The sequence below is a fragment of the Camelus bactrianus genome, chromosome 16, assembly GCF_048773025.1.
Source record: "Camelus bactrianus isolate YW-2024 breed Bactrian camel chromosome 16, ASM4877302v1, whole genome shotgun sequence".
Taxonomy (NCBI): Eukaryota; Metazoa; Chordata; class Mammalia; order Artiodactyla; family Camelidae; genus Camelus; species Camelus bactrianus.
The window spans coordinates 43,669,367-43,792,268 of NC_133554.1; the positions used below are offsets into that span (position 1 = coordinate 43,669,367).

At 46.8% G+C, this 122,902-nt stretch overlaps 3 protein-coding genes, 2 long non-coding RNA genes and 4 other non-coding genes across 17 annotated transcripts; 5 read left to right on the forward strand and 4 right to left on the reverse strand.

Annotated features, from left to right (window-relative positions):
• Window positions 1-744: 744 nt before the first annotated feature.
• On the forward strand, window positions 745-15,343 carry ETV4 (ETS variant transcription factor 4). 8 transcript variants are annotated; one of them, XM_045520050.2, is made up of 14 exons: window positions 745-879; window positions 1,397-1,540; window positions 1,718-1,811; window positions 2,030-2,077; window positions 8,730-8,783; window positions 10,014-10,140; window positions 10,624-10,785; window positions 11,010-11,278; window positions 12,841-12,987; window positions 13,119-13,193; window positions 13,349-13,417; window positions 13,600-13,772; window positions 14,043-14,144; window positions 14,457-15,343. In XM_045520050.2, the coding sequence occupies exons 2-14, from the start codon at window positions 1,481-1,483 to the stop codon at window positions 14,679-14,681; spliced, it is 1,605 nt and encodes a 534-aa protein (XP_045376006.1). In that variant the 5' UTR covers window positions 745-879; window positions 1,397-1,480; the 3' UTR covers window positions 14,682-15,343. The 8 variants fall into 8 exon arrangements, with proteins under 8 accessions (XP_045376006.1, XP_045375999.1, XP_074199441.1 ...); XM_045520043.2 differs by having other exon boundaries at window positions 749-879; window positions 1,429-1,540; XM_074343340.1 differs by having other exon boundaries at window positions 749-879; window positions 1,429-1,540; window positions 10,642-10,785.
• A 3,191-nt stretch (window positions 15,344-18,534) lies between these two features.
• DHX8 (DEAH-box helicase 8) lies at window positions 18,535-44,022 on the reverse strand. The gene is made up of 23 exons (XM_010959573.3): window positions 43,786-44,022; window positions 40,062-40,147; window positions 39,516-39,588; window positions 39,005-39,090; window positions 37,937-38,046; window positions 37,234-37,572; window positions 36,680-36,824; window positions 36,383-36,586; window positions 35,610-35,697; window positions 34,005-34,102; window positions 32,899-33,046; window positions 31,690-31,871; window positions 30,332-30,526; window positions 29,872-30,057; window positions 29,534-29,744; window positions 29,242-29,423; window positions 26,655-26,795; window positions 24,134-24,289; window positions 21,584-21,721; window positions 20,981-21,109; window positions 20,618-20,814; window positions 19,970-20,149; window positions 18,535-19,243 (listed from the first exon to the last, which is right to left on the reverse strand). The coding sequence occupies exons 1-23, from the start codon at window positions 43,931-43,933 to the stop codon at window positions 19,024-19,026; spliced, it is 3,642 nt and encodes a 1,213-aa protein (XP_010957875.2). The 5' UTR covers window positions 43,934-44,022; the 3' UTR covers window positions 18,535-19,023.
• A 2,053-nt stretch (window positions 44,023-46,075) lies between these two features.
• On the reverse strand, window positions 46,076-96,219 carry LOC123618200 (uncharacterized). Of its 2 annotated transcripts, XR_006726613.2 has the most exons (5): window positions 96,035-96,219; window positions 95,699-95,884; window positions 94,819-95,008; window positions 82,701-82,840; window positions 46,076-73,702 (listed from the first exon to the last, which is right to left on the reverse strand). It is a non-coding gene; the product is annotated as an uncharacterized LOC123618200 (long non-coding RNA). The 2 variants fall into 2 exon arrangements; XR_006726611.2 differs by lacking the exon at window positions 46,076-73,702 and having other exon boundaries at window positions 78,474-82,840; window positions 96,035-96,213.
• Window positions 83,220-83,291, forward strand: TRNAA-GGC (transfer RNA alanine (anticodon GGC)). Its single transcript has one exon. It is a non-coding gene; the product is annotated as a tRNA-Ala (tRNA).
• A 4,374-nt stretch (window positions 96,220-100,593) lies between the features above and the next one.
• ARL4D (ARF like GTPase 4D) lies at window positions 100,594-102,583 on the reverse strand. Its single transcript, XM_010959574.3, has 2 exons — window positions 102,456-102,583; window positions 100,594-101,886 (listed from the first exon to the last, which is right to left on the reverse strand). The coding sequence occupies exon 2, from the start codon at window positions 101,789-101,791 to the stop codon at window positions 101,189-101,191; it is 603 nt and encodes a 200-aa protein (XP_010957876.1). The 5' UTR covers window positions 101,792-101,886; window positions 102,456-102,583; the 3' UTR covers window positions 100,594-101,188.
• A 2,900-nt stretch (window positions 102,584-105,483) lies between these two features.
• Window positions 105,484-105,675, forward strand: LOC123618208 (U2 spliceosomal RNA). Its single transcript, XR_006726619.1, has one exon. It is a non-coding gene; the product is annotated as a U2 spliceosomal RNA (small nuclear RNA).
• A 6,361-nt stretch (window positions 105,676-112,036) lies between these two features.
• Window positions 112,037-113,851, reverse strand: LOC141573640 (uncharacterized). Its single transcript, XR_012499588.1, has 2 exons — window positions 112,499-113,851; window positions 112,037-112,280 (listed from the first exon to the last, which is right to left on the reverse strand). It is a non-coding gene; the product is annotated as an uncharacterized LOC141573640 (long non-coding RNA).
• Window positions 113,852-114,133: 282 nt separating this feature from the next.
• Window positions 114,134-114,324, forward strand: LOC123612547 (U2 spliceosomal RNA). The gene has a single exon (XR_006719816.1). It is a non-coding gene; the product is annotated as a U2 spliceosomal RNA (small nuclear RNA).
• Window positions 114,325-118,875: 4,551 nt separating this feature from the next.
• On the forward strand, window positions 118,876-119,066 carry LOC123612549 (U2 spliceosomal RNA). Its single transcript, XR_006719818.1, has one exon. It is a non-coding gene; the product is annotated as a U2 spliceosomal RNA (small nuclear RNA).
• Window positions 119,067-122,902: the final 3,836 nt, after the last annotated feature.

Consider the following 122,902-nt stretch of genomic DNA (forward strand, 5'->3'; position numbering starts at 1 on the left):
CGCCTACTGTGTATCAGTTGTTGTCACATAGCTTTAATTCATTGGACTGTGGCCTCAAAGGGCTGCAAAGGAGAACGTAAGTGATTGGGGGATGTAAACCTCAGCCGTGAGTGACCTCAGCCAAGCCACCGCCCCTCTCTGAGTTTTCATTTTCGGTCGCCGTAAAATGGAAACAATAGAACCCCTTGGCCAGCTTATGGAAATGAAATGAGCACGTGGAAGCAGAGCGCTTCATAAATGCTCGTTATTATTGCTCCTCTGGGCACACAAGTCGGCTCGCCTCCCCCCAGGGCGCACACGCAGACATGTTCACACTCCCACGTACATGCAGATGCACAGAGACGTGTGCAGACGCCAACCGGAGGGGTAGCCGAGCCTCAGCCCCAGGACCAACGCCGCGTCCCGCAGAGAAGCCGTCGGCCCTCGGCTTCCCTCCTTTTCTCTCAGCTCTTTATGAATGAACTCCGGCCGCGGAGAGTTTATTTTTTTATGAATGGGAGCCCAAGCCGTGAATGAAGCCGGGAGCCAGCCCCTGCGTCCTGATTGGCCCCCGCGGATGGGAAACTCCGCCCCCACGGCTCGGCCGGACGAGTCTCCGGATTGGCGGGCGTGCCCGGCCCTGGGGTTTCATTCACAAAAGTCAATGAAACAAAGAGAACGGGGTGGGGGGTGAGAGAGCCGAGGCCGAGGCGAAGGAAATGCACCAATCAGCCGCTCCCCGGAGCTCACAACTGTCGGCGGCGCCCGGAAAACAAGCCGGTGCGCGGGGTACCTGGGGCCAGGGCCGCCTCGCTCCGGCCTAGCCCCGCGGGCTCTCAGTGCGGCCCTGGGGCATGCTCGGGACCCCCCGAGGCTCCAGCACAGACGCCCGGGCCTCAGGTGAGGCTGCGGGAGGGAGTGGGAGGGGGGTCTGTGATTCCCCGTCTCGCCTCCAACACGCACCACACTCTTACCGTCTCCTCCGCAGATTCCAGGGCAGAGGGTGGGAGGCGCTGGGATTCAGGGTTGGAGGTGGCGCTGGAGTTGTGCGCGTGCCAATGGTGCGCGCCTCGCCTGCTGCTCTGCGCGCGAGCGCACGCGCGCGCGCACACACACACATACACACACACACACACACACACACACACACACACACACACACACACACACACACAATCTTATGTAACAGAGCCTGGGCAAAGCAGGGCTGCAGAAAGCAGCCAAAACGGCGAGCCAGGCTCCCAGGAGCAGGTGGGACCTCCTTTGGCGGGAGGGGAGTGGTGGCGGCGCTCAGCTCTGCAGGCGGAAACCTATCCATCGCCTGAGTGAGTCGGAGAAGTTTTGCCGTCGGACCCAGAGCCTTGGGACTGCCCCTCCCCGTCGCCCTTACCCGCCCCCACCTCGGTGCCTTTCCCAGACGGTGTGCGAACGCAGCTCCCCCGCCCCCAGGTCTCTGCCCCCGCACGGGGCCGGGGCCGAACGGCCCGGAGGGAGCGGCCGGATGGAGCGGAGGATGAAAGGCGGATACTTGGACCAGCAAGTGCCCTACACCTTCTGCAGCGTGAGCGCCGCGCCAGCCTCCACGCCCGTCCCCCTCCCTGCACTCCGCCCATACCCACCCCGTAGCCCCAACGGGGTCCAGGGCTGCCCGCCCCTGAGTCACCCCGGGACCCCAGCCCCGCCCCCCAGACCAGGCGGCATCAGGGTGACTCGAGGGTATTCTTCCCCTTCCCCGCAGAAATCGCCCGGAAATGGGAGCTTGCGCGAAGCCCTGATGGTCCCGCAGGGGAAGCTCATGGACCCGGGCTCCCTGCCGCCCTCCGACTCCGAAGGTAAAGAGAGTGAGAGACAAACTGCCACCCTCCCCACCTCACAAACCCCGAGGGCGGACCCTGGAGCCCCCGCCCTTTTCCCAAAAAGACTCGCCCTCCTTAAGACTGGTCATTCTCGGCCCCGACCCGCAAGGGCAAGTCACTGGGATTGCTAGGGCTCCCGCTCTCTCACCAGCACCTCCATCTCACCTTCTCCAATTCCATTATTCACCCCTCAGATCTCTTCCAGGATCTAAGTCACTTCCAGGAGACATGGCTCGCTGAAGGTGAGTAGTTTTCTGACTTGTTCTATTACTGCGGTGGGGATGCTCTCTCCCCCGAGTATTCCAGCCTAGCCCACTTCTTTTCTCCTGGCCTCAAGGGCCTCTCCAAGGTCCCCTCCCCACGTCCCCTGCCTCTCCACTCTTTCCAGGGCCCAGTGTGGATACTTACATAGATATTTATTTTCTCTGCCCTCAGCCAGGCTTGTGTAACTAGGCCTGGGGATGAATCAGACCATTGTGTGGGGTATTTGCTTATTTGAATGGAACTTGGCTCTGGGCCCGTTTTCCTGGTTGAAATTTTCATTTGCAAAGTTTGTTTGGCACCAGCTGCCAGGCCGAGGTGTGTGTTGGGGTGTTGGGAGGGAGGTGTAAGGGACAGGAGAATGAGGAGAAGGAGTGATTAATTTGTTACCTGTCTTCAGGAGTTGCCAAAACATTGCTTTTTACCTCCCCCAACCCCGGTTTCTCTTCCTCCCAACCCCCAGCGCCAAACAATTTACTGTCTGAGCCAAAAGAGCAACAAAAGTTTAAATAATTCTTTTTTGCAGCACTTTGGCAAAGTGAGCCCAGGGCTTCTCCCCACAAATAGCCTTGATTGTAATTCTGATGGCAACTGATCCTCCCTCCTCCTTCCCTCCTGAATACCTTCCGCCCCAGGCAATTGCCCCGCCAGTTTGCTGGGGTGGAGGGGAATGTAGCTGTGAGCCGATTGGGGTGGGGTCAGTAGCTGGGCCTCCTCTGGGTAGGGAGATGTGATCTGGGGGTCTCTGATTCATTGGTGTGTGTTTGGGTGGGGCCTGAGGGTGTCGTCGGTGGGCTGCAGTTAGGAGGTTTATGGTATTCAGACAGTCTCTGAGAGGGAAGAGATAACACTCCCATCTTAGGATTCCTTCATTATAACACGGAAAACCAAGAAACCACAGCACTAAGAACCCCTTCTCGAGGGCTTGTCTCTTCTTGGGATTTCCCCATCCCTTTACCTGAGGGGAGGTGAATCATCTTTGATGATTTTTAAAACTCAAACCCAGCTCCTCTGGAACCATCTCTAAAAGCTTGGGGTAGAAGGGAAGACTCCTGACTAGATGCTTGGAGTAAGACTAGATCTGTCTTGACAACTGTGGTATCCCCAAAATATGTATGTTAACAGAATGGCTACTTAGCATAGAGCAAATAACCAGGACATTTTGTGGAATTCATAGCTGAATGGCCACGTGGGTGTTGGAGGCATCTGGGGGCTCTGGGAGGATTGTGCATGTCTTTCCGGACTCTGCAAGCCCTGCGTGCCCAGCTCTGAGTTGCCACCAGAGCTGTTCCCTGTCCTCCCATCCTCCTCCTGAGGTTCCGGAGCTGGGCTGCAGGAGAGGTGTCAGTTTCCACCATCTCTTAAACACTTCCTTTCTCAATGCCTCATTTCTGTCTGGCTCTCCAGGCTCCTTGTCTGTCAGCAGCTGAGGGTCCATGCACTCCCCAAGTGGGCTGCTCCTGGGGCTGTGATATAGGGGTAGGCTCAGAGGTTGACATTTTGGAAGCACCTGGTCCATTTGTGCCTGGGTTTGAAATGGGAAGGAGAGGAAAATGTTCTCATCTTCTCTCAACCTTGGAAGCCCCTCCCCTTGGCGGTGGGGGTCTAGAAATTGTACTTGTGTCTATCTGCATGTGTCAGTGTGACAGCCAGTGTGTGTGTTTCCTGCTGCTGCCCTGGAAGTCCCTGTACATTTAAATCCAGTGGGTGGGGAGGTGGAGGTGGGGATCGCAAGACGGAGGGGGGCTGGCGCTGGGATCTCCTTGGTTCCCTCTCCTTCCTTCTGAGGGAGCAGCTCAGGTTCCCAGCTGGCGATGGATGGCCAGGCCTGAGGGGGGGATGCTGAGGCCGCTCGCTCCTTCTCACTCTCTCTGCGGAGACAGATGCAGCTGCCGGGGCCCTGTCCCCCTGCACCATCCCAGCATCACCCCAGCCTCCGCTCCTGCCTCTTCCCACCAGGTCAGTGACCCCAGAGGGAGCTTTGGGGTGGCAGGGAGGGACTGGCTCATTTGGAACCTTGCCAGTGTGGGGCGTGTAGGACTGGGGGCCGGAACCCAACCTCCCTACATCAGCTTGAAAGGGAAAAGCCCCGATCTGGAGAGAAGCAGTGGGTCCTTGAAGTGAGGGTGGGGCTGTGAAGAATTCGGGGGATACCAGGTTGGATCCTGGTGGAGGTGGTTGTGGGTTCAGAGTCTGGTGTCCGGGCATCATTGGGAGTGAGTGTGAGTGGAGCTTTGTAGAGACGGCTCAAACATCTTTGGGTCTGGGGTTTTTCTAGATGGAGAGGGTGGGGAAGAGGGGATGAAGTGAAAGCTAAGAGGGTGTGTCTGATTTTGAGGTGCCTGAAATCTGCTGAATTGCTGGAGAAAGAATCAGGCTACTGCAGAGAAACCCAGGCTCAGGCAGGCTGAGCCCAGGCTGTGTCTGATTGTGGTAAAAAATGTGCTGTTTCTGGTCAAGGGTTCCTTTTCGGGCTTGTCGGGAGCCCCCAGGAACCCTCAGAGACAATGACTTTGGTCTCTTCGGTGGTAAGGAACATTGACTCTGGGCCATGTGTGTCCTTTGTATAAAGTGGAGGTTCATAATGGGGTCTATGGATTCCCAAAAGCCTGTGAATTGATTGCAGGGGTCCTTGAGCCCTCCGATATGTGTATAAAATGTTGGGGTTGTACCATACACAAAGGAATGTGAATTTTTCTAGGAAGAGAATGACCCATAGCTTTTACGAGATTCTCAAAGAGGTGGGTCTGCACCCCTTTTTATAAGAATGAGAACTCCCCCATTTTCCTCCAAGATCTGCAGTCCTCTTGCCCCTTCCTCCATCGTATTTGAAAGCCCAAGAAGACAACCTGTGTGGGAAGGGTATGCATGGAGGATGTGTTTCACCCATGTGCTGCCGTGAAGTTAAAAGGCGTTAGGGTGTGTGTGAGTCCGTGTGTGCGTGCGCTGGTGCCTCAGCGTGTCTGTGGGGAGAGATGGGGTTAATCCCCTCCCCTAGTCTTTCCTAGCTGCAGTGCCTCCTTCTATATCTTTCTGTCTCTCCCCTTCCAGAAGGCTCTTGGGGACAAATGTCTCCTCCATAGATAGAGAACTGGTTCCTTCCAGTATACTGCCAGGATGGGGGCGGGGTAAGTGTGAGAGATGAGGCTAGTGGTGACACAATGGAGCAGAAGCTCCAGAGAATTCCACCCCCGAGCCATGTCTCCCCTGGGACTCCTTAAGAGGTCCCTTCACTTCACCCTGTGATTGGATACGAAGGGGAGACGGTGATGGGGCATATAAGGTTTAGGTGGGTGGTTAACCTGAGGTGGGCTTAGCTTTTTTCGCCTCCCAGTTCTCTTGGAGCCCAGCTTGGGAGGCCCCCTAAACCCCTTCTTTGCTAGTGACCACTCCCGCCGCTCCCCCACCACTGGAAGGAATGTTCTCTAAAATTCTTTCTTTCCAGGGGCATTATGCTGGCTTGGCAGTTTTCCCATCCCCTCCGTAATCATCTGCCATGTCCCCAGGCAGATAAACTCCTCCTCAGTGCCAGGGTGGAGTTGGGGGCAGACCCTGGCACACTGGCTTGGCAGCCAAAACTCAGCCAAGCCAACAAATAAATAGAGTGTGGCTTACACTTAAGACCAAACATGGTAATTAGAAATTCTCCTGCTCTCCAGGAACTCGATGCTCTGTGTTACTGTTCCCATTTCCATCCTTGACAGTCTCTGAGCAACTGAGGCCCTGTCCTGCCCCTTTGGGAGAAGCCGGTGTTCTGGGCAGGGGCCAAGCAGAGACTGGGGATCGTACCACAAACCATTCTTTCTCCTGGCCCAGGGAAGAAGATGGTGCCACCTCTCTTGAGGTGTGATCAGCGTGCTGGGGGTGGCCTCCTCTGGGACTTCTGGGTGAGGGTGTTTCTGGTCAAACCTTCCGGGCTTGAGATGAGAGGAAAGCAAGATGACCCCAGGGCTCTCTAGCGTCAGGTGAACTGGCCTGTGATGCCAGCAGGAGATGCCCTTGGCCCATTACCTCAACCCTTACCTCAATGGAAAGTGGCACTTAATGAAGCCCCAGAGGGGGCTGAGATTGCATCAGCCTCCCCTTGCTCTGCACCTCCCCCGCCCTTGGGACCCTCCTTGCCTGGGTAGCAAGGAGGGAAATATTGCTCATCCTGCTACTATCACCCCCATCTGCCACTTTGGGGGCATCACCTGTGGTTGGGCCAGAGGACACAGCAGGGATGAACTTGGGCCTTTCACCCCTGGGCAACTGATCAGGTTTATTACATCCTTCCCTTTATCCGGTTTTCCAAATCTACCTATTCTTGAGGGCTACCAGCAGTGTGTGTTAAAAATACAGACACCTGGCCCTTGCCCCAAGCCTATGGAATGGGACTCTCCTGGGGAGGGGACCAGGAATCTGCATTTTTGTTTTAACAATGCCCCAGGATTCTTGATTGCGGCCAGTCTGGGAATGGTTGCCTCTTGTGCCCTAGTTGTGCTCCTGCGAAGATGTGCTTGTGGGTTTTTTTGTTTTTGCCAAGGGATTTCATGCCCTACTGATCTATTTCATCACTTTAGAATTATTTTACATTGTCTTTTTTTCATAAGTTCTTTAGCTGCTGGTGGTTCCGGATTCTTAAACCTCTCATCCCAGTCCCTCTGTCAAGAAGTCGCCTATCTATAAACGTTGATTTTAAAGCACTTGGCACCTCTGATATTTAAAAGAGGTTGGTAAAGAATTCACCTGCCAAGCAATTGATCACAGCCTAAAGCATCCCTTGTGAGATGTGCTTTCCCCAGAGGTCCTGCCACTAATGTTACCGGGTGGTGGAAAGAGGGGTTCCTCCAGGGCAGGGAAGGGCTGCTTGGTTAGGATCTCTTTACTTCTGGCTCCCACCAGCCTGAGGATGGGGGTCATTGTATGTTTATTCACTTGGTGGACAAAGAATGCATTGAGTGTCTATGCTGAACTGGACCCTGTCCCAGGGGTGCTGGAGAGTCAGATGAACAAGATAGATAAAGACCCTGCTCTCGGTGAGTTTAACTTTCTGGTAGAGGAGATGGAAAATAAACACATGAGCATAAATTAATAAGTACAGGTAGCCATACATGCTAGGGAAAAGTAAACAGAGACCGGAGGGACCACTTTGGTTGGGGTGATCAGAGAAGGCCTGTGAGGTGACAAAGTGAGGTAAGACTGCAAAGGCCAGAAAAAATAGGCAAAGATGTGGAGAAGAGGAATCAGCTGAATAGGTCTGAGGACCCAAAAGGAGACCAGAGCTCTGGAGAGTAACAGGCAAGGAGAAGCATGTCAGAGAGGTACGCGAGAACCAGAATACTTGGAGCCTTGGAGGCCGAAAGGAGGAGTTTGGGGTTTGTGCTTTAAGCAAGGAAGAGAAGTGATTGGATTTCTGTTGTAAAAAGATCACTCTTACAGCTATGTGGAGAGTGGAATTAGGGAGTTCTGATAAGAGGTTGTGGCTGAAATCCAAGGAAGAAATGATAGAACCTTGGCCCAGGAGAAAGGCTATAGCGACTGGGGTGTGAACATGTATAGGCCAGGAGGAGTGGAGGTGTTCTCCAGCCATCTCCTCGTGTCCCTCACTGTCCCTCACCCTTACCATCCATTCTCAACTCCCTGGTCATTTCATCCATGAGTTTCCCCATTGTCCAGTCTGAGAGCAGTCTCCAGGGACCGAGAGACCCGTCTCTTTGGGTCCCATTGCCTCACCTTCAAACCACTCTTCCCAAACTCTCAGGAAGTCCTTCTTGGTGTCTACCCTTCCCCTTCCTGCTGTGATCTACTTATTCTTGAGAGAGGGGCAAAAGTGGGATCAGGAGAGGTACTCAGCCGTATCCCACCTGAAGGAGTTGGTGAGATCAGTGTAAAAGCTAGAAATCAAAGCCCGGATATCCAGTTTGGAGGCTGTGGATGAGCTGCTGTTCTATTTTAGTTTTTCTGCCTAATCCCCAAACCCAGCTCCACCCACACTGGCACCCTGGGAGTGCATCTCAGACCTCCAGTTTTGGGAAGCTCTCCTCTCTCCCCTTAGCCGCACATCAAGGGAATGAGGCACCATGACCTACCAGTGTCCCCAGGCTCCTCTCCCATTGTCATCCTCTAATCACCTCTCATGAACCATTCTCTTTCCTCCATTCCATCTCCTTTCCCAGGCTCTAGATTTCTAGGTTTCACCCAGGAGGTTATATAAAAGGCAGATTCCTAGGCAGCACAGAGTCAGAATCTTCCCATATGAGTTTATTTCACAGGACCTCACTCCTTACGGAGCCTGCCCATCCCAGATGCAACTCTGCTGTGAGCTTTGAGGGAGCTTTGTAAACTCTCAGGGGCAGGGCTGTTTTCACTTCAGGAAAATGGAGGGAAAAAAGACAAAGTATCAAGAAAGAAACTCTGGAATCTGCTCAGACAGGTTCTGAGAGCTTGCAGCCTATCCTCCAGGGTATTAATGGGACCCAGAGATGGCGGGCGCTAGGACCTGGGGTGGAGTTGCCTTCAGTCCTAGGAAAGCTGTTTTCCCTTCAGGCTGGTGCTAATCTGCAGGGCTGCATTAATGATGTCTGTCGGGGAGCCAGTGGGGCTGCTATCCAGGACCCCCATCCCAGGCTCACCTCTGACCTCTCTCTGCAGCTCAGGTACCTGACAGTGATGAGCAGTTTGTTCCTGATTTCCATTCAGAAAACTGTGAGTAGTGGACCCTGGATAGAGGGAATGGGGAGTGGGGGAGGGCAGGAAATGAGTCATGGGGATAGGGAATCACAAAAGATCCACTTGTTCTCTCCTCTAGAAAAGGGTGAAGGGCAGGGCTCCCCGTTCTTGGGTTTGGACTCAAAGACAAAACAGTAACTGGGAGATGAAGACCTCGGTTCAAATCGGGGATTGCCCCATCCTAGCTGTGTGACCTTGGAGCAGAAGTTTCATCTCTCTGATCCTCCATTTCCTTCTTCTTTTTTTTTTTTAATTGAAGTATAGTTGATTTTTTTCCCCCTTATTTCTGAAATGAAGGGCTTGGACCACTGCAACAGGGTCCATTCCTACCATTCTAAGTTAATTTTGTGCAACTGGGGGCGATTTTGTCCCACCCCCCAGAAACATGTGGCAATGTCTGTTGACATTTCAGATTGTCACAACTGAGGGTGGGGTGCTGTTGGTGTCTAGTGGGTATAGGCCAGGGATGCTGGTAACATCCTGTGATGCTCTGGACAGCTCCCATGACAAAGGATTATCTGTCCCAAATGTCACTAGTGCTACTGTTGAGAAACCCTGCTTTAATATCAGATACTTTGCTCTCAACTGCCTTCAGTGAAATGAAATAGGGCACAAATAATTCACATGAGAACAGTCAGTTGTAGGTTTTTGACTTGCCGACTTGGGACCAACTCTGCTGCTCAGCCTGGTGGCTAGAGTTTTCAGACCCAGCAGGGGCCACAGGAAAGGCCAGTGTTCTTCACAGATAATTAGGAGCATGTGTATGATGCTAGTCAGCTGACATGTAAGTGGGCTAATGTCCAACCTTCACCAGAAAAAGAAAGATTCTTTATAGCTCCAAATACGAAAACATTTCTCTCCCTTGGAATTTTCCAGAGCATTCAGGAAAACCACAGGCCCTTGGTTGAAGGTGCTCACTGCTACAGAGGTGTTTTTGGAGGGTTGAGGTTGCATTAAATGTTGAACTTTAGACAGTTTCTTTGGTTAATACTGGACATTAGCCTGATGTATAAAACTAGATATAAAGTAAATAGCCAAACTCTTCTTAAAAGTGTCAATGTTTCGCTGAAAGATGAGGCCCAGAGAAGGGGGATGAGGCTATACCGGACACCCAGCTGGTCCTCAAAAAGCAGAAGGTGTCGGAAGCTCTTCCTGCTTCTTCTGTGACACTCTCTGGCCTTGCTCTGCCTCCCCCGACCTCCACAGTAGCTTTCCACAGCCCCACCACCAGGATCAAGAAGGAGCCTCAGAGTCCCCACGCAGACCCGGCCCTGTCCTGCAGCAGAAAGCCGCCCCTCCCCCACCACCATGGCGAGCAGTGCCTTTATTCCAGGTGAGCCCCAGCTCGGCCCTGGTGAAGAGTTGGGTGGAAATGGGGGGAGGCACCAGTGAGCAGCAGCAGCAGTTGAGATGCAAGTTAGACAACAGAAAGGGTTTCCGAGCTCCCTTAATGGAATAATATGGTTCCGGATTTCCTGAGTTAGTTAGGATGAAAAATGCAGCAGGGGGTTCAAGGGATGTGTGTTAAGGCCGGGGCAGAGTATTTCCACTGGAGAAGCCACTCTCCCACCCAACCCAGTTGCTCTGGGCTGGGGAGAGGTGTTCTCAAGTTTACCCCCAACCCCCCCCCCAGCTTCAGGATTATGAAAGGAGAAAGAGTTCATCTGGAGCCAAGTCTGGCTCATGCCGTTCCTTCTCCAGCACCCTCTACTCTTCTCCCATAATCCCTGTGACCTGACTTCCCAGGGAATGAAGGGTTCAGAGATGCTCCCCCAGCTTCTCTGCCCCCTCACCCCTGTCTTCCCCTCACCTCCAGTGCCTATGACCCCCCTAGACAAATCACCATCAAGTCCCCCGCCCCTGGTGCCCCTGGACAGTCGCCCCTGCAGCCCTTTCCCCGGGCAGAACAACGGAGTTTCCTGAGATCCTCTGGCACCTCCCAGCCCCACCCTGGCCATGCGTACCTCGGGGAGCATAGGTAAGGAGACAAAGAGACCCACCAAGCCTGTGGGTCCTGGCCTCACCAGTTTTCCCTCAATCCCTGAGTGTTCTCTATTGCCCTTAGAAACCTGGTGTGGGAGGAGGTGGGGAGGAAGGGATATTAACATCTCCCCCACCCCCACCCCACTCTGGGAGTGGCAGGCTCCAGGAAGGCTTCCCTTAATATTCTCTTCTCTTCCTTCTCCATCCCACCACATCCAGTTCCGTCTTCCAGCAGCCCCTGGAGGTCTGCCATTCCTTCACACCCTCTCAGGGAGGGGGCCGGGAACCCCTCCCAGCCCCCTACCAACACCAGCTGTCGGAGCCCTGCCCACCCTACCCCCAACAGAGCTTCAAGCAGGAATACCTTGACCCCCTGTACGAACAGGCCAGCCAGCCGGCATTGGGCCAGGGTGGAGTCAATGGGCACAGGTACCCAGGGGCGGGGGTGGTGATCAAACAGGAGCAGACGGACTTCTCCTATGACTCAGGTAAGAGATGGAATGCGAAGGGGTTGAGGAGTTTTGGTGGGCTTGCGGGGGCGGGGGGGGCAGGGAGGGTGGCATGTGATCAAATGGACAGTTCCATTAAAGCCACCGTGTGTCCCCACAAGTTATTTTTTATCTTCCCATCCGTTTACCAGTTCATACATTCAACCCACCCACCTACCACTTCTTTTCATAGATTCAAAAGAACTGTCACTTTTCAATTAGCAAATTTATATTCAGATAAGAGATAGTGGGATGTAGGTCCTTGCCCTTAGGTAGCCTGTGACTTGCCTGTGACTTGATAGGAAAGTTAAGGCATTTCTATTTCTATTTAGTGTGTATTTGGGGGCTTAATTACCTACTGAGACAAAAGTACTGTGCCAGGAGTATGAGTGGGTGCAGCTGGGGGACACAAAGATGTCATCAGTCCCTGTCCCCACAGGAGCTCAAAAATACAGAGATTTGAATAAGGAGAAACATAAACTTGAAACTAGCCAAGCTCAGTTCCCATATGGAATGCAGGATTCACGTGTGGTTTTCACATCCTGTTGAGCTTCCTGGTTGGTTGACCCATCATCCTGTCCAGAGCTGGGTACCGGAAGTAGGGACTCCGTTAAATTCTGGTTCCACCTGGCTGTTGACAGGATTGAGATGCTGTCAGCTGTGTTCAGAAGTGAGATGCGGTCAGCTGTGTTCCTAAACAGCTATAGCTCAAAGCCCCAAGTGCCCAGGGAAAGGCTCAGAAAACTTTGGCTCCTATTACAGTATTACCAGCTCCAAATTAGAGTTTATCAGCAAACTTGCATTAGAAAAAATAAATTCAGAGATTAGAGTAGGCCCAGAGCTGGCTAGAGCTTTTGAATTTCCCTTTTCCTGGTGCCCAGTCTTTTTGGTGCAGGGGGATGAGCCCCAAACCCCCAAGCTGCCCAAGTGAAAACCAGAAGGGAACGCAACACTTCTCCTTAAGACCGGGCTATAAGCCTGAGCGGTGCTGGCAGTGAAATGGAGGAAGGAGGGAGAAGCTCTTGCCACTGACCTTCAAAGGATGTAGACCGGAGGAGATCGTGTTACATGCCCTTGAACTCCTGCCCCTCCCTCCTCGGCTTCCTCTGAATGGAGTCAGGAATTCCATTCACAAAATGGAGGCATGAATGAGCCCACCCTCCCGCCTCCTCCCGGAGGTGTCAGGTTTCACCAACTCATTCATAGGTGGGCGTAGAGGGGGTAGGGCGGGAAGGGGCTGGCTTGAACGGATGGCTTCTCAGCACACCCTCCTCCAGGTGGGGTGGGGAGGTGTCAGTCCTGTGAAGTAGGATGAGATAGATGGAATGCCTCTGCCGTCAGACCTGAAAAACACGGTCTAGTGTGCCCACTGCCTCTTCCAAAGATAGATGCAGTGTGTGTTCTCTCCCTCCTTCCCTCACTCTCCCTCCCTCACACCCACACTGGGCTGGAACCTGACCTGCTGACCGGATGGCAGCCCATTCCAAGGGAATCTCAGGCTGGGACACTGAACCCTTTCCCCGGAGGTTCAGCTCTATCCCCTCCTCCCCCTAAACTCACAGGAAACAGCTGCTCCCTGGCATCTTGGGCCTTATGGAACAGCTCTGCCCAGCTCCAGCTGCTGCCTCCCAGGCCCTCTGACCCAGCCCTCAAGCTGATGGCTTTGAGTCTCATACTCCCGCTGGGCGAACCTCCCCTGGGATTTGGTGGTAGGCAGGCTGCGCAGGGGAAAGAACCAGAAGGCAGGCTGGCAAGAAGTTCTTGAATGTGTGTAGGACTGCCACCCCTACCCCTATCCTAGCCATCTATAACATCACCCTTTTTTTTCTTCCCATCCCAGATGTCCCTGGGTATGCCTCAATGTACCTTCACACAGAGGGTTTCTCCGGGCCCTCTTCAGGTGACGGGACCATGGGTAAGGCAGCCCCTTCCTTCCCCTGCCAAATGCTCCAAGTTGGAGGAGGAAGTCCTGCCATGGGGGATGGGCTCCTGGCCAGGAGTCCCTCTGGACTCTGGGGCCTCATATCTGTGAACTCCTAGATCTGAGTAGCCCCCAACTTCCTCCTCAAGGCTATGGCTATGAGAAACCTCTGCGTCCATTCCCAGATGATGTCTGCGTCGTCCCTGAGAAATTTGAAGGTCAGAGATGCGACTGTTCGCGAAAGGGTCAGGGTCTTATCCATGTCCTCTGACCGTGCCCCCCCCCCCACCCCCAGGAATCACATTACACTTAATGAGAAAGGGCCTGGGGAGAGGGGACGGGGTTGCTTGGGGAACCTGAAGGCACAAGCCCTACACCTCCTGTTTCCCATATTCCCCAGGAGACATCAAGCAGGAAGGGGTGGGAGCCTTCCGAGAGGGACCGCCCTACCAGCGCCGGGGTGCCTTGCAGCTGTGGCAGTTTCTGGTAGCCCTGCTGGATGACCCGACGAATGCCCACTTTATTGCCTGGACTGGCCGGGGGATGGAGTTCAAACTAATTGAGCCTGAGGAGGTGGGCCTCTCAAATGTCCCCACCTCTCCTCCCAACAACTTTAGGGCCTGGAGATGAGAGAACCCAGGAACAGGTGGAACATACCTTTACCATCACTGTTGCTTTATTTAACCTGAATTCCTGCCAAACATGGATCTGTGGGCCAGTGCTTAGCTGCAGGGCCAGCTGAACATTTGCACCAAGAATCTCAAGTACTCTTTCTGACCTGCCCCCCATATTTCCTCTGCTGAGCAGATATCGCCACCCCCAAATTCTATCTCCTATCCCCAGGTCGCCAGGCTCTGGGGCATCCAGAAGAACCGGCCAGCCATGAATTACGACAAACTGAGCCGCTCACTCCGGTACTACTACGAGAAAGGCATCATGCAGAAGGTCGGGGGCTCAGGGTCCAGGGGCAGGAGGGGTGGGGGCGGTGGCCATGGGAAGGTGATGGGGGCTGGGGGACATTTCTCAGCAAGTTTGTAGCAGCAAATAATTACCCAGTCAGAAAGGTCAAAGAAATTATGGGCAACCAAAGATTTATGATAAACAGTAACGGAAAAGCCTGAAGCATGGAGAGGTTGAGATGAGAGAACACAAAATTCTTAGAGGAACCAGCAGGAGAAATGGCCCCATGCATCTGCCTGGGCCTGGAGGGGGCTGCACTCCCAACTCAACACTGACTCAGGCCCTCTTTCCCAACAGGTGGCTGGCGAGCGTTACGTGTACAAGTTTGTGTGCGAGCCCGAGGCCCTCTTCTCTCTGGCCTTCCCGGACAATCAGCGTCCAGCTCTCAAGGCTGAGTTTGACCGGCCAGTCAGTGAGGAGGACACAGTCCCTTTGTCCCACTTGGATGAGAGCCCTGCCTACCTCCCAGAGCTGGCTGGCCCCACCCAGCCCTTTGGCCCCAAGGGTGGCTACTCTTACTAGCCCCTGGCAGTTGCTCCCCTGCCAATGGCGGGTGCTGCCCTGTGTACATAGAGATGAATTTGGTGTTGGGGAAACGCCCACTCTGAAACCCACAGATGTCTTTGGAGCAGGTCCCCTCTAGCCCATCAGTCACCCTGGCCCAGACTCTGAGCTGCTCCCTAGGGTTGATGGGAAGGGAAAGTGGAGACACTGAGTACAAAGGTGGAGTCTCAGAAACTCCTCCAGGGGCTTCACCTCTGGCCTCTTCCCAGGTCCTGCTTAAAGGCTCATCCCATTCCCCATCACAGAGAACAAGAGTTTACTCTGTTCTGGGGGTCAGAGAAGGAGCTTCCCTACTTCATCCTGGTGGAGAGGCGGGAATTGAGCTCCCCAGATCTCCCGCGGTGGGAAGAGAGCAGACTGGATCCTGCACTCTGCTCCAAGCTGTGGCCCTGGAGGGTTCTGCTTGTCAGTTCTTGGTGCTCTGCGTTCCCAGAGGCAGGAGGAGGCTGGAGTGAGGAACCTGGGGTGGGGGAGGGGTTGCTGGGTGGAGGCAGGGAGAGCTGGGCTCTGTTCTGGGGGCCCTCTGTCTCTCCTCTGCCTTTTCCTAGGCCCAGGCCTGGAATTTCACCTCCACCGCCACTACATCTGCTGGACCCTAATAAAGGCCCCTGCTTCTCCTATTAGTTCTCCTTCATCCTCTTTGCTGCTATGGGAGAAGGACCTGGGGTTGGAAAGAACTCTGGCTGTAGGGGCAGATGACCAGAGTTTGGGGTCTGGCCCTGACACTTAACTTCCCATTTGGGTTTAGGAAAAAAAAAACAATTGACCTCTGACTTTATCCCTATAAAGTGGGCTCAGTGACACCTGCTCTTTTCCCTTCCCAGGATTACTGTGTGAAGATTCCAAAGTAATGGACAAAGGGTACTTTGTAATCTGGTCTGGGGCCCGTTGGTCACCTGCAGCGTGCTTCCTGCAGCCATCTCCTTGCCCTGGTTGGGGGTTGTGGGGACAAGGAGGGCTCCTGAACTTTGAGGCCCTCCTGGGGCTTCCTCAGGCAGGGTTTGGCCTGTGGTTTGTGATCACAGTTGCTCCCATGACCATGCTACCCACATGCACCCTGTGTCTCCCCTACTGGCGTAGCTCCATGTTGCTGTTTTTGCTGAAGTTGGAGCCAAGAGTTTATATACAGGACATCTGGAGAACGAGAAGAAAGACACCTGGGGGAGTAGGGGGAGTGCGGGGAGGCTGAAGCAGCCCTTGAGCCCTGAGTCCTGGCTGGTGGAGGAAGAACATGTTAGATCCTCGCAGGAAAGGAGAGGGGAAACAGCATGGGTTCTCTTTGCCCAAATTTGGTGAAGACCAGAACCCTGGGCTGCGTTTCCAGGGTTGGGGAGGCCAGGATGAAAAAGTGACACCTAGAGAGGAAGTGTGACAGTAGATATGACAGAGAGGTAGCTGCAGGGGCAGGATGGGCGGTTCTAGAACAGCCCCTATGTAAACAGCTCCCCAGGAACCAGGCTCAGGTGAAAACAGGTGCTCTCCGTTAAATCGGAACCACAGCTGTGCTGAGGCTGGGCAGGCCCAACCCTGTTCAAGCCTGAACCACCCGCAGCCTCCTCCCAGTACTGAAGCCAAGACCTCAGGAAGGGATGTCTCTTGACCCCTACCCACAAATAAAGAGCAACGTTATTTTTTTCCCTAGAAACAAAACAATATGCTGACTTATAATTTAGAGCAAGGAACAGAAAAGTCTAAGGAACAAGATTTTTAAAAATACATGATTTAATTATGCATGAAAGCCAGGCTATCATGGTAGGAAGAGGTGTAAAAGTCAAGTGGAAGCCCTGAGGTCCCCAGTATGCGCACATGACAGACAGGGACTTAGATGAGAGGCAGCCTCCTGGAAAAGGTCTCCCAGGGCTGGGACATGTGACCTCTGCCCTCCAAAAGGCTCATTAACAAGCCACTCCTCACAGCGCTCTATTCAAATCCTTACACTTGGAAGGCACTGCTTGGGGAGGAGATGGCTAACAGACAGCTAACGCAACCACTATCCCTGGAGAAAATTCTCTGGGCTGAAGGAGAGACAGCCAAAACAAATTGTGCTCCAGACTGATGAAGGTGAAGCCTGGACCAAGGCGCCTGACCCACAGTAGAGCTTACACATCCCCTGTGGGGACGATCCTTTGACACAGATAAGCACGACTCCTCAGCACATGTGCAGGGGCAGGAAACTTCTAAGCTAGGCTCCCACAGGGGTGGAGTCAACAGCATACTTTAGTGGCCAAGAAGACTCCAGCTCCCTGCATGAGACCCACATCCTCTCCTGGGCTGTCACTCAATCTCAGGAAATACTGGTTCAAGGAAGAGAAACAAGGGCCCCATTGTGTAGGAGCAGCAGGCGAGTCCTTCCCAATCTTGGCCAGGAGCCCCGTTCTCCCTCCGTTCAGGCTCAGCAATACTGCCTACGTGCCATGTCCTGATGGACAGTCAAAAGGTCAGGACTCCAGCCTTGCTGTCAGGGCAGAGAAGTGACCCCAGCCCTTGGGGGTGATGTTCAAGGAACACCCACAGAGCTGGGGTCCTTTTTGCTCACCTAGCCCAGATTACCAGCCTACTGTCTCTCACTCTTGGCCTGTTAAACATCCTCTTCTCAACTTCAGCTTTAAACCCAAACCTTCTTCCTTGGGGGTGATGACCTCATAGGTTCCTAGGTCATCGGTACTGGTCACCCAGCTTGGACAGATGGGCTGCCAAGCCCAGAATTTGTTCCTAAACTGGAGAGACATGGACTGGAATTAAGACTGGGGAGCTGGGTACCCAGCCCCTGCTTCCCCTTCAGTTTCCTCCGTTGGCCCCTGCACTCTCCCCATAAGGCCTTAAAGGTTAGCACGGAAAGATCCCCCGCCCTTAACTGCTGACCTGGGCTTCCTGAGAGGCACACTCAGAATCGCAGGTGCTCAACTCAGCTCTGTAAAGGGGTAGGGACATACGGTTAGCAGACTGCTGGACTGTTTCTGAATCATGTCTTTAGGGTGGTTGGTTTGCTGCCCAAAGACAGCCTACACTCCTTACAACCTAGTACGTCATGTGGTCTCTTAGCGCCTGGGGTGCTGCTGTGGGGCAGCAGTTCTAGTACTTACCTCATTTCAGAACTTACTGGTGTGGGGAGGTGGGAGGCAGTGCGGGCCATAACGTAGGGTACAGAGTTCTTGATAAGACTAACTTTCCAGAAGTTCCACTGCCCGGCCTGGCAGCATTTCTTCTTCCCAGTCCAGAGCCTCCTCAGGAAATGTGAGAGTGGCACTTGGAGGTGGCCACTCCCGAACCAAATGCTGGGAGAAAACGCCCAAGTACACGGGCAGGACACAGACACTGGGCAGCACAGAGGCTCTGAGAGGTGTTACGCTGCTTTTCAGTTTGGGGTTGAGGAGGGAAGGCTTTGACCAAAAAGCCCTTTGTTAAAGACCTCAAGGGGATAAAAACAAAAACAAAACAGAGTTGTGTTGTTCCTTGCATGTTTCAAAAGGAAATAGGACACACTCCACGCTGTTAGTGTGACAGGCCAGAGAGGCAGCCAGGGAGAGCCTTCTGCATTCCACACGCAGCATCTGCAACCACTCAGGTGCCCAGACCAGAGCGCCTGGGCAGAGGGTGTGGGTGATCACGGGCAGTCCACGACGGGGCTGGGCCAGCGCTGGTGCTAAGCGGTAAGACTGGAGGTCTGGCTGTGTGTCACCTCCCAGCCCAAAGAGGCCCCAGGTTCTGGTTTCAGGGGACTCTTCACCAAAGCCAGATACTATATCTCCCCACCCTGAGCCCATTCCAATATCCTAAGCTTTCAGCTAAAAGAAATAGCCACAGAAAACCATTTTTGTTTCCTTAAGAAAATAAATATTTCCAAGAGATTATGCAAAAGTACAGGGGCTGGACAGGGGCAGGAAGTGGGGCCAACACTTTCAGCGAGCTTCATGGCTCCGTCCTCCAGAGAGTACCAGCTAGGGCATCCAGGCCCTAATCAAGCCCAGATGTCAGATGCTCTTGACTCCTCTTCCCCATCCTAGGGCTGCAGGAGTTGCCCCTTTCTTGGAGATGACGCAATGTACCCCCATGTTGGCTGTGAGCCCTGGCCAGCCCCACTGCCTTGGGGTGGTGGGGCCTGGAGGCTCTGGTCAAATCAGGCATAAATTCCTGTTTCTATTTCACCACCAGGGAAGAAACAGAGAGTCAAGTTTAGGAAATGCCCAGTTAAGATACTCAGTCACTGGACAGCTGTATCCTCAGAACCAGCTTTTTATCAATAAGAGCGAGGCCAAGCACTGGCCCACTGCTGCAGGAGAGGCAAACAGACTCCTGCCTCTCAGCGCCGCCGGAAAGCTCGGGATATTCTCCAGGCGTTGGGTTCCTCGTAGCGGTTGTACAAGGGTTCAAGGCGCTGCTGCTTCTTCTGCTTGCTTAGCTTGGTTGGGTCAGAGACCTTGAAGAAGGCTGGAGCAAACTCCACAAGCCACCGGGGGTCGATGGTGGTGACCTCACGCATGTACTCCTTCGTGGTCAGCACCAGCTCGTGGTACACCACCCTGAGCGGGGACAGAGACAGGGCTCAAGCCTCTGCTACAGGCCCTGCTCCACGGTCACCCTAGTCCCTGGGGGCCTCAGTGGAGCTTGCATTTTATCCTCTTACCTCTCCTGCCTGACCCATGGAGACTGCAGGCTCTGTTTATGACAGCCACAGCCCAATACTGAGGAGCCCGCACACCTCTCAGCACAAGAAAGCTGCCGGTTCCAACGAGTTAACTGACGTGGAGCCAATCACACCCCTTCTCTGGACCTCGGTTTCCTGCTCTGTGACATGAGAGGGTGGTTTTCCAGGCTGTCTCCACAGACCTCTAGGGCCCTGAAGAGGACCTTGGCGGCTGCCACAAGGGGATGGGGGAAGCCAAGCTGCCAAGACTCTACATCTCCAACCCTCTTCTGCCACAGGGGCACAGTGGTTTCGAAACGGTTTTATGTTAGGGTGGGTAAGATTCCTTTTTTTTTTTTTTAATGCTGCTTGAAAAAAGAATTTTTAACCGCCTCACTAGATGACCTCTAAGATCCTTTCCAGCTCTTATCCCTATGACTTTCTCTCAAAAGGGCCTGATATTTTGTCTAATTCATGCTTCTTCTGCTCTAGAAATATAAGCAATGTTAGAAGAGGAAGTGCTGGGGGTGAGGGGTGGGTGAAGACAAAGACACAAAGGACCAGGAGATTAACAAGTTCTCTCTGCCCGAAACGGCCTCCAGACCTGGGCCTGCTCACCTACCATTCGGGCTGTCTGTTAAAGAGAGCACTGGAAGGATGGATGTAGACCACCTGCTGGTCAATCAGCGTCCGGTAACCCTCCTGCGGGTCTTTCTTGGCAGCGTTCCGGAAGAATCCACTGCAGATGGCCTTCTGCACTCGAACTGTGGACTTACCACAAGAGACCACATCCAGCTTGTGTCTATCAGGAGAATAAATCATGAAAGGACAAAGATGTGAGACTACTCTGCTTTCAGAAGTTCCATCAACACCCCCTTCCTGGGATCCCCAGAGTAGGCACCAGGGCCCTCCGTCCAGCCCTAAGTGTACTACGAGGGCAGCTCTACACAGTGGGCTAGATGGACGGATGCCGTAAGAGCCAGATGCTTTGCTTAAGTTATAATTCAACCCAACTGATAATGCTGCAGATGCTTGTAAACAAAGAGCATTTTCAACAACTAACAAATCATCCTCCGCTTAGGAACTTTCTGAAATGATTCTCAGCCGCATCCTTACTGGGGGAGGAACACAACAAAGATGGAAAAGCCAGAGAAAACGAGGTACGTGAGGAGTAGGAGTACAGGTGCTGACAGCTTCACGGGTACACAGAGACCATCCGACATGCATTCAAGGAGGTACAACTCAAACATGAGAAGTCCCCAGACGTTACCTGTCCATTATGCCTAACATCTGCTTGCGAATGTCCTGGGCCCGGCGCAGAGAACGAGCCTGAATAAAGTTCTCATAGCACCACGGGTTGGAGAACTTATTGTTCTTCCAGGAGTTGTACACGGCCAGCAGGGTGAGGTGGTCCCCTTCAGTCTGGTGGAACTTGGCCTTCTTCTGATCTGCAAGGGCTTGTTTATCCTGCAAGCAGTGGGGAGAGGATGACTTTCCTCTAGTTCAGCGACTAACTGAACATCCAGCAGTTCCAGGGAGCCCTACATGGCCCCGTCAAGTGTCCACATTAAGCACTGCAGTGGCAATAGGCTGATTTCACCCTACTTCACCTGACCCCTATCGGAACCCCTACCTTGGGCCTGTAGAAGACGTTCTGCACTGACAGCATGGACACAATGGTCAGCATTTCCTCACTGCAGCCCAGATGCACAGACATGATCAGCATTTTGCACAGCATCGGCTCCAGAGGGAACTCTGCCATCTAGAGGGAGAAGAAGAAACAACAATTGCCTCCCTGTGGAAGAGCCATCTGGAGTCACCACCTGAGACACTGGTCAGAGTGGGTAACAGACCACAGGAGGTTTACCCAGGCACGGTGATGTGGGATGTCTGGCTCTATCAGAAGAATGTTTTCTTTTATTTCCCAAATACACCTCAACAAAATGGATGTGACCAAGAATATAACTACTGTTGGGGTAGGTAGGAATTTTGCAGACATCTTTTCAAATTAAGGCTAGACTCACTCATGTATCATGAAGTAAAACTGACTACATAGAATTCTTTTTCCTGTGAAGAAATAGTTTTAAGTGATAGTGGAAAATCCAGGTTAAAAACAAGTATTTAGAATTCTACTCAAAGCTCATCCAGGGACTTGATTTTTTAACACAAAACAAAGAGTATGGAAGGCTAGCCAGGGAATCTTTCCCAAAGCACCGAAGTTAGGTCTGTTTCCTACCCTGCGGCCCAGGCGAGTAAGCAGGCCCTCGTCATCCAGAGCCCCCAGTGTGTACAGCTGCTCCATGGCTGTGATCAAGGTTTCCATTGGTGGAGCATCCATGAAGTCAAAGGACAGCAGATCATTGATGCCCATGGCCTAGAACACAAGGGAAGAAAAGTGTGTGCTGGGAGGGTCAGCCTCACCGGTGTTAACACAGAGGAAGACTACCTGTCACGTTCTCTCTTATTTCTTCAATTGCAAATAGGAACCCACCAGCAAGATTAGCAGTAACCTCCAGGGCTGGCCACACAAAAGTCAAGACTGTTAGAAAGCATATACTTTCTCAGGAAACTTGAAAAAACACTCCCTCAGAATAACAGTACACACAGCTCAACAACAAAAAGACAACAATTAACAAATGGCAGAGAACAGACATTTCTCTAGAGAAGATATAAAAATGGCCAATAAACACATGAAAAGATGTTCAACATAACTAGTAATTATGGGAATGCAAATCAAAACCACAGTGAGATATCATTCCATACCCCCTAGGATGGCAATAATTAAAAACAAAAACAAAAACCAGAAAATAACAAGTGCTGGCAAGATACAGAGAAATAGGAAACCTCATACACTGCTGGTAGGAATGTAAAATGAGGCAGCCACTGTGGAAAACAATTTGGTGATTCACCAATAAATTAAACATAGAATTATCAAATGACCCAGCAACTCTACTTCTAGATATATACCCAAAGGAACTGAAAGCAGGGACTCAAACAGACACTTGTACATTAATGTTCATAGCAGCATCATTCACGATGGCTAAAAAGTAAAAACCACCCAAATGTCCATCAGCAGATGAATGGATAAACAAAAAATACATCGAATCATATATATATATATATATATAAACATATGTATATATATACACACACACACACACACAGTGGAATATTATTCACACTTAAAAAGGAATGAAATTCGAACACATGTCACAACATGATGAACCTTGAAAACATTATGCTAAATAAGATAAGCCAGATCAAAAGGACAAATATTGTATGATTCCATTTATATGAAGCACCTAGAATAGGCAGTTTCATAGAGACAACATAGAGTGGTCACCAGGGGCAGGAGATGGGGGAGAAGGAACAGTTTAGTTTAATGGGTACAGAGTTTCTATTTGGGTTGATGAAGAAGTTCTGGAAATGGATGGTGGTGATGGCCGCACAACATTGTGAATGTACTTAATGCCACTGTATGTTTTTAAAAGGTCACAATGGTCATGTGTATTTTATCATAATTAAAAAAAAAAAAGAAAGAAAGAAAATAACCAGCTTGTCCTGCCTCTCACATACAGAATTTCCACCATGCATCCAGGAAGTGTCTTGTACCATTAGGTGGCAGGGATATAAAGATGACTAAGATATGGCCCTTGCTCTCAGAGTACACAATGGTGACACACATGGATACAAAACCAGGACAGTGCAATTGCATGCCTGGCATCTGATACATTTGTTAGCTAATCTGATGAACAAAAGAAACAAATGAACTATGCACTATCCAAGTGTGTATAAAGGGTAATGTGGTAGGACCTAAGCTTTCTGTTTCTTTCCCATAAAGTGATAGTGACCATAAACACAGCAGGTGTTCAACAAATGCTTACTGTGTGAGTAAGAACTACAAGGAATTATGTTAGCAATCAGTAAGCACTGTGCCAAGTGCCTCTACCTGCATTATCTCATTTATCCTCACAACAGACTACTAACAGCCCCCCTTTTTGAGAGGAGAATACAGAGCAGAGGGCCGAGCAGATAAATTTGCCAAGGACACACAGCTCAGAGCAGGAGTTTGAGCCACAGATGCCTCTCTGTTCTCACTCCAGAGACTGGAGCAGGTTTTTTCTGAAGCTCTGTTTTAGCATCTCTCACAGGGAATGAATAATAAATTATAGCAGAGCACTCTGCACTAGTCAAGTGCCAGGGCTCCAGGGTAGCATCAGTGTGGGGGGCAGGGAGTGGGGATGCCATCATGTAGGAAATTACTCACGCGGCTCCTCTGCCAAAAGAGAATGAAGGTCCTCACTGGGGACCGAGAGAGGAAGAGCGCTGATTCAGAATGAAAACCAAGCCCCCAGGGGGCCAGTATGAAACCTGTACTGACAGTCCCCTTGCAAAGTTTTTGGACTGGGGGTTTTGCTTCTGCTCTAAAAGAACAGAACTGGATCTGAAAGTTAAAGGGTTGAGGAAAACGAGCTTGTCCAGTTTGGCACTGATAGGATTTTTCTAATATCCTGTTAGAAAATGCCCCTAACTAAAATCTGTTATAACCAAATATCCTGCTGGTTATGACGGCAAGAAAAACATGTCACAGCACACATGCCAATTTAGCCCCAGACCCTTGGTGGAGAAGCTGTTATCACAGCTATTCGTGTTCCACTCAAGGGACTGGTTCCATGAAGTTACTAAAGTATTTAACAAGGTTCATAAAACTGACGTTCATTTGCTAAGGCCACAGGCTTGGACTGTTCCACTAACCCATTCTAACAAGACAGACAGTGATTTCTACCTTGAGCGAGAGCACTGTGCTTGCTAAGTTGGTCCTCTGGATTTCTGGCACGTTGGTGGTCAGCATTTCATCCCGGTAGGCACGTTCTGTGTACAACCTATAACACTTTCCTGGGCCTGTTCTCCCAGCTCTGCCAGCTCGTTGCTTTGCCTGAGCCTAGAAGGATGGGCAAGTAACGTAAAAGTACGCATCTATTAAACATGGCTTAACAGCTTTACCCAGGAAATCTGTTAAAAAGTGGGGGTACTCAGCAACAGGTAAAATCTGAAATGGAGTTTACTTCACTTACTTTAGAACCATTTCCAAGACTACTAATGCTCTTATCACCTCCAACACTCAGCATGTCAGGAAAGTTTGTTCAAGTGAGGCAAATACAAGCAAGTGAACAGAAGAAACATTGTATAGACCACAGAAATAAACCTTCAAAATAGTGAGGCACAACATAAATGAGAAAGCATAAAACAAAACGACAAAGCCCCAAGCCCACAGTGATGACCAAAAATGTAAGCGAACTAAATAAATATAATGTTAATTATACCAGTGAATGACTTTGCAGCTATTTTAAAAATCAGGTTTGAGATACTCAATGAATAGAAGGAAATGTACACTCACATAAGTGAAAAGGCAATCTGCCAAACAATGGAATATTAATTTTGTAAGAAAAATTTTAAAATCTTAATGCATATATACAAACGGCCAGAAGTAAAAAACTAGAAAAAAATAATCAAAAATGTTAACTGTGGCTAACTGTGATGGTAGGTTTACAGATGAGTTCTATTTTCTTTCTCAAATATCCAATACTGAACATATATTACCTTAAAATGAATGAAATTAAATAGTTAATCAAAAATGCATACTTACTACACTACCAGAATCGCAACCTGAAACAAACATGAAACAAATGGGCAAGAAAAACATCAAAATGATGACAGTCGTGGTAGTAGGAGTAAGTAATTTCCAAAATAATGCAATGTCACTTCTGTGCTTAAAGGAGAGGGGCGTTAATTTTTGCAATTAAAAAAAAAATGTAGTTTAGTCCTAGGTTGCTAGGAAACAGTGAACAGCAAACTGAAGAGGCCCATTTTCTGACAAAACCATCTGTCTTATAAACAGTATCAGGATTTACAAACTCCTATGCTGGCTCCAAACCAACGGATGGAGTCTGAAAGGTCACTACCCACTTAAAGGCAGGCAGCAGTCACACACCGTGGCAGATCTCACAGCATTCTACAGATGTTTCACCAAATCAAGGAGGGCAGATGTAGCTACTTTCTCCATCACTGTGAGTTGCATGAAGAACTGGTACAGAGCACACACTCACTGGTGCCAGACCACCCAGGTTTAAATCCTGGCTCCACCAGCTATGTAACCTTGAGTAAGTCACTTAACCGTTCTCACTCTCAGTCTCATTTGTGAAACGAGAATAATAATGACAAATGCCACAAAGGTTCAACGTGAGAATGTAATGAGTTCAGGTATGTAAAAGTACCTGAGACAGTGCCTGGCACCTAGTAAGTTCCCTGCAAGTGTTACCTATTATTACTTAAGTTTCAAAATGAAAACAGCCTTTTGGTTTTATAGATTATGAAAGTAATACACGCCTTTTATAGAACATTAAGATAATACATAAAAGTATAAGGAAAAAAATCGCTTCACCCATCAGCACAGTAATCAGCAGCACCACTGAGAAATAACCTTGGCTAACATTTTGACTATACGCTTTCAGTCGCAGGCACATTCACGTAACTATGCACAAGTGCACATCATCTATTTTTAAATAAAAATTGGCTTATACTACACATGCTATTTTGTAGTCCACATCTCTCAAATAACATAGCACAGTTATATGCTTATGTCATTAAATATAGATACACACCACCATGTTAATGTCATATGACACTCTATGGCATGAATTTACTATATTTCATTAAACTACTTTCCTTTTGGAGCTCATTTAGAATTTTTCCAGGTTCCCTCTAACATAAACTATGCTTCTGTGAACATCCTTTTCCATTACCTTTAGATATGTGTTCAATCATTTCTAACTTTCAGATATATTTCTAGAGGCAGAACTGTTAAAGAAATAAACTTTTAAATTTTGGATACACTGTGGCCAAACTGCCCTCAAAAGGGATGATCAGGTTTTCATTTTCAAATATGACTTAGGCAGGAAATTATTCCATAATTACCAAAGAAACACATTATCACCTCATGAATTATTACTCTCGCAGATATGTGTGGCTAAGTGCAGTAATTTAAAAAAATATGTTCTTACCACCTAAATTAGATAATCTAAGGTGCTAGGATTCAATTCCTTTTTTTCTTAAGTTCCAGTTTTATGGGGCATTTTAATGTTGAAACACTATTCTAAAGATTAAAAGCAAACAACAAAAAATCTCCTTTATCTCAAGAAAGCACTCAGTGTCTTAAAACAGTAAAGTTCAAAACACAAAACCATAATAAATTTCAGAAAGGCCCTAACCAAGATTTTCAGAAAAGCTGTCTGTAGAAGCTGCCAAACCTGAGAAATAGGAGTCACCACAAGCTGGTCGATCCCCGTCTTGGAATTGTAAACTTTCTGCTTCACAAATCCAGGGTCCACCACATAGTAAATACCATCAATAGTCAGTGATGTCTCCGCAATGTTAGTAGCAATCACAACCTACAGGCAAGAGGGACACAAATGGATTGAGCGTGAAATGAGACTTCTGAACTCAGACACCTGTTCAAAGGATTGGCAGATCTCTCCCCCTCTAGATGACTAGATAGCACTTAATCTCAGTTTGGCCTCCAATGGGCGGAAGGGGAGGTGCCTTCATCTAATGGGTTAGGTTGGGGAGTGGGTGGTAACTGAGAGAAGTGGAATAGGAAGAAGCAGCGGCCAATCAAAGCCAATTTCATTTGGTGCAAATGGCTAATATCTCATTTTCTAGATCCAGTGTTGATTACTACAATTTTAATTGTCTAGCACCCTGGAAAAGCAGAGTTCCTGGCATCACATGTGCCAGTGCAAAATGAGATTTTCCTTCCCCCACGGGGACATCTGGACTACAAAATGGGCTGTTTGTGTATGTGGAACATGAGGGAGACTTTTTTTTTCTGATCATAAAATGAGCCACGAGGTGGCAGAGGAATTTCACGGTTTGTGTGTATGCAGCAGGATGTGTGATCTAGAAGATTATTGGTCTCAGCTTGGCACTGACACTGTTCTTCCACCCAGAGGTTCAAACAATAAAACACAACTGCTCAGAAAAATCACTGCTAGGAGGCACCAGAACATCTAGCATCATGCCAGCATTATACTGGCCCTGAAAGGCTTCTACTGCCACAGAGCTGCAGAAGCCCTCTTAGAGAAAAGTGCAACCATCAGGAACAAAACAGAACAGGAATCACCATCTTCCCCTGAAACCTGCTCCTCCTCATTTCCCTCTTCAGCACCACCTTCCATCTAGCTGCATAAGCCAGAAACCTGGTAGTTACTCCTGACCACCCACCCCTGCCCTTCCCTCCTCCTCCAGGCACTCACTATGTCTTGACCATTCTAACTCTTTAATATTATTCAAATCCATCTGTCTTCCAGATGGTTACCGGACTTATCATGGTGATCATTTCAGAATGCATGCAAATGTCAAATCACTTTGTAGTGCCCCCTAAAACTAACATAATATTATATGTCAACTACATTTCAATAAAAAACCCCATCTGTCTTCCATTCCTAGGTATACACTCAAGAGAAATGAAAACATATGTCCACACAAAGACTTGTAAACAAATGTTCATAGCAGCATTATTCATATTAGCTAAAATGTGGAAACAATCCAAATGTCCATTAACTGATAAATGGATAAACAAAATGTGGTATATTCTTTTCTACAAGAGAATATTATTCGACAATAAAAAGAAATGAAGTACTATGTGCTACAACATGGATGAAACTTGAAAACATGCTAAATGAAAGAAGCTAGTCCACAAGGATCACATATTATGATTCCATTTATATGAAATGTCCAGAATCGCTGGATCTGTAGAGACAGAAAGTAGGTTAGTGGCGGGGAAGCGGCGTGGGGGGCAGAGGGATTATAGCTCAGTGGTAGAGCATGTGCTCAGTGTGCACGAGATCCTGTGCCTTTGTTAAAAGAAAAAAAAGAAAGAAAAAGTACATTAGTGGTTCTGAGGGGCTGAGCAGAGGGGTTAATGGGGGGATGACTGCTAAAGGGTACAGGGTTTCTTCTGGGGGTGATAAAATTGTTCTAAAAACTAACTGTAGTGGTTAATGGTTAATGATTAATGACTGATAATGGTAATTAATGGCTACAGAATTCTGTAAATATACTAAAGTGTACTGAATTGTATGCTTTAAAGGGGCAATTGTATGGTATATAAATTATTTAAAAAAAATTTTTTTAATAGCAGTACTGGGGATTGAACCCAGGACCTCGTGCATGCTAAGCATGTTCTCTATCACTGAGCTATACCCACCCCCTTTTTAAAAAAATTTTTAAGTCAGTTATATCCCAGTAGAGCTATTATTTTTAAATCCATCTGTCTCCTTTCCCACTGTCTCATACATACAATCACACAGTCAATTCCAGCTACTGGAACTACGTAGCTCCCTGAAGTGACCACACTCTCTCACTCCTAGGCTATCACAGGCTCTTCTGCTTACTCAGAGTGCATGTCCTCCCGCCCTTCTTGCCTAGATGACACCCACGTGTTCTTCCGGACGAGCTTAGACCCATACTTCCTGTGAGTAGTTTGGGCTGGGTTACACACTGGGTTGGATGCTTCCCCCACCCGGGAACCCAGCAGCACTTTCACACTACATATTAAAGGCCAGTCTACTGCTGGGTGCCCCACAGCAGACAGAAGCCTGTCCTCAGACTGCAGCCCTGGTGTTCACCCCGAAGTCTGGTAGATACTCAAAAAATATTTGCCACAAGTAGAAAAAGAGGAATAGGAGTCACATGCAAGACCCTCAGTCCTTAACAAACTGAATTGGTTGGACTACTTTCTAAAACATACTAAACAAGACTCACAGACACCTTAAGCAATCTCCATTAGGGCCAGCTGCAGACACCACATGGTTTCAGAGAACAAGGGTCTGTTACCTTTCTGCTGCCAGGTGGAGCTGGGTCAAAGATTCGGGTCTGCATCTCACTGGGAAGAGCAGAGTACACTGGGAGGATAATCAACTCTGGAACATCAGGTCCCAGGGACTTCATTCTTTCATACAGGATCTCACAAGCAGTATCAATCTCTTCCTGACCAGTCAGGAAGACCAGGATATCACCTAAGAGGAGAACAGGAGTATGAATTGACTTTCTAACTGTGTATGTGTTCTAAGCAAAGGCCATAGTACCGTCAACAGATCTAAGAGGGAAAAATGTTCTTTCCCCCTACCTGGTGGTTCTGTTAAATGGATCTGCATGACAGTGATCAAGCTGGCATCCAGATAATCTGTTTCAGGTTCCTTTGTGTACAGTATTTCCACTGGGTATGTTCGACCTGGGATGGTGAAGATGGGAGCTTCATAGAAGTACTGAGAAAACTTCACTGCATCCAAGGTGGCTGAGGTGACAATCAGCTTCATGTCCTGCCGTTTCTGAACTGTCTAAAGGGAAATGCAATGTGCCTTACTGAAAAAAGGACCACTCAAAAAGGCACAGGAACTCAAATCCAATTCTCAGAACTCAGTTCCCAACAGGTAAAAGAAGGGTCGCCAAAAAGCACCTGGTTACCTTTTTCAACAACCCAAAGAGCACGTCGGTGTGAATCGTTCTTTCATGGGCCTCGTCCAACATGATGATCGCATACTGAGTGAGGTCGGGATCAATCAGGCACTCTCGGAGCAGCATCCCGTCTGTCATGTACTTGATGACTGTCTCGGGGCTAGTGCAGTCCTCAAAGCGAATGGTGTACCCCACCTAAAGCAGAACAGAAGCCGAAAACCTTAAGACACAAACCTCTCCTTGCAATCTCCAGGCAAGATTTTGGCCCAGACTATCACCCATAATCTTAATAGATCAAATTTGACAAAGATGTACAGGGATTTCCTCACAGTAAAATCTGCCTTGGACTTGATCCTGAACAGACCAATAATGACAATGAGAACCTTCTCTCCCTCAGCGGAAACCTGAAGAGATCTGGGCCTTTACACTTTCTTCAGACATTTCCAGAAGAGCTTCACCACCCACTTACCTCTTGGCCTAAACAACAACCAAACTCTTCAGACACTCTCTTGGCCACCGACATGGCTGCTACTCTCCTGGGCTGGGTACATCCAATCTTGCCCCTGGAAGTGTAGCCTGCCTCCGCCAGGTACTGAGTGATCTGCGTTGTCTTCCCAGATCCTGTCTCTCCAATGACAATCAGGATCTGATTGTCATGGACAGCCTGAAAGCAACCGAAGAGAAATACGGTCATTAAAATTTGCCACGCATCACTCGGGAGTGAAATAACTGACTATGTTCTAACACTAAAAGAGAAGGGGGACACAACAGTACACATATGTAAGATGATAATCGGGGTTCAAGTTATTTTTAATCATGCATAGAAAAAATATTAACGGTGATTTTCTATGGGCAATGCTTTTTCGATTTTAACTGTATGTATAACAAATTAAAAACTTTAGAATTCATGAGTATTCTTTTTCTGACTGACTCAGATTAAGTTTTTTATTTTTAACTTACTGGTTTTCTTAAATTCATAAAAACACAAGATGACTTTAAAAGCACAACTATCACCCAGATAGCCCTGATATTTTATATACGCATATATATGTTTTTTCAAGTAGGACATGCACGTGATTAAAAAATTCAGTAGTAAATAAAAAAGATACAGTGTTCTTTTCTACTGCCACTCCTAAATCTCCTGTACTTTACCCTCCAGAGTCATCTGATTTCTACACTGTTTATAACAGCAAAGGACTGCCATCAACCATCAACATACATGTCTATTAACACACAGAGCACATCCACATAACAGAGCATTAGAAAAAAGAAAAAGAAATAGGTACCAATGCTGAGCTATATCACTGAAGCAAGATGCAGAATGGTGTATATAATATGCTGCCATCTAGAAACACACACAGCACATGTGAAACACATAATGTCACTGTGTGTACATATATACTTGTACTTGCTTGTATATGTACATCATTGAAAGAATCTGCTGAAAACTAGTAAACTCAGTTACCTCAGAAAGGTTCAGTGGTCTTAAATCAGATCTCCAGAAAATGGAATCTGAAGCAGACTTGCCTCAATGGGAAGTCAAGCACCTCTACTTTTTTTAATTGACCAGAGCTGTTAGTCTGTGCAACACAATACTCTGCCCACTTGTACCTGCTCTAAGGATCCCCAGTTCAGATTTATTTTCCCATAGGAAAAAAAATGAGTAGACTAATATATATATTTTTAAGTACTTAGAGATGTCCTGGTTTTTTTTCCTATCCCCTATGGAAAAGCCACTTCAAATGTGCTAATTTAAATTACAACATGTCATCCTCCTTTTAGAAAAGACCCCAAGTCCCCACCAGTACATCATGAAGGGCGTCTCACCTGGACCAGCTGCTCCTTCAGTTTGTAGATGGGCAGGCTCTCTCTCTGCTCAATGATTGACATCTGGGTCTTTTTTCCATAAGAAGCTTTGTTGCCCCCAAAGGCATGCTTCTTCCACTCGGGAATGTCATTGGGCATCATCCCAATACCCCTCATGTTGGCAGCAATCTGCCTGCCTTCCGCTGCAAAGGGAAACAGGGGGCTTAATTACCATCCTCAAACCACCTCACTGCCCCCTCCCCAACACTCAACAAATCACATTTCTCCAGCACATCACTCCTCTCTGCTACCTCCTTGTTTAAGCCACCATCTTTCTCCTCTGAACTATTATAAAAGCCTCCTAATTCATCCCACGTGTCTACTCTTGCCCCATCCAATCCATTCTGCAAGACCCAAAAATAATCCTTCAGAAATGCAACTCTCATCTCGCCACTCCCCTGAGCAGAACTCTGCAGCACTTTCCAGTGAACCTTAGAACTGAGCCCCGATTCCTAATTCCAGCTACAAAATCCTGGCAGCCAGACCTCACTCTGTCACTCAGTTCTTTCTATTCCAGCCACACAAGTCTTCTTTCCCATCTCACAGCCTCAGCACAAGCTCAGCCTGGAATATAGTCCCCCACTCCCGTTGCCATTCCTTTTGACAGACTAAGTCCTCTTTATCTTTCAGGTCTCATCCTTCCCAGGGAAGTGAGCCACCATAGCCAACTACACTTCCTGTACGTCTTCATATAGCACTGGTCATGATTTAGTTAATTCATTATTTGGTAATTATTTGATTAATATCCATCTTCCCCACTAAACTATAAGCTTCCTAAGAGCAGGGATCATGTCTGTTTTCTTTACATCTAAATCCCCAATTACCCAACACAAGTAATAAGTACTTGTGCTAAAGGTATCCAACAGTTAATATTTACTACACAAAGAATTATATGAAAAGAGAAGTTGCAAAGTATTATCTTTAGAATGAAAATTTTAAAGTTATCCAGAAGAAAACTCAACCAGTCTAATGATGTGACCACAGTTACCAAAACATTTAAAAAACAAAACAAACAAAAAACATGCTCTAACTGAAGGGAAAAACCAAATCACCAAAGCCAAGGCTAAACCTTTGGTCTGTACTGGTACTGCCCTCTCCCTGTGTATATGAAGGTTCAGATTTTTTTTGGTCGGGGGGGAGTCCACCCCACAACCCTTCCAAGAGTCCTACCATCAGGCAGAGGATCAACCCAATGTTTATTGAGTCCCATGGGAATAGAATCCATCTCGGCTTCCCGCTGGGCCTGCTTGAGCTCCCTCCTTTCTTTAGCCAAGGCACTCTGCATCATCGCTGCTTGAGAGAGGGAGCCATCTGGGTTCTAGTGCAACAGAGGACAAAGCAACATCAGAATGTGATCTCAGCAGGCATTAAATATCCGGGAAATAAAATGCAGATGTTAAGCCACTCGAATCTAAAAAATGAGACCCTCCTGGAAGAAAGTTCATATCAACATACCAGACTAAGAAATGGATAAACAGTAGCACGTTCAGAGAAAATGAACAAGGACAATGATCAATCACTGAAGGAACCGGGGATCTTTGGCCTGAAGATGAGAACCACTTCCAAGAGAGAGGACATATGAGAAAAAGATGAGGATAAGAATTCTTCTGTACAGTCCCAAGAACTAAAATTAAGACCAATGTAGATCCCTCAGTAAGACATATTCAGCTCTGCCTAAAGAAGAATGAACTACTGATGAGATCGCTCTGAAGACGGAATGGGTCTCTTTAAGAACTGATGAATTCTGTCACCAACAATGTCAAGCAGACATGAGAAGCCCATGTGGGAGCAACACTATAGAAGGACACATGGGTGGATTATAAGCATCAACTGGGCTAGGAGATTTTCAAACCTTTCCAAAACTAAAATTTTATCATAACTTTGCCATAAATTCTCCTCACAGCTATGCTCTCCACAACACCGAGTGCTACACTTTCCATCCGGGGCCCCAGTGGTCAAGTGAACCCTTCAAAATTGCCTTTGAGTCTGCAAGGTAATGATTTAAGTGGTAAGGCCTGGGCCGTGATGGTAGCAAGCACTCATATTCATCGCTGCTTCCTCCCAAAATACACTAAAATGAGAGCAAAAGAATTAAAAAGGCAAAAGCAACAAAGCCAAGTCAATCTCCCTCTAAAACAAAAATATTCTAGACCCTGACCAACAGTCAATACTCCCTCCTGTGGTGAGTTGAGTAAACAGCTCCAAAAAACTGAACTGTTACTTTAGGAAAAGAAGTTCACTTGACATGTCCAGGTTAGAGTCCCAGCGTTTCTCACCTTAACGATTTTGATAGGGCTCATGTCCATGCTCTGCTTGGTGTGCCCTCTCAGGAACGGAGGCTCTTCCTCAACCAGCTCGATCTCAAGGTCCTCATCTAAACAAGTAGCCAAAAACAAAAGAGAGGAATGATCTATCGCTTTATCAAAACACTTACTCTCCACAGGCATCAAGGATCTTTGTCAAATATAGCTCCCAAGGTCAAAACTCTAATACAGGTGACTGTTTCCCCCACCCCTCAGCCATCTCTAGGGCATTGTGCTCCAGCCCAAGAACTGAGCTGAGCTTCTTTCAAAATAAGTTAAGCCTCTGGAAAAATGCTGTCTGATGTTCTAAATGGTACTAAGGCATTTGCCATCCGATTTCATATGGAGTAACATTGGGGGGGGGGGTTGGTTAGGTTTTTGATTTTGTTTTTTAATGGAGGTACTGAGGATTGAACCCAGGACCTTGTGCATGCTAGGCACATGCTCTACCACTGAGCTATACCCTCCTCCCCATATGGAATAACTCTTGACCCACAACAGGCTGTGAAAAAAAAAATTAAGTTGGACAGCTAGACAATACCAAATGTTGACAAGGATGTGGAGCAAGAGGAACTCACTTACACTTACCAGAGATGTGTAAATTGGTACAAAAGCTTTAGAAAACAATGTGGCAAAGTTGAACAAGCACATTTCCTACTACCCAGCAATTCTCCTCTTGTATATTTAGGGAAAAAAAGATTGTCTTGCACATGTGCACTAAGGGACAAATAGGGAAATTTCATTATAGTACTATATGTAAAAGTAAACAAAAACTCAGAAATCAGCCCATATGCCCATCAAAAGCAAAATCGATAAATTATGGTACATTTATATACAGAAACACTCTCCAGCAGTGAAAACTAACATAATGTAACTATAAAAATCAACATAAATAAGTATCAAAAGAATGGTAGTGAATCAAAAAAAAGAGAAGTTCAAAAACAGACAAGCTAAATAATACAATGTTTAGGGACAGATACACAGTAGATGGTAAAACACTTAAGAAAAACAGGAAGATAATTAACACATACTTTAGGATGGTGGTTACCCAGAAGAGGATGGAGGAAGATCTAGTCAGAGCATGGAACCTAAGGGCTTCAGAGGTGCTGGTAACGTTCTACTTAACTGGGTGGTAGCTATGTGGGTGTTCATTTGTTATTGTTACATAAGCTATATGCACTTTATTAGAGAATTTATTTCACAATTTTTAAAAATTGTCATTGGGCTGAGTTAAAAATTGTTTCCAGGGCAACTCAGAAGTAATCTAAGTGGATTCAGAGTTTACAGAACAATTACTAAGACTATGAGACCAAAGTCACTCCCCAAAATACAATGATAACTTTTTAGATCCTAAAAACTGATTATAAGCAGTAAGTGTAACAACACATAAACATTTATCAGAAAAATGAGTTTTCGCTTCCATCATAAATAGACCCTTGTTCTTTGAGAGATGAAAGAGACCCAAGAAGCAAATGAGTTTAACCACTGAGTTAAACTACAAACAAACCCCATCCAATGGCTCAACTTGCCAGCTGTCATCTGGATCCACTATCCTGCTCCAGCTAAATGGCTAGTTACCTTCTTCATCATCCACTTTAGGAAGAATGCCAGTCTCTTCATCGAAGTCTGGAAACTCTTCTTTGGAGAGGACATTTGCAGCAATCATCTAGCCAAAGGACAGAAGAAAGCTTTGTCACCTGCTGGGATCAAAACTCTTCCTTTGTAAGAGAGTTAGGACAGAGGTTTCATGTAGGAAACCACTTTTTCCTCCTCTGACCCATGACTGCAGGGCTTCAAACATCATTATATCCCATCCTTACGACAACATGGCGCCCAAAAGCATGGCTCAAGGGTCTCATGCCCAGAAGTGTTATCTGCTTCTTCCCTTGATTCCACAGCACTCCGCACATTCCTTATCATGTAATAATGTAAACCGTCAAAGATATTTGTTTCAATCTGTCCCCTCCACTGGACTTTGAGTTCCTCAAGTGTAGGAACCATGACAGATTCATCTCTGTAGCATCTGCACAATGGCCTGGCACACTGGGGTTTTGCTGTTCACTGACAAATGATGAAAACAAGAACGAACGTTTACACAGCACTTAACCACACGGAGGCACTAACTTAAGAGCTTCACTTCTATCAACTCATTTAATCCCCACAATGCCACCACTGGCCTGTTTTACAGAGGAGGCAGCTGAGGCACAAAGAGGTAGCAGAAGCTGGCTCAGGGTCACACAGCTGCTAAGAGGCCAGAAGTCACCGCAGGCCATCGTGCTCCAGGGCCTGCACTCCTAACCACCATGCTACATGCTGAACGACTATGTGGCCATAAAAGCAACTGGCCCAACCTGCTTGATCTCCCACTTCTCGGGGTCAGAGATGCGGGTAAGGCGCTTGCGTTCCAGTGAGTCATCCTCTACTTCCGGGGCACTGACGAGGGAGAGGTGGGTGGGTCTGTCCGGATTCCTCATAGAGGTCTCCTCGTTGGTCTCCCCGACAAGATTCCGTCGTCGATTTGGGTTTAGATCTTCACCAGTCTCTTGGTCCACATCCTAAGGCACAAAAACAAGGGAGACAGCCCACTTGCTGCCCTCTCATGTGTCCTTGGCCATCCGATGTGGAAACCAGCTGGATATCTCACCTACCTTCATGCTCAGACTGGTCTTGGTCCCGGTGAAGGACAGCACTTTGACCTTGACCCTCTGGCCTTTGCTCACCACATCAGCCACATTGGCCACACGGCCTTCCCGTCGGAGCTCAGAGATGTGCACCAGGCCTTCCCACCGCTTCCTAAGGGAGAGTCAGAAACATCTGGAACGTGCCTAAAATACCTTTTCTTCAAACATGTTCCACCCTTGTTGGAACTGAATAAAAGGAAAAGGTCTTAAACTCAACAGGAAAGTTTCAAGAAGCTGGTCAAACGATAAAATAGTATTATCACCTCTAAAAGAAAAGACATTGGGGTAGAGGACAACAAATTCTCATCTGTCTCAACAAGGAAAAGGGCAGATCTCCCAAAGGCAGAGGAGGAATAAATGGCTCTATGACATTTCAAATAAAAAGTCAATTTCCAACAACCTGATATGGCTGATTTGACTTAAGTGTCATTAATTACAATAACTTTATAGAAAGTAAAAATCCCCAGTGATAAAAGAAATTCTGCTCTTCATTGGTATGGAAGAAGAGCACCAGCCATTACCTGAGTCCCTCCAGCTGCACAAAGCATCCAAACTGCATGATGCTGGTAACTTTCCCGTTGTAAATGTCCCCGATGGCGGGCTCTTCCGGGGGAGGGCGGTCCACATGCTTATCCCGCCATCTGTCCAGATTCCTCTCCCCATACTTGTCTCGGTCCTTCCGGTCTCTGGGGGGACTCTGACTTCTGCTCCTGGACATGTACCTGGACTTGCCCTTCCTCTCCCGGGTCCGGGAACGTGACCGAGAGCGGGACCGGTGTCTACGCTTGTGATCTCTAGCGCGCTCGCGCTCTCGCTCACGCTCTCGGCTCCGGCTCCGCTTCTTCTTCTTTGTCTTGTCCCTAACAAATCAACAAATGCCTGTTTGAAAAAGTAACCAGCCCAGTTTCATCTTTGCCTCCCCAAGCACCCAGCACAGTGCCATGCATGTGGTCGGTACCCACTAAATGCTAAACTGATTTAGAGTTTCAATAACTATGACATCCCTGCAGGCCAATAATGGAGGAGGCCACAAACACACTCAGCTTCTTTCAACCCAGATTTCTATCTTTTGAACATCTTAGCATTTGATGCATAAATATTCTTTATCTAATGAAAACAGATTCAACCATATGGTACAAGGCCAGTCTAGATTCTGTAAACTTGCTCAGAATTCAACTATCACCACATCCTAAACTTCCAAAAGACAGGACACTAAGGACAAACCGGTGCTCAACGTCTCTGTGCTTCTCCTGGCCTGCTGCGCTGGGCATTAAGGCCTCTAGTTCTTTCAGGACATCCACGGCGACTTTCACATCATCCTCGTCCAGCATGGTCTACAGGGGCAGAAGCCAGCAAAGTTAGGAGGAGAGGAGACAACAAAAGTCACTCAAGAATCTGTACTTCAGGTACATCTACAAATCTGACAGCTCCTACATTACTGACTACTTACATGAAGAAGGCAGAAGGGGACAGAGATTTGAGATAGAGGAAGAAAGAATGAGCAAAGGCTCTTAGAACTCATTTCTACACTTCACAAATTTCCTCTGTCCTTAATACAAGCCCATGGAAGTCAATTAGACATCACTCCTCCCATGAAACCATGCAAGTAATGATTATAAACAGAAAACAGACGTCAAAAATCTTAAAAAGCAACTCTCCCTTTACACTCCCTTCCCTCTTTCATCCGTAGTTCTTTTCTTTATTTCATCTATAGTTCTTATCACTGTCAGCTATAACATACACTTACTTAGTCATGTATTGCCTGTCCCCTCCTCACTAGAGGAGTTTACATGTTTACTTCCTGCCCCTGCCCAAATACTAGGATGTAATCTCCAAAAAGGCAGACACTCTAGTCTGTTTTGTTCACTACTGTACCGTGGTAGTTAGAACAATACGTGGCACATAGTAGGTACTCCATAAATACTCACTAAAATGAAATTTAAAAATCAAAACACTTCAAAAATAAGACTTCTGATATGCAATAGAGGGAGAAAAATCTAATTTTGCACATCAGGCATCTGTTCCAGATCCTTAAATTATTTCATACCTATTTCATACCCCTAATCACTGCTTCCCACAATTCCAAACTTATTTCCCTCAAATATCATTCTCTGAACCCTTTAACACTATTCCATACATAGCATATGCTCAAGGAGTGACCAAACACTTTCACTTTGACAAATATGCTACAGTGAAGACAAACTTAAAATTGGTAACTAACGAAACAAAGAAAAAGAATGAGGAGGGGGGATCACGCGGCTACAGCAGATGTTCTCAGGACGGCATCAGTACCCGGACGGAAGGGTTGTCTGGTTGGCAAAGGACTGGGAAGAGTTCCTTCAGCTTTTCTTTTTCAGTTTTGGGTTTAACAACTGGATCTTGTTTCATTAAAGAGCGTGAGGTATAAAAAAAAAAAAAGAGAGAAAGAGATTTAATATTCTTAATGGTTAATAAAAGACCTTCAACACTAGATTTACATCAAACTAAAAACAGAACGTTTTTCTACATATTACTCATATACATGACTATAAACGTAATTCAAATTTCTAAAAAAAAAAAAAATCTAAACCCTGATTATGAAACGCTCATCAAAGTATCAAGGCATGTGGTTGGGGGATGTGCATCAGTAGTCTTTTGATTGGTTATGTTTTATAATTTTAATTTTGTTTTAAGTCAATTTGAAAAAATTTTACTAGAACATTTACTTGCTCAGCAGCTGCTGCAAGGGAAAGAAACGCAATTTACAGGATGCTCATAATCTAAACCATTCTGGAGACGAAGCTCAGTTAGAGGCTCTGCTTACCTTTGCTAGTGGAAGGCTTTGCTGGAGGCCGCATGGTTTGTATGAGACGCAGCAAGTTACTAATGAGAGAATCCTTTGAAAAGAAGGAGAACAAAAATCATTAACTTCTGGATCAGAGCTTAAAAACATTAAGAAAAGGGGTGTCCTTTAGAAAAGGGTGGTTCTGCACCAGAAATGAGCTAACTGGAACAAACAAAGCATAGAATGCCAATCCGATGTGGCATGAACCTAGTAAAGTAGCCGCAGAGAAAGCTTTTTGTGGGGAAAAGTAATTTAGTTCCCTTTAACTATTTTATTTCCCATGGAACTACCTCCTAAACCTAGACGCTTGTTTTGATTCACAGAACAAGAATGTAAACACCCATAAAGACTTAATAACAGAAATCCTGCCCCATTTTCCTAGAAAGGTGTCACAGGAAATTCACTTACACCGCCACTGCTTAGTGGCATGAAAACATCACACACTTAATGGTTTATTTGATTGGTATCAACATTTAAATCCAAAAATGACATTAAAATAAAACAGCGGTCTCCAGATACACATACCGTGAATTCTGCACCATTTTTGACCAGAGAAGCCTTGAAAGTATCAAAGGTGATATTCTTCTCAGCAAGACTGATTACAAATTCAGCTGCAAATGAGAAACGGGATTAAAGTAAGAAAAATGGGAGACTTGAGCAAGAAATTAGTTTCAAGTATGTTAAAAAGAAAATCGGCTAGGCTATTCAGCAGTCATAAAAACTGAAGACCACCAGCCAGTAAGGGTAAAGAAAGAATTCAGACTACCGAGTTTACCCATGTATGTTCTACTTAATTTTTCATAAATGAAGAGAAGGTATCACCACAAAATGGCTCACCAGGCCCTTGAGCGCATCTAAGGGAGGAAGACCTCCTTATCCTAGATCCCTATACTCTCTTCTTATGGAACTACTAGCTGTGCACACTGCCATAGAGATTCTCGGGTAACCACGTCCAAGAGCATGAGCCCATGCGAGTACGCGCATGTGCACACACACACACGCAACAGGACGCTTTCAACAGTTTCTGACACAGACATAGAAAACAAACTTATGGTTACGGGGTGGGGAAGTGGGTGGGAAGGGATAAATTGGGAGTTCGAGATCTGCAGATACTAACTACTATAAATAAAATAGGTAAACAACAAGATTATACTGTATAGCACAGGGAACTATATTCAATATCTTGTAGTCACTTATAGTTAAAAAGAATATGAAAACAAATATATGTATGTTCCTATATGACTAAAGTTATCGTGCTGTACACCAGATATTGACACAACATTGTAAACTGACTACACTTTAATGAAAATATATTAAGACAAAACAAAACAAAAGTTTCTGAAAGGACACATCTGATCTATACATGACAGCCAGGCAGCTGCTGGATAGTACAATTTCCAAGTTGGTGAGTCACTCGCCCCGTCACCCCCAGATTTTTCTCTACAAACCTACCTAGTTCTTGACATTTCTAATATTAGGAATATTTATTAAGAGACTTTCAGGAGAAAAGTGCATTTTATGATAGGCTGAGACAACAAGCCTCACACTGTAAGGTCCTATAAGAAAATTTTAATGATTTCATTTGGATTTTAATCCTAACAAATAATAACAACATGGAGGATCTGGGTAACTAACTTATAAACTTATATACCATTTCCATGCTGAAATTTGGCTTTACCTTTTTTATGACATTAAGTGAAAGCCAGATGCCATCAAGCTTTTTAAAATAACAAGTTAATAACAAAAACGCCAATGGTTAAGACTTTTCGAACATCTACTACATGCCAGGCACTATGCTAAGTGCTTCACATGGGCTATCCTCCTAGTGCTCACAACAACTCTCAGAAGCAGGTACCATTATGGTCCCTGTTTTACAGATGAGGAGGCTGAGGGTTTGAGATGCTGACCCAACCAGTAATAATAGGTAGAACCAGGACTGGAACCCAGAAATCTGACTTCAGAGCCCAGATTCTTTAGAGGAATGCAGAGAGAACTAGTCACATGGTGCTAGTCGTACAATGCTCAAAAGAGCCAATCCTAAAGCAGGCAGCAGCATGTTCACGCTGCAGCCGTCATTAACAAGGATTTTTAAATTTTCAGAATTATATGAGGGCATCATTAAATTCATCGAACTATCAAAAATCGGTCAAAATCAAAAGAATCAAGTCAGCAAATAAAACACAAAAGAAGTAAATATATACCTTTTTGTTATTAAAACCAACTCTGGCAACTTAGTTTCAACAAAACAATACTGTCTATCTATCATGCTTTTCAAATGTTAGTATTTTTAATGTTACTGGTTTTGAAATTCTGTGTTTAACAGTGTGATATTGTGATTTATCAGAAGAAATATATATTTAGTCTTCATCCCCAGCATGGAGCTCCTAAAACCCTTGGAATTTCCTAAGAGCAGAGAGTAAGTTTTTTATGTTCCTGAGACAACTTTAGGAAAGCCCCTAGGTAACTAGAGGATGAGTGCTGGTTGCCAGGGAAACCAGCCAGAACACTGGGAACTTTCAGCCCCACTCTGACCTGGGGGAGGGGAGAGGAGTTGGAGACAGTTCAGTCATTCATGGCCAATTATTTAACCAACTGGGCCTACCTAATGAGGCCTCGATAAACACCCAAAAGGACAGGGTTTGGAGAGCTTTCTGGCTGGTAAACACATGGAGATTTGGAGAGAGTGGGGACCTCAAGAAAGCATGGAAGCGCCTCTCTCCTTGCCACACACCTTCCATTCAGCTGTTCCTGAGTTTTATCCTTGTATAATAAACCAGTTAGTAAAATGTTTCTCTGAGTTCTGTGAGCTGCTCTAGTAAATTAATCAAACCCAAGGAGTGGGTGGTTGGAACGTCCAATCTGTAGCCGGTGACAACCTGGACTTGGAATTGGCCTGTGAAGTCGGGGGCGGGGTAGTTTTGGTCTTCACAACTTTGTTTCCCCTAAAAGGGGCCAAGGCATTAGTACACCGTAGTTTAAAAGAGAGAAACAACGTAAGCTCACTGACCAAAGGAATCTATCCTGTTCTCTACTGTACTCCTAATCCCCTAGCACAATAAACATTTGCTGAATGAACATATTACCCACATAGATAGCAAGTTGACAACAATATCACCTCATTATCATGTAAAAGAGACTGAGGAAAATGACACAGGAGAGGCACACTTTGATGATAGGCAACAGAAAAATGAGCTAAAATACACAGGGCATCTTCCCAGGGGCTATATGGTCACACTGTGAAGAACACAGTGTCGTTCCCATTTCATAGATGAGAAAAACAACTTCAGAGAAACTAAGTATCCTACCAAAGGTCACACATCTAACCTCCCTGACTCCTCTTTGTTATGTGTCCCTTCCGTTCCATCTCTCCAATTGATGACTTCACTTGATCTTCATTTAGGAAAAAAAAAAGTCAAATTGGAACCCTCTCCCTCATCTTCCTACCACCAATCATGAAATCCACCTGCATCTACAACCACATTCTGGCCTCCTTCCTGTTAAAATGAACGAAGCATCCCTCCACTCACGCTCTCGACCCCATCCATCCCTTTACCTTCATAAGGACCCACCCCACCTGCCTGTGGCCTTAGCTGTAGGACCCTAGTCTTTTCCATTTCCTAGGTGTGGGTTCTCTTCGTGTACAGTTTGTCCCAAAACATCTAATAACTGGTGTTTGAGAGACAGTATTAAACATGAATGGTTAAGAGCACAGTTAAAGGAATGGACTACAAAATACTTGAATTCCAGACCAGGCTCACTGACATCTGATATGTGATCCTGAGCCTTGTTTTCTTAATTTAGAAACAGATAACACTATCTCACAGGATAGGATGAAGACCAAATACGACAAAGTAAGTAAAACACTGAGCATATCTGGCATGTAGTGAGAACCCAGTGTCTGCCATTAACATTAACATCCTCCTCCTCCTCCTCCTCCTCCTCCCCACCCTCCTCCTCAAGTGGCTGCTGTTGCTGTTAACGCTGTTTAATTATCTGGGGCTGGAAGAAAACAAAAGAAGCAGGCGGTGCTGGCCGCTTGAGGTCTCACTGACAGCTCTAGGAAATGGTTCCCAACAGGTCGGCCTGGAGGGTTCTCTAGAGTAGGCCACGGCCGCAGGTTCCCTGGCCCAAGTAGCTGTGACAGAGAGACAGGTTCACACCGACCCGCACATTCGGCCCATCAATCCCCTTCTCCTTCCACTTCCCTCCACCCCAAAACCGGAGGCCGCAGGGACCTCCCCCGGCTCACCCAGATCCTTGTCGTTGATCCCCAAGTGATTGTCCAGCTCGGTGCAAACCTTCGACACTAAAGATAGATACTCGAGTTTGGCGAGTTCTTCCGCGGGGCCCAGCTCTGCCCCGGTTACGGCTCCCGCCATGGCCACAGCCACCGCCATGGCTACGGCTTCCCCCGGCCCCTTCACGGCGGGCCTTCGGAGCTAGTTCTTCCCCGCTCCAGTTTCCACTTCCGGGTCGGCGCACATCTCTTTTGTTTACGGTAAAGTGAACCCTCCGGGAACTTCTCTTGTCGTAACCGGATGGACCATAGAGATCAGACAGGAAGTGCTTAGGGAAGGGACGGCTGAGTGGGTTACTCTGCACGCCGGCAGGCGCCCTCTAGAGGCCAGCGAGCTTCTTGGCCCGCTCTCAGGCCCAGAAACTTTCACTCTCCGCGCCCTCCCGCCCTAGGTCGGCAGAGGGCGACCGTGGCTTGAGCAAGGGGCGCCGGGCGAGGTCGCGACCTCCCCCTAGTCCCTCCTCTTGCTGCGCCTGCGCTTTAGAAGCCTTGAAAAAGGAACCCGAATTCAAGTCTGGAAAAGGCAAGATTTGTTTTACAGCAGATCCCTATATCCCTGGGGCTTTGCTTCTCCTTGGGTCATGACTGTCTCAAGCGACTCTGTTACAAACCAGCCGGCAATGGAGTCTAGTTCTGTCATTAACTTATTTTTCAGATGAAGGAAGTGATACTTCCACTATCTAGCTGAGTGACTTTGAGCAAATTAATCTCTTGGGCCTTAGTTTTCTCATCTGTAAACTAGGGTAATGTTGCTCTAACTGGGTTTAGGTGATGACCAAATGAGACAACTATGCAAAGAGCCTGACGCATAGTAAAAACACTACAAATGGCAGTTACCATAATCCCAAAGCCGAGAAAATAGTCACCGTAAAGTTCGTCTGTCAAGCATAGATCCTCACAGTCTGAGACCCCAGAGAGCCACCTGGCTCCTCTTTAGTGAAAACCACTTCTCACCTCCACCCCAACTCCCGATTTTCCCAATGCCAATACCCTCAGTCCTCAGAACTTGATGTGACAATGAGTGTGTATATGTCCATGAATAACTGAAAAATTGTGCTGAACACTGGAATTTGACACAACATTGTAAAATGATTATAAATCAATAAAAAATGTTTAAAAAAAAAAAAAAAAAAAGAACTTGTTCCCCCAAAGGTTGGCTGTGCTGTGAACACAAAGTCAATAGCTCAGGCCTCCCAGCTTCTGCTTCAGGTTGCCTTTTCCTTTGTGGCAACCCTATGCTGAGGTGAGGATTTTCCCACAGCACACTACTCTGTGTGATGCATAAGGAGGAGGCACCCCAAAGTGAGTGGCCCTCCAATCAAAAGGGAGGAAATCCAATCCCTTTATTTTTAGCTTCAGCCTACATTACACTGCTGCACCTTTGGACTCTGTTCCTCCAACAACTCACCATGGACTAAATGGCAGAAAACCCAGAGCAGTAGTCCTCACTGTTTCCGAGCTCTCTATGGTTCCAGGTTCCTAAGGAATCTACCGCGCCTCCTGCGCTCTTTCCACTCCTCCTCTTTCTCTTCCTCCTTCCACTCTCCCCTCCCCGTGAACGGAATGGAAAATCCTGCACTGGATTCAGGGAGCTCAACTTGCCAGCTTGGAGTTAGGATAAGAAGGGCTTATTCCCTTTGACTTCCTTTATTTTGCTTCTTTGTCTTTAAAATATTTATATCTAAAGCGCTCTCCTTCGATATTTAACTGGAAGGGGGAAAAAGCATGGCGTGTGTTTTGTTTTAAAAGCTCTTTGGGAAAAAGGGCTATAGAACCATAACATGTAGTAGTGGTAGCAGTACTATAAGAACTTTCTGAATTATTTGGGAATTACTGAGTACACATCTCAATAATAAATATTAACAGCAAAACTTACTAAATTTTATTTACATATGCCAGGAGTGCACATTTTCACTCATTTTACTTTTTTGTTTGTTTTATGAGGGGAAGGTGATTAGGTTTATTTATTTATTTCTATTTAGAGGAAGTACTGGGGATTGAACCCAGGCCCCTGTTCATGCTAAGCATGTGTTCTACCACTTGAGCTATACCCTCCCCCGAGTGCACATTTTCAGAAGTGAGAGTTTTTTATGTGATACATATATTTCCTGTAATTCCAAGGAATATTTTTGAAGACAAAGGGAAACAAATAAATCCGTAGCTACTGATAAATGGATAGTCCAAACACAGATGCACACGGAATTCTTCCCTTCTCTCCCCCAATGAAAGACACTGACCCAAATACAGTTCAAAAGAGTATTTATTCTTACAAGGATCTATTGTACAGCACAGGGATTATAGCCAATATTTTACAATAACTATAAATGGAGTATAACCCTTAAAAATTGTGAACCCCTATGTTGTACACCTGAAACTTATATAGTAATGTCTATCAATAAAAACTAAACTAAAATAAAATTTTTAAGTGAATTCATTCTGATTGCCCTTTAAAAAATATTTTTAATATTATAGCATATATAATGAATTGCTCATTATTATTGCTATTCTTGGACAACCTCCACATAACCCCTTTAACACAGCTATTGATAGTTTCCAGTAAATAATCTAGTGTCACAAAACAATATTTAAAATATTAAAACAAATAGCCTGTGCTTAGTTGCTACCACCTTCCATGATGGAAAAGAAATGATTTCCCACCACCCTCCTGTAGTAAGAAGGTCTTTGCTTTTATGCTTATTTGTAGACTGATGTTTATGTTCAACCCTAACCACAATTCCCACATTATTTCTGCTCTGTCCCAGAGACTGGTCTCAGCTGCTGGCCTTTGGGGAAGAACCTGGGGGTTGGGGGAAAGTAGGAGGCAGAAAAGAAAGCACTGAATGTCTCGGCAACCCCAGATTGGATGGAGGAGGGCAGAAATAATCTAAGTGTGTGTAGCTGAAAGGTGGCATCCTCAGGAAACTGGGTCTGCTTGTCACCAGAACAAAATGGTGTTCCTGTAGCTAAGACAGCCCTGGCTTTTTCTTTTTGGGTAAAACCGGGCCCTTAGGGGAAATACCTCTGTTCTAGAAAGCAAAATCGGAATGATTTGCTTCTAAGCATGTAACTGCCACTCAAGTGCTATTGTTATCAATGCAGGGAGACTTCAGGGGGCAAAAATGGCAGCTATTTCACTGTTCCCCTGGGGCCCTGACCCAACAAGAGAGCCTAGGAACCAACCTAAATACATCGATGACAATGGCCTGAGCCCATTCACCTGAGGCCCTCGCTGAGAGGGACAGGACCTCAGAGTGACTGAAGTAGTGAAACATCCCTTATCATTCACTCTTTGACTTTCCCCCCTAAATTTTTCTCCAGATTTGAGTTAATTCATCAAACAAGTATTGAATATCTACATTGGGCCCAGGCACTGTGGTAGGTTCCAGAAAGGATCAGTGGGGGTCAGAAAGGTAGTGGAAAACCATCTAAGAGAGAACTGGAATACTCTTAATGACGCCCTCATGGCTGGTGGCAGAGCTGTGTTTATTACTCTGGTCTGTCTGCTGCCTAAACAGGAGGGCAGGTGATTGAAAGACAAAAAACAAAGCAGGTCTGCTCCCTGTCAGCTGAGGGCGGCTGAGGGGAGGAGAGGGGGCAGAGCGGAGCCAGGGCCATCTCACTGGGCATTTCCTCCTGTTGCAATCCATTATTTACCTGCCTTATCTTCCAGTGCCCAAGCACAACCTCAATTTTGCCCCAAATGTCCCTGACCGAAAATTCCCTCTCTTCTTAGGCCATCAACCTGCCATCATTAATAATGGATGCTTGAGCTCTAAATTCCCTAAAGTTTTATAGTATTAGGCAAAAAGCATTCCTTCTCAACAGGCTTTTTCTTTTTCATCACAGTCAAGGTTCCTCCTTTCTTTCTCACTTTAAAGGCTTTAAAAATGTCAGGGAGAAGCGTGGGTATAGCTCAGTGGTAGAGTGCATGCTTAGCTTGTGCGAGGTCCTGGGTTCAATCCCCAGTACCTCCATTAAAAAAAAATTTTTTAAATGTCAGTGAAAAGAGGAAAAATCAGAACTTGCCAAGAAAATTTATTCCCCCATCACTACCTCCTCACCCTCTGTGGGAATGGTAAGAAATTTTCACATATTTATTTATGAGTTAATCATCCTTTAAGTGACCCTGCTTCTGGATCCAGCTGATATTTTGTAGAGTTGGTTTAGGCTGGTTTTCCTTAAAAAGACATTTTTGTAAATCAATATTACAAGTCTAGGTGACAAAGTAACAAGCTACACGGAGCTGCTTTTTTTCTCTAGTGATATTTAGCCCCGACCTCTGGGAACAGGGTATTTTTGTAGCCTCTGGTTTCTGTTTGAGGTCAACAGATGCAAAAAAACAAGGCGAACTAAAGTGTGTTGATAGGAAAAGAGGAGAGAAGGAGGAGCTGGTGTTCTGTTTGCAAACCAAGCACATAAACAGCTGTCCCGTTAACTTGGAGCCAAAGATCTGTGTTCATCTGCACGCTTGCCACTAACTCCAAAGAAACTGCTCCTCCAGAAGTTCCATTTCTTTACCCAAGAAAAGGATGAGTTTCCAGCGTGCCCTCCATTGCAAATCTGAGAGCACCCGGCCGAGCGAGCCACGTGGGACCTCTCCGGGGCTCTCCAGCCCCTGAGCCTCAAAAGAGCTTTGGTGGTAGCAATAGCTGCTGCCCTGGTGCCGAAATAGCTGCCTGTCCGTCTAGGGATTATAGTCATTATGGTGATTTATGCCTCCATAGTGAAAATTAGCAATCTGGTGAGGTAACGATAAATGAATGCATCTCTTCCTAGAGTTCACTCCACCCAGCTGAGCCACCAAATAAAACCAGCATATGGGGCAATTAAAGAGCTGCGCTCCTGCTTTCAAGGCCCAGCAGAAAGAGACAGAGGTCAGGGGCCCGGGTTCCCCTGCCTGGTTCAGTAATGATGGCAAGTCCAACAAGCATCCGCTTGCCTCTCCAGAGGGCCCCATAGTCTGTGTCCTCCCACTGACACCAGCATGTGGTCTCACCCTTCAGACAAAGTCGTTTGTTCCACACAGCGACACTTTACCCTCTTTTATTGCAAATTGGCTGAGGGAGATGACAGGGGGAAATGAGGATAAACCTTTATCACACGAGTATGCGTGTGGCAAAGATATTTTTTTCTTCTTTGTCATCTATTTGCTTTTACGTGACCCAGAAAGACTCTGATCTTCCCTCTCACAGCTCCCCCTCAAATGGCAGCATGAGTGGAATTTACCCCCAAATTTTTTAAAGGCACCAAGATTCAGTACTTTTTTTATTCTTATTTTTTATCAAAAGTGTAATCGATTTATAGTGTTAGTTTCATGTGTATAGCAAAGAGATTCAGTTATACATATACTGGAGATCCAGCATTGATTGATCATCCTCACTACTGAGCACATGCAGATATCCCGGTCCTGTTTTATCCCCTGTGGACTTAGACCTAATGGGACTTCCTGTGTGACAAGGATTGATTGGGGTCACGCTGTCAACTACAAGCACGTTTGGATTTAAATGCAGTCTTACCTAGAGATCATCATTCTAAGTGAAGTAAGCCAGAAAGAGAAAGAAAAATACCATATAATATCATTCATATGTGGAATCTAAAGAAAAAAAGGAAAAAGGACACATACAAAACAGAAACAAACTTGCAGACATAGTAAACAATCTTACGGTTACGAGGAAAAGGGGTAGGAAGGGATAAATTTAGGAGTTTGAGATTTACAAATGTTAGCCACTATACATAAAAACCGATTTTAAAAAAGTTTCTGCTGTATAGCACAGGGAACTATGTTCAATATCTTATAATAACCTTTTATGAAAACAAATATATGTATGTATATGCATGACTGGGACTTTGTGCTGTACACCAGAAATTGACACATTATAACTAATGGTACTAAGAAGTTTGAAAATAATTAGAAAGAATAAATAAATAAATGCAGTCTTCACCCTCTTGGACTTACGAAGTTTGGGAGTTGGAAGGGATTTAAGGGATAATTTAATCAAATCCATGCCTTAGATTTCATATTATTTGAAATGGTTCTCCTCCCCCGACCTCAATGTCTGAAATTCCTCTCTCTAACCCAGTGTATCCTTTCTACCACTGGACCTCCTCTTAATTTTCATGGTGTCTATAAATCTTTCACCTGTCCTTTCTTCCAATCTGTCAGCATTCTTTTAATTTCACTCAGAATCCCTTAACCATTTGGAAACAGGCTTACAAATGTCAAGGAATCCATCGCTCCATTGGTTTTTTATTGTCCCTATTTTGCCAGCCCCGAGTGGCTCCTGTGGCCCCGTTTCTCCCCTCCCACACTGCTGGGTATTGCTGGAGAAAGTTCCAAGGTCACATTGGTTCAACCCCGCATAAATTCACAATCTTGAACCTCACCTGGGCGCCCCTTAGACTCTTCTTGGTGGTAGTTTTCCATACAATGTGACTCAAGATGTCTCAACTCTCCTGGAGTCCCAACCGTACCCCTACCACAATCATTCACATTAAGACTTCATCTCCTACTTACAAGATGGAGACCATTCAAGACTTCCATCCCATCCCCACCCTCACCTCCATCTCAGAATTATTCCATACCTTTACCTGATGTTTCTTTCTGTCTCCAGGAACATATCCCTTCTCCTCTTGAATGCTCATGGCTCCACCATTTCTTCGTCTCATTCTCTCCATTGACAACCCCTCTTATCTCTTGCATTCTCGTCCCTTTTCTCTCTCCTTGCTTCTTATCCTCTTCCTACAAACATGTTCAAGTCCCCACCAACCGCAAAATAGGAAATCTTTTCTCTGTCTGCTTTTCCTCTCCCTTGGCTCCTGATACAGCGATGCAGCCAGAGTTCTGCGGCAAGTAAACTCTACTCAGAGCTCTCCACCCACCCCATCCTCCTGCCTGTCTCCTTCTCCAACTTATCCCCTCAACCCCCGGCCATTTGCTTCTACCCTCATGATGTTACTCATTTATGTATTCATCCCTTCAACAGATATTTATGGAGAACGCACTATGTGCCAGTATCCTCTCTCAAGGTTTACCAGTTACATGCTAATCCAGTGATTATCCAATTTTGCTGCACATTGGAATCATCTAGGATCTTTTTTTCTTTTTGGGGCGGGGGATAGGTAATTAGGTTTATTTATTTATTTAATTTTAGAGGAGGTTCTGGGGATTGAACCCAGGACCTCGTACATGCCAAGTATGCTCTCTACTGCTAAGCTATACTCATCCCAACTTTTAATCTTTCTTTCTTTTTTTTTTTTTATTCAGGGGATCTTTTTAAAATACTGATCTCTGGGTCTCAGTCCGCATATTCTGAGTTAACTGGCCTGGGTGTGACCTGGGCATCAGGATTTTGTGACGCTTCCCCAGGTGACTCTAATGGGTAGCAAACTTTGAGAATCACTTCTCTAATCCCCTAATGCAAGGTTTCTCAAACTCAGGACTATTGACCTTTTTGGCAGGGATCATTCTTTGCTGGAGGAAGGGGCGGTTCCTATGTAGGGCAAGTTGTTTTAGCAACATCCGTGGCCTCTACCTACTAGATGCCAATAGCATCCTCGTCCCCCTGTCAGGACAGCCCAAAATGTCTCCAGAGATTGCCAGATGTCCTCTGAGGAGCAAAATCAGCCCCATTTGAAGGCCACTGCCCTAATGGCTTCAGTTCTCATCCTCCTTGACATGTTGGTAGCATGGTGAAACCGTTCCTTCAGAAGACTCTCTTTAATTTGACTTTCATGACAACGCACTCTCTGATTCATTATGCAAGGACATAGTGACATTCAAAACATGTTTGTACACTGGACCTAGAAGTTGCTCCATGTCTTTTGCTCACCTCTTATTGGCTACTTATCTACAAGGCAGATGAGAAATGTAAGCTTCCTTGTGGGCAGTCACGTGTCTAGCCAAAGACAGGGATTCTAGTCCTATAGTAGTTTCAGGTCATGTCTTTTTCCCATTTTCCCCTCTTCCCTGCTGGAAGTACACATGCAATAGTGTTGAGTCATCTTAGACCATGTTAATAAGGTCATGCCCCTAGGGTTAGGAGAGCAAAAAAGTAGAAGGATCGAACTCCAACCTCCCAGAGCCACTATGCCAGCCCTAAACTGCTTACTCCTGAATTTATTACATGGGAGAGAAAGAAAGACACTTCTGGCTTGTTTGGCTGTCGCTGAACCCATGTCCTAATCAATACGGATCCAATTAAGATCAGCTATCACTTCTGGCAACTCTCAGATCTCAGTCTCCAGCCCCTGCAACTCTCAAACTCTGATCCCATATTTCAGTTACGGATTGGAAGCTCCAGCTAGATATTCAACTAGAATCTTAAGCTTAGTATATTTAAAACCAAAATCATCATTCTTCTTCACACACTAACTCTTCCTGCCATTTTCCCTAATGCTGCTTAAAAAGAATCCTATTCTCCAAGTCATCCAAGTTCCAAATCTGTGATGCCTGCTTCCGTGTGAGCCCTCTATTCAATTACTAGCTCCCCAACGTTAGCTCCCCCGTACATCTACTTGTCTCATCCACTTCCACAAAACCAAGCCACCTGCTGGTCTCCCCTCCTCAGTATGCCATCTGCTTCCAGAACTATTGCAGATTCTGTACTTACCTCTGCTGAAAGCCTGTACCCAGCATGCCCTTTCCTCCGAGGCACCTCTGAGTCATTCCACCGAAATCCATCCCAAAGCCTTGCACGTGGTAGACGAAAATGTTTTTCAAATTGAAGAGATCAAGCGGTTTGCCCAAAGCCACATGGCTAGTTATAGATGCTCTATTATATGATGGAGATGGCACATTCAAATGATAAACTATACTTCCTGCTTTTTTATTGGGCTGACAACTGCCATGAGGACATGGACTTCTTCGGAAAAGGTAGTGATTTGAGAAATTCTAAACCACCATTTAAATAAGTGTTCTGGTATTCTGAGCCTTTGGCATACCCTGCAGTGTAATTATACCCATGTGTCTGTGTAACACAAGATAAAATATAAGCATTTTATGTATTTTCATGGGCTAAAATACGAATCTTCATCCAAACATGCTCTAGCCTGCCTGATTTCTTATGGGCCAGAAAGCATTTAGAACACAGAGATATTCTTCAAACTGAGCTTGCTCAAACCAAATGGGGAATCATTGTGGGATCTTCTTGGCCAATTTAAACAAATCAGAGGGTATCATGGTTGACATTTGAGCCAAGTGGCCTGCTCTTACATTGAATGTCTATAGCCAACTTTGTTTATGTGCTCATGATATTTTTAAAGATTTTTTTTTTTTGAGCCATAAGAAAAAGAAAGAGAATCAGTGTATATTGAGTACCCACTTAGGCACATGGCTAGATACTTTAATCACTATCATCACAACCCCAGGAGGTAGGTAAGAACTGCAAGACACTGGGGAAGTGGGGAGACAGGCAGCAGGGCCATTTGGCCAGGCCTCAGATGATAGGGCCTCCAGTTTCTGCCACTTTCGGAAGCTCATTTGAGCAGGGGTGGTTTAAGCCTTGAGCTATAGCCTCCAATTCTTTCTAAGAACCACATTGGCCCCAATTGCTTTGGGCAGGCCTGGTCATTCACAGATACCTGTAAATTCCAACTGGGTTTGTGATCAAGAAACCGTCTCCTTAGCCACTTAGGAGATGATGGTGAGATATTACCACCTGTGCTCACCCTTGTGAGAAAAGCAGGCCTTTCTCTCTCCAGAGCCCGTGGAAACATGTTCTTTGGGTGTCATTCAGCTATTTCTGAATATAAAAGACAGACTGATTAATTGCACACACTGCTGTATATTATAAGTTGCATGTATAGTGATAAATATTAATATATTTGTTTATTATAGTTTTCAATTTTTGGTTTATGAAAAAAAATGATTCCTTGTAATTTTCTAAATTTTGCCTTTCCCTTTATTAGTTTTAAACCTAGTTTTACATCAAACAGACAGATTTCACATTCAGTTATGTTCTTTTATGCCAACACTAGTGCTTTTTGTCTTTTCCTTAGTTCTGTAATAATACTCTTCAGATTGGTTTGCATTGTTTAATATTCACACAGTTTCATTTACCATTTTTAAAGGTACTATTTAATTAAATACTGAATTCCAGAATTTAGGTCTTGCCTAGGAGATAAGTTGAAGTTCAAAAGTAACTGCTTTACATACTTTTTGGTAAGTGAAAGTAAATACTGCATGTCACCAAATCTCTTTGTAGTAATACAGTAATGGTTTTCTGGTTTGTCTCATTATTTTTCAGCCACCACTACTAGCTAAATCTAAGGGCAAGATGAAAGTGTCAAAATGTGAGAGCTGCATACCTCACTGTGGCACCGGACATATTATTAGTCCCATTTTACTACATATGAGAAAACTGAGGCTCAGAGAGATGAAATAACTGTATAAGTAGTTTATCTGTCAGGCTCACAGAGAATTTTCCAATCTCTGGGAAGGATCTGTCTCTGCTACAAGACCCCTCCTGCCCTGCCCCTTGCCAAAGCTGACTGGTCTATGACCAGACATATAACCGAAACTAGGCCAATCAGACTCCTTCTCCAGAATTTTTGACATTGGAATTGAGTGAAGAGACTGGCCATCTCAAAATGGTAAAGTTATGATCCATGAGACACAAGAGCTACCAGAAACCATGATTCCCTGTCTGGGGAGAAAGCTGAACTGAAAGAATAAAGCCAACACACAGGGAGAAAAAAAAAAAATCCTGAGAGAAAAGTAGGTCCTGGAGGCATTTAAGACCCAGACTTCAATTACCCCTGATTCTAGATGTCCTAGGATCCTTCTACTAAGCCTGGTCAAGTCATCTACACAGCTAGTACCTGGCAGAGCAGAGGCCTGGATGGGAGGGTCTGACTCCTGAGCCCATGCTCTTTTGGCCACAGATCAAGTTCACGTGAACAATGACAACGTGGGAATGAACAGCACAAAGGCACCAAACCCAGCCCTTCAACCTCACATGATTCACACACATATTCAGCCTCCATCTCCCACAGCATGTGGGAAGCTGGTGTCCCCACTGATATAGATTTCAAGATGACACGTGCGCCTCAAGGGATGGGTTCCAAAGGAAATGCTACACTCCCAGCTATGTGTCTAGCTGGACTTGGGTGCAATGGTGAATAATCAGCCCTGTGAAGCCACACCCAGGCAAACTCGTATAGACTTGGAAAGATGGGAAGGGAAAACAGAGGAAGTGAAAAATCTGGGGAAAAAAAAAAAAGGCAAAGGTAACAGGCCTCTACATGGTTATATGGTTTGCTGCTTCCAAAGTACTTTCCCACACGTTATCTTGTTTTGAGTCTGAAGGCAACCTGAGAGAGATAGAGACTGGGTACAGCGTTACCAATATTTTATAGAAAGGAAAACTGAGAAAAGACACCTACCATAGTGCCAGGGGCCCAGTCGGTGCTCAATACATTCATTCATTTATTACATGTGCTACAGATGCTCAGTGACCATTTGTTGAATTAATAAATGTGTCTCAGAGGCATGAAGTGACTTGCTCAGGGGCAAAGGAATCACTTAAACTTGGATCCTCTTACTCTGCTAACTCCATCATGAATTCACATATTGCAAGCTCAGAGACTTAAATTCCCACTGCTTGAGAGAGGTGCTTTTCATGCCTGCCAGCCCTGTGGAAATTTCTTAAGTCAATGCTTACTGGCCCTAGAAACAATTAGATCTTCTCACATTGAAAGGTCTTGCTACTCAAGCAATCTGTCTCAGCAATCTATTGCCTCGGGCACAAAAAAATATGGAGGATGATTTATGGATCAGACACACAGCCCCAATTCCTTTTTGCATCTCTCAATGGCAGGTGAAGCTAATTGAAGGAGGCAGGAAACATTCCATTGCCTAAATCCTGGAGGTGAAAACCCTGCCCTTCCATGAGTAGACAATCCCAGCAGTAGAAAATGTGATTTCTCCTGCAGAGCACATGAAGATGATTGAGGCCTGTCATCGCTTTATTCCCTTGTCACCAGAAGAATATCACATCAGAAATCACGTGCAGAAATTAGATCAAAATTAAAATGGAGGCAGAGGCCTTGCTGTCAGTTGGGGAATCTCCTCCAGCTGAAGTTACAGAAGCACTTCCTGCAGCCCCTGGGAGGCATTTGTCACTGACTCCCCAAGCACCTGACAGATGCTTCGGTTCCCTGAACCAGCAGAATCAGCTGGGTGTGAATCTCTAAGTCAGATCTGCCTTGGACAGTCAGAGTTCCTGGCTAGATTCCAACCAGACCCAATCCTGAGGAAATAAATAGAATAATCCCCATGGGAAGCTGATTTGTTCCTTAGGGCAGACTCCTCCAGGTCAGCCACGATCAACCTGGGATCCCCTTGGGCTTTGAGGAAAATGAGAACTCAGACTCATCCCAGGTCTCAGGGTGGCTCTGGGCATTTGATCACTGAAACCAGCAACCCACCAGAGCAACTGAGCAGTAGGGACTAAATGCTCTAGCAGTACAGCTACCTTTTGGTGGATCACCTCAAACCTCAAGTGAAGAAAACGGATTGTAAATTGCATTGGTCCCCTTAGGTTGGTGAGCGGTCTCCAGAGAATTTATTGATACTTACCAAAGTCATCAAGAGACTGATTTAGAAATCAGAAAGCTAGATTAACCCTTTATAATGAGGATGAAACTTCCCCGCGATGGGAGTACCCTAGCCTGAAGTTATGCGGGTACCTGAAATTAATACCACCTGGAACCTTCCTCAGCTGGATGATCCTGACTTACTGGATGGTGATCTCTTCAGTTGATAGAGTCACAAGGCCCTGACCAAGCTTTTCAAGAAGGAAACAGTTGTCTTAAATTTTTATCTTTCAGTGACTGGCAATACCTATCCAGTTTTTACACCTTGTTTGTAGGAACTTATCCTATAAACATGTGCACATGAGTGTGCAAAACTATATGTCCAAATGCAGGAGAATGTTCATTGTTGCACTGCTTGTAATAGTGAAAAACTTCAAACAACACTCATGCCCATTACCAGGGAAATGACTAAATAAACAGTGGTACATCTATACAGGGAATATAAGGCAGCCATGAAGTGACAGAGAAATATGAATAATACTCCTTTTTTTTGTGGGGGGGGAGGTAATTAGGTTTATTTATTAATTTATTTTTAAAATGGAGGTACTGGGGATTGAACCCAGGACCTCGTGCCTGCTAAACACACACTCTACCACTGAGCTATACCCTCCTCCTCGCTGTTCTTTTTTAAAGAATAGGTGATACAATAAACTTATTTTTAGAACCAGAAAAAAAGCTAAAAGAATAGATGATATAGGTGGATATAAACATACTTGAAAACAGATGCTTTTCTACATATTTAATCCAGAATGAAGCACAAGAAATGGGAGTGAGAACTAAGGAGGAACAATTTTCTCTTTATTTCATACAGTTTAAAATTGTTATACTAGAGCACCTATTATCTTTAAATATTTTTTAAAACTTTTTTAAAAATTCTATTCCCTAATCTTTCTTCAAAATGTCAGCCCAGCTTCTGTCCCATCTGACTATTATCTGGACCATTAATTACCCAGTAAGCTTGCCAGTTGAACTTGATAGGCCTCAGGGAATTGTGACTCCAAGGCCCCTTGCCTGCCCACAGTCGTAAAAGGGGAATGTTTAATCATTTGACCCCATTAGAGGTGGATGAGTCATGTGGTTGTACAATCATTTCTGCCTAGAAACAGCAATGAACAGAAAGCTGGGGCAGTTAAGGGAGACGAATTCACATTTTTAATGCTCCTTCTGACCCTCCTAAAACATACTATCTAAAGAAAGGCGGTGGGGTGCAAAATGGGGAGTTGTTTAATGAGTACAGGGTTTGTTTTGCAAGATGAAAAGATTTCTGTGGATGGATGAACGAAGGTGACGATTGCACAATGGTGTGAATGTACCTAATGCCACTGAACTGTGCACTTAAAAATGGTTAAGCTGGTAAATTGTTATGTACATGTACCACAATTTAAAAAAAAAAAGAATGTGGGGGTGGGGGTATAGCTCAGTGGCAGAGCTAAGCATGCACAAAGTCTTACGTTTAATCCCCACTACCTCATGAAATAATTAATAATTAATTATATTAAATAAATAAAAATTTCAAAAGAATGCATGCAAGCAGCTACCCTTCCATTCAGCCTCATCGACTAAATCCCACTTTGCACATCCATTAAATCAGTTTTTTAAGTATCTGATAACAAAAAAATTAAAACAAAACAAGCACCCTATTCCTTTTTTTAAATACACTCTATCTGAAAGCAGAATCAGAGACACCGTTGGGATTTTGGCAAATTAGGGCCACTCCCTCCTCAAAACAATACAAAAAGTCTTTCATATATTACCCATCTCTAAAGAGATCTTTTCTCTCTTAATAGGGTACTGTTTTAAAAGGAAAGATTTTTGGTAGGACATCAGGAAGGGAGCCATTTGTAACCCTCTTGTAAAGGACCAGGACCAATGAAAATTAATTGCAAGCCCTTAGGGGTGACAGTTGAATAATGCATCAAATCACAGCAAATAAAGCAGTGGCCCTTCCAGAGGGGCCGAGCACAGACATCCCAGCAGCTTCTCCTGAGGCATGTGGACCTCCTACAGGTAATTATCTCCGTGTTTTCTCATCAGTCACTCGTTAACATCCAACTGTCTGACCAAGTCACATAGAAGAAGCCTGACTCTAGCCCACTCAGAAAAACCAGGGACGTGTGGCAAGTTCTGCACATATAAGAAGTTTACTGATTGCAGGAAAGTATCTGGTGAGCAAAGGGATAGGCTGGCACTCAGCCCTTTTTCTGATTGCCTGTTTGAATCTGAGCAGACTGCAGGTCTGGAAAAAATGCTCTGTCCTCAGAAATTCTGGAAAAATTCTAAGTAGGAAACATTTTGAAAAAATGTTTGAGCCAAAAACAGGCCTAGGACCACATCCTCTTTCTCACCTAGGAGCCGGCTGCATCCTTTGCTGCTCAATTTGCTCCTAATTTAACGGCTTGATGCCTCAATTTTGTCATCTTTAAAATGGTCTAACAGTAGTGCCTACCCACACATAGTTGTTGTTAGGACTGAGTGAGTTAACATTGGTAAAGTGATTAGCACAGAACTTGGCACAAGGCACCCAACCCACGTTAGAGACAACACCACCATCACCATTATCACCTTCATTATTTCAGGTATTTCCACCTGTGTCCTGGCCTCAGTCACAGCTCTTTGACAATCCCACTCTCTCTCAGTCATTATTTATCATTGATCTGGAAATATTTTCCTTGGCTCCTGTTTTTGTCCTTGCCACAGATTTTCTCCATCTATTACCCACTTTGCTTTAATAGCAAGAGCCTGACAAAGTCATTTTCACAATCCCCCTATCTTATTAGTGATCAGTGAACTGAATGGCACACACGCTAGAGGTAATTATGGCTCTACTTATAAATAGCTGACCTTGGAAAGCTATATTTGGAGGCAGAAGAAAGGTGACCAGCCATTCCAGATTGCCTGGAACTGAAGGGATTTCCAGGATGTGGGACTTTCAGCACCAAATCCAAAAAGTCCTAGGCAAACCAGGGCAAGGTGGTCACCACAGGCAGAAAAGCATAATGTAGGCTCTGGAGTTTGGATTCGAATTCTGATCCTGCTACTTCCTTAGCTGTGTAACCTTGAACAAATCACTTAACTTCTCTGAGCCTCAGTTTTCTCATCTGTAGAATGGAGATAATCAAAGTACCTACATAAGACTGTCGTGAGGATTAAAAAAAAAAGATTGTCGTGAGGATTAAATGAGTTAATGAAATAAATAGCTCAGGATAGTATCCAGCATACAGTATGATATATGTAATACTATGATAATATGATGTATGTCACCTACTATTAGAAATTCAAAGTTGTATAATATCAAAGCATAATCCAAATACACAATGAAATCTCTGTTGACCAGACACAATCTAACCCGGATCTTTAACTGAATTTTGTTTGCTTCAGTACTTCCCTTCCAACTGAAAGGTACAAAATCAGAACAAGCCCATGTTTTGTTCTCCCCAAATGTAAAGTCCAGGCTTAGTCTCCCATGTTGAATTGGTTTTGGCCCAAATCACCTACATACATTTGCTGTATACGTCCATCATTGCTAGCCCGGAGCCATCATTGCTAATGCTGATCCTGAATCAAGAACTATCCAAGTACCTTTACTACATTATTCTAGAGATACCAGGACCAGAACAAAGTAGCCCTCCTTTAACCAGAAAACTCCATTATTCAGAACCTCCTCTACTCTCAAACACTAGTTTTCCAAGGTACAGTACCACACCATTTTATATGAGGGATTTGAGCATCTCAGATTTTGGTATCCTTGGTGGGTCCTGGAACCACCCTCCCCTACCCCCAGGATACTGAGGGATGACTATATACCTGTACTTGGGAAGCGAGTCCTAATGATACGTTTATATCACAAAGGTAAGACAGATGTTCAGGGTGGAACTGTGTCCCTCCAAAAGATATTGTAGTTAGGATTCTACACCCAATTACAATGGGTGGGTATTTCCCGCACACCACCAAGCAATTCTCTGACACCAGCTGGGCATCCTACAATTGAACTCAATTCTGATATTATCTGGAGACAGCATCAGACCCCATAGGTTAAGGGTTCAGTTCTACAAGACTTCCCTCCACCCCGCTTGCAAGTCCATGTTGTCACCTGTGCTTCTGACCAACCAGCTATGGACTGGAGGTTTCAACACCCCCTTCCTTGGGTTTGATGAATTTGCTAGGATGACTCTTAGAACTCTTAGAAACATATTAGTTACTAGATTACAGATTTATCATAAAAGGATATAACTCAGAAACAGCCAGATGGAAGAGATGCAAGGTATGTGGGAAACAGAGATGCTCTTCCACGCTCTCTGAGCACACCACCCTCCCTGAATCTTCATGCATTTACCAACCGGAAAGCTCTCCAAACCCAGTCCTTTTCAGTTTTTACAGAGGCTTCATGCTTCACTACATAGACATGAGTGATTAAGTCATTGGCCATTGGTGATTGAACTCAAACTCTAGCCCCTCTCCCCTCTCCTGAGGTTGGAGTGAAGGAAAGTTCCAGCCCTCTGATCACCTGGTTGGTTTTTCTGGCAGCCAACCTCCATCCTTAAGTGCTGTCCAAAAGTCATCTCATTAATGTAACTCCATACTGGATATCACTAGCAGGAAGAAAAGTTAATGCATGCTGGACCCTAAATCCAAGGTGGTATCAGGGAAGGCTTCCTGGAGGAGGTGGACCTTGAATAGTAAGTAAGAAGAAGATGACTATGTCCCATGGAGATGAGAAAAGGGATAATCCAGGGGCAGGAACAGAACAGGCAGATGCATGAAACAAGATGAAAAGAGCAGGAATTCTAAGCAGTTTGAATTTGCTGAGTCATGGCCTATCTTAAGGGAAGTGGTGGGACAGATGCTTGAAAAGGTAGATTGGGAGGTGATCGTCCAGGGCATTGAATGCCGAGCAAACAATAAAAAATTAGTAAATCAGAACCCTCAATAAAATGGATGTTTGCTTGTTTGTTTCTGCACTTTTTAAAAAGATGCAAAATTTTAAGTAATATTAATCTATTGGACAGAATTTCTCTATTGAGGCACAACATATGTGCAAGTGCCTAGCATAGTGCCTGGCACACAGTAGTTGATCAATAAAGATTTAAGCTAAATTTTTTAAATGTTAGTCAAGGAAACCCTACAATCCATGCTTCAGTGCAGGAAATGATTCTGGAATGATGGAAACAGTCCTACCAGGACACCAATCTATCTGTGCCTCAGAATTTTTCTCCTTTTTTCTGAAGTGGGGATTGTCTTTAATTCAGACATATCTGTCTGTGGAAAACATGATCCCCTGTTGATTCACTAAACAAATGCTTATCTAGAACCCTTTATGTGTCAGATAGTCTGTCAGGCACTGATGACAGACATTGAAAAACAAGACAGATATGTCCCTGCTCTCCTGGAGGTTTTAATCTATCCAGAGAGACAGACAACAAACAAGCAAACAGATAAATAAACATGATGATGTTTGATAGCAAAAGGGCTATGGGAAATATAAAGCAGGGTGAATAATTCAATGTTCATTTAAATAAGATATATGAGCATCTGGGACAGGACAGGTACTGTGCTGGGTGCTGGAGGTAAATCAATGAGCAAAGCCTGACTGACAGATCCCTGCCCACTGGACCTTACATTCTGGCTGCTAGAGGTGATAAAGGGTGTGGGGGTAGAGGGAGGGACCCTATTTTAAGAAGCAGTGATCAGGGGAAGCCTCTCTGAGGAAGAGATGAGCCAAAGGGGAAGTCTCTCCAAGAACCTGGAGGGAAGAACAGCAGATGCAAAGGTCCTGAGGCAGGACAGTGACTTCTGGGAACAGAAAGGAGGCCAGTGGAGCTGAAGCAAAGCAGGAGGGAACTAACACTCTGTGGAAAAATCCACGGGTTCCCAAATTTCCTAACTGTAGTTGGGCAGGGGAGTCCTGGGACACTGGGCCTGGGAGTAGGGGTAGGAGATGGGAAAGTTTGCATTTCTTTCCTCCACTCTCCCATTTTTCCTGTGCCTGGAACAGAGTCCTGAAAGGGACGTATCCAGCTTTCTTTCTAATCCAGAACTCCTACGGATGTGAGAATGCAGGTGAGGAAACACTGGTGTGCCACCACTCACCTGGCCAAGAGGCCGTCACTCCTCTCCAAACTTTGGAGGCTTCCTCTGCCGTGTTCATTTCCACTTCCTGGAGGAGGCAGAGGCACCCAGGGCCATGGTATAATGGTTATAACTAGATTCCCACCACAACTCCACCACCCCCACCCCCAAATCCAAGAGCCAGACACCTGTCACTTCTTTGCTTTGTTAGAGCTTAGAACTTATCTCTGCCCCAGATGCGGGAAAATGTGAGATAAGCTGTGTTTGGATCTGCTTGGGTTTGTTGTGCTTTTTTTCTCCACCTAGGGAATCCCCCACCCCCATCCCCAAACAGCCTAGGCAACCCCACTTTCATTCTTGTGTGTTTCCCACCTCTAGGTGTGAGGCTGTCAGGCCCAACAGCTGGCAGAAAAAGCCATCTCTACAAGGGCAGCCTCTCTGCAGAGGTGTAACATGATGCTTTGGGAGGCAATTTACACCGGAAGTAGATTCTGGATGTTATTCTTAATTTGCAGCTCACTGGCATTTCACACAATGACAAAACTCACTGGTCCTCACCATAAGGGGCCAGGTCACTAATGCCTCTTGCATCTCTCTCTCTCTCTCTCTCTCACACACACACACACACACGCACACACACACACCATGTGATTTGCCACCTTTTCCTTTTACTTCAGAGGGAGAAAGAGGATTTCAGAGGCACAAACCCATAGCTGGCACCAGGGACAGGGCGGGTCAGGACCTTCATTTCAACAGTCCTGACGCTCAGCGTGGTGTAAGAATAATTACCCTCCCTCGCCCCAGGGCTCAGCACTTCCTCTGCTCCCCAACCACTTCTGGGAAGATGCTCCTTCACCTACCCGAGAGCTGAGAAACTGGCTTTGTTTGTGAAACTGTAAGAGCACCCATCCAGCACGGCTCAAGAGGTGCCAAGGTGAGAATTTGGAAGAACTCCAGTCCTAAATTAAGTTAGACAATGGCCTCTTTGGAAATGGCAGTTTTCTAGAAGCTGGTGGAATCCATATTGTCTGTCTGATGAACAATCTTGGAAGAGTCTTCTAGGCAGAGAAACAGGGAAGCCAAGGAAGCAGAGACCACCAGTTCCTGGTGCGGGAGGAGATAGTAGGGTCACTAAGGAGTGGCTTAGAAAGGTTTCACCTGTTCCTGTAACCAGCCAGCCCTGCTTCTGGCTTTGATGTGGACTGTTGATTGATATTGACTATTTTCCAATTTTTTCAAAAAGACAAGCCCCCCACTGCCACCTTCCATGTGGTTGCCCTTTAAGCCTTCCTAGATAGCAATTTTGAAGCCACGCTGGCATACAAAATAATAATAATAATAATAATTTAAAAACCACTCAAGACCCTTTGCTTTCCACACTCTCAACTTCAAAATACTTTATATTTATAGAACACGTCACAATTTCTACACCCCTCTCCCTATAAATTATTGATTTGAATTTCTTGATGAACCCTTGAGGTAACAGGTAGAACCCTTTTTACTGTGGAGGAAACTGATGCTCAGAGAGGTTAAGTAACTTGTCCAAGGTCACCCTGCCAATATACAGGGAGTGGTGTACTAGGGACCCAGATCCAAGGCTTCAGATTCCTAGTTCAAAAGACTTAACAGCATGTCCCTCTGCTCCATGGAACCTCAGATCCACTTAAATCTTGGTGATTGGCAAACGGAGACCCCGTGTGCTTAGGCTGGCTGGGGAAGAAGTGTAACGGGCGTTCCCACCAGAGGCAGCAGACCGTGTGCTCACTGACAGCCTCGTTACAATGATTAAATCGTCCTGTGTTGGTGACAGATTGGAAGATTGGGAGGCAGGTGGACTATGAACCCGAAAGCACCTCTGGGACAGCTCAGCCAATGTGAGCCATCCATCACCAAGAGCTGGCAGGGCCCAGGGACTCCTTCAGCACCTCCAGGGACAAGACAGCCGGGGGCCCTGATGAGCCAGATGTTAGCTAGCCACTGCCATTTGCATCTAAAATTCATTTCTTGGCATGAATTGATGGAGGAGGCATAAAGGGATGGTATAATGGTGTTGGCACTTTTCATTCCTTTCTGACCCCCATTTAGGGCAGCCTCAAGGGGGAAGTTCCCCAAAGGTTAAATGACTCCAGGTGATGAGCAGGAATACAACTAGACAACGGGGCCAAGAGGTGTCAGAGGTCTGTGGAGGGCGATTTGACAGAATCTATCAGACTTTTAAGCAAATAAATTTATTCTACAGATATATTCTCTCATGGGCCAAAAGCAGCATTCGCAAAGACATTCACTGTAGCATTTGTTCATATATTGAATATTATAAATAAATAAATATTAAGCATTGCAGATATAGCAGGACACATGTCAAAGCAGCTGCCCTCATGAGCTTTCTTTTTTTTTTTAATGAAGTATAGTTGATTTACAATGTTGTGTTAGTTTCAGGTATAGAGCAAAGTGATTCAGTTGTGTGTGTGTGTGTGTGTGTGTGTGTGTATTCTTTTTCAGATTCTTTTCCATGATAGATTATTACAAGATGTTGAATATAATTCCCTGTGCTATACAGTAGGTCCTTTCTCATGAGCTTTCATTTCAGAGAGGAACCATTTATTCATTCATCCAATAAATCTTTACTGAACCCCCAATATGCTAGCATTGTTCCGGGATAGGGTTGCCAAATAAAATACAGGTTGCCCAGTTAAATTTGAATTTCAAATATATACAGTAGTTTTTTAGTTAATTATGTCCCCAGTGTTCTGCCCTCTTGGGACATCACTATGGGACATACTTATATTAAAAAATATTCACTGTTCATCTGAAATTGAAATTTAACTGGAAAGCTTGTATTCAACACGCTAACCCCGGTAACCTTTTCTAAGAACGTTGTTTATAGGAGCAAAAGTTCATAAACAACCTAAGTGTCCATCAACAGGGAACTTGTTAAGTAAGTTATAGAAAATTCAAACAATGGGAAATCACTACCAAAAAATAAAAATAAAAATAAGGTAGATCTATATGATGATTTGGAATTATTTCCAAGATGCATAGTCAGGTTAAAAGAGGAAGGCTCAAAATAGTGTACAAGTTATCTGGTAAAGAAAAAGAAACATGGAGATTTGTACATATATGTTCCTCAAAGCACAGACTCTCTTGGGAAGGTACCCAGAGATGGGTAACTGCTTGCTTCTGCAGAAGGAGAACAAGAAAACTAGGGAGGAACAAGGGTACCCCTTCTGTACCTTTTGAATTTTGAAATAAATCCATGTATTACTTATTTTTAAACAACTTCTTTATCTGTGTGTGTGTTTTAAGATATCTTAGCTGGTAAGGCTGTAAGATTCTTGGAAAGAGTCTCCATAGCCTCCCTGAGGGTCTTTGACAGTCAGGATTTCAGGATGGTCCTGGAGGCAGGAGAAAGGACAGAATGACCTTGGAGCACCATTCAAGTTCAACATCAAGAACCATGGCACAATTTAAAAAAGAAAAAAGAACCTTGGCACACACATGCAGGACAGGATACACAGGATACATAATTTTTAGGGCCAAGTACAACATGGTGACCCCTTGTTCATAAATTATCAAGAATTTCAAAAACGGTAACAGCAGAGCATTAAATCAAGTATGGGTTCCTTTTAAACACAGGCCCAGGCTCCACTGCACAGGTCACCCAACCATGGAGCCGGCCCTGCACACACTTGGTGGCCAGTCAGGCAGAAAGGGGCGGTTTTGCTGCAAGGCAATGCCAGCCCTGCAATGCAGAGAAAACCCACAGCTGCTGGTCGTTTCCTCGAATAAGGACACCCGGGAACATAATTCCTCACACAGCCATTTTCCACACTCCCCACTGCTCCAGTCATGAGCTCAAAGGAGAAGCCAAAGCAATAAAATAAACATAAATGAAAGCCAACCGTGTTAATAAAAGGGATCCAAGGTTCAGCGTGGCAGGCAGGACATTAGAATTCAGACAGCTTTAGGATCTTCCTGGACAAATGACACAAATTGCTGTCAGAGGTGTCCCAAAGTTCACACAAAATATGCCTCCTGGCTCATTTAATTCCCATTTCCCAGCGGTAAATTATTAACTGAACAAGCTCGAGCTGGTACAGCTGTTGTCCCAACATAGGCCTGACGGTCACACAAAAAACCACTGAATAATTTGTACTGAGAGTGACCCAGCACTAAATCCATCTCCCCCTGAGCAGCAGCGCTGGCTGCAGGGGAAGAATCCTCTGTACAGTCTCCTGCCCCTTTTTGGAACCGGGAGCAAAGTCCCCATCGAGGGGCCACAGGTGGCCCTGCCGCCTCAGAGCAGCACCTCATAACTCAGTGGTCAGCCACCTTGTAAGGCCAAGGACACTGAGGCCTCCCCAGTGGGTGAGAAGGACAGGGGAGGAGGTAGAGAGAGGAAAGAAAGAAACTGCGTAAGAAGGGAGTACAGGCTGAAGAGGGAGGGGATGGAATGAGGAAGAGGGAAGAAACACAAGCTTTGAGACAAAGTATGTGGCTCCGGAGCAGGTGCCATCTCCTCAGCGCCCTCATCTCAGCTTCCAGAAGTCCTCCCGGTCCCTGAGACTCAGCTCAAAGGACACTTCCTCCAGGGAGATGTCACTGATTGCATAGAACCACATTGCTACAAAAAGAAATAACAATAGCTAACATTGATGGAGACTGTACCACGTGCCACCTGCATCATCTCATTTAGTGGCCCCAGCCCTTTGAAGTGGATGCTTTTGCTGCCCCAATTTTTCAAATAAGGAAACCAAGGTATGAGCTCTCACTCTCTCATCCTAGGAGGCGGCCTGCCCCCTGTCTATGGAGGGTGTATCTACTTTTACTTTAACCTGAGCACCCAACCCCACACCTCATGGCCTTTCTCTCACCTTCTGAAACAGCCTACACTCTATGTAGTATGTATCTCTCTGAATAAATCTATCTTTACTCAAAAAAAAAAAAATGAAAAGAAAAGAAACCAAGGTACAGAGAGGTTTAGTAATCTGGCCAAGGTCACACAGGTGGCAAATGGTGCAGCTAGAACCAGACAGTCTGACTCCAGAGCCTTCACTTTTAACCATTCAGTGCCACCATTTCCTTCTTTGGCCTCGCTGTGTGCCCTCAAGTGGCTCAGACTGCTTGTGGTTCAGACTTCACTCTTCACCCCCACCTCCGAGACCCTGTCTTACTCATACCCCTGGTCCTCCAGGAACCCAATACAATGTCTAGCACATAGTAAGGACTCAATAAATATCAATTCCATTCCTTTCTCTTCTCAGACACATGCACAAAAAGTACTGTGTCTCAGCTACAGACTGGGAGAAAATATTTACAAATCACATACCCAGCATAGGATTTGTCTCTGGAATGTATAATGAACTCCCATAACTGAACAATGTGAAAATAGGCAACTCAGTTAAAAAATGAGCATAAGGGGTGAATAATACTTCACCAATGAGGATATAAGGATGGCAAATAAGCACATGAAAAGATGTTCGTGTCATTAGTCATTAGGGAAATGTAAACTTAACCAAGATGAGATATCACTACACACCTACTAGAATAACGAAAATAAAAACTACTGACAATACCAAATTCTGGCAAAGATGTAGGACTGAACTCTCATAGATTGCTGGTAAGGATGCGAAATGGAACAGCCACTCTGGAAAATAGCTTGGAAGTTTCTTATAAGGTTAAACATATATACATTTACCCTATGACCCAGCAGTGCCACTCCTGGGCATTTACATGTACGTATATATTTATAGCATCTCTATTCATAATCGCCAAAAACTGGAGATAATTTGAATGTCTTTTAATGGTTGGATGGATAAATAAATTGTAGTCCATCCGTATATTGGAATATTACTCAGCAATAAAAAGAAATAAACTTGTGGTCACACAAACTGGATGAATCTCAAAGGCATTTATGCTGAGTGAAAGAATCCAGCTTCAGAAAGTTATATGCTGTATGATTCCATTTATATGACATTGTCAAATAATAAAATTATAAGGATGGAGAACAGAATAGTGGTTGCCAAGGGTTAGGTATGGGGATGGGTGGAATAAAGGGATAGCACAGGGAGCTTTTTGGAGTGATGGATTAATTCTGTATCCTAATTATGGTAGTGGTTGTATAAATCTATATATGTGTCAAAATTCATAGAACTACTCACAAGGACCGCTATCATCAAAAAGACAAAAAAATTAAAAGTGTTGGTGAGGATGTGGAGAAATTAGAACCCTCATACATTGTTGGTGGGAACATACAAGGGTGCAGCCACTTTGGAAAACAGTATGGGACTCCCTGAAAAAGTTAAACATAGAATTATCATATAATCCAGTAATTCCACTCTTAGATATATGTCCAAGAGAATGAAAACATATGCCCACATTAAAATTTGTACACAAATGCTCATAGCAGCATTATTCATAATAGCCAAAAAAGTGGAAACAACTAAAATGTCCATCAACTGATGAATGGATACACAAAGTGTGGTAACTCCATAGGGCGGAGTATTATTCAGCCTTTAAAAGGAATAATGTACTGATACATGCTACAACATAGATAAATCCTGGAAACATTATGTAAGTGAAATAAACCTGATACAAAAGGCCACGTATTGTGTAATTCCATTTATATGAAATATAGAATACACAATTACACAGAAACAGAGGGTAAATTCACATTTGCCAGGGGTTCTGGGGAAGGATTCATGAGGAATAACTGCCAGTGGGTTTGGGGTTTCTTTGGGAAACTATGAAAATGTTCTGGAATTCGTGGTGATGGTTGTACAGCTTTGCAAATACAGAAAAGCCACTTAATTGTGCACTTTAAAAGACTGAATTTTATGGTATGTGAGTTATATTGACAAAAAAAAAAAACATAGAACTCTACACCCACAGGAAAAAGAAATAAATTCAAAAAATCCAATTTAATACAATTAAGTATTATGCCTGGAGGGCAGGAACCAGTTTCTCACCTGTTGTGTGTCACCTAAGGTGCCTCACACACAAAATACTTCAGACAGTGGCCACCAAACTTGGCTACACATTGGAACCACCTGGGGGAAGAGGATTCTTTAAAAACTTGTGATGCCCGGCAAACACCCTCAGACATTCCGATTTAATTGGTCTGGGGTGCGATCTGGGTAATGAGAGTCTTTAAAGCTTCCTACATGTTTCTCATATGCAGCAAAATTTGAGAACCACTGGCGCAGGAAGTGGTTGATGAACAACCATTCCTGGGAGCCAAACACCAGCCCTCCTCCCCTCCTCCACCTCAGAGCAGTCAGATCAGATTTGTCCTTGGCAAGGAGAGCAGCTACAATCATTCCTGCTGTTCACCATGCCAGACAGAAACAAATCAGAACATTCTTTCCAGTTCCTTGAGGGCCACTGCTCTCTCTGCAAACATGTGGTTGATGAGAACGTCAGCAATTCTGAAGGAGGATCTGTTCTGCAACACTCTGCTCCTCCATCCTCCTTAGGCTCTCTCTGGACACCCCCATTTGTAGCTGCAGGTGGGGATGTGGAGGAGGAGGGAGGAAGCTACTTAATAAACACATTCTCAGTAGGGTGTAGCAGGCTTTCTGAGCTACCCTTTCCAGGTACATTCATATTTTCAAAGAAGACTTCCTACAAAACAAATGCCTGGATCTCCAAGGATGGAATTTCAGGTGCTAGGAAGGGTGATTTTGAGGGACAGGGTCTCTTCCCTTGACTTTTCAAGCACGTGTCTAGACTGGACCTGATTGTTTGGCCTGCCTGTTCTCTTAGAACAGAAAATGAGATCCTAGCTAACAGCATTCCATTCACTTAATGACTGTGGTTTGAATTGAAATTTCATTCAGTTGTGATTAGGTATTGTCTGGGGCTTTATCGATTTTCTAAGCCAAGCAATCTCACACTTAATTGAAAGCTCTCTTGTATTATCCACTGTTGGTTCATGCAGGTGAGTCTTTTTCCCCTGTCTTAATCATTAAGACTTGGTTGCAGATTACAAAAATGACTCAGACAAGCTCAAGCAACAGGGGAGTTTACACTAAGATTACAGGTGGGACCAGGAAAAGTTAAGCCTCAGGGAGAGGAGGAATCCAGGCATCTGTGGTCAAGATCAGGGAGCAGAACCTGGTGCTCCATCCTGGTGGATAGGGAAGTTAGATCTCAGAGAATAATAATCATCCAACATTAACTGAACATTTACCATGTGCCAGGCACTGTTTTAAATTCTACATATATTAACTCATTTAATCCTAAGAATAATCCTATGAGGTTATCCTTACATAACCATTATTATGAGTACATTACTATTTCTTTTCCCATTTTATTTTTTTTTAAGTGATAGCTTAATTGATATATAATTCACATACCATAAAGGTCACACTTTTACTTTCTTTTGGAGGGGGTAATTTATTCTCATTTTACAAATGAGGAAAGTGTGATACACAGAAGATAAGCAATAGTTCCAAGGTTTTCCAGCAGGCATTTGAACTCAGGTAATCTGGTTTCAGAATCTGCACATTTAACCACTATGTGAATGGTGCTCTCAGGAGTTGTGCAGTGGGCAACCTGTGCACCCATGCATGGCCACCCTGACCATAGGGTACGGACTAGATCAGTGTTTCTAGACAAGGGCACTCGGAGCATTGTGGGCCAGATAACTTGTTGTGCAGGACTGTCTCAACCACATTTCCTAAATGATAAAAGTGGTAAACCCTTCAATCACTGGGAAAATCAAAATGCCCCCTGGGAGAGTACCAGCCTTAGTTGAAAACCACTGGGATAAATAGATACCCCCAAAGGTGTCTACCTCTATTTTGTGACCCCATTGAGACTAATACCCATGTGTCTTCTTCTCCTCCTACCCCATGAGTTGGCCTGAAGTTGCCCAGAATCCTTCCCCTAATGCCCCCTCTCCAGGATTTGGCAAAGCATTGAATGAAGGAGGTGTCCAGTCATGTCAACCTGGGATGATAGGGATGAAAATACAAATCATGCGTAGTGGATTCACTTCCAACAAGCTTTCAGGAATGTATAACAATTTTCACAGCTTAGAAATTAGTAATTTCTATTATGAAAAAAGAGGTAACTCAATTTTTTTTTAATTTTGCAAAGGACAAAAATACTTCTAATCCTAGCCCCTGCATAACTACTCTCATTTTTGCACGTTACTTCCATTTGCTGTCTACACTAGCTCTCAAAGTGTACACAGTTATAGGCAAAGAGTGTACCATCTGGGTTCTGCTATTTTCACTTAACACTTCCAAATGTTTTCCATGTTGCTACATGATCTTCATAATGAATGGTCTTTTTAAAGTCTGCATAGTGTTCCATTGCACAGATCTACTTTAATTTTAAACAATCTCCCAAGTGTTAAATGTTTAGTTGATTTCTTGTTTTTTTTTTTTTTTGCTTTATCAGTTATGCTGCAATACATATATTTATGCACGTAACTCTGCTTCTGTCTTAATTATTCAGATAATTCCCATAAATTGGATTATTGAGTCAATGGGTGTGGACATCTTCATGGTTCTTGGCACACAATTTCATATCACGTCCAAGAGGTATGTACCAATTTATGTTTCCTGGCAGTCTACGTGTGCCCCAATTTTACTACAGCTTCCCCAGCATTAAGGACACTCATTTTTAAAAAACAATCCACCCACATATGTAAAATGGTGCTTCTCCAAGTTATCTTAAACTTGCCTTTCTGTGATTTCATGCATTTTCCTGGTGCTGTTTATTATGTGTATTCCTCCTTATGTTGATAAATTGTACATAGTGTCTAGAATGGAAATTATTATCTTCATTATACATCAAAACCCCATTCAGAGAGGTTAGGGAAAGTTGTCCAAGTTCATGGATTTGGTCAAACTTAGAAGGAAGATTTTTGACCTGCCTAGTCTTTCCATCCAAACCCATAGCTCGGCCTGCCTTAGCTCAGACAGGCTCAGTGCTGAAATCAGCTCACAGGATGCAGTTCCCACCCAGGAGCACATGAGGGGCTGGCTCCAAAAGCCGCTCTCTGAGCTCTGTAGTTAATGCCCATCTGGCTCCAGGTTTTCAGCCTAGGTCTGAAGAGGCATGCAGAGGCAACCCCCAGGAATCCTGGCGGCTCCGTCTCCTCCCAGCCTCTTCTGCTCAAGGTCCTGTAGTATCTCACCTCCGATAAATTCCTTACAGTAGTGATTCCCAGACCTGGCTGCTTCCCAAAGTCCCTTGGGAGAACCCTTCCTACTTCCTATGCACAAATTCCTGGCCTGTGGAATCAGAATCTCCAGGGTATGGGGCCTGGGGATCTATAGATAATTACAAGGCTCACCTAGCTTAAGAACCCACAGCCTTGGGGTCCTTAAGATCTCAGAGGTGCTTGTTAAAAACGTTGATTCCCAGCCTTCCTTGGCCCTAGGGTAGGGCCACAGAATTTGCATCCCAACAAGCTTGCCATCCACAGACCATGCAAAGGGGACCCTTGGGGACTGGGAAAGGGCCTCTGCAACCACCACCACTAATTTAATCAAAACACAGACGAACCTCAACTGGAAATGGCTCTTCCTTCTTCCCAGAGGAACCAGATAGAATTCCTGTAAATCCAGTTTTCTCATCTAGCTCTAAAGCCTTAGCATAAAAGCATCGGAGAGTGAAGGAAAAGAACAACTTTTCTGCCCCAAAGAAAACCCTCCCTCACAAGCAGAAGGGGGGCTGCAGTGGGCAGCATGGCAGGTGGTGTTTATCTGCAATCATGAGCTATTCACCAAACTCCCAAACCGCCTCTTAGATGCAAATTGTTCATCAGCAACATCACTTAACGATTCATCCTGGGAACTGATGGCAGCAGCTTAAGCTCCCCGCCTTTTTTCCCCCTTTCCCAAATCAAACTCCTGAAGAGCCAGCAAAGCCTGGAAGCCACACAAAAGTACCACTTCCTGTGTCACAGGACAGGACATCACCCCAGGGTTGGACCAACAACCTCTGGACTTAAAATAAGGAGTCTGGTTTGTTTGCTTAGGCAAAATCTCAAAGATGTTTTCATATAAGTTCCAAAATATTTCTCCCTTTACTGTAGGTGGGGAGAGAGGACATTTATCTTCAGACCTCTAGCCATCTTCCTGTCTTACTCTCCACAACTTATCAGTGAGCAGGAATCTGGGGTCCCAGTGCAGACAAAGTCATTTGTTTTTCTGAGTTCTACTGCAGGTTCACAGCTTGTCAAAAGCCAACAGCCCTGGAGACAAAGGTCAGGTAAAACCACAATGAATCTCTATGTCACAACCTGCAAACATTGGTTTTAAGATGGAAAACAAAACAAAACTTTAAATGAAGACCTCATGGAGAGGGGAGGGTATAGCTCAGTGGTAGAGTGCATACTTAGCATGCTCGAGGTCCTGGGTTCTATCTCCAGTATCTTCATTAAATATAAATAAATGGTGGGGGAAGAATATAGCTCAATTGGTAGAGCACATGCCTGGCATGCACAAGGTACTGGATTCAAACCCTGGTACCTATTCCAAAAAATAAATAAATAAACCTTACCTTCTCCCTCAACCAAAAAAAAAAGAAGGAAAAAATAATAAAATGGAAATGACTTAATGTTCAAGGGTAAGAGAATAAAAATTGTAGACATATAATAGGATCCTAGTAAGCTCTTAAAAATAATGCGACAGAAAAAGAGTCAGCAAACCACATCCAGGAGCCAAATGGACCAGCCTCTTGCTCTTGCAAATAAAGTTTTATTGGAACACAGCCATGCTAATTGTCTGTGTGTCATCTACAGTTGCTTTCATGCTACGGCCTGCAAAGACTGAACTATTTACCATCTGGACCTTTATAGAAGAATTTTGTCAACCTCTGCTATACATGACTATTTACGAATGTTTATGACATATTCCTAAAGGAAAATAAAGCATCAGGCCACCGCATGGTACCATTTTTGTTATGCATAGAAATAAGACTGAAATAAATTCAGATAATAATGGTTCTGTCTGAGTGGTGGGATTATGGGTCATTAGATGTGTCTATATATTTCTGACAGGCTCTTTTCACGTTTTTCACGTTGTCCATACTGAGCATGTATTGCTTCTATAATTGGCAAGAGGAAAAAGGTAAACATAAGAGTAAGTGGGAGTGGTGTCATACATGGGGCTGGCTTCAGTGCCATTTTCCAGCCTCCCATCTTAATCCCCAACCCATCCTAATCCCCCTCCAAAGCAGCTCCTTGCCCCCTTCCCCATCCCCATCCCAATCTTGCCTTCTTTGCCAAATCCATGCTCAAACGAAAAAGGAGAGGGTTCCTTTTATTCTAGGCAGAGGCTACATCAGCATCTGCACTTGGGGACATGGGTAGGGGGAGGGCGCAGAGAAGAAGCAGGGTTTTGTTTTTGTTTGGGTTTTTACTGGTTTTTACTCAACTAAAAAGATAAGCCTTAGTAACAGGTATTCAAGGCCCTGGCCCATTCTCCAACCAAGAATTCCTCAGCGTTGCTACAATCTAGGGCACTGGTAAGGGCTTTTGGCAAGGCTGAAATCCTGAGTACCGTGCAACATTGCAATATCGTAAAGGGAACTTCATGTACTCATTCAACAAACTGTTCCCAAGCACTCATTGGTACCAAACATAGCCCTACCTCAAAAACTGCAAAGACATGCTTGAAACTTTAAAATAGTAATAATAACCTCCTAACGACAAACTCTTACACTTGGACAACACAAGACAGTTGTCAAATCTCCTTTACACACTAAGGTCGTCTTATTTCTCCTTAGTCACAGTATAAACAATTCGATGTTATTAAGCACCTCCTCTGTATGTGGCCCCACGGAAAGTGTGAAAAAATATGAGCATAACAAAGTGGTCCTCAATCATGTTGCACATCAGAATCACCTGGAGAGCTTGAAAAACTGCAGATGTCAGAACCTCTAGGGGTGCAGCATGGGAATATGATTTTTAAAGCTCCCCCAGGGAGCTCTCCCATATGCAAGGCAATAAGTCCAAATGATTTCAGTAGGTGATTCTGGAACTTGGATGCACACTCAAATCACCTGGAGCATCTAAAACTCCCAGTACCCAGTCTGGCACCCAGATCGATCCAATCAGAATGTCTGTGGGTGGACCCAGGCATTAGTATTTTTCCAAAGCTCCCTAGGGGACCCCAACATGCAGCCAAGTTTGAGAATCACTGAACTGAAGGAATTCAGAGGTGATAACAGGGTAAGCAAGAGTGGCCCAGGAATGTTTCTGCAGGAGATGGGAACTGAGCCAGGGCTTCAAGAAAGAGCAGAAATGAAGAAGAAAAAAATTTGAGGTTGAAGGACAGGAGAAGAAAATATTTGGCTTAGGTAAAAGATTCATGATGAGAAATACAGCCAGGAGCATAGGGTGGGGCCAGGTCTTAAGGGGCCAAGACTGCTGAGTAAGGGGCTTAATTTACACCTAAGAGAGAGTCATAGATGATCTTGAGCAAGGAAGTGACTGATTTAAGATTTGGGGGAAGATAAATCTGGGAGGAGGTAGCAAGTTCATAGAGATAGGCTGAACTTAGGGGGACCCAAAAAGAGATTATTATTTTCTGTGGAGGTGGGTATAGCTCAATGGTAGAGCACATGCTTAGCATGCAAGCATCCATTAAAAAGAGAGAAAGAGAAAAAAAAAAAAGCTTTTCTAAAGCAATAATCCTAGCCAGGGAGAGGGTACAGAAACACGCACATTCTCTCATACAGTCTTTCTGGAAGGCTGGGCAGCTCCAGCCCTTAGGGTGCCTTTGTAAGGATTGGAACAAGACATCCCTACCTCCAAGAAGACACCACCCCGTGCCACAGTGCATGCCTGGGCAAGCAGAATGAAGCTGGATTTTCAGCCCTGTCTCGCTCCCCTTGACACTGGCCCCCATGTGCAACAGATAACCCTCACGACTGTCTGCAGCAGCCTTGCTAGAGGGCAAGTTCATGAAGTTGTAAGACTGCACATTATCAGCCTCAGCCGTGGATCACTAAATGTGGAGCATTTAGAGATTGTTCCTGCATCAGTGCAAGTTCACCACAGAGCCACACATTATGTTAGAAGTGTCCAAGAAAGCAGTTCTGGGAGAACTTGGACCAAAGCAGAGCACATCAGTGGCAAGCATCACTGGTCACCTATCCAGTAGATTCTCCCTCTTCTACCTTAATTCAGAACCCTGCTTTTGTCAGACAGCAATGCGCACAGCACCAAGGATGACTCAGGATTAGTATCAGCCATTCCTGGTCATAGCTATTGCCTTTGCCAGCAATTGGTCCAAGGAAGGATATAAGAGTTCTAGCTACAAGTGATAAGATGACTTGTCTCCCTCCAGAGAGAAAAGTATGTGAAGCGGAAGTTCTTATTCTGCCACTAAGACTTCCCATTCTTGTTTCCTGTTTGGAAGGCTGTTGTGTGAGGATGTGATGTTGGAACTGTGGCAGCTTCTTTGCAACCATGAAGAATGTCAGAGATACTCAGAGATCAGAGCCAAGAGAATCTCAGAGATTCTGACTCAGTGCCCTGACCCTGCTGAGCTGCTTAACTAATTCTTGAACCACCTACCTCCAGACTTCATATTTTGTGAGATAAATGTCTTTACAATTTAAGTTACAATTCTTCAGGTATTGTATGACATGCAGCTGAACATATCTGAACATTCACAAACTAATTTGTTCAACAAGAACCCAATGAGCTCCCACTTGACACTGGAGATTTAAAGAAGGGTAAGTTTCCAGCCCTCTGGGAGTTTATGTTCTAGAAGAGAAGATAGTTAACAACAAATAAACCCAGGGGACAAGTGCTCTAGCTGGAAGAGGTGTGAACAAAGTACTGCAGGATGACAAAAGGCAAATTAACTTGGTCCGAGAATAAGAGGATATATAGATGGGCTTTGTTTTAGACACTGGGCTTAAGGGGTATCCAGGTAAAGACATCTGTGATGCTGTGGGCAAGAGATCTGAATTAAACACAAACTTGGGAGGCATCAGCTGACAGCTGGTAGTTGAAATCATGGGAGATGTTAGACTCTCCCAATATATCGGTCAGGGGTGTTTTAAGCAGCTTAAAAATAAAAATAGCAGGGCCAGATTTGCAGGAACAGATGTGAACTTCATAGCAGCAGTTTGATGTTCATGTATGACACTGCAAACAGGACAAAAAGAAAAAAAAAGGGAATAAGGCCAGGCCAGGACTGATGCATTCCTTGGCTTAACTACATCAAAACCCCAAGATAGCATCTCTGTGATTGATCCTGTTGCGGGGAGGCAAATCCTCTTATCTACAAGACAGATGCTGCAGCTTCAGGCACCGTATCCGCACGTCTTGTTTAAAGACAGGAAAGGCTGCTTGTCCTCACACACTTGACACCTGAAATCCCTCCCACTCAAACTTCTATTCGTGCCCCATTGGCTGGAGCTATGTCACGTGTCCACCGTTCAACAAATTACAGGCAAAGATAAATTATTTACTGTGTTCTTGGACCTACCATGATTCATGTCCTGGCACAGAGAACTGGGAACTTGTCAACATTTTCAGGACGGGGGAGGAAGGTGGAGATGGGGAAGCCAAGATCAGAAAAGCAGGAGGAGGAAGTCTCCAAAGACAAGAAAAGAGAGTTTCCAGAAGGAAGAAGTGGCCAATAGCTTCAAACAGGATTGGGAGATCAAGTCAACGAAGACAATCCTGGAAACCACTAGTCTTGGTTAGTAGGAGGTCACTCTTGACCTTGGTGAGAACGTTGCCAAGAACATAAAAGCATACTGAGAGAAGTGAGTGAGAGGTGAAGACATGAAGTATTCAGGAAAGGGGGAGAAACAAACAGAACAAAATACGCAGCCAGAGGGAGAGGACTTGAAGGGGAAAGCATACTGAGCACAGAGTCTGCCAGAAGCTAGATTTGACTGGAGCTAAGCGGGAAGACTGACCAGCTTCCTCTGCTGTATATTTATCAGGGTCCTTCTTGCCAGTTTGAGAGAGAAGATGAGACAGAAGAGTCCCTCCCACCCTGGCCCTATGATTAATTCCTGTCTCTCATGGGGCTTGGCATAAAAAAGGGACTAATCATCTTCTCCCACCATCTGGGCAATTATGGTCTCCCATCAGCCGGTACAAAATGGGGGGTTTGTGACACTTAATGGCAACCCTGCCCCCATCACATCTGGGCCTTAATCTCTTAAATTAGCCAAATCAAGGGAAATTTGGAGATGTATTGTGATTCAAGTGATGGAATAAATAACCCCTTGGCCAGGCTGCACTCCAAGTCTCCCCGCCTTAGTGGTGTTTAATTGGAGAAAACTGAAATGGCATGACTGGCTCTGCAGACACCTTACAGGGAGACACAGGAGTCTGGGCAGTAGGGTTACAGTAGGAATGTGCCCAGCCTGGATTCCTCCTGTGTGGAGCCTCCCCAGACCTTCCCCATCTGCTGTCTACCCTGGATCCATGAGCTAGAGCAAAGGGATGTCTCAGGTTGGGCTGGGGGAACACTTTGTTCCCCATCTTAGGAAGGACAGATATAAGGATTCTGTGACCCTTGAGTCCCGGTGTGTTCCTCTATCCTGGCACCAATCACACAGCATCAGAAGCCCCTGAGACTCCTGTCCCATAGACGGCTGCTTAAGGGCAAGGACCAGATCTGCTTTGTTCACACCACTCTATGCCCAGTAACAAGAATAGGGACTGGCATAGAGTAATACTGAAGAAGTGTTGGCCACATGAGCAAAGAAAAAATTAAAGGAAAGAATGAGAGGGTGAGAGAATACATTCTGACCACGAAACATTCTTCAAAGGGCATTTCTTCAGAAACCACCATGCATTCACGGGGGGGGAAATTGTGTCACTGGACCATGGCTTCTGAAAGGTGGTAGAGCCCCTCTTCTGGTCCCCTTTGGATTACGAAGCACCTTCGCATCTGGTATCTCACGTGATATTCTCAATCCCCTTGATAGTTTGGGAAAGAAGGGGAAATAGCCAAATAAAGTTCTAAAACAGATTCAGGTGGGACTTTCTTCCCTCTGTTAGGGATGTGGTTAGGGCAGAATCCCCTTCCTATTTGTGATTAATTAATTCTACAATAGGGGTTTAGTTCCCATTTCACAGATCTAAAAAAAAAAGAAGAAAAACTAGCTCAAGGAAACAAAGTACCTACTTGTGTTCATTTGGCAAGTAAACAGAAAATCTAGGACTGGAACTCAAGCCAAGCCTAACCCTCTTTCCACTCTACTTGGCCCTCTGTGCTGCCTGCCTGTCTCCGCCACGGTGTTTCTAATCAACAAGGACATCTTCTCTGAAAGGATTGTGCATCCTAAGGAGAAGCAAAGCTGCTGGGTAGAGAATTTGAACCCATCCCCAGGCCAACCAAATGCTTCGCCTGGGTTTCTTTATTCCCTACCTGGAGAACTCCCAGCCCCCATCTGCCAGGCATTCGGGATAGAGCAGGTATCTGGCCTCAGGCTTCCGGATGTCCTGTTGGCCCATCTTCCCAGGAGACGCTCTGTTTTGACGCAGTGGAGTCAATTCAAGCCTCACTGAAGAGCAAGAGCAATGGACTCTTGGGACCCAAGCCTCTTAGGGCAGATAAAGCTGTAGGAGCAGCAGAGCCCCTGGAGAGGGCTTGGAAGTTGCCACTGTGTTCTATTTTTCTATTTGTTTTATCTATCTACTTTAATTTTTTTCCAGATTGTTTTCTTATAAAAATAAATCTTAAGAAATAAAATAAAATAAAATAAATCTTATCTATTGTGGAACATTTAGAAAAATACAAGTAAGCATAAATTTTTTTTTAACTTAAAAAGCAGCAATCCCCATAACCTATCCTCTAGAGGTAACCACCATTAACATTTTGATATTTCCTTCCAGTTTTTTTCCTTTGCATTCTTTACATGGTTGGCAATGTGTTCTATTAAAAAAACAAAACAAAAAAATCTTCAGCATAGGAAGCCAATGGAGAGTTTTAAGCAGAAGAATAACAGGATCTGGTTTACACATATACTTAATCGCTTTGGCTGCTGTGTAAAAAGTAGATTATAGGGTGATCAGAATGAAAGCTGTAAGAAATACCTGTGCTGGGGTCAGGGAGAGAGGTGGATGCAGCAGAAAGAAAGTTAAAACATGGAATTAATGGGATTAATAGCATTTGGTGTCAAATTAGAGGCTTTGACTTGGGTACCTGAACAGATGAAAGTATCACTTAAAGATGTGGAATCCTGAGCTCCCTGCAAACTGGGATTGGCAGGGTGGATGGTTGGCATGGGTGGGGGGCGGTGTATAAGGAGACTGAAGCCCCTCCTGGCCCTTGAAGAGCAGTGTCACCTTGCTAGTTAATAATAGCTGCTAGGGATGCCTCAAAGTTCAGCTTTGATCTCTAAATATGACCAAAATTTGCTGTTCTGCTTTGACTTCATCCTTTGGAAGACTGAGTTGTGACATATGTCCTTCAGTGGCATTTCTGAACTTGAACGTGATGGGTCATCGTGTGGTCACATATTTTGCCATCATATCTTGCCAGTATAACATTAGCAATACAAACAAGGAATGTCATTCCAATTTATTGATACATATGAGTTCTTTTTCCATGGGGGTAAGCGTTCCCAATGAACCTTGAAGTGAAAATCTCCTTGTATGCTCTATTGAAATTATTGGCTTTACGTTAAAATTGTCTAATAATTCACGAGGAATGTGAAAGCTGGCAGCTCTGTGTACAATTTTCAAACGGTGATATAAAGAAATAAAGGGACAACTATGTAAATATCAGGAGAGTGGGTTGGCTAAATCAGTGACCAAACTTAGGGACATCAGAATCTGGAGAGCTGCTTAAAATATAGATTCAGTGTGTGGGGTGGGGGTTCATCCTCCAGACATTCTGATTGGCTAGGTCTCTGGGCCAGCCCAAGAATTTGCCTTTATAACAAGCTCCAAGATGATAATGATGCGGTTTGTCTGAGGACCCACACTGAGCACCACTGAGTGAGAAAAATTCTTGGAAAACGTTACAGCCTTTTTGAATCATGAAACAATTATGAAAATTTAAATGAAATGATAATATAAAGCAAAATGACAGTGATCATATCATAAATCTAGTCTTTGCAGAATTGTTTGGTGAACCAGCATTTATAACTGTAAACCAAGTAAACTTTGAGAACTGTAATTCTTTTTTTTTTTTTTTTGGAGGGGTAGGTAATTAGGTTTGCTTATTTATTTTTATGGGAGGTACTAGGGGTTGAACCCAGGACCTCCTGCATGCTAAGTATGTGCTCTGCCACTTGAGCTATACCCTCTCCTCAGAGAACTGCAGTTTGCATCTAATGCCATTTAGTCCATGAGTCTTTCAAGAAAAGACAGAATTTTCTTATCTTGTGAGGATGCATTAAGAGCAGAATGTCAATATGTAAAGGAATTATTTTCTACCATTAAATACATATTTGAATGTAAAAAACCAAACAAACAAACAAACAAACCAGCAGAATGTCAACTTTGTTGCCTCAAAATCTCAGAAAGAAGAAACATACAACATCCATGATATGTCACATTCAATCCAGTCATGATAACAAAAATAAAGATAAGAAAATGTCAGAGAAAAGTGGGGTATCCAGAAAATTTCCCTCCACCCACCTTAGATGAAATCCAGCTGTTTTTTAACATCCCAGGTGTGCCGTGTGGTGAGTGTAGGCACAATTCAACTGCTGAACATGCTGAGAAAGTATTATTTCTGCATTATGACACACTTTAGAAGTTTGGCTACTAAATTTTTAGAAGAACAAAATTGCAACAGTAACTAAATAAAATTTAAGATTTACTCTTGTTCCCAAGAATTTTATTCTACGGTCATATTTGTGTTCAGCTTCAGCCGAATATTGATTTGATGTTTGTCCAAAATGTCTATTCCATGTGCCTCCAATCCACCAATTATTGGGCACAGATTGCATGCCAGCTCCTGTTCTAGGTGTTAACTCAGTTAATCCTCACAAGCCTGTGAGGTAAGTGTTCTTTTTATAAATTTTTTATTTCATTCCGCTCCTCCCCCACCCCCGCTCCCCCCTCCCCAGCCGGGGACTGAACCCAGGACCACATGTATACTAAGCATGCACTCTACCACTGAGCTATACCTTCTACCTGAGGTAAGTGTTCTTACTCCCAATTTATAAGTGAGGTAACCATAGCACAGCAATTAGTCCAAGTTCCCCAGCAAAGGTAGATGGTGGAGTCAGAATCCAAGCCCAGGTCCTGCTGGTACCTTAATCTACATCCTCAGCCTCTAGGCAGCAGCCCTGCCACGGTTTCCGCAAAGTCCCCTTCCCAGCTACGTCCCGATTCACCATGGTTGCAGCTGCAGTGAGCAGAGCCTGCCGAGGGCCAGCAGTGGCTTCCTGTCACCTGAAGGGAAAATGAAAAGAAACATACATGGTGGCTGACTCTGAATCTGAAGTGAGAATTCTGCTTCTGGATTATGAAGTACCAGAGATGACAAAAGGTTTCTGAATTCATGTGAGGAGGCCTCTATTGAGTCCTGGCACTGGTGTGTGAGCACAGGGCTGGGAGTCATCCTACCTCACAGGGCTTTGTCCCCATCTGTAGAATGTGGATGATAAAAAGCAGGGTGCCTGTGTCCGGAGGTCATGAGGAGGATCACAGTGAGAAAAAGTGAGATTCTGAGGTTCTTTGCATACTCATGCTGGAGTCAGAGTGGAAAGGTGGGAGAGAAAATGGGGAATATAGCACTTTTATTTCTTCCTAAACTGGGGTTGAGGGGTTGGGAGGTAGAGCTCAGTGGTAGAGCATGTGCTTGGCGTGCACGAGGTCCTGGGTTCAATCCCCAGTGCCTCCATTAAGGCGGGGGGGGGGGGGGTGGTTAAAAAAATAAAAATTAAAATATAAACTGAGGTTATATTTGACCATCCTGGAAACAAACAAACAAACAAAAAACAGTTGATGTCCCCAGGGAAAAGTACTCAAGGACTTTGGACCCAAACAGATCTGGGTTTGAATCCTGGCTGTGCCGCTTCTTGCTCTGAGAATGTGGATCACAAAGCTTCCGTTTACTCAACTGTAAAATGGTAACAACACTCACATCCAATTGTATGCCAGTAAATATTTAACAACCAGCTCTCTGGAAGAAAAGAAGAGCCCTGCCTGGAGGTGTTTGCTAATTTCCACGGTGTAAATAGTCCCACAATGGCAGATTTCAAGTTATCAACATGATGTCCACCAGCTGGCAAAATTCTTGAAAACTGGCTCTCACCAGCCAAGCTGGTATGAGCTGACTCCCACACACCACTGCTTCTGCTTAGGGCAGCTGTAAGGTTTAAATGAAAGCAAACAGGTAAGTGCCTAGCATGGGTAGGTGGTGAGGGTCGGGGGGAGGGCAATTGAGGAGCGACAGATTAGAGCAGCCCTGTTCCATGGCTGTCCTGCACCCCCAGAGGACTTTGGGCATAGACTCAGCCTGCTGTGAATGCCAGTCCCCTAGGAAGCCCCATCACCTCTCCTAAATTACTATTATCCTCCTCATACCCTGATGCTGTCATTTCCAAGGACCACGAACTGTGAGTAGAGATCTTGCTTTATCTCTTCTCATATCCAATGGACCTGAGGCCAAGCTTTTTGACCACCTTCTACCAGTCGGTGAAGAAACTACCTTTAAACCACTAATCCTGATCCCTTTGTAGAAAAACTCTCCCAACCACCAAGTAGGAGAAAGCTTGGTCAAACCAGCTGTGGAAAGAGGGGAGAGAAGACAGAGGAGAAAGAGACTAAAATAACCATGTGCCGGGCTTTGCGCTGGACGCCACTCATACAACGTTACCTCACTTAATTTCCGCAATATCCCCATTTTACAGATAAAACTGAGAGGTGGAGAGGTAAAATTAATTTTCTGATGTCACACAGTAGGTAAGTAGCAGATCTGGAATTATCCTCTCCTCTACACTCAGACCTAGAAGGCTATAGGGGAAAAAAGGGGAAGACAAGAGAGAGGAAAAAATGATTTCACAATAGGTATTGTCCCAATTTTTCAATCCTTCATAATCTCTCTTTTGGGAGTGCTTCTGGATAAGATGGAATCTTTCACAGCAAGCCAACACTTCCTCTGGGAACAATTAGAAAAGCCAGATAAATTGCAGAGCTAATATTTATAAAAGCATTAGAGAGCTGCAGAAGTTCTCAAGAGAGACAAATATCTGAGGGGTAAGGGGAGCTATTTAGAGATGACTGGAGATCTGTATCTCCTTCCCCCTCCCCCTGGGAGTGTTTTCGAATTCTGGGCAGGACTGCAGACTGATAATCTGGGCTTGTCCTAAACAGAGGGCATTGTTACCAAGCAGAGAAAGCAGCAGAACTTCTGACAGTCACGTGGGAACTAGAAAAACAAAATAGGAGACTTGAGATACCTCAGATATGCAGCCAGTTTCCCCTCCAAACACGTGCTGAAGTCCGAAGCCATGCAGGGAGGACAACGAAAGAGAGAAACTGACAAACCTCTGAAAAGCAGAGTGGAAATTCTCACATTTCTCTTGGTGTTGAGGACACAATCTGCCAGGTCCTCAGCTGGATGCTGAGGAGGGTCCACATCCCAAGAACAGTGTAAACCCAAGGTGCACTGAGTCTCACCAAATCTCTAATACAGCCACACCCCAGCTGAGATCCTGATTGGATTAATGAGACTGGCCACACTTTGTGTCTTGCAAACGCCAGCAAGAACTGTCTGGTGGGAAATAACCATCTTATAGAGCCTCTGCAGTATTTTTATACATAATTTCTAACATTCAATCAAAAATTACTAAGCCTGTGAAGAGACAGGAATATATGACTAATAATCAAATGAAAAAATACATAGTAAGAAGTAGATCCACAGGTGATACAGACATTGGAGTTAAAAGTCAAGAACCTAGAAATCATTATTAATATGTTCAGAAAATAGAAGATGCACAAAATAGATGAAAATGGAGAATTTCAACAGAGAATAGAAATTTTTAAAAATTGAGTAGTTACTTAATAGCCAAAAAACCAAAAAACAAAAGGACGCTGAATATAAGAAATCAATGGATGGGTTTAACAGATTAGCAAGAACAGAAACAGGACAAATGCACTAAAATACAAGTCAATATCTCTTTGGGGAGGAACAAGGTAATTGGAGAATTTTCCTAAATACCTCTCCGCCTCTCCTCCCAATCCCACACACCCTCATTCCTCTCTCTGCTTTATAATTTACGTGATTATTTTTTACAAGTAGCTTCACCAGCTATTGTTGTTACTTTTATTTTGAAATAATTTTAGATTCGCAAAAGACTTATAAAGATAGTAGAAAGAGTCCCTGTAAAGCTTCACCCTAGTTCCCTCTAGGATATATTTTTTTTTAACAAGTATTATAACCTTGGGGAAGGGAAATGATTCTGAGATTTCCTCGCATATAAAATTTAAAAATTGGACCGTATTGAATATTGACAATTCAATGAGAGTCTTTCCAATTCTAACATTTTATGAGCCTAAATCTAAGGTATATTTTAAATCGTGCCTGGTGGCCCCCTTAAAGATAATGAAGATGATGATTAAAAATAGTTTATGTGTATGAGCTATTATTACTATGGGTCTGTCACTTTCCATTCATTACCTGTCATTTACTCCTTATAAAATTGAAACTACGAGGTAGGTTCTATTATGACGTCCATTTAAGAGAGAGAGAAATTATTCACACAGAAGTTATGACTTGCTGAAAGTCCTACAGCTCTTTATGCTAAAGAAAAGGAACTGGATTAACTCAATCAACTCAACCATCATGAGTATTTAATGGAGAGTGTGAGGGGAAAGATCAAAGAGAGCAAATGGGAGGAGGAATCAGGGTAGTCATGGTATGAGAGGAAGGGCCCTTGATTTAGAGTAAGCAGCCCCATTTTAAGTGCCAGCTTGGCCAAGTCTAGGCTTCGTGACTTCAGGCAGTTCGCTTCAGTGCTCTAAACTTCAGTTTCTACATCCGCAAAATAGAGGAAATCTTATAATAATAGCTGCTACAGACTGAATGTTTGTGTCCTCCCCCAACAAATTCATATGTGGAAACCTTCATCCCCAATGTGATGATATTTGGAGGTGGGGCCTTTGGGAGGTAATTAGAGCTAATCAGGCCATGATGGGATAGACGCCCACATAAAAAGAAAGAGACAAGATCTCTCTCTTTACCATGTGAGGATACACCAAGAAGGAATCTCTCTGCAAAACAGGAAGAGGGATCTCACAAGGAACCGAATCAGCTAACTCCCTGATCTTGAACTTGCCAGCCTTCAGAACTGTGAAGAGTAAACTTCTGTGTCTAAGCCACACAGTCTATGGTATTTTTGTTACAGTAGCCCAAACTGACTACAACAGCTAACACGTGTGATGCATACCATGTGCCTGGCTTGCTCCAAGCTTCATTCATTGCACAACTATTTTTTGCAAACTTCTCCGTGCTGGGCACTGTCTTAAATACTCCAGACACTCAGAGAACAAAACAAAGATCTCTTCTTTCTATAGTTTATGGTTTAATTTGGAGAGACAGAAAAAAAAAAAAAAAGCAGTAAGCCATTAGTCCTGTACAGAGTAGGTATTCTTATTAGCCTCAGTTTTGCAGTGAGGAAACTGAGGCACAGTGAGGTGAAGGGATTTGCTCAGTCCCTCAGCTGGTAGCAACAGAGACCAATTCAGATGTAGGCTGTTTGGCTCCAGAGGTCACACACTCCACCTCTATGCTAGTCTGCCTCTCCAAGAACGGCCTCACAAGGTTCTTGTGAGAATCAAATGAGAAAAATGTATGAAAACACTTTGTAAACTGTAAAGCACTGTACACACACTGGAGCCAAGAATGTGGCTGGCCAGGATCTGCTGAGGCATTGACCTTAGTGGGAAAGTGACTCCAGTCTTCTGCTCACCGCTAGACCCCTTCAGCTCTGGGGTTCTCCGTGATGCCCCTGATGGGAGTGATAAGGGGCTGAGGGATGTGTGAAATAATGAATTTAGCTTCCTCCTTAGTGGCTCAGATGTCCCACAGCCTGGAACACGATCTGGCTCTTCATCCATGTTTTTATTTGGGGCCATCATCCTGTAGGAAGAGAAGTCCCCCAGGCAGGGTGACTAAGGCTGGTGAGTCATGCCCCTGCCAGCCTCCTCCGTGTACCCGCATCCATCAGCGAGGGAAAGATAGGAGAGCGTGTGCCTGCACCCTGGGGGTGCTCGCTGGGGGCTAATGAAGCTAAGACTTCCCTTCAGACAGAACAGATGGTGGCTGCTCCATGAAGGCTCGCTATAGTCACTCACAGACCCTCACACACAAAATACACACACCCACATGCACAAAACAGGCTCCTGCCTCAAAAAGGGGCTTGTCAGACCTTAGAAGAGGGCGCTCAGTAGTTCCCAGATGACTGAAAGAAGGCATAAATGGAAGGACAAATAACAGATCACATTTGCAAGGCACTTCACAGCTTATAAACCATTGTCAGGCACACCCATTCATGCAATCCTCCCAAAAGAATGATGAGCTTGGTGTCATCAGAATCCCAATTATATAAGAAAATCGAAGCTCAGAGAATTAAACTCAACTCTTCAAGGTCTCACAGCTGATCAAGGGCATTTACTGAAAGAATGAATGAATGAATGAGTTATTGAGCCAGGATCTGAAACCATGCTGTCTTCTCTGAATTCATATATGATGCTACTCTCCTCGTGAAAAGTCAGAGTCTCCGCCAAGGAAGAGAAGTTGGAAGCAGTTGTGAGAACAAGATAGTGGGGGAATGTCCCCTGGAGGACCAGTGTCACCTTCTTAACTGATGCCTTTCCATGGAGAGAGTGACCTGCCCTCCAGGCCCACCAAGCTCTCGCTCGAGCAGCCGTCGCAAACCACACCAGCCACTGTGTTGTAACGTATCTACTTACAGACTCACTCCCCGCTAGACTGTGAGCACCGAACCTTGTTCATCTCTGTGTCTCCAGTGTCTGGCATCACCCAGGTAACGAATGAATGAATGAATGAATGAGTGAAATATGTGGCAGATCCTCTTTTCTTATGTTCTCCAAAACCAGGAAACAGCAACCCCCAAGTATCTGTCCAGTGATTTGGTAGCAAGGAAAAGTACAAGGCCAGTCCTGAAAATCCAAAATCTCTCTCTCTCTCCCCATACCCTCTCCCTCCCTTAGAAAGTCCAGTATTTAGGAGACAAAATATCGCCATGGCAATCTCAGTTTGCAGAGAATGAAAGAGCCCAAGTACATCTCTCAGATGCCCCACCCCAGGCAGCCCCAAAGAGCTAAATTTTCTTTCTCCCTCAAAAGGGCCCACATAGCAAAGCTTCTACCCACGCCTTGGCTCTTCCATACTCCCCCCTCTTCTGCCTCCCTGCAGACAGCCCACCACTGCCACCCTCCCACCCAGCCCTCTGCTATCAGAGCTCTGAACACCCAAAAAGGAAAAACAGTTTGTGCTGAGCGAAGACAGAGCCAGGGAGGAAGGGAAGGGCTGTTCGCTGCCAGCTGACGTTCTGCAGACTGAGCTCCCTGTGTCTGGGCCAGGGGTGTGGCCAACAGCAAAATCTGAGCTAGACAGGGGAGAGGGGAGAGGGAGAAATGTACTGATTCCTACTGCACATCCTGAGTCCTATCTTAAACTGTCCTGAATTGACCTCCCCAAGAGGGAGGATAAGATCAAAGGCTCATACATGATGGAAGAAAAGAGGAGGTCACACATTCATTCGACAAACGTTTACTGGGCATATTATGTGCCAAGCAGCACACTCAGCACAGGAATGCAGACTTGAAAGACAGCATACCTGTCCTGGGAAATCTCACATTGGAGTGGAAGAGACAAACAAGTAAACAGGCAATGGTGCTACAGTGCAATCAGAGGGAAGGAAGAGACAAGCACTGAACACAATGAGAGGTCAGAAGAGGGGCACGTCACCCGGACTCAGGAGTGAAGAGGTAGTCAGAGGGTCTGTCTGGAGGAGGTGACACCCAACACACTGAGTCTTGAAGAATAAGGAGGAATTAGATCCATGAACATGGGAGGAAAGGCATTCCTTGGCAGCAGGAATAGCCTGTGCAAAAGCCTGGTGCTGATGCAGAGAGAACACTGCTGGCATGGGCCATGATTTGGTGAAACCGAATGAGGGCTGAAGCAGAGGAGTGGTAAAGTAGGAAAGTCTTTGTCACAGATGCTAAGGAGTTTGGATGTTGTTTTAAAGACAGTTGGGCTTTCACAAATTTGCATTTTAGAAAAATGAGTCTGGCAACCAAGCAGGGAATAGATTCCCAGGGTGCAAGATGAGAAAGGAGACCACTAAGGAAGCTAAGGAAGTAACCCAGTGAGAAATGGTGAGGACCTGAATTTAGGGCAGTTCTGTGGGAAGGAAAACACAGATCTAAGAGGTATTCAGGAAGTAGATTCACTGAATGTGGTGGGGGGTGGGGGACAGGGAGAAGAGGATGATGCCCAGGCACTGACTTGGATGTTGAGTGAGGATGCCTTGATTAGAGTTGGGGAATCTGGGCAGAGGAGAAAGTTTGGACTGGAAACAGACAAATTCAACATGGAGTCTCTTGAATTTAACATGATGTCTCTTGCAGACATCCCGGGGGAGATATTCAGCATCTAGGTGGAGTTAGGATGTGGGACTAGAGATGAACACTTGGGAGTCAGCGTAGCTGCCATGGTTAAAATCATGGGTATGGATGAGCTCACCCGAGGAGAATGTGCACATCTGAGAGTGTGTGGACTCTGCCTTCCTGCCGCCAGGCACAATGGGCTGAGATAAAGGGACGTGAAAGTGCTTGGCCTGACACATGGGTCAGAATGGATGCTCAATAAATCGCAGTTGAAGGAATAGTAGGTCAAGAATCATGAATAATCATTTACCCTAATGTTTTGCTTCCAAACAGGATCAACATCATTCCCCTCTTCCTTTTAAAACTTTCTGTCCTATTGTCTCTCTCTCTCTGTCTCTTTTTAATCTTATTGTCTCTTGATCCTAATAATTAGGAAGTGCACCTCACATCACATTCCTCCTATTGGGATTCTAGCCTTTCCAGTACTTGAATCCTGATCATTTTGCTTAATATATTTGCCAACAGCTCACCCTCCCTGCCTGCCTCCTACACTCTCCCTTTTCTGATATTTTTAAACTGTTTTATTTTCAGACCAGTATTCATCACTGACATCAGCTGCCTATTTGAAGTATTTTCATCAAATACTATATTTGTGTAGTTAAATCATAACTTTCCGTAGAGGAAAGCAATGGCAAAAATAATCCCCAAATGATCAATTTAAATTACTTCTAATCGGGTTAGGAAGCTACTTCAGACCTTACGTCTGAATATGGCTTTGTTAGATAATCCAAAAATAAAATTCAAGCAAAATGGCCATATTAGGGAAATTGATACAAAAAGAATTTGCCTAGAAACTGCCCAGTTGTTCCATCCCAAGACCTTCAACATGGTACCCAGGGTTCTATCTATCCAACTTTCTCTCCACCCATCCAGTCCATCTACCCATCTTCCAATTCATCCATCCATCCATCCATCTATCCATCCATTCATCCATCCATCTATCTATCTAAAAACATTTTTTGAATGCCTGCTCTACTCCAGATACTGCACTAGGTGCTGAATGATGTGAAAATAAGTGAGACACGGAAACAAGAATCTTCCAGTCCCACTGGAGAAAAAGACCCAAGATTAAAAGAAGAATTAGAAGAGAGGACATAACTCTTTCTAGAAGAATCAAGGAAGGCTTCATAAAAAAGGGTTTTGAAGGAGGAGAGAGAATTGGAGGTGGACAGTTTTTACAGTTTACAGGTTACAGGGCAGAGGGGCAAGGTTTTCTCCCCAATGTATATGCTATACCTGGTATGGGGAATCTAACTATGAGATTTCAAAACATGTCGCCTCTCTTGGCCTCAGTGTCTTCATCATTACATCAAATGTGTCTTATCAGTGGGTTTGTTTTTTTGTTCTTTTTTTTTTTTTCCTCCATTGAATGTTGTGTAACCAGCTGTCTGTTTGCCCAGATTTGAGGGATTTCTTGGGATTTGGGACTTTCGATGCTAAAACAGGACAAACAAGGATGAGCTGGTCACTCTAACTGAACCTTAGATAGGGAGTCCTCAGAGGCAGGAAGTGAGGGAGGTGGGGCTCAGTGGGGAGAACAGTCCAGGGGTCTTAGAGCCCCCACTTCCACTTAAACTGGATCAGTCGTGACTTTCTTGCATATTGAGCTTCTCTGTTAGGTTTTGTTTGAAAAAATATTCCTATTGCTTTTTAGGATTTGGTGTTTTGTAGTTTTTTTTTTAATGGAGGTACTGGGGGTTGAACCCAGGATCTCACACATGCTAAGCACATGCTCTAGCACTGAGCTGTACCCTCACCCCACTATTGCTGTTTAAAAGAGCTTGGTAGAGCGTGTGCTTAACATACATTAGGTCCTGGGTTCAATCCTCAGTACCTCCATTTAAAAGATAAATTAAATTAAGTAAAATAAATGAGAAAATACTAAACTAAATTAACATTAAGTTTTAAAGTCCATAGCATTCCAGACCAGCCATCAGGAAAGCATCCTTCATTTTTCACCTTTCTCTCTCTCTACTCCAGCATCACTTGTTCTGAAATTATATTTCTAGGGGTAAATTTGGGGGTGGGAGGGACAATGAATCGGCCTAAAGAATCCCCTCCTGTTCTGAGGTGGGGCAGCGAGCTGAGAGGGACCAGAAGAAGCAGTTGGAAACATCCCAGCTCCCCCTCCCACCTCAGCTCCCTCTGGCAGCTCTAATTGAGGCCTGTCACAGGGAGAGACGCCAGCTGTAAATTGCATTCATCAACGAATTACAGCAATTACAGCCCCAGCCCAGCCTAATGGGGGTAACACGTCCAGTCAGGGAGTTCCTCCCTCTGATTCAGAGATGCCAAGTGCTTTGGGCTGCCAGGGTCACTTTACCCAGTCCAGACCCCAGACTTTGTCCTGGCCCCACACCCTGCCTTCAGCTAATCCATCAGGAAGGATGGGTGTCCTCATAGACTTCTCCGGGGCACTTCAGTCAGCCATCACTGAAGTTCACCCAGCGATCTAGGCTCTATTCTCACTGCTGTTCTTTAAGCAGAGTTTCCTCCAGATTTGGTCCCTGGGAGGATTGATTTGCTGAGTTCAAGGGCCTGTTAAGAATGCTTTCCTTGTTGGCAGTGGGCCGGCGCAACTCCTCCATCCCCTCTGGCCACCTGGACAACACAGGGCCAAGGCTAGGGTGAGGTTCAGATGAAACCTGTGGAGGTGTAGTGGAAGTGTCACCTCCCAGAAGGAGAAGTATGTGGCCACCCACACCTATCCACAGCTGCTTCCTCTCTCCTCCTTGGAGCCAGCAGTTCTGGTTTCAACACAGTGAAGGTGTGTGTGTGTGTGTATGTGACATACCACAGGAAATCCACATACTAGGCACAGGAAGATGTGGACAGCATGACATTGGACCCTCTGTGTGATCTGGGGTATGAAAGAGCAACCAAATGCCCTCAGAGAATATTCCTTTCTTCTCCCTTGCTTTTTGCCTCAGAATTCTGGCAACTCTCCAAACAGGGCTGTGCCAGAGAAAAGAAAATTTCAGAGGTCAGTCCATCCACCCCTCCAGCCTTTGGCCAGAAACAATCATCTCTTCCTTTCTCCCAGTCCCTGTTTGAACTTGGGAGGGGGCAAGGAAAGGAGGTGTCTTTTTAGTTCTGAAATTTCTAAGGAAGCCAGCCCAGATCCCACCCTTCCCTTACGGAGAATGCGTCCTGTGATGTTTAAGTAGGAGTCAAGCCTCGAGAATGAATTTCTCCTGAACTGTCCTTGCTCCAAGAGAGGAGGTGGGAATGGATACACCCAGTAAAGGGAGTGCACAGAAGAAGGGGTTTGGGTCAAATGTCCCCTGGGACCCCAAAGCTTTCTGCCTAAGGGAGCAGTGGGGCTCAACTGACCCACTGGCAAGGGAAGAGGTCAACAGGGATGACTCAGGAGCCCCAGCTTCCTGGAGGCTCTCAAAGAAACTCAGCGTTTCAGCCTGAATTTCAGATAACCCCTAGAAGAGAGACAGCAGATCAGAGGCAGGAAACAAGGATGGTGGAGGCAGGGAGGGAGGGAGGGACCAAGAAACAGATGGAGGGAGAAACAAGGCAGGACAAGGGCAGATAAGGGCTGAGGCCGAGGTCGAGGGTGAGAGTAGAAAGAGGACTAGATTGCCAAACAAGGAGAGCAATCGGGACTCCGGCCCGCCCGCCCGGTCAGCTGCTCTTCTCCTCTCGGTCTCCACCCTGAGTGGATGCCCGTGATGCCCTACCCAGGTCCCCTCTGCTGGCTGTGAGTGCTGGTTGGCTCCAGTGACTCCAATGACTACAGTGGCTCCCCTTCTCTGGAGACTTGAGCAACCAGCAGCCAGCTGACTGATGGGGGTAGGGGGTTTACAAAGGACCAGCTTTCCTGCCTCAGGGGTCAGTCTCCATCAAGAGCTTCTCCACAGAATCAAGCTGAAATTAGACTCCAGCTGTAAGAAGGGTCCTTGCTTAGCCCCTCCCCTGCCCTATCCTGCTTCCCTCCCTCCCCTTCTCCTGAGAGTTTGTCCTCAATAAACCAGGTACCCCTGAATCCCTGTCTCAGGCTCTGCATTGAGGAAACTGGATCTAGGACACTTACCTTAGCTCCAGCACCTAGGATGGTGTGTCAGTATACAATAATGCTAAATCGTATGATATTGTATATGATTGATTGGGGAAAAAAATGAGTGATTGATTAAATTAATGCTCTGGGTGGGAGATAAGTGGAGGTGGGTGGGGGATTTTATTGTAGGACTGCCCCCCCCCGCATTTATACACACACACACTCACTCACACACACTGTGTTAACCTGATCCCCACAGTACATCCTGTCTGCACATAGGCCACCTGCTTATGTATGTGTAAAGTCAGGAACAGATAATCCAGTCTGGGGATTATCCACACCCCCAGCTGGCATCTTTCCCTGCCTGAGCCCTCTTTCTGCTCTAGCACTTTTTGGGAGTTGGGGGAGGGTTGGGCGGAGTAAGGCCGCAGGGGAGGGCAAGATGGTGAAACTCCAGTCTATCAACACTGTGGCTGCTAGCTGAGCAGTATGATGACAGGTCAGAAACTATTGGGTAAAATCATGTTAGGAGTTCTCTGTGGATTCCAGGTATCTGGGCTCATCATCAAATATAAAGTTAAAGAGATGTTTATGGAGTTAAAACACCCTGAATGAATCTCAGAAAGTCACCTGCAAAATCATCAGGTTTGGATCAGTGACAATCATAGTTTGATAAGGTGCTTTAAGATAATTCAAGATATACAAAGTCTTAACCTACCCTGAATGCTTTCCAGGAAGGAGATGTGCAGACCTTTTGGACTGTTCAGTCCTCACTGTCCAGAAGGCCTTCCTGTGATCTACCCACCTTCTGCAGTTTGGTCTGTTTCTCTTCTGATTTCAGCAGAAAGGAAGAACAGTGGAGCTCCCATTCTTTGACTCGTAATGCCTTTTTCCCCAAATATCTGGACCTGCATTGTCAACAGAAATAGAATGCAAATGACAGCTGTAATTTTAGAACTTCTGGTAGCCACATTTTTTTAAAGGTAAAAAGAAGCATATAAAACTAATTGTAATGAAGCATTATATTTAACTCAATATATCAAAAAATTCAACACCTCTATATTAAAAAGTATTCATGAGATGGTTGCATTTTTTTTTTATACTAAGTCTTCAAAACCTGTTGTGTTTTTCACACTTATAACACATCTCAGTTCAGTTCAGCCACGTTTCCCCTACTCAGTGGCCACATGAGGCTGGTAGCTGCCATATGGGACAGCACAAGTCTAGACCTTGGGTGTTGCTTCCCCAACACCTGACCTCGGCTCCTCTGGAGTGGGAGGCAGAGAATGGGAATCTAGATACAATCTGACTATCCTGGGGTGACCTTAGGAGGAGCTGAAGGAGGGGAGTGGTGAACAGACTCTAGGGAGAGTCCCAGGCCAGGTAACTAATTACGTGGAAGGGAGGAACGAAACTGTGTCTGTTAAACCTCAAACTCAGGTCTTTTCTCCTGAGCAGTAGATAGGGCCAAGAAAGTAGTCCCCAGGCCATGGTCCTCCAAATTCCATGTTAATCAGAATACCTAATTCCAGTTCGAAATCTGCTTCTTTTCTTCACCTCCTCCAGGAAGCCATCCCAGATAAACTCCCCAAACTTACTTGATAGCTTCTTTCCTGAGTGCTGTCAGCATTTAAAGGCTAAAACCACTTCTTTACTGAGGTGATACCCCAATCCTGCAACTGTTGAGTAGACATCCCACATTCCACAGATAGGAGATACTGTGTGCCCCCCACTGTCCTGGGGATTCAGTAGTATGCAAATGGATGAGGGCTGTCCTGGACCACCTGGAAATGAAGGTAGACAGTAAACAAACTTAAAACAAAACAAGGTAATTTCAGAGAGTGATAAGATGAAGGGAGAAAGATGATTAAGGAGTTCCCCACACCCACACTGTACTGAGAACCACAGAAAGTGAACCAGAAAAATTCTGATACCGTTTACTCGTCCTCCTCACTTTACAGATGGGTAAACTGAGGCCAGGGGACAAGGAATGGCTTGGTCAAGATCACAGAAGTCAGTGGCAGAGCCAAGTCTTGCTTTGTGGGTTACTTTCTGAGGTGCTGCCTGGTCAGACTGGTGGCTCTGCTCCTCCCACATCAGACTGGGAGAGTTCCAGAGAGTGAGCAAGCCCTTCTGCCCTCTCTCTCCCGAGGGATAAGAGTCAGCATCTGGACTGGAAAGCAATGCATGAGCTTATAAAAACAAACACAATCAAAAGCACAAAACCTCACTTTCAGCAATCTTTAAAAGCCAGCTGTCACCCCACCCTCCTCCCTCAATCTTCTCACCAGATTTAATAGGAGGGGATGGGAGGTGCTGAAGAGATAAGCCCTCCCGGCTCTCCCACTCCCCGTCACTCCACTCCATTCAGGAGGGGCATATACCCGGGATTAGCCCAGGGACCTGAATGAACTAAACAGAGACCGAGCCCCAAAGAGTCCAGAGTGGCCAAGGGAGCTGATACTTCATGCTTCTGCTTCCTTTTCCAGGAGTCCATGAGCTATAGTGGCGGGTGGGGGTCCTCACTAGAGGAGTAGGGGTGGCGGGGTCCAGGGCCCCCAGCTGCCCTCCTTCAGGCTCAGATCTGTTCTCCAGGTTCCTTTCAGAGCACACACTCCTAATCTCAGCCTGCCTCCCTCCCTGGGCCAAGTCCTTGGGATTTATTTCAGGAGCTGTTTCGCCCACTCTGCCTGCCGTCTGTGAGAAGCTGGGTGCTTAGGGAGTCCTCACCATCTGCCCACCTCCGCCGTCAGCCAGGCAGCCCCGGGTGGGGCTCAATCCCCAGGCACAAAAGTCAGCCCAATCTCATTCCCCAGGCCTGCAGATTCTCCACCAGAGTCGCTGATGATTTTATTTCTTACCTCCCTCCCATAAAGCAAGAGCACCGAATTGTCTACCCACCCCTCCTCACACACACACACACACACACACACACACACATCCTTCAGCTTGAAGAGGCTTTGAAATCTGAGGATGGAGGATGAGGAGACTAGAAGACATTCCCCCGGCATGCACACCCAAACCCTCTCTACACACAGATACACTTTGGCATTATGTAGGAAAATTTGAAATAAATATATCCTTTGACACAACAATTACACTTCCAGCAATTATCATATAGGAAATCTCCCCCAAATGTACAAATAAACGTGTACAAGGAAGTTCACTGCTGGGGACACAGTGTGGATTTAATTAATAAATGAAGGTCCATTCATACCATGGAATCTCATGAAGTCATCAAAAAGAATGAGAAAAATCCGTATGTCCTGACATTGAATTATGCCTAAGATCTAAATGAGAAAAGGAAAATTGTACAACAATATGCCTTAGATAATCCCATATGGGATATATGTGTACAGAGAAAAAATATATACAGAAAAAAATATCTGGAAGATTATACATAAAAACATGTTCACAATGTTTCACTAGCTCTGAAGTTTAGACTATGGGGCTCTCCTTTTTCTAAGTTTCTTTCACAACAAAGATCTATTACTTTTGTAATCAAGTTGGGGAAGGGAGAAAATAAAAATAATAATAATTTTTTTAAAGAAAGAAAGAAAAAACAGCCTCCTCTGTCTTAGCCAGGGGAAGAGATTTCACAACACCCACCCACAAACTCCCCAGCCGTGGTCCCGCAGATGGCCTTGGAAATGACGTGTGGCTACAGCTTGCCCACCCCATACAGCCCGGGGCTGGCCTGGGCCTTCCCTACTGCCTTGGCTTCCTCCCCTCCCACTGGCCTCCATTCAAAAAAGGTCTGTGTAGGAGAACGGGCTGTCCTGGGTACTCCTAGTGCTTCAGTGGAAGTCAGTGTTTCCCAGGCCCTGGTGGAAGTGTCCATCTCCAAAAAGAGTTGGCATGACACATGGTCAGTATGAAAGGAGGGTGGTGACTTCTGGCCAGATTTGAGGCCAGAGCTCTGCTGGGCTTTGGAGATAAAGCCCCTACTCCTCAGGAAGGGGAGTCGGGGAGAGGAAAGCTGGACCCTAATCTAATCAAGGGAGGGAGGGAGGGAAGGAGGGGGAGGTCAGAGCTCTGCTGGTCCCTGTCTCCTATCTTCTGTTGCCTGCCCAGGGAGTCCAAAGAGCCAGCCTGGGAGGAAGGTTCTGGACGCACCACTATGTAGCGATGTCCTCGGGCAAGTCGCTACCCTTTTAGGGACTTCTTTCCTCCCTTTTTGCTACTTTTCCTTGAACACATACAGCATCGGAGGACTGGAGGGGGCATAGGAAGGTGAGGGACCACTGCCATCTTTGCCCTCACAAGGGCCTTGGGGAAGCGCAAAGCACTTTGGGAAAGTGCCCTCCATCTGGATTTTACCATTCAACCTGTGCAAGGAGAAGAGGTGGCTAGGGATGGGGGGTTCAGCTCAGAAGGGAGCTCCAGGCACATTGGTTTCCTTCAACTTCACCTCACAGATAGCCAGCCCCTGCCCACCACTCCGGGTCCCCAGAGACCCTCTCCCCTCGGGGAACCTCTCCCTCAGCACCCATCTCAGGGTCTCAAAGAAATTCTCCTTAATAAAGAAGCTGAGACGAGGAAACTACAACCAGACTCCCTGATCCCACCCCCATCCCCAGCCAACTGTCCCAGAGTTCAACATGCAGAATCCCTGGGGTGAGCTCCTCCCTTTCAGCTCTCCATCCCTTTGATGGACTGAGGCAGGATTATTCTGAAGCTCCAGGCCCCACCCAGCCAGAATGTAGCTTTCTATCAGAATTCCCCAGTGCTCCCCCCTCCCCACAACCCCTTCAGAGAAATTGGCTTCTCCATCTCACCCTCACTTGCTGCCGGGACCCCCTTCCTCTGCCTCAAGCTGGTCAGGGCCCAGGGATGTGGACTGGGACATTCACAAGTCTCCTGTGGACCATGGCCCCTGTCCAGGGCTGGACGGGGGATGGGGGCTGGAGGAGGGGAGCAGAAGACAGTTCTAACCAGACAGGGAGGGAGGGTGGTTGACAGAGCCACGGAGCTGACACCATGGAGGCCTCTCTGCAAGGGGTGGGGCAGCACCTCCGCATACACACTCCCCCCAAATCCAGAGACCTCAGTCCCCTAGGTGACCAAAATAGGAGAAAACAGGTCCTTGCAGACTTTGAGACAAAAGAACAGAATTGGGGTGGAATGGGACCTAAGGTCCCTCTAGCCAGGTCCTCCCCAGCCTGTTTTTTGGGCTGCAGAAGAGGACCCTGCCCTGAGGACTGGGAGAGACGAGTCACAGGTGTGTGTAGAGGGCCCAGGTAGCATGTGTCCCCAGCAGAACCAGCCCAGCAACTCTTTCAAGCAGGCCTCAGCACTGACGCAGAGTTGGGCACCCTTCCGGATGGATGCACACACACACACACACACACACACACACCATCCTGTCAAACATCCTGAGAGCTGAGGGAGGCGGGGTGTGCAGGTGCTAGCAAACCTGAACTGGTCCAGACTCAGCAAAGCTCAGCTTCTGCCACCAGCTGGCTAGGAAGAAATGAGTTCCTTAGGAAGGCTTCCCCAGGATGAGATGGCCAGCACTTTCTTTTCCTTCCCAGGTGCTTTCATCTGATTCTGGATCTTGTGTTTGCACAAAGGGTGGGGTGGGACTAGGAGGCTGGAAAATCTGTGCTTGGTTTTTTCTCAGGGGTCCCACCCAGGTTAGGGGGAACTAATTGTCCTCAGACACAGCCGGCCCTTGTGCTGGTGAGGAGAGGGCAGCCCTAAAAGTCTGGGCAGGGGCTTTCAGGTCCTCACGACATTAGCATTTTATTCTTACTATCACCGCTACCATGGGTGGCCTAGGTGGGTATCCAGCAGTCCTCACTCCCACCAGGCTCAAACAGCTCCTCGACTTCCCCTCTCGTGGGAATAGCTACCATTCCCAAAGCTGGATGAGTCATGGCTTAGTCACAGGTGCCAGGCTGGCTCAATCCAGCCCAGCCTCCCCAGCACCAGTCACTGCCATTGCTGCCAGTGAGCTGCAGTCAGCAGGACTGAGCACAGGGAAGTGGTTTAAGGCCAGGAGGAAATTACTTTCCATTCTCACTGTGTTGTGGGGGCGGGGTGAGGAGAAAATCAGACTAACCACCTGAGTGCTGGGCATGGACACAGAATGCTCTTTGAGGACTTACTTATATAGACCTAAGAGGTGTCCCCAAGGGCAAGGACCTAGGAGCAGCTCACACCAGCAAAACTTGAAGTTAACTCTGCAAGGACCAGCTAGTATCTGGGGCCAGAGGATGAGGGGAGGGGAGGAAAGTGGGAGAAAGAAGGGCTCCCCTGCCAAAAAAAAAACCTGGCAGAGATTAGGCAATAGCATGGGTTTTGTTTTTTTTTTTTTTTTTAACTATAATCTCCACCAGCAGTCCCATAAACACAATCAATTTTTTAGAGAAGTGCTTGCTTTGCAAATTCAGCTTCAGGATAAGTCCCTCCTCCCTACCCCTGCCTGCCCATATAGAAATCTTGGACTATCCCTGGGGCTCGGTAAGGAGAGAAAAATGCCAGACCAAGGTTAGAGCTACAGTATCATCAGTCTTTAATAACTTATAAGCAAATGCTAAAAAATAATTAATAATAATAGAGGACACACATGGCTTATAAAAATGGTTGTGAATCTACAAAGGTAAGGAGGAATTCTTGGCACTTTCATACACATACAAAAACATAGAGTATTGTGACTGGCACCCCTAGAAAAGCAACCTGGGGAGACTCCAGTTGGGGAGCGGTGAGAGCCGAGAGCTAGTTGTTATTCATTCCAAATGTATCCTCCCAGCAACTTTCCTTTGCCCTCCCCAACACAGCTAATCAAAAAGCCAGAGAAGAAAAACAGGAAACAGGGTCGAGGTAGAGTCAGTTTACATTTAAGTCTCCACAGTCCTGCAGCCTTCACTTCTCCAGAAGTAAGGATGAGGGGTGGTTGCGAGAAGACACCTCATCTCCCATCACGCTCCCCCAGTGCTGCCCCAAAACAGGACCCCCAGTGTGCAGCTTGGTCCTTCATTGAGGTGGACAGGTCCTGCACCCTGGTTCTGAGTGAGGGGTCCAACAGGCTCTGCCTGGCTGTCCAAGTGTAGAGACCCCTCCGGAGAGGACGGGGCAGCCTCAGGTCACCGTCTCTTCTTGCCCACCCGTGCAGCCTTCTTTCTCTTGAGGATCATCTCATACAGGCGCTCGAGGCCTGGCTGTAGGCCCAGCCCGTCCACAGCACTGCAGCCCTGCACGTGGGTGAGTGTGGCAGCAGCCAGTTCCCGGACTGCCAGCCTCTTCTCCACCTCGGCTGCACTCAGTGCCCCAGGCTGATCCTGCTTGTTGGCCAGCACCAGCACAGGCACACCTTGGTTGTCCGAGGCCCGGCTGATTCGGTGTAGCTCCACCTTGGCCTCCTCCAGCCTCTCAGCCTCAGCAGCATCCACCACAAACACCAGCCCGTCTGTCCGGCGTGTGTAGGAGCGCCACAGCGGTCGAAGCTTCTCCTGTCCCCCAACGTCCCACACTTGGAAGGTGATGCCACGGGACCCTCCCAGGGGCACCCGGATCTTCTCTGTGTTGAAGCCTTTGGTGGGGACACTCTGGACAAACTCCTTGAACTTGAGACGATAAAGAAGGGAAGTCTTTCCAGCCGAGTCCAGCCCAATGACCACAACGTGCAGGGCCTGGAAGTGGGGCAAGAAGGAGGCGGTGGGCGCCATCTCAGTCAGGTGGTTCCCCATGATGAACTCTGGCTAAGGTGCAGGTCTTGGGGCTAACAGTAGAGGCAGGGAGGAGGCCTTGAAACTGCAGGCTCTGGGGACCACAGCTGGGTTATCTGAACAGGGAAAGGTCATGAGAGAAAAAAAAAGAGGAGATGTTTAATAATAAACATGAAATTTGCAACTCTCGATCATTTCCTAAATCAGCTGTCCATTTTTTCTTTTTTCTTTAAGCAGCTGCAGGTAAAACAGAGACTCTCCTGTACTTCCCCCTCTCTGGGGCCCCTGTCAGGAGCGATGAGACCTAGAGAAACCCCCAGGTCCCAGGACACGGAGGATGGGGAGAGACGCCTCCATCCAGCGGCGGATGGTCAGCTTCCGAGCTTGTGGAGCGATAACAGGCACCGCGAACCCTGTTGCCTAGGCGAGAATCCTCGGGGGAACGTGCGAGTGGGGCAGCGGCTCCAAATTAAGAATCAGGCTGCGAGCGCTGAGACCCGAGAGTAAGGCCCACTCCCACCCGCCCTCCACATCCCCTGATGGCTGACACGCCCCTCCTTACACCGCGACCCTTTCCCACCACCCCGCGACATTCCACTGCCCGCCCTCCTCCGATCGCAGTTTCCAGCTCCTCCAGCCCCGCACCGGGACCGTCGCCTTGACCCGGTCTGAACAGCCCCTTTACCTCCCGTCAGCTGCGTTCTCCCCGATCCCCTGCGGGCCAGCCACGCGACGTTCCCCGCTGCCTCCAGCGCGCCGGCACTGCGGAGCGGTCCCGGGTGCTCAGCCTTAAAACTCTTGCGTGACGTCACGAGGCGCGGGCCAATCAGTGACCTTGCGGCGGCGAGGCAGGGCGGGGCGTTGGAGATAAACGGACTGCAATCCCAACCACACTGTGATGGACATCTGCTCAGTTGGTGACTGTTTTATTTGATCTTTTCTACTATATTCTAGTATTTGGAATTAAACTCGGGATGAATCCGGGATGAAGATGGGAAGGGTAAAAGGAACATGTGTGACAGCGTTTGACTCCGGAGGAGAGGTAAATAGCTGGATACCATCGCACCCCGCCTCCCCCAGGCAGAAATTTTCACCTCACGGTACGCTCCCTCCTCCACGGTCTACTCGAGAGATACTGACGAGTCTTCCTCCTTTCTCTTTCCTAATTCGGTGTGAATCTGGAACGTCATAAAACAGCCTAAACCCACTACCTCTATTGATCCTCACAACAGTCCATGAGGTAGGGACTGGTGTTGTCTGCATTACAATAGGTGAAGAAAGCTCTAAAGGTCTCAATGACTTGTCCAAGGTCACACATAGCTAGTTAAGTGTCTGAGCAAGGATCTATCTGAATCTAGTGCCTGGGCTCCTCACCATTTACCTATCCAATCTGTCTTCAGGGAGATTCTCAGCAGAAATCCCCCAGTTGCTGGTCAGAGTGACCACAGGCAGCAGACCCCCTGAGGGCCTCCATTGTTCAAATCAATAAAGACAGAATGGGAGGGGGGACAGACTGGGAGTTCGAAATCTGTAGCTACTGACAGGTATATATAGAATAGATAAACAAGATTATACTATATAGCACAGGGAAATATATACAAGATCTTGTGGTAGCTCACGGTGAAAAAGAATGCAATAATGAATATATGTATGTTCATGTATAACTGAAAAATTGTGCTCTACACTGGAAGTTGACACAACATTGTAAACTGACTATAACTCAATAAAAAAAATAAAATAAAGACAGAATCCTTCTTCAATTAACAGAGTGTTTGTTGACCTCATTACATGCTGTGAGCTCTGCATGAGCCAGAGAGACCATAGGGACACAGAGGATGTGCAGACAGGACCTGGCCTCAGGGCTTATACTCTACTGACAGAGACAAGCCTGGCCACTGACAGGGAAAACTGGGACTTTGTAAATCATGAGAAAGAACAAGTAAGACTTCAGAAGAGGGAGAGAAAGTGTCAACTAGATGCTTCTGGAAAGGTTTCTAGAAGTTAATTAGTCCTGTGTAGGTTTGGTTGGGAGGGGAACAGGACTGAGTCTCATCTCCCCAGGCATTACAGCCTGATATAGTCTGGGCAACCCTGAAGAGGAGGAGATGTCACAAAAGGGCAGTGTAACCAAAGGATAATAGTGATTACCTGCAGGGAGGTAGTGAAATTGAAGGTTGGGAGGGGGATCAAAGGAGAATGAAATTGTAACTAATATTTCCATTTCTTACAAGGAAGCTGGATTTTGGCATTTACTTTGTAATTCAGTATTAACTTTTTAAAAGGGGGACTGGAAAAAAGGGAGGGGAATTCATTGCCTGATAGGAGGACCTAGCCCTTCCTGCCCACTAGTTTCCCATTTGTTTAGCACCAGTCTGTCTTGCTGCCTTCTCTTCCCCTCCCTGCTCCAAAACCAGCCACCTGGTTTCCCCCCAAGCAAGGCAGGGAGCTTCCTCAAATCCCTGAAGACATCAAGACCTTAGGTAATTAGTTTGTTACACCTCTACGTTGGGGGGTGGCAGAATGCAGCAGGAGCTAACGCACAGGAGTGGAATTTAGTTAAGAGGGGGAAGACAGAGCAGGCCAAGAGGTTGAGAACCACTAGCCCTTTGAGTGGCCACTGAATGCCAAGCTGCAGTCAAGGAACTTTGCATACTTTTCCTTTTTTAATACACAACTCAAACCCTGTAGCAAGGATGGTTATTCTAAAAAGAAGAACCAAAACACAGAAAAGTTGTCAGTTGTCCAAGGTCACCCAGCCAGAAATTGGCCAAACTTGGCTTTGAACAAATGCTGTAATGGCTGTGAAACCAAAACACAGAGAAACAGACAACACATGGAAACTGAAAACATAAGAGTTTTTTTCTGTTTTGTCCACAGTCTTCGAAACTTCTTTCACTTTTCTCCTACCTCTCCTGGGCCTCACACCCAGGAGGGAAATTGTCACTTGATTATCTGATGAAGGAGATGAAACTGGCAATCTCACCCCACCCTTTGTCTTTTCTGTTTGCTAGAGAAGGTGTTGATGAACAAATGGGAAGGAAGAGGTGGGGCAAGGTAGGGGTGAAGAAAGGGACCCAGTTTGTCAGGGCAGCACCAGGCAGTGGGCCTACCCCAATCCAGACTCCTTTAAATGACAATGCCAGTCCCCACTTCCAAGACACAGCCTGGGCCTTAGGAGACTTCCTCCATTAATGACTGTTTTCTTTCCTGGCAGCCTCATCTCTGCAACTCTTTCTCTCCACAAGATCACAAACCAGGACCTGGTGCATGGGAGGACTGCCTGCAGAGAGCATTCCACCATTCTTACATTGAGCATTCATAAGTTCATGCAGCACCCGTCTCCAGCCAGGAGCTGGTATTTGTGCTACGGGCGGGGCTGCCTCTAGCTCCCCGCCGTCTTCTTCAGATCTGTGGTGCGGGAGTCGCGAGGCCAGGGGCGGAGCGGGACCAAGGTGGCACCGTGGTGGCCACGTCCCTTGGGCGTAGAGGGGCGGGGCATGCAAACAGAGGCTCGTTCTCCGGGAAAGATGGAGGCGGGGGGAGCAAAAGGAGGTGCGAAAGTTGACCAGGAATGTGGAGGACATCTACAACTTCAGTGGCCTGGAGATTACACAGGATAGAAAGCCAGAAATGTCGACTGGGGTGACATTGCTCACCGTGACTTCAATGTGGATGGCGGAGAGGACGGTGGCGGCGAAGGCAGTCCATTAGATATCGCTTTTCAGCCCTTTGGCTAAGATCAAGTGTAGTATCTGTTCTTATCAGTTTAACATCTATATACATTCTCTACCTGAGAACGAATTATTAAATGGATCTTAAGGGCAAGGAGCTGGACTAAGAGCTTGCTCCATCTACTCCACGTATCGACCTGGTATTGCAGTGTTTCCAGGAACGGTGCCCTCCTATGAAGTGTGAACAGCAGACTGAGTGTGTTCCGGTTTGCATTTTCCTGTAATCTTTCAATATGGCGTGTCGCTCTTTCTTTTTTAACAGTGCAGATCCTGTTAGTTTCTTCTGTTTTTTTTAACTTAGGTTCTTATATGGTGTGAAAGGGAAATGCTTTGTTTTTTAATACCTTTGCTCTTTGTTGTAGGTTTGATGGAGTTCAGTAAGAAAGGCTCTCTGCTCTAGAAAGTTTGCTTTAACTTTTCTAAATGCACAATTCAAACCAAGTAGTAAGTGTGTTTATTAAAAACAACAACAACAACAAAAACTAAACTAAACCACAAGAAAATTAAGTAACTTGTCCTAGCTCGCCTAACTAGAAATTAGCCAAACTTAGCTTTGAACCAATGCTACGAAAGGGAAAAGAGGAACAGAGGGACACGTGGAAACTGAGAACACAGGTTGTCTTGTGATTCGTCTACAGTCTTGGAAATTCTTTACCATTTCTCTTATACCTGGGCCTGACACTCAAGAAGGAAGTTGTCACTTGATTATTTGATAAAGGAGGTGAAAGTGGCACTCTCACCCCACCCTTCATCTTCTGTGTTAGCCAGGGAAGGTGTTAATGAACAAATGGGAGTGAGGAGGGGCGGAGTGAACGAAGGGCCCAGCTTGTCATAGCAGCACGAATACTGCGGACCTACCCCAGTAGGTCTTGACAGCCTCACATCTGTAGCCTTTTCTCCCCACAAGAACTCAGCCCAGGACCTCGAGCATGGAGGATTGGCTGCAAAGACCATTCCACCATTCCTACATCGAGCATTCACATGTTCATGGAGTGCCTGCTACGTTGAAGGCACCGCTGTAGCTTCTGAGCACACAGCACTCGGTGAAATGGATGAGGACCTGCCTCATGGAGTACACACTAGAGAGGGGAGAGGGGAGAGACAGGCAATAACTACAGGAGTTAATTGCAGGTGGTGATACATGTCATGAAGGAAAATAGAAGAGGGAGATGTGCTAGACAGGGACCGTGGGAGGGAACTACTCTACATGGGGGAGGGGTATGGCTCATGAAGGCTCTCCATTGTGACATTAGAGCCAAGGTTTCAGTGACAAAGAGAAAGGTAAGCATTCCAGACAGAGGGACAGACTAGTTGGGACCTACCCGCTTCCCCGCGTTGGCTCGCCCAGCTGGGTCAGATGCCAGCTGCTGAGTGAATGTTCTTCCTCAGAGCTGTCTCCCCACCAGACTAAGCGCTGAGCCCAGGGGCTGGTTCTTCCCATCCACAGCTCCACAGTGCCCAGCACTGTGCCTGCCGCACTGTAGGCAATCAGGACGGGAAATCTGGCGGGAATTCACGATTGCATGATGGAGTGATTACAGGTACTCCAGGGGCATCCATCCGTAGCTGGAGGTCTCCTGCTCTGGGATCCTTGAGACCTTGGTGGGGGTCGGCAGGGAATGCCTGTAAAGCCCTGCACCTCTAGGCAAGGTCTGGGCAGGACTGAACTCTCAGACCTTCACTGGGGAGAAGGGGTTTCTTGGAGGAGAATAACAAGCCATGGGAGAAATGACACGGGAGAGAGAGGCCCCCCCCTCAAGGCCTGGCGGGCTGAAACCCTGGGCTGAGAGTCCTCGTGAGTCCTGTCCCTCACCAGGAGACTGGCTTGGAAAAGCCACTTTCCCCTGGGAGCCTCGGTTTCCTCGGTGTGTAGGAGGCGCTTATGATTCCCTACCCCTTTCCCGAGGACAACCCACGCGCTAGAGCAGGGGACGGTACAGGGTGGGTGGAGCTCACCTAGGAAACGGTTGGGGACATCCTTGTCTCCGCAGCATCCCAACCAAGTCCCTGTCTGAGTGGCAAGTGAAGGGAAGAGAAGGGTCTGCAGGAGTAGGGTGGGGAGGGGGAGAAGCGGATGCCCGGGAGCAGCTGCAGCCTGGGAATCACAAGTCCCATACTCCAACCCCCAGCTTTGCTTTGCTTCTTAAGCATAAAATGGGGAAAACACAACCTACTTCTGAGAATGAGCATGAAAAGAAAAAAAAAAAAAAAAAAAAAGTGTGACAGGGCCTTTCAGGTACCTTTTCCCCTACCGGACGCCCTTTCAGAGGGAACTCCCCCCCCAAACCAAGTGCCAGGCCCAGCCAAGGGCTGGAAAGGAGCAGATGCTGTCCCCTGGTGGATGTGTCTGTCACTGCCTGATCCCTGAAGAACACTGGAGGAGTAAGGGGGGGAAGCTGTACGGGTTGCTTTGCCCCCTGGAGTCTTCCTCTCAAATAGGGCCTTTCCTACAGTTTGAGGTTGAGAAGAGAAAATCCACCCTTTCAAGTTTTTCCCTGGAGGTGGGATCATATTTAAAGGGACATCATTTGAGCAGGAAATGTCATGTCAATTACATTTCCCATGCTTTCCTCTGAGGGCCTAATGGCAGGGGCAGGGCAAGCTGAGGCAGGAGGAGGCTGCAGGGCGGGGAAGGCTTGAGGAGCTCACTTGCAGCCGTGTGGTGGTGTCTGCGGGGACAGATGTGAAACCGTGCCCCAAAGGGTTAAACAGAAACTGGTGACCAACAGAAATTCTTGAGTTCGTAATACAGGTAAGGGAAGAGCTTTCTAAAAACCCCTTGGCTTGTAACCTGCCTTCACTGACCAAGCGTGCCTTAGTTATTTTTTGACTCCTCAACCAGCCGGATAGATAACACCTCTGACCTATATGGGTCCCTGTGGTAACAGGGGCTTCGGTTGCTTTCCGGGAACTTGGAGTCGGCTCCTGTCCATTTCAAGCTGGCTAGGACTGGTTGGGCCCGCAGACCCTGAAGTCGGGCGTGCGCAGGTGTGGGATGAACCACTATCTGACATCAGAGGGATGAAAACTCCACCCTCGGATCTTGCTAAGCCCCTCCGTTTTTTAAATTTTTTTTTAACAAGCTTCCCATGAGGAAGCATGACACTCAGCTAAGCTGGTGCAGAACACGGGTTACCTCACCTCTTCCTGGCCTCCAATCCCCCTTCCCCAGTCCTGAGACCAAACCTGCTTCTTTATCCCACAAAGATCTCAAGCCCCTTGACGTTGCGGGAGTAGACTTGAGATTTGTTCTCCTGTCTGTCTGTCTCCACACTTGGCTGCCTTGTGAATAAACACTTTCTCTGCCGCAAACCTCAGCATCTCGGCGCAGACGAAGCTGGCTCGGGAACAGGTCCACACGGGGACAGACGAACAGCATCCCTCTGCACGGAGCCTGACACTTGGGGAGGCCTCGGCTGGAGCAGGGGACTTGGGGGATTGGCAAGAAACAGTAACTGGAGCCCCAGGAGGGTGATAATGCCCCGGAAGCAACAGCCCCAAGGGGAGGGACAACGGAAACTAGAGAGAGGCGGCGGGGCAGAGGCGAGGGGAGAGAGCCAGGCCCACGGCCCGAAGGGAACGTGCCCACCGCCCCGTTGTCCAAGCTGCTGGGCTCCTCGGAGCTGTCACAACAGGGGCCAATCCCCAGTGACCTTATATGTTTGATTCAGTTTTTTTACTCGACAGGAGATTTCTCTGCCAAGTCAGCCATGATTGTCTGGCCTACGTCGTAAGGAGTGTAGGTTCGAATAGTGGTTCTCAGATTTGAGGCTACGTCAGAATCACCCGGAGGACTGGATAAAAGCAGATTGCTCGGGCCACTTCCAGAGTTTCCGACTCAGTCGGTCTTGGGCTCTCGGGCTCAGGATCTCTGACAAGTCCTGTGGTGATACGGATGCTGCGCAGGCCGGGGACTAACTGTACTATAAGGACCGCTGGCTTGGAAGATGAGTTCCAATCCCAGCCTTAACATTTCCCACTGAGCCCTCGGGGCAGATTCCTTATGTCTCTCAGCTTCAACCTCTTCTATAAAACGGGATGAAAATACTTACCTCTTAGCAGCTCTAAGTTTATCTCAACCAGTAAAAAAAAAAAAAAAAAAAAAAAAAAAAAAAAAAGTTGGCCCGGGGAGTCAGTTTAATCTTCCTCACAGAAGATACAAAGTGACATGTACAAATTGACCACCAACTGCCGTTTCTTTTCCAGCGTGTGTGACCTCAAGCATGGCTCCTCAGTCTTTAACGTGGACACGAGTCCCCTGTGGACCTCATGAAAATGCAGATTCTGGTTCACTAGGGGTGACGGACTGAACCGCGCCCCCAAAGTTCACCTACTGAAGCCCTGTTTGGAGATGAGGCCTTTGGGAGGCAGTGAGGTTTAGACGAGGTCACGGGGAGGCGGGGCTCCTACTGGGGTGAGTCCGCGTGTGAGATGAGGCACCAGAGAGCTGCTTCTTTCTCCAACACGTGACGACACGGAGAGAAGTCGGCCATCTGCAAGCCAAGAAGAGCGCTCTCGCCAGAACCCTCCCAGGCGGGCGCCCCGACGGGGGGCTTCCAGTCTCCAGAACTGTGAGGAAATAAATTTCTGTTCTTTGAGCCCCTGGCCTGTGGCGTTTTGTTCCGGCGGCCCTACCAAACTGGGAGCGGAGGCCGGCCTGCTGCCTGCGTTCTGCGTCTCCCACCAGCTCCCGGGTGGTGCGGCCGCTGCTGTACGCGGACCACGCTTTGAGCAGCAAGGGTCTGGAACAGATGACTGGAAAGCTCCCCGAAAGGCTGTATATTTTCCCTGATGAGGGGGACTTTAAATGGTCTCCTGCAAATCTACGACAGAGATCTGTTCGTGCCGTCCCCAACCCCTAACAGGTCTGGCCCATCAGAGACGCTCAGCAAATCACTGTCAGGGAAAGGAGTGGAGGAGCCGAGGGTTGTGTCTGACAGTTGGGGCCGCCTGGCCTCGTGGGAAGAGCTCTGGACTTGGAAGACCTCTGGAAGCGTCGTGGGTGAGTCAGGCAGCCCCTCTCCCTCTGAGACGTGGGGATGAAACACGTCCCCCGGTGACCGTGAAGGTAAAGTGAGATGATGACCATGAACGTGCCCGAGGCAGGGCCTGGCTCACACACGGCGGCACTGAAACACGGCCCCAGTGTCTCGGCCTGTGAATTGGAACTCCTTGATCCAAGGCTCCTGTTGGCCTCCCGACCTGGAAGCGAGCTGCCTGTCGGGGGTCAGGGCAGCCAGGAGGGTCCGCAGCCAGCCCAGGTGGGGGTGGGGGGATGAGGGGTGGGAAAGCTTACATCGCGGTGTAGTTTTTATTTCATACAAGATGTCGGCTGAAGAACCGCTTTTTTGTTTCCTAGGAACTGGAAAATACTGCAACGCCTGGCATTCACCCGTTTGCTCCCTATTGAATGGTTGGTCTTTTATAGTAACTTCCAGGAGCTCTTTATGTAGTAGAAAGATAAGTACTTTTTCTGTGGTTTGGGTTGCAAATATTTATCCTTACTCTACTTGTTTTGTCATCAATCGCCCGTAACTGATGTGACACAGGCGGGCGGGTGGAGACAAGGCCAGGCCAGAAGCCGTTCCTGCCCTCAGGGTGCGTCCAACCCAGGATGGGGACTGGAACACGTGTGAAAGTGGCCAGAACAGCAGGCAGGACACAGGAGGAGACCAGAGAGAGAGAGAGAGGAGCACTTGGGGTATTTGGACCACAGCAACCCCCTCCTCAGGGAAACCAAATGAGTGGGTGTCAGACGGCCTGATACACACAGATCTGAACAGAGATCGTGGGACGACGAGAGGCCTTCAGAGTCATGTCAGGCGCAGGCTAAGCACATTAGATATCGTGTCATTTGACCCTCATTTCCGTTCGTTCAACAAATATTGATCAAGTGCCAAGGACAGACGTACCGAGCACTGTCCTGGGTGCTGAGGATAGAACAGCAATCAAACTCTGTACCATCAAGGTGAAAGGCAATGCAGCCATGCCGTCTGCATATTTGCGAATTTACGGCTAGATCTAGGTGTCCGTACGTCTGTATCTGCATGCATATCTGTGTCATGTGGCAACCATGGGTGTCAATAACGACTTGGCAGCCGGCAGAAAAATAAAACCAGGTAAAGTGGGGTGTGAAACAGGAATGCTAAGTGGGGGGTAGGTGGAGGTAATTCACAGCACTGTAAGATGGAATTACCTCTCTTTTACAGCCAAGAAGTGACTTTCCCCAGAGCGCACGTATTAAGTCATTCCCGTGGGCTCGCATTCCCACGTGTAGCTTCACAAGTCCCCTGATCTGAGCGGCACTGTCATTCTCCCCATTCCCCAGTTTAAAGAAACGGAGGCCCCGTGTAGTTAGCAGGCCGCTCCAATGCAAACCCTGACTGTGCTCCCGTTCAGCTGCGTGACCTCTGGCAAGCCGCTCAGCCTCTCGGCACGTCAGTCTACAACAGTGCTTTCCACTAGAAATACGTGAGTCACGTGTGGAACTTTAAATTTTCTTAGACACAGGAGAAAAATACAGAGACAGGTGGAATTCAGTTTCGTTGTTTATTTAACTGAGGATATCTAAACTATGACTTCAATCTGTGATTAATATAAAAATTACTGAGATATTTTGGAGTTTTGAATCCTAATTCTTCGAAATCCCATACGTAGTTTTCACTTACAGCACATCTCGAGGAGGACGGACCACGATTCCAGTGCTCCCTGGCTACAGGCGGCCGGTAGCTGAGACGGCTCAGGGCAGCAGAATGGGGAGGAGAAAAACCAAGCGGGGACTAGAGTGGAGGGAGAGAGAGGGAGACACTTGCCTTGGCCAAAAAGTTTAAGGGAGCCCCCAAAAGCCCAGTAATCAACATAAACAGCTCGATCATCTGATACACAAGATAAGATGAGTTGTGCTAAAATATGATTTATCTTGATTACTGAAGAGTGTTTTTTGGCTGGCACTCCCTTCAGTGTTCCCCCCCCAAGGCAAGTTCCTCACTGGCCTCACCCTAGTCCTGGCCCCGGATGATGGTGATGATGACGATGACGACGACGACGACGACGACGATAACCACCTCATGGAGCCATGAGGGAATTAAATGAGCTAATACAGGTAGGGTGGTCCGCGCAGGGGTGGGCACTGGGAGGGGCTCAGGCAGCACCTGGCATCAGGCCGTGTGTGTTGCAGGGTGAAATGACCGACTGGGTTTCAGTCTTACCTCCATGATACCTGCTGGCATTTCCGAGATCAAATGAAAGAAATAGAAACTCCCCAACTAAAGTGAAGTTCTGTTGGGAAGGAGGCTGGGAAAGGTAAATGCTGACTGCGGGAGCCAGCAGCCTTTGGCACAGAGAAACTGTGCCGCTGGGAAGCTTTATCCCCACTTGGCCAGAGGCCCGGTTGCATTGACTGGTCTGGATGCCCAGTGCATCCCTGGCAGTTGTCTCCTCTCTGGTGTCCTGCCACCCTGGCCACATCTTCCCTCTTCACCCCTGGATCGGGCCAGTCCCCTCCTCCTCATTGCTTCTTTGATTCAGTCTGTTCTGTGCAGCTTGTATTCACTCAACAAACGCGTGCTGTGCGCCTATTGCTACAGGCCGCGCACTGGGCTAGAGCTGGGATCCAGAGATAAGTGCCGACGAGGGTCACCGCCGTCAGTGATGTCAGATTTCAGTGGAGACGATAAAGAATTGACCTAAAGGGTGGTGAATGGGGTACTTGAAATGAATGACGGGGTGGGATGAACTATATACGAGGGCGGCTAATCAGACTGGGGGTGGGGTGCGGAAGAGCTCTTAAGGAAGGCTTCCTGGAGGAAGTGACAGCCCAGCGGAGCCCAGAGGATCTGCGTAAGAAGTGGCTAGGTAAGGAGAAGGTGTAGGCACACGAAGTCTCAGGCAGAGGGAGCTTTCTGTACGAAGCCCAGGATATGGTCCATTGGTAGAAGCACCGAAAGACGCAGGTGCCGGGCTTGGAGAGAATCCCTCCAGCTGCCCTGTCTGGCCCTGCCCATCCGCCTGCCGCCTCGCAAAGAGGTTACCCTGCCGGCTCCGGGAAGCCCCGCTCCAGACGTCCCGCTCCCCGGACTCAGGCTGAGCCCCTCTTCCGACCACACGGAGCTCGTCTTTCCGCCGGCGGAGGCCTACTTAACACATTGCAGTCTGGGCGCTTCTAGCGAATATGTCTTGGGACCTTGTCTTCGGGAAACCTCTCGGGCAGCAGGTCCTTCCACAGGCCCCTTGGCCGCCCTGTATCCTCCTCTCCAGTTCTGCCTGTCTTTTCTCTCCGTTTGTATCAAAGAGGAGCACCCCCTCAAGCCCAGCCGCTTCAGCTCTGGGCGCCCAGGGGCGGTCCCGAGGGGGGAAGTCGGCCCTCGTAGCCACGCCTCCTCGGGCGGGAAAGGGCGGACCATGCAAATTAGAGATGGCGCTTCAGCCCGAGAAGGACGAAGCCGCAAAATATACACAATTTCTCTATTACAATTTAGGGAATAAAAAAGCTGCAGAAGGCTCTAGTGCAGTGATACCCACAGTACAGTCAAGGAGGCACAGGAATTGAGGCCTCGAGTGAGCAGGAGAGGCATCACCGTGAGTTGAACATGGATGCAGGGAGGACGGTAGGGGCGAGGGCAACTCGCTAGGTATCGCTTCTCGGCCTTTTGGCTAAGATCAAGTGTAGTATCTGTTCTTATCAGTTTAATATCTGATACGTCCTCTATCCGAGGACAACATATTAAATGGATTTTTGGAGCAGGGAGTTGGAATAGGAGCTTGCTCCGTCCACTCCACGCATCGACCTGGTATTGCAGTACTTCCAGGAACGGTGCACCCCACCCGGGGAAACAACTGAGTGACATAATGGTAGACTGCGACCTGGCTACTGGCTTATCCAGCCTACAGCTTAGTTGTTCTCGGTTGTTCTCGGCTGCTTTTTTTTCCAGCTAACGGCTGTTGTGGGGTTTTTTTCGGCGTGCTCGTTTTTCGTCGCCACCTTTTTCTGTGAAGGCGTGCAGGCTCGCAGACACAGTTTTTCCGCAGCTCGGCGGGTCGCTTCGCGGAAGAACGACCCTAGCTGGCAGCCCCCGGGCAGGGCCACGATAGCCCCCCGGGGGTAAGCCCCATGGGGTCTCAGCTTTCTTGGCTGGGAGGCAGGAGAAGAGAAAGCATGGCCTGGGGGAGGGGGACATAAGGCAGGGTAAGAAGGTTTGAGCAAGGTTAGGATTGTTAGGATTGGACAATTGGAATAGGGTTCCGTGGGCCTTGGGCTATATATTACATGGGGCTGTTCTCTAGCAGTCAGATAGCAAAGCTCAGGGGACTGACTAGCTGGAGTGTGAGCGTACATAGAGGGGGCAGTTGCAGATACGCGTGCTACAAGGTTGGTTTGCCCATGACAGCAGGCTCCCAAGGCAAGTCGGTTGCATCTCTAGGAATTAGCTAGTCCTGGGAGGGGCAGTCTCTTCCAGGCCAGCAGGCCCGCAAGATGTCAAGCATTCAACGTATAGAAAAATTTAAAACATGATTCATACACAGTGGGTGATCATCCTATTTGAACTTTTCAATCTAGGGATTTCCTCGGGGTAGAGGGTGGAAAGGAAAAGAGGGTGCTTGTAGAAGTTTTCGACTCGAAAAGAGAGTGGAGGCATACACCTCTCCTCCCATGGCATCCGCCCCACCCCCACCCCTAGACACACACGAGATCAGATTCCAGGGAATGGTATGAATTAGGGTTTATTCATTCAAGAAATAATGTATGGAGTGGCTACCGTGTGCTAAGACCCAGTGACAGGTGCACAGGTATAAAAAAAGACAGGCCCTGCTCTGAGAAAGTTGATAGTCTCCCTTGGAGAAAACAGAGCAATAATTCATTATGAGTGCGCATGTGCACATGACTTTCCTAATCTGAAATTCCTAAAATCCCTTCCGGTCAGTTCAGGAATTGACCACACTCACGGTTCAGCAAAATACACCCTCAGTTGTTGCAAGGCATTAGTTTCTTTGTATCCTGCTTGTTGAGAACATTCACGTCATTTGATGCAGAGATATTAACGTGCTTGATTGTAACTAGAGTGTTTCATAGAAACAGTCCGTATTTCTAAAATCTGAAAAATTCTGAAATCCGAAACCTATCTGTCCCTAAGGATCCAGCATGGGGGTTGGGAGGAAAAAACAAAACAAAACAAAACAAAACAAAACAAAACAAAACAAAACAAAACCCACAACACCTTAGAGTGCCTGAAGCCAAGGAAGGACAGGCATTCAGGAAGGGCGCTTCAGCATCTAGGGGATGAGAGGTCAGAGGGGATCCCAAAAGGAATGTCCAGGGGACAGTTGGAGAAGGGGGCGGCGGCAGCAGCCATCCTATGATGGACTTGACATGTCGGGACGGAGCCTGAGCAGGAGGAGGAGAGGCAGTGGACACGCAACGTACACGATGACTCCACCAGCACGTATAGCTGGTCCCCCCGGGTCTGGCACGATGGGCACATGAGCAGAGGGCCACTGTGGCAGCAAAGGTGTCCAGAATGGGCCCTCAGTCCTGAACTCAGAGAGGCACTAGGCCTGGCCCTTTCTAGGGTTGGGGCATGGGGGGATTCGGGGCTCCTCTAGCCGCCATCTTTGTTCAGAACCTCCCTCTAACTGGCCAAGCCCATCCTTGCTTCCTCCCTTCCTCGACTTTTTCAAAGCATTAAGCACCCCCCACCCCCCACCCCCATCAACCTCCTGCACTCTTCACTGGGTCTCAGCGACTTCCAGGATGACCCAACTCCATGTTATGACCCAGACTCCAAAAGTCAACTGTTTGCAAAGCACTGATCACTTTGCCTATACAAAATACATGTCTGCACAGGTCAAAAAAGGTGAATGAAACTGGGGGAAAATATTTGCAGATGTATCACAGGCAGGGTTTATCTCAGTATTCTATAATGAAATCTGAGAATGTGATCAGAAGAAACCAAACCACTCAGTAAAACATGGACAAAGATCACACAGTCCACGGGAAAGATAATAAATTACGGTTTTTCACATACAAAAAGATGTGCCACCTACCTATAAAGAAAGAAATGCATATTTAAATGGCACTGAGGTATAATTCATAACCTGTGAGTTTGGCAGCGATTCCCAAATAGCTGGGAAACCATAAAGTGACCACTGAGGAACATGCAACCAAGCAGAGAGGTCTTGTACTGGGGATGCCTGAAGGGCGGTCATCATATCCACCCACACCCTGGGGCTGGGCGAGCTGGTTGATACTGTGGATGGAAACAATCAATAAGCTAATCTATAAGAAGAACAGAGGAGAGTTTTGTTAGAGCCAAACTGAGATCTACAGTCTGGGAGGGGGAGGCAGCCCCTCAAGCTCTGATGAGCTGCTCCAGAGAAGCACGGTGGTGTTCCGCACAGTTTTCTGTCTTGTCCCAGCAAAGAGCATAAACCATGACAGGGATACATTCCTTTGAGGTTTCCAAAAAAGACAGATCAGCATGGGCACAGGGAGCCAGTCTGGCCTTGGCGCCTGGGACGGGAGCCTCATCGTCGCAGAAGTCCTAGCATTGACATCTCGGGAAGGGAGGTCTCTGTCTCTCTCTTCAAAACCGACATTCTTTAGTTCTGGACAATGCACCCTTGTCTTCCGTGGTTAGAGGAAAGCAACGATGTACTTTTGCTAGGCCTCAAGACAGGCTGTTCAAGATAGCACAAAGGTCACACCAAGTCATGTATAAGCCAGAACCACCTCCCCATGTCATCTTCTTTAATCCTTCTCCATCGACTCCGACTCCTGCATTTCACAAGTATATCGGTGCCGGGCACTGATCTAAGTGGTGGAAAACGCAGTCCAAGCGGGAATCTTCCCAGTAGCTGAGGTGGGGGCAGGGTAGGGTCGGAGAGTCGGAGAGTGGGGGAGGCAGGGTTACAGCCAAAGCAAAGCACCTATATAAACATGTCGGGTCTGCCGCAGCTACCTAGAAACTCCAGACCAGGTTGGGGCACCGAGGGGCGCCTCCGGTGAGGGTGGGGAGGGAAGTTGCTCAAAACAGGCCCCGTTAGGTTTTCTTAGGGCCGGGGTTCCCGCGAGGAGATGAAGGTTCAGAGAACTATCTGGCCAAAACGCTGTTTCTCCCCAGTGTTTGCTAGTGGAGGGCTGACTCCTGCTGGGCATGTCCACAGAGGGCCTCAGAGCTAATCTGTCGGGAGGGTGGGTAGGGTTCCGGGAGAACACGTAAAAGAGAAAAGCCAGGCGGGCAGAGAGTCCGGGAGTCAAGAGCCAAGGCAGGGTGAGGCAGGAACCTGACCCCAGATGCCACCTGCCCTTACGGGAGCCGTCGTGCTACAGGCCTGGCGCCAGCAAACCCGTGTGTGTGCCACCAGCAGCCCTTCTCCCCTCCAAGGTCGACTTCCTGTTCTCACGGTTTCCCTCCTGTGGAATCCCATCAGTTAGCGGGGCCTCTGCTCCAGACCAGGGCTTTGTCTTGAGGCAGGGTGATCAGTCCTGCAGGTCAACAGCCTACTAGCTGTGTGACTCTGGACAAGTGTCTCCACCTCTCTGGGCTTGGCGATCACGTCTGTGAAATGAGGATGGTAACAGCGTCAAACCGCTCTAGGGTCTCCAGGATCCAAGTGGGTTCAAACCTATCAAACAAAGAATGCAGCGCAGTGCCTGGCACGTGACTGTCGAGCCTTCAGGGTTCCTTTCCCTCGTTTCCCACAGACTGGACAGAACTGATGAGACATTAGGGCAAGGGCCGACTGTGCTAGTGTCCCAGTCCCTACAGCTCACACTACAGGCTTTGCGGAGAACCGAGGAAAGACTGTCCACCCTCGTGGCGATCCCGCAGTCTCAGTTAAGGAGCTTGGGGAGGAGGGCGGAGCGGAGACAGGTGCACAGTCACGACGGTTCCTGCCCAAGGGCCGGGCCTTGCCAGGCGGTCCACGGCGGACACTGCTCTCCCGGATGCACAGCTACGTCTCCGCGACTCGCTTCGGGACTCGCTTCGGGACTCACTTCGGGAGCCCGCGGGCGGCTCTCGGCCCGCAACTCCTTCCACCAACCGGCTCCCGCCGCCCAACGGCAACCCACTGCCTTCCGCCAGGAGTTGGTGGGGTGCAGCGTGCGCGGGGCCGGACGGCGGTGTGGACACGCCCCTGGGGCGGGGGAGGGCGGGGCATGCAAATAGCGAGTCTTCCTCTGGGGAAGGTTGGGGGGTCCCAGGAGCAAAAAAGGGATGTGAAAATTGACCAGGAGTGCGGGAGACAACTGGAGCTTCACAGGTCTGGAGTTACACAGGATAGTGAGCCAGGAATGTCGACCGAGGGTTAGGGTGCTCACCGTGAGTTGCATGGAGATGCAGGGAGGACGGTGGCGGCGAGGGCAACTCGCTAGGTATCGCTTCTCGGCCTTTTGGCTAAGATCAAGTGTAGTATCTGTTCTTATCAGTTTAATATCTGATACGTCCTCTATCCGAGGACAATATATTAAATGGATTTTTGGAGCAGGGAGTTGGAATAGGAGCTTGCTCCGTCCACTCCACGCATCGACCTGGTATTGCAGTACTTCCAGGAACGGTGCATCCCCGTCTCGGGGACATAATAACGGTAATGCCAAAAGCAGACTTGCCGTAGGAACTCTTCTGGTAGTTCTTCGAGCTTTTCCCTTTGTTTTTTTGTCGTAGTAGCGAGCCGGCTGCAGCAACAAGCTGTTTGTCGAAAGTACCTCACGACGTGGACTCTTGTCTTAAGGTCGGCTTATGAGCAGTTTCTCAGCCGCCTTCCGAGTCTCCCAGTAGAAACGGCGGTATCCACGTAGTTTGATAGCTTTGAAGTGCTTGGGTGTCTTTTCGTGTTCAGTGGCGGGAGAAAGCACTGCTCTGAGCCGGGCCCAGGCGGAGTTTCAGAGACCCGCGTGCGAGGCGGGAGGTTTGCGGCAGTGCCACGGCAGGAGCACAGCTCAGGGCTTGAAGTGCTGGAGGTGAGCACAAAAGACGAGCTTTTTCTCCACGGGCGCTCTACCTGCTCACAGTCACTTGTCTGCTGACGCTAATGTGCGAAGCCATCAGGACCAGTCTCTTCTTGCTCCATCCTCGTTTCTCTCTCAGCCTCCCAACCTCCTCCTCCCGAACCTCCTGAAACTCAGTGACCTGTCAAAGCTGCAGTATTTGCTGCCTCTTTTTTTTTTTTTTTTTTTTTGGATTGAAGTGTATAGTTGACTTACAATGTTGTGTTAGTTTCAGGTGTACAGCAAAGTGATTCTGTATTATATACATTACATACATTGATTCTTTTCCATTATAGGTTATTTTACAAGATATTGACTATAGTTCCCTGTGTTATATAGATGCTATACAGGAGGCCCTTGTTGTTATTTTAGGTACAGGAGTGTGTGTCTGGTAAGTACTTTTTTTTTTTAGATTCCACATGTAAGTGATATATGATATTTGTCTTTGTCTGACTTACTTCACTTAATATGATAATCTCTAGGTCCATCTATGTTGCTGCAAATGACATTATCTCACTATTTTAAAGCTGAGTGATATTCCGTTGTGTATGTGTATTGTGTATACACACACACACACACACACACACACACACACACACACACACACACACCCACACCCACACACACCCACATCTTCTTTATCCATTCATCTGTTGATGGACATTTAGGCTGCTTCTGTGTCTTGGCTATTGCAAATAGTGCTGCTATGAATATTGGGGTGCATGTATCTTTTCGAATTAGAGTTTTCCCCGGATAGGCAGAGGAGCGGAATTGCTGGATCATGTGGTAAGTCTATTTTTAGCTTTTAAAGGAACCTCCTTACTGTTCTCCATAGGAGCTACATCGATTTACATTCCCACCGACAGTGTAGGAGGGTTCCTTCTTCTCCACACCCTCTCAGGCATTTATTTGTAGACTTTTTAATGATGGCCATTCTGGCCAGTGTGAAGTGACAGCCCATTTGTTAAGTGTTTTCTTGACATGCCTGCTTTACTGACTCGACCTCTGCCCCTGAGGTTGACCCTGCCGGCGGAAAATTTAATGAAGATCAGTTTCTGGTAGAAACATCCTACCCAAGTAGGATGCCCATGTCGTTAAGTTGAGCACCGCCTCCAATTTTAGGTGATTGAAATCGGATTCCTTCAGGTAGCCCTCAAACCGGCTCTGCCAGGACCCCTGCCTTCCAGAAGGAATTACAGGTAACTGAGATCATACCTGCAAGGGTCTTCTCTGATAGGGAAGGAAAATTTGTTCTACTTACCTATCTATCTATCTATCTATCTATCTATCTATCTATCTATCTATCTATCTGTGTACCTTGGCGGCGGGGGGGTGGGGGTGGGGGTGGGGGGGATGGGGGGTGGTTGGGGACGGGCCGGGGGCGAGGCTGGTTGAAATCGTCCAGGTGTCCCAGCACCACTGGGCAGCAACGGCCCCAGAATCTCTCGGGTGGGGCCGGAGGCTCGGCGTACTTCTCAACTCTCCAAGTGTTTCTGCTGCACCTGTGGCGCCCAGCAGCACTGCTTAGAGCGTCCAGTGAAAACGCCGGCCGCAGGCCCCCTTGTTCTGCCATACTGACTTTTCCGTGACAGTGAAAGTGTTTGCTGTGCTCCTGCCAATCCAGTCATGAATCGGTGTCGGACAGTCCCAGGCTGGCTTTGCGTTTAGCACACAGTAGACACTCAGTGAAGAGTGGATGGACAAGGAACTACTGAATTCCCAGTTGTGTCACAGACATGCGGCCACCCAGTCTAGTGGGGAGGCCCACGGACCCACACTGGAATATGTTGAGGGCAAGTCCCATAGCTTCCACGTTGTGTGGCCCTCCCCACCCACCCCAGGTTTGTTTTGCGAGTCGGGACTGATGACACCCCCCCCCCCAACACACACAGACCCACCTGCACCAAGGGGGTGTGAAAAGCTTTATAACTCACGAAATGAGGCTTTCCAGCGACGGCAGGGTGGCTCCCCCAGCAAGTTTGAAAATGGCCTGAGAGGGAGGGAAGGAGGCCAGGTTGGCGGTGAGCAGAGGGGCCAGGGTGAGGCTTTTCCCATCAGCTGGCTCAGACATAGCAAGGCGTGAGGAAGAAGGAGTGGCGAGGCTTAAAAGCTGTCAACAGCCCAGCCTCAAAACAGGGTCAGACTCTCCACCACACCCTGCAAGCTGCTTTCCCCTCTAGGAGATGTGGGTGGAAAGCCTCCTTCGACGGGCGCCGAACAGAGGGTCTCGGGACCTTCTGTGAGCCTGCCTTCCACGGTGGACATTCCACAAACGCCCATCGGGTCAGAGTCTGTCGGCCCACCAACAGAGTCTCGGCTTCTGCACACAAAGGTTTCCTGGGCCGAACTGCCTCGGTCTGATCTAAGGAGGGCTCCGGCCAGAGCTGAGGTAGGGGTGGGGTGGGGGGTTGGGGGGTGGGTTGCGGGTTCTCCGAGAGAAGCTGAACAAGCTGGCCGAGTCTGAGATATGGATGAGCCTGTGAGGGGATGGACTTGAGGGTTGGGGGACGATTATAGTGGGAAAGAGCCCACCAGAAGCAAGTGTTCCCTGGAGCAGTTTTGAGGCCCTCCAGTGGCTGGGCAGGTCAGCGGTGTGCAGACCAGTCCCCTCCATTCCCCCAGATCCCCCCCTTGCTTAGCCCTCTGTATTTTTGTCCATGCTCTTGCCTCAGGCTCCAAGGCCCAGGTTCCCCGCTTGTATCAACATGCTTCCCCTCTCCCCCAAGTCCTGACTTGTCCTATAAGCCCTCCCGAAGGTCAGGAAGGCCCTCCTGGTTTAGCCGCCTTCGTGTTCCGTCCCACCTTCTCATGTATTGGGTATGTACCGCCCGCTCTCGGCGGGGACCCAGAGCCAAGTGGGAGAGGCCTGGCGCCTCAAGGGAGTCACCGCCTGTGGGAGGCACGCCCATGTGTTCATCCTCATCAAACCTGGTGTCCTGGTGACTTGGCCCTGGCTGGACGCTCCCCGGGGACAGGAGCGTGTCTGTTCCATCTCTACTCCCGGGACTAAGCACAGGCCCTGGCGGCTTGAGTCATAGGTGATCGATGACCATTGGTTAAGCTGGAACAGGTAGTGAAGTCAGGAGGCCGAGAGTCTGCTGCGATTGGACCCCGGACCCCAGCTGGGACGCTGGCAGCTGTGTCCTCCCGGGCAAACACATTTCCCCAGGGTAAAGGCAGGAGCTTTTTCACCCGGTCTCCTGGTCGGGCAGAGAGTCTGTCCACTGTGTAGTGCCCGTCACTTCCGGAACCCGCATCCGTTCTCAGGAGAAGGCTCATCCCTATAGGTGACCCCCCACTTGACCGAGGTCGCCTAGGGGGCAGCAGTCTGATCACTGTGACCTCTCAGTGCTGGGCTCCGTCTGATAGGTGCACCAACCATCGTCTGCATGCGTGGGTGAGTCCCTGGCGTCAGAA

Coding starts and splice junctions, on each gene's coding strand:
- ETV4 (XM_045520050.2), top strand. CDS start 1,481: ATGGAGCGGAGGATGAAAGGCGGATACTTGGACCAGCAAGTGCCCTAC. Junction 2,078..8,729: donor GGAGACATGGCTCGCTGAAG/GTGAGTAGTTTT, acceptor CTCTCTCTGCAG/CTCAGGTACCTGACAGTGAT. Junction 14,145..14,456: donor AGAAAGGCATCATGCAGAAG/GTCGGGGGCTCA, acceptor CTTTCCCAACAG/GTGGCTGGCGAGCGTTACGT.
- DHX8 (XM_010959573.3), bottom strand. CDS start 43,933: ATGGCGGTGGCTGTGGCCATGGCGGGAGCCGTAACCGGGGCAGAGCTG. Junction 33,047..34,004: donor GCCCTATCAAAATCGTTAAG/GTGAGAAACGCT, acceptor CTGTTGCACTAG/AACCCAGATGGCTCCCTCTC. Junction 21,110..21,583: donor TTACTCGCCTGGGCCGCAGG/GTAGGAAACAGA, acceptor TTCTCCCTCTAG/ATGGCAGAGTTCCCTCTGGA.
- ARL4D (XM_010959574.3), bottom strand. CDS start 101,791: ATGGGGAACCACCTGACTGAGATGGCGCCCACCGCCTCCTTCTTGCCC.